General features: G+C 38.5%; 9 protein-coding genes and 1 long non-coding RNA gene across 11 annotated transcripts; 2 read left to right on the top strand and 8 right to left on the bottom strand.

Annotated features, from left to right (window-relative positions):
- The first annotated feature begins 3,715 nt into the window (after positions 1 to 3,715).
- Positions 3,716 to 6,419, top strand: LOC145786257 (uncharacterized). Its single transcript, XM_082597899.1, has one exon. It carries the CDS (start codon positions 3,716 to 3,718, stop codon positions 6,191 to 6,193), a length of 2,478 nt encoding a protein of 825 aa, XP_082454025.1. The 3' UTR covers positions 6,194 to 6,419.
- A 4,816-nt stretch (positions 6,420 to 11,235) lies between these two features.
- On the bottom strand, positions 11,236 to 17,239 carry LOC145786701 (E3 SUMO-protein ligase NSE2-like). The gene is made up of 6 exons (XM_082598419.1): positions 16,171 to 17,239; positions 14,228 to 14,376; positions 13,743 to 13,854; positions 13,543 to 13,649; positions 12,644 to 12,750; positions 11,236 to 11,897 (listed from the first exon to the last, which is right to left on the bottom strand). The coding sequence occupies exons 1-6, from the start codon at positions 16,301 to 16,303 to the stop codon at positions 11,789 to 11,791; spliced, it is 717 nt and encodes a 238-aa protein (XP_082454545.1). The 5' UTR covers positions 16,304 to 17,239; the 3' UTR covers positions 11,236 to 11,788.
- A 3,349-nt stretch (positions 17,240 to 20,588) lies between these two features.
- On the bottom strand, positions 20,589 to 28,503 carry LOC145786430 (uncharacterized). The gene is made up of 7 exons (XM_082598084.1): positions 28,127 to 28,503; positions 27,284 to 27,398; positions 26,487 to 26,715; positions 23,861 to 25,228; positions 23,424 to 23,594; positions 23,117 to 23,269; positions 20,589 to 22,958 (listed from the first exon to the last, which is right to left on the bottom strand). The coding sequence occupies exons 1-7, from the start codon at positions 28,375 to 28,377 to the stop codon at positions 22,582 to 22,584; spliced, it is 2,664 nt and encodes an 887-aa protein (XP_082454210.1). The 5' UTR covers positions 28,378 to 28,503; the 3' UTR covers positions 20,589 to 22,581.
- An 8,874-nt stretch (positions 28,504 to 37,377) lies between these two features.
- Positions 37,378 to 39,493, bottom strand: LOC145786256 (uncharacterized). The gene is made up of 2 exons (XM_082597898.1): positions 37,907 to 39,493; positions 37,378 to 37,458 (listed from the first exon to the last, which is right to left on the bottom strand). Exons 1-2 carry the CDS (start codon positions 39,491 to 39,493, stop codon positions 37,378 to 37,380), a joined length of 1,668 nt encoding a protein of 555 aa, XP_082454024.1.
- Positions 39,494 to 51,775: 12,282 nt separating this feature from the next.
- LOC145786255 (uncharacterized) lies at positions 51,776 to 57,373 on the bottom strand. The gene is made up of 2 exons (XM_082597897.1): positions 53,908 to 57,373; positions 51,776 to 53,646 (listed from the first exon to the last, which is right to left on the bottom strand). Exons 1-2 carry the CDS (start codon positions 57,371 to 57,373, stop codon positions 51,776 to 51,778), a joined length of 5,337 nt encoding a protein of 1,778 aa, XP_082454023.1.
- Positions 57,374 to 70,646: 13,273 nt separating this feature from the next.
- On the bottom strand, positions 70,647 to 77,778 carry LOC145786493 (uncharacterized). The gene is made up of 5 exons (XM_082598158.1): positions 77,673 to 77,778; positions 76,883 to 77,044; positions 76,162 to 76,314; positions 75,617 to 75,786; positions 70,647 to 74,992 (listed from the first exon to the last, which is right to left on the bottom strand). The coding sequence occupies exons 1-5, from the start codon at positions 77,722 to 77,724 to the stop codon at positions 72,290 to 72,292; spliced, it is 3,240 nt and encodes a 1,079-aa protein (XP_082454284.1). The 5' UTR covers positions 77,725 to 77,778; the 3' UTR covers positions 70,647 to 72,289.
- Positions 77,779 to 93,894: 16,116 nt separating this feature from the next.
- On the bottom strand, positions 93,895 to 102,553 carry LOC145786580 (glutamine amidotransferase-like class 1 domain-containing protein 3, mitochondrial). Its single transcript, XM_082598262.1, has 6 exons — positions 102,333 to 102,553; positions 100,719 to 100,771; positions 99,801 to 99,968; positions 97,248 to 97,403; positions 94,698 to 94,854; positions 93,895 to 94,204 (listed from the first exon to the last, which is right to left on the bottom strand). The coding sequence occupies exons 1-6, from the start codon at positions 102,444 to 102,446 to the stop codon at positions 94,076 to 94,078; spliced, it is 777 nt and encodes a 258-aa protein (XP_082454388.1). The 5' UTR covers positions 102,447 to 102,553; the 3' UTR covers positions 93,895 to 94,075.
- Positions 102,554 to 109,711: 7,158 nt separating this feature from the next.
- On the top strand, positions 109,712 to 110,412 carry LOC145786321 (uncharacterized). The gene is made up of 3 exons (XR_014291284.1): positions 109,712 to 109,781; positions 110,036 to 110,105; positions 110,179 to 110,412. It is a non-coding gene; the product is annotated as an uncharacterized LOC145786321 (long non-coding RNA).
- Positions 110,413 to 118,237: 7,825 nt separating this feature from the next.
- Positions 118,238 to 118,660, bottom strand: LOC145786254 (uncharacterized). Its single transcript, XM_082597895.1, has one exon. It carries the CDS (start codon positions 118,658 to 118,660, stop codon positions 118,238 to 118,240), a length of 423 nt encoding a protein of 140 aa, XP_082454021.1.
- An 11,937-nt stretch (positions 118,661 to 130,597) lies between these two features.
- On the bottom strand, positions 130,598 to 142,416 carry LOC145786928 (uncharacterized). Of its 2 annotated transcripts, XM_082598669.1 has the most exons (14): positions 142,112 to 142,416; positions 141,179 to 141,247; positions 140,680 to 140,826; positions 137,838 to 137,910; positions 137,424 to 137,567; positions 136,281 to 136,387; positions 135,752 to 135,829; positions 135,243 to 135,373; positions 134,604 to 134,736; positions 134,197 to 134,420; positions 133,693 to 133,782; positions 133,152 to 133,255; positions 132,521 to 132,624; positions 130,598 to 132,277 (listed from the first exon to the last, which is right to left on the bottom strand). In XM_082598669.1, exons 3-14 carry the CDS (start codon positions 140,755 to 140,757, stop codon positions 132,095 to 132,097), a joined length of 1,449 nt encoding a protein of 482 aa, XP_082454795.1. In that variant the 5' UTR covers positions 140,758 to 140,826; positions 141,179 to 141,247; positions 142,112 to 142,416; the 3' UTR covers positions 130,598 to 132,094. The 2 variants fall into 2 exon arrangements, with proteins under 2 accessions (XP_082454795.1, XP_082454794.1); XM_082598668.1 differs by lacking the exon at positions 141,179 to 141,247.
- Positions 142,417 to 144,179: the final 1,763 nt, after the last annotated feature.

Raw genomic sequence — 144,179 nt, 5'->3', positions numbered from 1 at the left:
TTTTTTTCCAATGCATTTTTCAAGGCGATTCGATCGTGGTTCAGTATAAGCCGCGCACTGTTTGCTGTGATCGGTGAATACTGCCTCCACCAAATATGCTGTAGCTTTCTCATTTCTGCTCGGATTCTAACAGTTTTACTATCGTTGGATGGCATGATGCTTCATCTACCCGAATGGTTTAATTGCCAGTCTAAAGTATGCATTATATTTATGTAGCGCTAACTTAAACTTTACTATGTTGTACCAATTCTCAGCAATTCATTTTTTACAATAAAAATACCAAACCAACACAAATTAAAAGAGTATAGCTTTCTTTATTCATCTAAAAACTTTCACGTTTATATGTTATCTACAAGACGAGCAATCGTTGCTCAAACGTAACCGCTCGACGAAGCTTTTTTCCAAATAGCCTACAGTAGGTGATTCGATCATTGTTCAGTATAAGCCGCCCACAGTTTGCTGTGATCGGTGAATAGTGCCTCCGCCAAATGTGCTGTAGCTTTCTCATTTCTGCTCAGATTTTAACAATTCTACTATGGTTGGAAAGCAGGATGCCTCATCTACCCGAATGAATTAATTCACAGTCCAACATATGCATTGCATTTATGTAGCACTAACTTTAACTATACTATATTGTACCATATTGTATACTTTAACTATACTATATGCTACATAAATATAATGCATACTTTAAACTTGCAACCAATTAATTCGGATAGATGCAGTATCGTGCTTTCCAACAATGGTAAAATTTCTCAAATCCGAGCAGAAATGAGAAAGCTACAGCACATTTGGTGGAGGCAGTATTCACCGATCACATCAAACTGTAGGCGCTTATAATGAACACTCGAAATTGATCGCTTTGTGATTGCATTGTTTTGGAAAAAAGTTTCGTCGAGCGGTTACGTTTGAACAACGATTGCTCGTTTTATAGATAACATATAAACGTGAAAGTTAACAGATGAATAAAGCAAGACATATTCTTTTAATTTGTGTTGGTTTGGTATTTTTATTGTAAAAATTGAATTGCTAAGAATTGGTACAAAATAGTAAAGTTTAAGTTAGCGCTACATAAATATAATGCCTATTTTAGACTGGCAATTAATCCATTCGGGTAGATGAAACATCGTGCTTTCCAACCATAGTCGAATTGTGAAAATCCGAGCAGAAATGAGAAAGCTACAGCATATTTGGTGGAGGCACTATTCACCGATCACATCAAACTGTGGGCGGCTTATAATGAACACTCGAAATTGATCGCTTTGTGTTGCATTGTTTTGGTAAAAAGCTTCGTCGAGCGGTTACGTTTGAACAACGATTGCTCGTTTTGTGGATTAGATATAAATGTGAAAGTTAAGATATAAATAAACCAAGACATACTCTTTTAATTTGTGTTGGTTTGGTATTTTTATTTCAAAAATTGAATTGCTAAGAATTGGTACAAAATAGTAAAGTTTAAGTTAGCGCTACATAAATATAATGCCTACTTTAGACTGGCAATTAATCCATTCGGGTAGATGAAACATCGTGCTTTCCAACCATAGTCGAATTGTTAAAATCCGACCAGAAATGAGAAAGCTACAGCATATTTGGTGGAGGCACTATTCACCGATCACATCAAACTGTGGGCGGCTTATAATGAACACTCGAAATTGATCGCTTTGTGTTGCATTGTTTTGGTAAAAAGCTTTGTCGAGCGGTTACGTTTGAACAACGATTGCTCGTTTTGTGGATTAGATATAAATGTGAAAGTTAACAGATGAATAAAGCAAGACATATTCTTTTAATTTGTGTTGGTTTGGTATTTTTATTGTAAAAAATGAATTGCTGAGAATTGGTACAAAATAGTAAAGTTTAAGTTAGCGTTTCATAAATATAATGCATACTTTAGATTGGCAATTAATCCATTCGGGTAGATGAAGCATAATGCCATCCAACGATAGTAAAGCTGTTAGAATCCGAGCAGAAATGAGAAAGCTACAGCATATTTGGTGGAGGCAGTATTCATCGATCACAGCAAACTGTGGGCGGCTTATGCTGAACCACGATCGAATCGCCTTGAAAAATGCATTGGAAAAAAGCTTCGTCGAGCGGTTACGTTTGAACAACGATTTCTCGTTTTGTAGATAACATATAAACGTGAAAGTTGTTAGGTTAATAAAGCAAGACATACTCTTTTAATTTGTGTTGGTTTGGTATTTTTATTGTAAAAATTGAATTGCTGAGAATTGGTACAACATAGTATATAAAGTTTAAGTTAGCGCTACATAAATATAGTGCCTACTTTAGATTGACAATTAATCCATTCGGGTTGATGAAGCATAATGCCATCCAACGATAGGAAAATTGTTAAAATCCGAGCAGAAATGAGAAAGCTACAGCATATTTGGTGGAGGCACTATTCACCGATCGCATCAAACTGTGGGCGGCTTGTAATGAACACTCGAAACTGATCGCTTTGTGTTTGCATTGTTTTGGTAAAAAGCTTCGTCGAGCGGTTACGTTTGAACAACGATTGCTCGTTTTGTGGATTAGATATAAATGTGAAAGTTAACATTTGAATAAAGCAAGACATACTCTTTTAATTTGTGTTGGTTTGGTATTTTTATTGTAAAAAATGAATTGCTGAGAATTGGTACAAAATAGTAAAGTTTAAGTTAGCGCTACATAAATGTAATGCATACTTTAGATTGGCAATTAATCCATTCGAGTAGATGAAGCATAATGCCATCCAACGATAGTAAAATTGTTAGAATCCGAGCAGAAATGAGAAAGCTACAGCATATTTGGTGGAGGCAGTATTCATCGATCACAGCAAACTGTGGGCGGCTTATACTGAACCACGATTGCTCGTTTTGTAGGTAACATATAAACGTGAAAGTTGTTACGTTAATAAAGCAAGTATTTTTATTGTAAAAATGAATTGCTGAGAATTGGTACAAAATAGTAACAGTTTAAGTTAGCGCTAGATCAATAATAATGCCTACAAATATTTAAAAATCAATAGGCATTCCGCTTTTACTTCTATTCCGCGTTTTTGCACCCTTCCTAAAAGTAGTTGCGTTTTTTTGCATGACGTCACAGATTTTCGTGACGTCACTAACCAAGGCGGCCGATCCTAAACCAGCATCCACAATTGTTTATGCAGGTCCATATATGTCATTTTGACCTATAACTAATGCATTGATGTATAATTTTATATGGGTAAATCTTTATATGTCGTTGTGAATTTAGCAAGTGTTTGTAGTTGGCTTGAGGTTTGCTTAGCTGGTTTAAATATTTAAACCTATGCCATAATCTACTGCAGTGCAAATATTTCTTAAGAAAATAAAAATTTTCAATTAAACACTAAACAGCTTATTTGTATGGCCAAAATTGCAAATAGTCAAACTTGTGCAATAAGTTAGTATTTCTAGTTTAAAAAAAAATCAATATAGCGTTCAAGTAATATTTTAACCTAGATTTTATTTTGTTGATGCTTTGTTGTCTTTTTTTTTTATAGAAAACGAATGGGTTCGTGAGTTTGCAAGATATTTTTGATAAGTACCAAGTGCTGCACCTGTATGGGGAAAGGCTATGTGGTAAAACACATTCTGCAATTGGTCTGCTTCAACATGCACGACATAAGCTCACCCCTCCTGCTGTTGTTTGGCTGTTTGATTGCAAACAAAATGGATTTAACATCCAAAGTGAAATAAAAGAGCTAGTGAATCAAATGAAAGAAAAGAAAATAATTGCTGATCAAGATGCTGAGAAATTGGTTGATAATACAAACTCTTTGCCTGTCAAGCTCTTAAACTTGATCAAGACTTTGGAAATTAACGCTGCCTTTGTATTTGAAAATGTGAACTTCACTCACTGTTCTTTGGTTCAAGAGATTATAACAGAAACTTTGAAAATTAACAGGGCTCCAGGTTCTTCCTTAATAAAGCTTATTGTTACAAGTTTCAGTAGGGATGACATATTTGATCACAGTGTTGTTGCAGATATGGAAGAGTTTTGTCAATGGAAGGTTAAATTATTTTCTATTGATGAAGCTGTAAACTATTTGCAAGTATGCAGGCCTGATTTTGTTCCCCTTGGCTACAAAGCAATTGATCAGAAACTGGAACCATTGTATACAAAACTGTCAGCTGATGAATTAGCAAGGCACCTCCAATACAACCCAGGTTCTTTAAAAGTTGCAAAAAGATATTGTTTTGAACGACATGTTGGCTACAAGCAATATCTACTTTCAGTTAAAGAGTCACCTAGTTGGAATTTCATCATGAAGCAAGAAATAGCGAGTTTAATGAAGGAAGATCTTGAAGCTGCGAAAGCATTTATGGATTTGCATGATCTTGCAACTACGTTCGAGTTATCTTCATGTACTGCATTTCTGGAAGCAAATGAACAAAGAAGCAAGGCCGTCATGAAAGTTCTTTTATACGTGAAGCATGAAGATATTCCTGTTCATCTTATTGGAGAAATTTGCCAATATCTTCGACCAAACAGCAAGAAACTGTCAACTTCAGAAAGTTTTCAAATGAATCTAAACGAAGCCTGTGATTTTATATATCGCATGGAAGTTGAAAATCGTATTGAGGATCCATCGGGTATTAACTACCCTAATGGGGTTATTTCATTTCCCGGTTATTTGTTTGATAATAATAATCGACGTGATTCTGGCCATGATTTAATAACAGCGTTGACAGTGATGACAAGAGTGACAAGTAAAGATAACACTGAAACAACTTCAAATATGCGGCTTGTTCTTCTTCTAACACATATTAATACGTTGACTGGACACGTCCAGAGGTATTTGGTAAGCAATTTTGATGCTACAGATAAGAGAAAGGAAAGTTTCATCATAGCCATGCTTGTGTGTCGGTTATATGAGCTGCTTGGTCATGCTACCAGTCGAGATGAAATAGAGAAGACGTGGCAACATGTCTTGGAAAAGTTAATGCAGGCCGCTTGTCTTGTATGGGAAGTGCTAATTGCTTATAGAAGTTCAAAGTTTTTCTTTTTATCTTGTGGTTTGACTTCCAGACCTCAAATAGATGCCCTGGAGTATGCCAAAGATAAAGATCCTGAGAAGTGGGGTCGCAACATTGCTGAGAAGTGCATCAAAAGTGGTCGAAAAGTTGACCCAGAAGCTATGATGGAATACTGGCAATCATTTATCTCTTTTAATAAAAAAAACCTTGCCGATTTTGTTCAAAACGCCATGAAAGCTTGTGGAATATCCAAGAAGGCAGCTGAAAACAAGCTGAAAAGTATCGAGGTTTTGGTTGAGCAGCAGCTTCCATGTCAAACATCTCACATCGCGCTTCTCAGAGAAACGGGAAATCTATTAACAATTGAAAAGTTGCAAGATTCATTTTTTGCTGAAAGACTGTCGAGTATTTTTCATACCTATGGAAGACAAGTGCGTTATCTTAAAGACGTAATGCCTGTTGAGGACCAAAAAAGATGTGAATATTATTCTCTTTTAGCTCATCATATTGCCAAAGCACTTCGCCTTAACACTGGAGTTGCTTTACTCAATGAATACATATCAATGGCAAATGCAATTGTTCCTAGAATGCTGCAGACCAGACTAAACGAAACGTACGAGGAGAGATTAACACGATTATCTGATGCACATGAAAGGAGCAAAGAACTTTTGGTTGCTGGGTTCCAGTATTATGAAAATGCATGCTTCAGGTTGGTTAAGGACACTGCCTACACAAAACTCAATGCTTTGAGATACATTGTAAAGGCAAGTACTAAAATGTTGAAAGATGAAGGTGCTTCGCCGCCAGAGGATGCATATGAGGATTGCATACAACTGCTTGCAATCGCGAAAGATAATTCCTCGATTGGAATAGCACCATATTGCACCTTGTACGGTGCGCGTTTCCTGGCTGCAACACAACGCTATGAAGAAGCGTTCAGTGCTTTTCGCAATGCATTTCAAGTGAAGCATTCCAAAAGCGGCCATTATGCTGGAATGCGTCACACAAAAGATTTGGCGCCAAATTCCTTCGCCTGGGCGGTACATAACTTTTGCATGGCATTAGATGCATATATGAAACATGAACAACCTAGCCAACTTTCTCTGAATTGTAAAAAGGAAGCTCTTGAGTATTGTGAAATGGTTTTGACCGAACCCACCACCAGCGATAAATGGCGAAAGCAAATCGAGACATGGTCCCAAAAGTTCGAGTAGTTTCCTTATGATGTGAACTTGTTGGAATTTTTCTCGTGACTAGACTTACGCCCGGTTGAAGCTTTTAATGCAGTGGAAGACTCGGAAGTTAGTCTTCTTGTCCACCTTTCGGCATGCCTCATAACGAATATGCACGAAATCGCCGTAAATCTATACCGGACTGCATAGGCGCCGACTTTTCAAAAAACCTTGGGGGGCGAGAAAGGTGATGACGTCATAACCATAACGTTACTTTATTCAATCAATATAGTCTTTGATTAAGCTTACCGTCTTGTTTATATTGACACCTAGGTCGCATACCGAATTTATTACAACCGCTGCTTGAAACGATTAGTTTTACGCATACAGTACGCCTAGTCGTAATAATTTTGATATTATTAGCTCATAATTGGAACAGTTGGAAAACAAGCCGATTCATTTCCTTTTCGTGCGAGTGAATAACAACGATCAAGACAGTGAAGTTATCGAAATAAAACGCAAAAAATCATGATTTCAAGCAGAGTGGAAACCCGCTATCAGTTTTATTAACCTCGTATCGCACGTTTTGCTAATTACTTTCCTTCAAAGCGTTAACAACGGCGAAGTGTTTTCTTTTCTGTTTTTTATCCAAAGTCTTTATAGTCTTTTATCGAATACCGTATATACTCGAATATGGATCGAGATTTTCACAAGTGGTTTTCACCTCAAAAAGACAGATTCAACTTATACACGGGACAAGCTGTTGCCCCAGCTCGGCAGTTTTCAAAATTAACGCATTTTTGCTGCGGCAAAATCATTGCCGACGTAGATTACGGAAGGTGAAATGGCGTCGGCCGAAGTAAAAGTTTTGAATACATTTATTTGCAAAGATTCAAACTTAACTTTCAAATTTAATGATTTCTTGTCAATTCTAAACTTTATGCACTTGTTGAGCAATATGCAAAGCTCACTAGACAAAACAGCAAAAAGAGCTGTTTTAAGAGATCAATTTTTTTATTTTTGCGTGTACTATATAATCGTTCTTATTACGTAACATTCCATGATCATTAAAGTCGATGTCAAACCTTAGCGGCCGCATAAAACAATGATGTCAGGTTGGCTAGGTGATAATAGAGGTAAGAGACGTGAATGCAGGCAATATCTGCGACCAAGACCATTAAACACCTTTTGTTTTATCGGTTTTCAATTTAATTCTCACACATTGCGAACAAAACAATGCGTTCTGTTGAATCATAATTGATCTCACAGCGGAGCGACCTCGTTGAAAATAGCGCGTCTAATTTAGCTGGTTTACGTAATACTGCAGTGAATAGTTACGTGACTATTCTAGCAGCGTAAGTTACTCTACACTCTACTTTGAAATTTCCATACGGTATGATTTCCAAGCCGTATTCATGTAATTGTTCGGTATGTCGTAGTTTCAACTCGATAAAGTTTGCTAAAATCGATTTCATGTTTGAAGTCACAAAAAATCTAACGGACGTTTGGATAACTCGTGAAATGAGAATAAACATTTAACCTCGCATTCGCTTTTTCGCTACCACGCGTTTTGACTTTGAAGTTGCTCCTCACGCGCGGGAAGATAAGCAGTGTGTGACTGTGAGCGTGCGTGCGGTGCGCATCTCAGTTGTAATTCACGTTCCAGAGAAAGCCATGTGATCAGTTGCTGTTTTGCGGGCAAGAGCAACGCAGGCTGTTTTTCGCTTTCGGCATTCTCTAAGTCCGTTTAAATGATCTAAATCTCTCGCGAAGTATTTTATCTTTGAAACACCACTTGTAAAAGATTTTTGTTGCCCCTCAACCATAAATTTACGGGGGGCGCCGCCCCCCGGGAGTCGGCGCGTATGCCGGACTGCTCAGTTCACCAATACGTCGCCCATTCCAGTGAATGAGCAGCTTGTCGCTAATGTCTTCATTTATTTTTTTATTCGTGGATGTTTTTGTACCTCCGCAAACATTTCGAATTTTTTCAATGATACTTCCCATGCTTTTTACGACGCTTTCGGGCGGACTAACTGCAATATATTTGTGCAATTTTGCTAAGAACATGTTCACATTGTTCAGCTTTGAGGTACAAATTGGAGGTCGTAAATCCGCAGTGATGCGAATCAGTGTCAGAACTGCAATGTTAAGCAAATTACGTTGACGGTGAGTGAAAGACGTTAGTATCGTGATTCTTACAGTAAAAATTTCCCGCAAACCTACAAATTTCCCAGGAATGTCATTCCCGCATTCCCTATTTTTTCCAGGCCTGACTGTTCGAATAAGATTTGTTTGGTTTTTTAAATGACGCTTGCAATTGTTTTTTTTTATTATGTCTCCTATTGTTGACTTAGCTATCATGCATTTGTGTACAAATGGATTGAACTTGCAAATTTATCCAACAACGCTGCTACCAGTATGTTTCCGTCTATCTACTAGTCGTCTAGTGATTGATTGAGTTTTTATCCTCGAACTGGGAAAGTTTTTTGAGAGCTTAATCCTGGCAGTTTCGCATACTTGTATTGAACCACTGACGCAATCCCGGTCACCAAGATTGTCAAAATGAAGTTTTCGATTGTTAAAGTGTTGTTTCCGGGGAATTATTCCTTGCATCAGATGCCGCTGAATGGACGGCAGTTCTGAAATGCGTTGCTCAAGCGCACACACCAAGAGTCGAACGTGATCTTGAACCTCCTTCGTTGACGAAGTCACGTCATAACCAACTGAGCTATGAAGGCGAACTTGCCCTTAAAATAATGTTGTTTTTTTATTACTGTGGCAACCTTTCTTGCTGCATTCCTTGGTTGTTAAAAGCATTTTTATTCCATTGCAATCGTGCTTTTTCACGGAGTGCCATGTATATATTTAGCCAACCACTGTTTTATGTTAATGTCTGCTTACACCTCAACTTTACCATCAGGCTAGTCTGGACAATATTCGATGTACCACTATTATACATGTAGAATAGATGCAAAACCTTTAACGTGTCTCAAAACAGGTGCAACGTTGAATTGCAGTAACTCGGCGGTTCAAGGACTTTACCAAAACCATTGCCTTTGGACACGGTTCAAAGGTCATGTGTCACCTCAGTCCTCAGCATAGATGATGTAATAATATTTAATAATTTACTAACTTTGTACACTATTTCATTGTCAACTTTTCCTTAAAATGTTTATGCGCATGCAACAAATCGTTTGTTCAGCGTAATTTTTTTAGAGTGCAAGCTTTTCCAGAGTATTTTCTTCATACCTAAAATTTTTATAATGGTTTATATTTGTATATTCTTTTTATCAATTTATAATGTATGGTGCATACTGTCCTTTGCTCGTTATGGTCACATTTGTATATTAACACTTACCTATGCTATTAAAAGGAACCAATACACTGCTTTGGTCGAAGATTAGGTTTTTTAATTCACTTATTCGTAAGGTTCTTTTCCTGTTCAATTGTGGTGCTGATCGATCGCATTAAAAATCGTGTTCGTACTTTTGTGGGACTGTTTGAAATGAAAAGGCTATAATCACATCAAATATAGTTATTACTCTCTAAAACCTCTACACTACAGCCCATTTCGTCCTAAAGGGGGCATTATCAAAAGGTCCTCATTCAAATGAAATTCTATTTGAATGAGGACCTGTTGATGATGCCCCTTTTAGGGTGAAACAGGCTGTGTAGAGGTTTTAAAGAGTAATAACTATATTTGATGTGAGTCGCTCTGCTTGGCTTTGAGCACTTTTTGTAATACAGTATTTATTGTTTGGGCTATATAATCAAGTTGTCACATTGGCCCTTGTTTTCAACGTTTAACTTCAAATTAGAAACTAAATTGTTCGTTGACGGTGGTTTCTTCAACGGGATCTACTGTATGCAGCAAATAAAAGGTTCGCAATAATGTACTAAAGTAAAACGTTCTTTTATTCATGAGGCTTGTGTGGTGATTTCAAAATGTCAGTGCTTGGGAAAATATTAACCTTTGCTGAGAAATTCTAGCCTAGAATAAAACAACACTCAATTGGTACGTATTGAAATGTATTTAACGTTTGACAAAATTTTGCTTTTCTCAATAAAAAAACTGAAGACACCAAGTGAACAATACAATGAACATGTGAGCACAGATACTAGACAACCACAACATGATGGTGGTGTACATGTACAACAAAAGTGAACATCGTCAAAGGAATTAAACAAAGCAAAAAGTTTCTGAGGTTTTACTGCAGTAACACTTATGACAGAATAATCCCAAGTGTCAAGCGGTCAAAAGCAAACTTGTCCATGAACGCAATTAAGTGGATTTGTGTTTAATTTAGTGCAGGCTATATAGAAGAAATTTTATAAAATTCACTTGCCCTGATTCATTTTTTTTTAGCAGGAAACTCTACATAAGAATCAGTGCCTCAATGAAGTTTAAGCAGAGGGGAGCAAGCGAGGTTAAAAAGATCCTTGTTGGATTTTCTCATGCAAAATATACACAGGAGGGCAGTTTTATACATAACTTTTCCGGTGATATTGTTTTGTTTTTTCATATCTTTATCCTGGATTGCGGGAAAGCGGACTTGAGTGCTATGCATCGGTGTACGCCTTGCGACCAGGGCCCGATTAAGGCTCACGGGGGCCCGAGGCACAGCTAAGTTTAGGGGTCCCTATTGGCAATCGCTTTCGATGCAAAGCAGAAGTGCTCAACGGTTACTGCAAAATCGTTACACAATTTGAAATCGTTACTCCAAAATAGCAACTGTGCACACAGTGGCACAACAATTTTCACTACCTACGCCTACGGTAGGCTACTAATGTAAAAAAAATTGGGGGCCCCCAAAACCAGGGGCCTGTGCCTCATGGTTAATCAGGCCCTGCTTCCGACGTACACCTGACCCACGCTGCAGCCGACGGCAATGTCTGTTTCTGATTGTGTACGCTACTTATGACTTAAATTTGGTACTACCCACTACTCGAGATCGATCACTGGGTAGAGGCAATTATCGTGAAGTTTCTTGCCCAGAGAAACAACAGCAAGTGACTTAAAGCGCTAACCACTCGCGCTAACGCGCTAGCAACGCGCTAACCACTCGGCCACTGCTGCCTAATGTCTATGTTTTGCTTCCTCCCAGTTATGAATGTCAGTTAACACTATCTGATTTGTAAAGGGCGGGGAAACAACGCATTCTGCGATTGATACAGCGTTCTATAAAAACAAGCATTATTATTACGTTGGAATCGCATACTGGCTGCTACGGCATACGCGTGGTACAAGCATACAAATGATAGCTGTTCTCACAAACACGAGCATTTGCCGTATTTATCTGATCAGAAGCCGCAGTAAACAACTAAAGAAAAAACGCAAGCTGGACGGTATTTCATTAATTTGATAACTCCGGGCTGGGTTCATGAGTAGAATCTAATACTAAGACATCGAATAAATAATTAGCATTGTACCAGTGCTAACCGTCCGAAAAATGAATTATCTGCTATTCGATTTTTTTTCTTAGAATAAATGCCGCCTTGGATTAGAGATTGCACGAAACAAGAAAAAAACAGTAATGGCGGCTTCTATTCGAATAAATACGGCAGTATAAAGCAAGACTGCGTTGCTGTGAGAAACATTGTACACACAAAACTGAAAGATTGGGGTTTAGAAGTTCAGTTATTTTGACTAGCTGCTTTTCGTCGCTTCAGCGCTGCTTTCATGGCTGTGTTGGAATCCAGATTTTCGGCCAAGATGGAATTGGTGCACCCAGGATAAGGACATCTGGAATATGATAAAGAAAACATTAAAAAAATGGAATGAAGAGTCGTAAGAATAAAAGTATCAAAACATATTAAAGCAGACATGTTCAATGAAGGTTTAGAGAATCGAATTGCTTCTCATAATTACCCGTAATCGCAATATTTCAATGAAAGTACACTAAAACTGTTAGAGTCGAAAATCACGTTTCAGATATTACAAAGTAGTTCGTTTTCTGCAAACTAAATTGGCGATTGAAGTTTTAGGACTGAAAGCCTACGCATTTACTACCCGAGCTTGTCGGTGTTACTTCTGAGTGCACTCAGTGCTGAGTGGTTACTAGAAAGCAACATAATTTCCAGCGAACAATTCGGTTTCATGTAGCCTATATCGTCAACCTAATAAAATAACTGCCTAAGTCATTTTTTTGCAAAAATGAAATATTTATTCGAAAATGATTGGAAACGCAGAGCGGTTGTTTTGACAAGGTCGCTTTTTCAGATTGTTCACTACAGAGTATAGCATGCTCAAAAAATTAAACTGCCTAACTCTATGTCATGAGATGGACATAGGCAATTTAATTTCTTGCCTACGGTCTTAGTTATCTGCATAGTCAATGTGTAATATATATTATACATTGACAATGCAAATAACTAGGATCGTCTGTAAATGGCTCACTGGCTTGGCGAAACATAAATCATCACTCATTCATCAGTCTAAGTAACATATCAAGTATTCATGCTACATTTCAAGCAGGGGATAAGACTTACTTGGCTGGTTTACGACGTTTTTTGCATTGCTGAATATGTGCCATTATTGCGTCTTTTTCAAAGGAGTGTCCACACACTTTATCTTTCACAGGCTCACCCATATCACTCTGAAAAATAATAACAATTCTGAAGATGAAACGTCTTTATGCTGCTGCATTTTAGCCTCAGCATACTTTTGTCGATACATCTGTAAAAACGACGAGCTTGCAAAGTATTTAATTTCCAATCATCCAGACAAAACGAACAATAACCAATTTATTGCTGTATGATTACGTTTTGACAATACACAACAAATATTAAAAGAAAACAATGCGCCAGGGCCAAAATATATTATTTCCCGAGTTAACAAAAGTTTTTATTCCGATGTAGGTTTCTTAGGTTTAAAACTGAGACATTAAAGCATAGCGATGCAATTTGAATACATTGTCAAAAACATTTAAAAAAAATGATTTGATTGCGAGAATCTTTAACCTTGGACTGAGAAAGCTTTTTTTGCAAGCTAAAACCTGGCAGTGTCAGTAGTATATACTTGAAGAAGCTAAAGGTGACCAAGAATGACAGAGTGAATTTCCGCTTGTTGTTGAAGTGATGTTGCTTGTGAATTATTCCATCCATCAGTTGACACTGAATAAAGAGTAGTCCCTGGAATGCGTTGCTCAAGCGCACACCCCGAGAGTCGAACCAGCACTGCTTGATCTTGCGATTTCGCTCATAAAGTCGGGCGCTTAACCGACTAAGCTACCGGGGCAGACAAAATGAACGTACAGTACTACAAAATCGAAGCAATGTTTTTGTACTTCAACAGAGCAATTGATGCTACCTTGAGTTTGCAATACAATTACAGGCATCAGCCCAACATTGCCAACAACCACATGAAAAGCTTGATTTGCATAACTTACTTGAGTTATTGGACACTTAAATGATGACTGAGTCTGAGTCATTTCCATGTCACCATTGGCGCTGGCGCTTCCTCCAGGGGTCTCTGACGTTGTGCGCAAAGAGATATCTGTTATCACAGACATATCAGAGTTACACCAGCGTTTCAACTTTCAAAGTGCAAGATAAACAATCTTTTAAAACCTATTGTAAAGTGTCATACCACTGTCGAATTCTTTCATTTGATCGACAAATGCAACCATAAATTCGTGATCCCAAATATTTTTTTCGTCTACTGCTTTATCTTCTTCCGTCTGAAGATCACGCTGAAGTACCTGGATAATAAGTTTCAGAAAAATAAAATATTGCAATTATTTTAAAACCATTGAACAAATTCAGCTTCAGCCAAGCACCACAAACTCCAAAAGATATAAACAACAGTTACTTGAACAGAATTGTAATCTGTGTTTGGTATAGATGACGAACACTCACCAAAAGCATTGCAACCAAAATGCAAAATCAAGTAGTTTCTTCTAACATAAAACACAAACAAAGTACAATCTAACAAGACAACAACCTCTTTGCAAGAGTCAAACAACCAATCAATGTTTAACAAATATGACATTTAATCAAAAAATGCAGATTGAATATCGCGTTTGTGTGTTTTGTGTAAATTTTAAACGATGAAGAGGTGGTTTGCCTACTTGCCTCCACCACATCCGTGGAGTCGTCCAAATCTCCACTTTTCCATTGAGTCTTCAATTTATTGACAGACGTTGTAAAGGCTTTAACTCTCTGCTCTGCTTTAACAAGCTCAACGATGCAATCTTGCAAATCTTTAATACCGGGATTTTCAACTGAAAGAACAAATATATTGGTAACCCTAACCGAAAATAACAAACACTGAATGTCCTCCAATCACATAAAAAAGGTCAATCATTTGCACACAAATCATTAAATTATTTTTGTTGTCAATACATCGGTCTAGGTGTAAGGTAACCATCCTCAAGAAGTTACCAGGGTGGCTAAATGATTTATTCTTTCATTTGTTGATGTAGTTTAAATGTACTTAAACATCACAACTTTGGGGAAGGCGTTTGCTCAGCAGAGGGCTACCACAGGCTGAATAGTGAATATGATGAAACATCACATAAAGAACTTATCAATTCAAGAAATACAGATGAGAAATTATGCATTGCACCGAGACTGTTGAGGTTGTTAAATTTAATTTAAGAACTTTCAGTGATTTGATTGTTGAAGAAAACATCAGAAACCTTGCTGCTGCCAAACCAGATATGCACAATGCCTATCCTGGAAATCAAATAATATTAACCCGCAGTGCCCAAAAAAAACTCAAAATTTCTGAATGTTTTGTCAAAAAGGCGTGGTACAACCTACACAGAATATTTAGTGGTAAAATTTGTTGCATGTATGCAACATAGGGCGCTACAGGGTTAAGGTTCTAAACGTTTTGTTAAACAGTATTCTCAAAGCAATGATATTTTCTGTAATTGTTTAATGGCCCTTTGTTGCAGTTAAAAAATAATACATTTTTGTAGAAGTTAGTAAAAATCAATTGAAAACTTTGTTAACATTTGGATTTTTGAACCAGCAAAAAAATGTAATAAACAAACAAAACAAGAAAAAAATAGCTAGTCATAATCGTTCAACACAGACATTGATAAAAATTTGAATAGTTATATACAGAATGAGTACAAAATTGAATTTATTTGTGGCCTGACAGCTGACATCAGTATATTTATCGGAGCACATCGTTAGGTGCCTGCTAATTAGGTGCGCACTCCGGCAAAATATTTAGGTGCGGCGCTCGATCATTTAGATACTATTCCCACTAAAGTCTATTTCATTTGGTGCTGGATAGAAATACTGCAGACAGTGGTGTACGCCTGTACGCAGGATATTTTCAAAGAGGGAGGGGGCATTCAAAATGTTTTTTGAACTAAAATGAAAAAAAAAATTAAAAATGCCCATTTACTAATTTTAACCAGCAATTATTAGCAGCAACAATATTATACAACACTCTTTACGTCTCGCATATAATGATAATTAGCTTATTCAACCCAATGAACTACACTTATTGAGGGTACGTTCAGTGGCATACATAGGATTTTGTTATTGGGGAGGGGGGCATTCGATATAATTTGACATTTTTGATCAAGAGTAGCCTAATGCTACTTTATAGTCTGCGTATGTAACTGTATTTACGCATTGAGCTGTTATTTATGTAAAAATAAAAGGCATGATAGGGCAATGTCATTAAATTTAATTAAAACGTAAATTGAATTTCTCTGTGAAAATTAAAGTACTAATAGATATCTTGTATGTCTGTGGTACAACAAAGTAAACTCTCTGCCAAAGCTTAAATATGGAATTCATTTTATAAAGCCAGGTACTTTAAACAAAAATTATCACACTTTGAACATACTGTTTAAAAACAAAAAGGTTCCCACAGGGCCGCATAATCATTAATCAAGGATTTCTGATAAGTGATTATGAATGTCATTTGATACACCGAATAGCGCCTAAATGGCCGGCAGGCACCTAACTGCACCTATTTGACGTGGACCCATATTGATACAGTGGTTTGTAGATATATAGTATACAACATAAAATACAGTAGTGTAACATACCTTTACTGCCAGCTAGTTCCATGGCAACATCTGTGACTTCTTGACGACCAGTTTGAATATAATCTGACATTTTTTTTATATTATTCAATGCACCATCTAGCAAACGCTCACTTGTGGTTCCTTCATTACTCATTTTTTAAATTTATATAGCTTATAATATACGTTCAAGGCTAAAGTAATTTTGGGTCTTACAGGTGTTAAATGTCCAACTACTTTACAGCACTAAAAAGGTTGCCTTCCAGATTAGTATTGCATAAAACCCACAAGAAACTTAATTTTAGTTAGCTATTGATCTACGGATAGAAATTAGAAATAGACGGATAGAAATTGCAAGAACTACATTTAAAAAAATTAAAAATATTTTAACCAATCAACGTTTAAATTTATCAACTCGTCTCAGGATCTTAAAATGCTATATCTGGTCGACCCTATTATACAATTCTGAAACTTGGACAATGTCACAAAAAATGGAGAAACGGATCGATGCTTTCGAGCTCTGGACATACAGGCAAATATTAAAAATTTCATGGAAACAAAAGATCACTCACGATGAAGTACTCTCCAAATTCAATTCAAGCAAAATGCTCTTACAAACAGTCAAAAGAAGAAAATTGAAGTATTTCGGACACACAATAAGGCAAAATTCATTACAAAGATCATTAATAGAAGGGAAGATAAACGGTAAAAGAAGTAAAGGCAGACCAAGAATGATTTGGACAACAAACATCTCAAAATGGACAAAATTAACTTATGAATGTGCAGTACGCACAGCTCATGGTCGAGAACAATGGCGCATTGTATCCAACCCTCCATACAAGGAAGGAACAAAATGATGATGATGATTGATCTACACATACAGCCTAGAATAAAAAGCAGCTATTCCATATCCCATCGCCATCATACCTGAAATTAGATCAATTAGGAATCTTTTATAATCAGAATGAGAAATCTTATTTGAAAGCTTAATCCAGGCAATTTTACACACTGTGTGGGCCTATAGCCTACTTGTAAAGAACTTGAATTACTGACACAGGCTCAATCACCAACATTGACAGTGTCTGAGCTTGTAAAGTATTGTTGGCTGTAAATGATTTCATTTACTTGATGACGATAAATACTAGAGATTTGACCTTGAATTGAGCAATTACGAAGTGGCTATCTTTGTGGTGCTGGTTGCCATGGTTGTGATCAAAAAGCTTTTGTTTCTTCATACGTGCTTTCCGAGTTAGAGTTAAAGTTAAGATTTGCTCTCTGCCCAAGACTTCAAAACTTCCCAAATTACAAGTTTCTGTCTTCATCAGCTTTGAAGTTTTCTCAAATTAGGGCATAGTTCCTAATTTGGTAACACTAGTTCCGCAAACCTAGCCAGGTCCAACAATCTTGTTGCTATTTCGGCACTCACAAATTTGGGTGTTTAAGAAACTGTGATATTAGCGCAGAATATGTTTGTGTTGTTTTGAGACACTTAATTTCTTGAGAAATGTTTAGGCAGTGGCTATTTGACCGGCGCCGGTCTTTGAATCTGAAACACTATTTGACCGGTCATGACGTCACTATACAGTCACTTTTTTTCTTTTTCTCTTTCAAAGCAAAAGACGAGAAGCGTATATAAGTTCTAAATCCAACCATCCCACTCAACTCGTAACGTGGCGCATGCGATACGTCGCCGCCTCCGACTCTAGAGGGACTGAGTTCGATACTACCCGGAAGCGTTCTTTTTTTTTATTTATTTTTTTTTAACTAAATTTTGACACGAAGTGCATTTTTGTAGTCAGTTTTTAATTATTTTTTATGTCTTTTCAAATGTGAGTAATAAAGTTGGAGTTTTTTTAATTTGCTGGAATTTGAGAATTTCTCTGGGTAATTTTCCGATTGTGGCCGTGCTAACTACTGATACGGTATATAGCCTACATAATTTTTCAATTCAGGCACGTTTTAAACTTTTCAAGGTTTTGCCACGTCTTCCCGTTCATTAACGTGCTGGGAGGTCTATATGTATCAATTTTTGTAGTTAGTATCTTTTTCGTCCCGGACGCGTTAATGACGAAAAATAAAATGATTGATTGATGTGACCGTGTTTGCCGAACGAAGCAATACATTTTTGCTCTCAACAAAACGCACTTTGGGTCAAAATTTAGTTAAAAAAAAAAGAACGCTTCTGGGTAGTATCGAACTCAGTCCCTCTAGAATAGGAAGCGGCGACGTACCACACGCGCCACATAACGAGTTGAATAAATGGTTGGATTCAGAACTTATATGCGCGCTTCTCATCTTTTGCTTTGAAAGAGAAAAAGAAAAAAAGTGACTGGACAATGACGTAATGACGGTCAAATAGTGTTTCAGATTCAAAGACCGGCGCCGGTCAAATAGCCACTGCCAAATGTTTATGTACGGTACAGTTGTAGCCCAACCTATTCCTGTATGATTTGCGTGGTTCACCAATTTTGAAATACTTTCACCGTTTGTGAAGGCATTTCCATTTTCAGTACTGTAGTTCAGGGCCGGATTTAGCTGATGGGGGGCCCGGGGCACTTTTAGATCGGGGGGCCCCCATGCAAAAAATTTTTTCAAGCCTACGGCGCGAAAAACCATCTCTACGTCTACAGTAGCACCAGTCCAGTACTGTACAGCATTTTGCAGAAACTTTAAAGGCCAAAAGGAAAAAAAATAGGCTGTGGCTATTCTTACAACATATTGTAAAAATAGCCTCAGAGGCTATTCTTACAAGCACCACTCAAGCATTACGTTTGACATCAATATGCGCTCATGCGTGATCTGGAACTGGTATACAAGTCGCGACCCTGGTTAAAAAGGCGATGACGTCACACAGGAGGAATCCACCATAAAATGGTGGAAAAGTGGGGTGAAATTAGTCAACCATGACAAAAAAAAGCGTGCAAGTGTCCGCTTTTACCTAATAGCTATGTAACACAAGCCCGAAAAACACCACATATCTCCTTAGAAAAGAATTAAACTTGACCAAGTTTAACTATTTATCCGAAGAATAGCCTACTTCTAAAGATACCAGCATTTAATCAATAATATATCTTTGTCGTTTCTGCTTCGATTTTTACAATTGAACCATTGCTGGAAAGCGCAAGCTATCGTTTATCCAAATGAAGGTCAGCCAGACTCTAAAAGTTAAAAATATTTCTTAGGTAAAGAGTTGAACTTGACCGACTTTAACCATTTATCCCAAAAATACTTGTAAAGATACCAGCATTTAATAAACGCTAATCTAAAGAACATATCTCTGTCTATTGACAAGCAAAAGTTGAGGTTGATAGCTTTTTCACAAAGCGAGCAACCGGGCTTCAAACACAAGCAAATAGCGCCCGATGACTCGTTGCATTTCCGAATCGAAGCAAGTATACAAGTCTCCCCGGTCTGCGATCATTATATGTCTTTATTAAATTAGTTGTAAGTTGCTTGTTTCTGCTTCGATTTTAACAATTGAACCATTGCTGGAAAGCACAAGCTATCGTCTATCCAAATTAAGGTCAGCCAGACTCTAAAAGTTAAAAATATTTCTTAGGTAAAGAGTTGAACTTGACCGACTTTAACCATTTATCCCACAAATATTTTTAAAGATAACAGCATTTAATAAACGCTAATCTAAACAACATATCTCTGTCTATTGACAAGCAAAAGTTGAGGTTGATAGCTTTTTCACAAAGCGAGCAACCGGGCTTCAAACACAAGCAAATAGCGCCAGATGACTCGTTGCATTTCCGAAAAGCTAGGCTATTTACAAAAAGTGAATACCGCACATGTTAAACAAAAACTGTACATATTTTGAGCACAGCACAGTAACTGTTAGGCCAGATCATCACCCATGTGTCCCTCCTCTCCTTGCCTAGATGAGACCTGCCATTTGTCCTCGCAACCCTTTTTGTTTCCCGACCAAACTGAGAAGTTTAGAGTTTCGTTATTTGTTGGATGCAAATAGACGCATGCTTACATTTTTGACCACCTTAAAACACTAAACCAGTTTCTGCTCGACATAGCCTACAGTGTTCAATTTTTGTCCCAGGAATCAACTCTTCAAGCAATACTTTCCCTACTTTGTGTGCACTAACATCCTAATTTATATGCCATTGTTAACAATTGCGATATTCGTGAATTCATTTGAGGCTTTGGGTACCGGAATTAATATACTTATTTGAACTAGCAAATTCAATCCACAACACTTTCCACTAGGCTGTTACTTAACACTAAGCACGCATATGCGCTGCGATTTGTGGCCGTGTTAGCAACTGAAAAAAAGCCTTGGTGTGAAGATCACTGAATTGTTCAAAATGTGAGCTCAGTAGCCTATTACTGTGCTTGCAACTGCATGGTGCTATCAACGTGCAAAACAACTCGGCTCCAGGTCCCCTGCGGTCACAGACACGCATATTATCCCTGAATAGGGGGGTATCGCGTTTGCCATTCGCTCATTGTCGCCTGGTTTGATTGCAAACAAGTCTGTTCTATGTAGTTGCTTTCCTCATTGCGTCTAGTATGTCAGCACAATTGCTTTATCATCGCGAACGCCATTGTCACTTTTCCTCATCCACCTTTCCCAGGCTTGTTCGCGATGAAAGGCACAGAGTAACACGTAGCAATCTGCGGAACAAGAAGTCGTGGGCACTGAGTGGTAAAGTACAGTAGCAACTTAACAGTGACGACACAAATGCATGAGCAATGGAGACAGCACACAAGCAACGAAAATGTTAATGCAATTCACTAACTTGAAAAAACGCTTTCGATGGCCTTGATTTCCGCCTCACATGTATCGGTCATGAAAAACGAAGGGTTCCAGTTTTCTGACCACCCTTTTACAACAGAAAGTGCTTCTGCTATGTCCGAAGCTTGTTCATTTTGGATAATAAAAGTAGCAACAACCTGGTAACCAACATTCGTTCTGACGCAAAGAAAAAATAGAGGAAGGGAATACTTGGACGTCTTGTAAGTTGCATCCAAGAGGCAAATGCCTTGGCCGCAACGATGCAACAATCGTATTATCTTCATCTACGATGAGTTACAATCAACTAAATTTTCATCTTATGATAGTAGCCTACAGAAATAATATACGGTACTGTACGTAACATTGAAAACCACCAAGCCTACTACGTGAATATGGTAAAAAATAAATTGTCTCAAAAAGATTGGTTGTGACCCAAACCCTGCCTTTGGTTACCGCTGGACATGTCACTTGGTCCAATCAATAACACCACATAGGCGTATGGATTTGGCACACTAGATGGAAAAAATACAAAAGAGGTCAGTGAAGTAGGCTAGGCTACTTTGAATCAACAAAGCTTTTACACCTGAAAACTGAGTGTCTTTAAGAAACGAGATGAAAAGTTGATGAAACAGAACACATTTACATATGTTTATAGCATTTTTTGCAGTTAGTAAACCGTTTCCTCTTTTATGATGCCTATCCTCCACTTTGGTGAAAACACTGTGCTTTGCAGAAACCTTTTCAGAATCTTTGTCAACAAAGAAAAGGCTTATTATTGTAGTATGAATATCAACACTTAGTACACTAGTGAATTACAATGACAGGATGTTAAAAATCAACATTAACATGGCACCGTATGCTCGTTTCTGAACAACAACAAGCTTCGTTCCTGCTTTTGCTTCGTACTCTTCAATGGATCTCATGGCATCTTCAACTGAAGCCAACCACTTTCAACAATAAACAATTGATTTTTTACTGTTATAAACTTATGGATCTTCATCACCCATTTTTTGCCATAAGAAATCAAAGCATTTATGCCATAGCCTAAGATTACAGTGAAGAAATGTAAATACTACACACATGCAACAAATCTGGATTTAGCGAGTATAAGGTAGCTGATAGTTTGAAGCTCCAGTTTTTCTTCTTTCCTTCTACTATAAGTACTTCACCACATTTAGGTTTGTTTTATTCTGATGACAGCTCCTGATGAGTCAGTCAAAAAAAAAAACTGCAGCTTCGAGCTACCTTTTACTTGCTATTTTCAAGTTCTGTACCACCATTTGCTATGAAAGAGTTCAACATACGTATACTAATTGTGTTAAGTTGGAAACAGTAAAATAGTTGAATATTAATGAACTGTTGAAGGTCTTGTTGGACCGTAGTATATTGCAGCAACTACATTACAAACCTGTACTAGTCCATGACTTTCAGCTAGCTCTCCCAAAGAATGTTAAATGTCCTAAATGCATCAGAACTTTTAATGCCAGGATTGGACTCATTAGTCATTCAAGAACACATCGTTAGCGTTTTATGTGAGGACCATTGAAGAAACGATTTTTATCAAATGTTACAAGTTTCAAGCATAACGCGTCAAGGCCAATAAGTCTTTTCGTAGTTCACGGTTTACATAACCTTGGTTTAATTGACAAAGCGAGATTGCAGTATCACCTGAACATTCACTGTCACTTCTCCATAAGGTTGCATTTCCTGCAGAACCAAGACTTCGTTTTTGGCGGCATTGTTCTACCAAGACATCTCAGATGGTGCCAATCCAGACACGAGTCGCACATGATGCTGTCGCCTGCATCAAGATCTAAATAACAGGAGATGCACAACCAGCGGCCTTTATTTCGCAAAGTGGTCAGTAGGTTCTCCATCAACGTCCAACCGTCAAAAGAAAAATGTCTTCGCACAGAAGCAATGGCAATGTTTTCATCTAAACACTTCATTGGAATTCTTTCGGGCAACGTTTCAATTTCATTTTCTTCGATCAGTCGATCGCTGAATGGACGCAAGACCTCTTCTACTACCTCAGAATCGACAAACCAACTGAGTATTGCTGAAAAATATGACCATGGGTGACTTTGTTTGATGTAGCCTACGTACGCTTTGACGTAGCCTATCGGCTAGGCAGACCCACAGAAGTCAAAGTGTAGTTTTTTAAACTAACGTAGGCTATAACAAAAATGAAGTCACACAAACATAAATGCAACAAACCTGCTTCTTTCTGAAAAGACGACTTCAGTCTGAATGGAATTGGTCCGCTCTTTTTTTGTCTCTTGCGTGGTAACCCAATGACTGTCAATCCAGCTCCTTTTGGCCTGCCACGTTTCATCATCTTCGGTGGAAATTTAATTGATCCTGCATCATCTGTTAATAAACACAACGAGAATCGAATATAGGCTACAACGTAGAAAACATCACTATTTCAACGTTTTTATTAAAAAATTAATAAACATAATGCATTATGCAATGCAAGAAAAAACAACTAATCAGAAATGAATGTTTCAGAAACAGCACATACTTGTAAAAGACTGAATAGAACTGGACGGTGTCTGCATCATAATCGCACTGGTATCAACGGTCGACAAGACGTCACCGGGTGTGTGCTGTGAACTACTACTTGAGACTGTAGGAAGTGCAATTCCAGGATCATTGCTGGAAGATGTTGCAGCAGCACTTCCAGTATCAGTGCCTGAAAAGGATCATGCAGTTGTTCACAAAAGCAGAATTACTGAGCATCTGCAACCTTGTATAATCGTAAATTAGTGCGCAACTGCGCATGCAGTACATATTAGCCCACATATTGGATAGCTCAACGCCATAAAAATCATTGCTCAAAAAAAAATTGACTGCAAAATCACGACGCAAGTTGCAGTAACTAACCCATATCTCTTCAGATATTTGAAAAAATAGGCTAGTTTTTCTGATTTAGTAAATAGTGCTAGCATATAGGCCTACCTTTCTGAGTTTGACCCAAAAAGTTCACAACTTGGAATTTCTTTCCTTCCTGCAAGAACTCTGCAATTTGTCGTAAATTATCCAGGTTGTATTGGAATTCATCCATTCCTTGTTCAGATATCATTAACGCAATCTTCTGGGAAATATCTTGAACACGGCGATACTTTTGCTGTTCTGATAAAACACATCTTCTTTGAGGCTTGTTAAGAATCTCAACAGCTGGTAATGTGGATGCAGGACCGTTGTCCAGTGAGTTTCTTGTCAGGCGATGGGATTTAAGAAAATATTGCATTGTCCACCGTTCTGAACAAAGATTGGGATTGTACTCTGACATATGGAGCTGCCTTCTAACTGCCAAGACATGCCTACAAGGTAGCAGCATTGATGATGTGAATCCACAAGGACATGCTGTTGTTGTGACTGCCAATTCCCCATGGACACGAGATTTTACTATGGCAGAATCATTCAAAATCTCTGACATGACAACCTTTTCCGCTAACTTGAATTGTTGTTGCACATGAATATATGCAAATGGTGTCAGTAGCTGTTGGTATTGTCTCTCCGCCACACTTGAAATCGCATCAATTGGAACCTTAAGGAAAGCATTTGACGCTTTGTGGTCACGTTCGGTGGAAAGAGATTGGATACATGCCATCAGATCTTTAAAAAACATGGTCATTCCTGAGTATCTTGTTATGACACTTTTCAACTTTCCATTGATGGATTCCAGTCGATTATTAGTTCTGTTCAAAAAATTAGCTTTTAAGTTGCTCAGTCCATCCACCCATTGATGTCGAATAGCATGCCAGTTATCGTTATAATATGTTGTGACAGCAATTGGGACTGTGTCAACGAATTGGTTATACAGTAAATTATAAGCTGACTCATTTTTGGCATTTGCCAGTTTTCCTAAAATTTCCAGTGATACCTGCCTTTGGGCTGAAGAAATGCCTAATTTTTCCATGGAAACTTCTCTACGAAAAGTGCGAAGGGTATGAAAATAGCAAATTAAAATTTCTGCAGTAGGCAGCATTTTCATCATGGCATCCCGCTCTGTCATGTCTTTGTCAGCCATTACAACCTCCACTTTATCCCAAGCTGGATTGTGGAGTTTAAACTGAGTTAACAGCTTGCTGATGGTCAGTTTGTCTTCAGTGGCTACAAGCCACAGACACACAATTTCACTCTGACCTAAGCCATCAACATTCAGCATCACATATAATGGCATTCTCAAGTCATTAAGTTTGTAGGTTGCATCAATCAGCAGCATTTCAGGATATGCCGCAAAGGTTTCCCGCATGTCTTTCGTTTGAAAGTATATCGCCTGCAATTGTTTGTCATCATCTGCAAACACATCTACTGCAGCACCTAAAATGAAAATAAACTGAGGATTAGTATACCCTACAAAGCAAGAATCTTGACAATCCTGGGCCAGACTAAAATAGCGCAAAACAATTAGGCCTATTAGGCACTCCATCAGATTTAAAAGCAAAAACATCAACTTTTAGTGAAATTTGTTTTCTATTCTATGTTATTTTAATTATTGGCCAGAGGAAGGATGTTTAGGCCTTTGGTAATATTTACATCATATAATCAATGTTCCAACTGAGCGGTTGTATACCACTCTCACCCCATTCTCTAAAAGATGCCACATTGCAATGCTTAGGGTCCGTTAAAAGGATCCATTAGGAGTAAACTTTTACGTAGATTTCAAATTTAGCAATGTTTTCTATTTCTATCCACTCAAAGTAGAATTGTTTCAAGATATTGAAGACCTTTGATTGAATTCCTTGATCCCGCTTTCAATCTTACAATCCCCATAGCGCCTTATGTTGCAACAAAAATCTTTGGAGCATGAGTTTGGGAAAGTAGAATGAATTCTTATGAAGAAAATGAAGCAAAAAATACTCTCAATTGACCCTTTATAGCTCAATGTTGCAAATTTTCCACACGTTGTAGGGTACTGCTAATATTCTGTGTTGGTTATACTAGACAAACGTTTTCTGAATAGAAAAACGTCTGAAAATTAGATATTTTTCTTGTGTAGCCTACTATGATGTGCGTACTGGTAATCCGCAGTTTGCTGCAGTAGACAGAGTCTATTGACCGGTAAACCAGGCGGTCAACACTTTAAATTGAACTGGCAATGGTGAGATTGAACCCACGTCATCGAAATAATTCATCTGCAGTCTAAACCATTACGGCAAGAGGTCAATCGCGAATTGCTTAATTGACATTATATCTGAAATGGTTCAAGAAGAATGCTCACAATATCATGTGACACTCAATCTGCAGCAGCGACCTGTAGATTGCAAATACGCCTACGGTGTTGACCAATGTTACAGGCAACCTGGTAGCCTATTCTTGCATTGCTGCAGTACTACAATGATGCAAAAAATTAGATTTTTCCAAGGTCATGACCCTGACCACAGCTTGCACACACACATCCGGCTCTAGGCCGGAGTCACATCACCTCCAGTACGGAGCCAGAATTTGACCGGAACCGGAGCTCATTCTATCTCTACTTATCATACTGCACATAGAAATTAGAAAGTCATCTCTACTATTTAGCATGAACATATCTTGTACTGTATAACAGACAAAAAAGTTTTGTCTGTCGACTAACCTTTTTCTTTGTTCATTTCATTAATAAGTTCATCATAGGTGTTTTCATACAAAGGTCTCTGTTTTGCGGCAATATTATGCAGATCTTTAAGAATAACTGTTTTTCCTGTAGAAGCTGCAATGTGCTTTTGTACCAACTTTTTATTTGCTTTGGTGGCAAGCATTTCTCCGATCACACTGCTTTCTGTTTCATTTAATCTTCGTTGTTTAGGCATCAAATTAAATGCATTCTGAAAAATAATTTATATGCACATAGTCAAGAAAATGACATATCTTTTGACAGGTGTCCAACCCACAGAGATGGGCAAGATCACCAGGTTTGGTGAATCGGCGGCTTGAATATGACCAGTTTCGCACAAACTGGTCATATTCAGCATGTGCGTAGTCATGCGCGCAAAGTGAAATGACCACTTTACGGTGTCTTACGATGAAGTCAAGATCAGAAAAACTGTCTTGCAACATTCTTAACGTGTTTTAGTACAGTAGCAAACAATATTTGAACTTCAAGTGTCATAATCAAAATGCAATTATACACGAAAAGTAATTTTTTGGATAAAGGGGGTTTTGGACGGAAATTTCAATTTTTTTTACTAGTGGTCTTAGAATGTACTGTTGTATCCTAAAACCTGGGTTAAAATTGAATTTGAAAAAAAAGCCGATTAACCCCCCCCCCCTAATGTTATTGCTCTTTTTTATCCTTCACATAATTTCTGATGAAAGCCTCCTTATCATATACAGGGCTAGTGTGACCATAGCTCAAAGGCTATGACTCTACTACAAAGGGTTATTTCCACTTACTTCATTGAAATCATGATTATGATCATTGACATTACTAATCTCAGTGATGCATAGCGCTTTTCCATCTGACGTTGCATTTACTTTGATTCCAAATGGACAACCTTTGATAAAAGTACTGAAAAACAACAAAGATGAGGTGACATAGGCCGTGTTGAATCACCCATAAGTACACCTAAATTAGCCATAACTCACGTTAAAGTAGCCTACCTGCAAGTCATGTCAAATTGCCCATAAGTTGCATCCAATTACCTATAAGCCCACCTGAATTACCCATAAAGTCACGTTGAATTACCACAAGTTCAGCCGAGCATTCTCATAAATCTAGTCGATTTACCCATAAGTGACGTCAAATTGCCAAAAAGCTGCGTTGAAGTACCCATAAGGCATGTCTTTATGGATAATTTCATGAGACTTACGGGTAATTCGACGAATTGTGCTGATGAGCAATTCGACGTAACATATGGGTAAATTGACAAAACTAATGGGTAATTCAATGCAACTTAGGAATAATTCTGGGCATGACAATTCAATGGAAATTACAATAGACAGCATGCGGGAATGGTTCAGCAGAATATATGCATTTTGCTAAGTTCTAAGCATTCATAAGGAATGTAGGCAATTTGCACTTATGCAAAACTCAATCTATTAGCAAAACTTATTACAATAGACAGCATGCGGGAATGGTTCAGCAGAATATATGCATTTTGCTAAGTTCTTAGCATTCATAAGGAATGTAGGCAATTTGCACTTATGCAAAACTCAATCTATTAGCAAAACTTATGCATATAGGCTACATGAGTAGCTCAACCTATGGGCACCAAGGACAAAACCATCATTACTTACCTTTGATTTGGTCTTTTTCCTTGACTACATGATTTGGGTGTTCTTCCTCCATGCACACAAGCATACTGTATTGTACGATACTTCAACTGTTCATTCCAGGTTTTTGTGGATGTAAGTGCTAGACGTCGTTTTGCGCGTTCAATTGTTATGGAATTTCTCACATAAACATTGACAAAGTTTTCTTTTTCCCATTGCTTAATAGCCGAAGAAAGTGTCTCAAAACTGTAATATAATGCTCCCTTCGTAATCATGATGACGATGGATTCATTGACGTGTAGTTTCGATCAGCAAAATCAGCAACTACCGCGGTTCACTCTACGATCAAGTGTGCAGCACAAGCCAATACGCATGCGCGCGAAATTACGTATGAGCGTCGTCGGATGAAACGCCTGAGCGCATTAAGGTCTTGCTCGAGTAAACAACGTCTTGCTTGAGTGGTGCTTGTAAGAATAGCTTCAGAGGCTAGTTTTACAATATGTTGTAAGAATAGCCACTTCGAAAAAAATAACACAAAATCACATTTTAACCACATAGGGGGGCCCTTCAAAAGTCGGGGGGCCCGGGGCAACTGCCCCCCCTAAATCCGGGCCTGCTGTAGTTAACCAACCACCAATGCAATACAGTGACTGATTGTGGAAATCTTTATTTTCAAACTTTGCAAGTACTCACAAAGACTCAAACGCCGACACAGGCTCTGCCATTGGGTGCAACCTAATTCGTCCCCTGACCACTTCGTCCCTCGATTTGCAATTTATTGAGGTGTTGCGACTGTGCCATATTTTAAATTGATTGTCCTGCTTTGGTACCATGCATGTTATAACGTCCGCGTTTTGCCGCTTCTACCTTTTTCTAGACCTCTGCTATGTTTGTCATAACTTATATTGCTTTTTCGTTGTGATGGTCAGAAATAAAAACAAACTGAACTGAGCACATTAGTCTAATTAGATAATAAAATAAAATTGCTAACTTGTTTTTTTTCCTTGAAGAAACTTATTTCTTTTCACCTGCATCATTTTAGCTTTTTGCACTTTGCGATAAAATAAAATTGCTAACTTGTATTTTTTTTTTTATCTTTATTATTGAACAAATTTCAAAAAGAAACTTGTTTCTTTTCACCTGCATCATTTTAGCTTTTTGTGCTTTGCGATAAAATAAAATTGCTCACTTGTATTTTTTTTTTTCCTTAAAGAAACTTGTTTTTTTCACCTGCATCATTTTAGCTTTTTGTGCTTTGCGATAAAATAAAATTGCTAACTTGTATTTTTTTTCCTTAAAGAAACTTATTTCTTTTCACCTGCATCATTTTAGCTTTTTGTGCTTTGCGATAAAATAAAATTGCTAGCTTGTATTTTTTTTCCTTAAAGAAACTTATTTCTTTTCACCTGCATCATTTTAGCTTTTTGTGCTTTGCGATAAAATAAAATTGACAACTTGTATTTTTTTTTTTTTATTAGGCAACAACAGAAATATAATTTTAAGTGTAAAGGTAGAATTAAAAAAAAAAATGCATTGAAAGGTGAAGCAGGAAGATTTTTTTTCTAACTTTATGTTGAAAAAAACAAACAAACATGAAATTGAGGTAAAAATGGAACAACTGTGTAATAGACACAAATACATAATAAAAAACAAAAAACTAAACAAATGTACAAATTAACTTTTTATTCTATAACGCTGGCGTACAAAGTCTTCAATAGCACGATCGTTTGCATTGAGATCAGAATGAAAATTTGAGACAATCGCCTTCATGGATACACCGCGACAGTGTTTTAATAGAAAATACATGCAATAGTGACCACAGACAAGCGACAAAGGTCCTTGAATTGTGGTGTGGTTCCAGATCCAATCGATCAAGTGGAGATGCATGAAATCGATAAATTCACTGTGGTAGGGTCGGATACGAAAAGAATCGAAAAATTCGCCTTGCTCGTTACCATTCAAATAAACAGCAACCCAGTGTTCACCCGGTTGATCGCTTTCGTCGGTGTTGAAGACAAAGGCAGCAGGGGGAGATACGTCTTGGTGTAACATGTCTCTCGCGTACACACCCTTGAAAACACGCTTTAGACAAGAGTCGTTGAATAAAATCCTCGAAATCTGGTCCGAGTTCATGCCGAATAGTCGAAAATGACACTTTTGTTGCGATCAATTTCTAGAAGATTGTTGTGCTCTGCATAGACAATGACGTTGATGTAGTTTGCTGTAAGGCTGTCGCAAAGTGAATTTCCAATCGCAAGTTTCCGTGCTTTATTAATTCGAATTGACTCGCCCCCGAACCAAGGTCCGGTGTCAAATCAAATGCAAACAGGGTATATCCGCCTGGATATTCCGCTCTGGAGATATCATTGCCTTCATCCGCGTAATATTGATTTGCTCCTGTAAATAGGAAGAGGTAGCTGCGTATATATTTTCCATTTTCAAAGTCAAGTTGATATGGTTTGGAAGGAATCTGCTTTCCGTCACGATACAATGCCAAAAAAATTGACAGAGTTGTGTTTGAAATCAAACGGATTTCTGGCCGACAGACCGTTGAAAGAAGCATTGTCCACCATGCCGATCACCACCCCTCTTGGTAACTGACCGAGAAAGAGATTTTCTTTGGTGACAGTGAGATTGCCTCTTGGCACGATAAAAGCTTTTGTTTCTACACGGCGGATTGGATACTTGGCTGTTCCAGACTGGAGCGCTTTGATGTGGGCGATTCTTACAGGGTCAAGGGGTTTGACCTTTCTACAGAATAAAGCCACTTCTTGCAGCTTGACCTTTCCTGCCCCCATGAGACAAAACGCGTCGGAGGCTCTAGTCAATTTGAGCTTCATCTCGACTCCGTTGAGTAAATATCGATTCTGAAAGGTCATATCCAGATGCAATTTCCCTATCATGTCCACCGATCGACTTTCTTGCGTCAACGCCTTGCGTCGATTGAAGCCTGCATTTGCAACAGCGAGCGTATCAAACTTATCCTTGGAGTCCTTGTACCATAAGTTTGCAGAGAGCTGTGAAGATTTTGCAGGTCCTCCGAAACTGAGGAGAGTCTCCAAGTAGCCTAAGCTCTGTAGGGATACGTGTGATTCGATTGAGAAATCTGGGTGTTGTTTAGGCTTAAGTTGATCTGTGACCACAGACTGTGCAACCAATTGCAAACCGGAGCAACGGCATCGTTTTCGGCTAAATCTGTGCCATCGTTTTTGACCACTTTAACGCGAACGTAGAGTAAGGTGTTGGCCAAATCGATGTAGTAGTCACCTTCCTGGACAATCAAAAACTCGACAGGGCCGCTGTCGGTGAGAGTAGATTGCGGGCGATGTTCCACATAATGTCCACTTTCCAAACTGGTTTGGGTAGGTGGAACAGCAAACAAATCCAGCTCGGTTTTCAACCCTTCACAAGACTTTTCATGAATCAAGCTAGCCATCGAAAATGTTTTTTGATACGACTGCTTTCCGTCTACGTTTTTTCAAACTGTTGGATTTTTTGACAGGTGGAGATGAGAAAAAGGTCTCGCGTGGTGGGGTTCGATGGACCGGGGCCGCGACACGTTTCAATAAATTGACACCAGCCTTTTTCGCTCTTTGTAAAGCCGCTTCTTTCGCACTTTTTCCAGATAACACATCCGAAGCAAAATGTGCATTGTGCACCTGACCTGAGAACTTCTTTTCCAACCGTCTTTGCTCCTGACTTGATCAAAGGCAAGATCGCTTTTCCGAGGCTGGAAAATATACTCCCCAAACCATAACCGTTTTGATATTGGGCGCCGGAAAAAAAAAACCTGGTGTACCGTGACCACCCTGGGAGACGTAGTAGCTTTCATAGGCTCTTGCGTTGCAACAGAACACGGGCTTGTGAGGCATTATAGTTGATGAAGACGTCTTTTCCGAAAGTGAAGCGTGACCACTACTTTTCCCGTCTCAAATCGAACTGGCTTGCCCTAATCGTCTCGCAGCGATATATGTACCGTGTCGAAGTTTTTCAGTTGAACGGTGTGATAATGCACTTTCTCACTTCTTCGGTAAATATAATCGCCATCTTTTCCTTCCACAGGAACTATAGCCAGCAAAGGAGCTAAGGTGTCGCCAACCACCCTGGGTTCTACCACATCGCAATACAAGTAGGCTACATGGCATAAAAACCTTGGTGTATATCTACGCGACGTCTTGCTTCATATTCACCGCTTTTAAAACGCTTTCTATGAAACCCCAACAATTCAGCAAGTCCTTCACCCATCGTGATGTGGGCGCCGCTTTTGACCAGCATATTGATAAGCCTTGTGTAAGGATTGTAATACAAGTGTAATGACAATTGCGTTCCAATTGTACGCTTTAATTTCATTTCCAAGTATTGAAGGATGGCTTGAGGATTAGGGTAGTGACCAGAATCCAAGGCCACGACAGTGTCAATTACACCGTCTACATAGCGCAACCAATGATTGACCGAATTGGTGATGTTCTTCCAGGAGTGTGGATATTGGATTTCGGCGATACCAACCTCCCAATCTCCTTCCAAGTTGATCTCATTCGGTAGTCTGACCATATAATCCGTCAAGGTGTTGGAAGGGAAAAATTTCATGGAGCTGTTACTCGGCAGGGTTAGGTAAAACATTTTTCTTTGGATAATTTATTTTGGGTTGGAGCATAACCAAACCTAAACAATTGGAAAGCAACACGATCCAAAGTTTGTACGGGTCTTCTTCTAAACTCAGATTGTAGAGATTGAACGATATCACAATCAAAATGACAATCATTTGAAAAAAAATAGACTGTTTCACTTCTGGGAACGTTTTTTTCACACATTTTCCACTCAGCCATAACGCACAACACTCGCTTCGTCAATCCAGCAATTGAACTTGTCCGGGTAACCGAGCCACTTTACAAGGATCTGTTTCTTTCGATTCTTTTTTCTCCTCCCTAGAATCGCTTCTATCTTGTAGATGTCGTGATCAAATCTGTTTGAAATTGCTCTGCGATGCCACCGACCACCACACGACGACGTGGAAAGCGTATGCAAATCGGTTTATGGAGTGTGTAAGCGTCTTGAGAGCCGAGCCACAATTTTACAGGTTTCTTGATCACCCTACGTAGCCTTTCCTTTCCACCGAAGCTTCCAGGATTCCCGACGTCATAGTAAAATCAATCGTGCTGGCGCCATGTTATCTTCTTTTTGAGACCAGGAAAAGCGCGAGTTTCACCCAACTCTTCTTTTAACTCTTTCAAACCGGTCGGTTGAAAGTTTTTGGATTTATGAACGACAGCCGAAATCAAATGTTTTATATTAGAGTTAGGAATCGCCTGTCCATGAATCGTGAGTTCGCCTGATTTGTTCCAACCCAGAGAAGAATTGTTATTGATAAAGTCCACAAGACCACGACTTTTTCCGAAGTAGGTTTTTGCAACTCCCGCCGATATGTCATCCTCAGTAAAATGTCGTTTTTGTTCAAGAACAATCTTTGTTGGAGTGTTGACATATTTTTTACGATAGACAATGTAGGCTACTGCTGCAAGATTTGATCGTGGAGTTTCACTTTTTCACTCGTGGTGAGATCAGAACGAGAAAGAATGTCATTCATTTTGGAGTCCAACTCACTCATCACGTTCAGCAAAGGAGGTTTTTGCATGTTCTTTTCTCGCATCGATTCTAGAAGGCGTGGTTCCACAAGGCTCATCTTTTTGACACTCTCCATCTTGTTATTTTGAAACCAAACTGCCGATCAACCCAGCGATCGCAGGAACAACGGCGGATAGGAGAGCTCCCAGAAAGCCTCCGTGTTGAATAATCTGTCGTTTTTTAGTAAGACTGGTCTTCTTTTTGGCCAGCTCACGCAAAGGCTTCTTGTATTTAAGCAGATTTTCCTTTTGCTTTGAAGAGATGGGGACGTTGCCCTTCAACACATTGTAGCAACAATCGCAAACACACTTAATCAATTCGTTATCTGCTGACTTTATAACCCCCTTAGCAACATTAGGATTCGCTTTGGAAAGAAGTTTGAGTGTGTCGATGTGTCGTTGTAAACGGGCAGTCATCATCAAGGAATGGGGATGTATACAAAATTGGTTTCTCTTGGAAAGATGTCAGTTCACAATCGAAATTTTTTCGGGGTGCTTTGTTTAAAATCCAACAGTTAATCACCAAAAGGCTTAGATGTTACGTCTGCAAAAGCTTCTTGAAGAACACCCGTTTGCCTCGGATAAGCTAGCTTTGCCAAATGAAGTATCTGAGAGTTGTCTCTAGGGTTTTTAAACACCACCAAATAATGTGCGTTGAGACTGATTGTCCGGTGTTCTACTCTAATTTCTTTGTTTATTTTTTATACATTTGAATTTTTGGCGGGGAAATTTACACAAAGTGGGACTTCTGACAACCCTGGAGCTTGAACACCTTGACGTCATCGTAGAAGCAAACAACAATTCATTGTCACATATGAGTGGTTCTTGTCACACTTGAACACTCATGTGGAACATTTTTACCATACATCTGGCAACCTTGGAGCTTGAATACCTTGACGTCATCATAGAAACAAACAACAATTCATTGTTACACATGAGTGATTCTTGTCACACTTGAACACTCATATGGAACATGTTTACCATACATCTGGCAACCCTGGAGCTTGAATTATACTCTAATTTCTTTGTTTATTTTATATATATTTGAATTTTAACTTCTTTGTTTTTTCTTTATACATTTGAATTTTGGCGGGTGAATTTACACAAAAAGTGGGACTTCTGGCAACCCTGGAGCTTGAACACCTTGACGTCATCATAAAAACAAACAACAATTCATTGTCACACATGAGTGATTCTTGTCACACTTGAACACTCATATGGAACATGTTTACCATACATCTGGTAACCCTGGAGCTTGAATTATACTCTAATTTCTTTGTTTATTCTTTATATATTTGAATTTTAATTTCTTTGTTTTTTCTTTATACATTTGAATTTTGGCGGGTGAATTTAGACAAAAAGTGGGACTTCTGGCAACCCTGGAGCTTGAACACCTTGACGCCATCATAAAAACAAACAACAATTCATTGTCACACATGAGTGGTTCTTGTCACACTTGAACACTCATGTGGAACATGTTTACCATACATCTGGCAACCCTTGAGCTTGAACACCTTGACGTCATCATAGAAACAAACAACAATTCATTGTCACACATGAGTGATTCTTGTCACATTTGAACACTTGTAGGGATTTTACTTATCTTAAGTCTCCTTTAGTGTAGGGTTTTGCTTAACTTAAGTCCCCAGCGTGGGGTTTTACTATCTAACTGTCGTAACTTGTTTATAAAAATAAAATAAAAGGATAATTTAAAAGAATATTGAGAGACTCTAAGTCTCTAATTAAAAGAGGATAATTTAGGCTTCTGGCTGTCTAGTCTAGGGGTATGACTTCCTACAAAAAAGCAAACGAATTAAAAAGAATTAAACATTTTTTATTAAATCAAAGTTACAAAATGCGGGAAATTGAAAATATATGTCTAACTAACTTAATTTAATTTATTGCAACCGGTGTCAGAATAGCGACATTCTCCAGTTGGGAATTTTTGTTCTCTTTTCTAAAGTTCAGTCTGTTCGCTTTGCAAGTCTAATTTCGAATGAATTCATTTTTCAATTCCCCGCTCATTTCATAATGTAGTGCCTTTTTATCAATAATAGCTTATCGTGAGAATTATGAAGCAAAACCAGTTACACAATTATATCGCTTCAGAAATACGTTTGTGGTGAGCTAATTCTGTGAGAGTGGCATTTCTGGGAAAGCTTGACCTAGATTCCGTGAGAACAGAATTTAGGTTTTGAATTTGCAGCGTTTAAATACATTTTTCAATTCTAATAATTTTGGTTAAATGTTAAAATATAAATTTGTTGCTTAAAACATGGTACATGTTACACACTTCCCTCCTTACGGCAAAGTAACAGATGAATCATATTACAATAACTCGGTTATACAAGATGCAACTATGTACAGATGTGTGGTTATAAGATACTTTACAACAAAATAACAATATTGTAGGCTAACAATTAGTAACTTAGGGGAAGACGCATGACCCCCCTCCTTTCGTGGGATGAGGAGATTGGACGCACACATAAGTTAACAAGTAGTCGATAACGTGATTGCAGGGATAACAGTCGTTTATCATGAGAGATAAGGCGATGTCTTAAGTTCCCTGGGAGCCATTTTGGCTTAGTAGGCTACGATATGCAATAATTGCAGGACTGTAATAGGCTACAGTAATTGCGGTTACAGGGGTAACAGTCGTTTATCATGAGAGATAAGGCGATGTCTTAAGTTCCCTGGGAGCCATTTTGGCTTAGTAGGCTACGATATGCAATAATTGCAGGACTGTAATAGGCTACAGTAATTGCGGTTACAGGGGTAACAGTCGTTTATCATAAGAGATAAGGCGATGTCTTAAGTTCCCTGGGAGCCATTTTGGCTTAGTAGGCTACGATATACAATAATTGCAGGACTGTAATAGGCTACAGTAATTGCGGTTACAGGGGTAACAGTCGTTTATCATAAGAGATAAGGCGATGTCTTAAGTTCTCTGGGAGCCATTTTGGCTTAGGACGATATACACAAATATGGTAGGCTAGGCTATATAGGCAGGTGAGTGTCCTTGATTGTTCATGCCCCGCGTCCGGGGAGATAGGCTTGACACTCAAAAAAACCATAATAATAATAATAGAATAGCGGTAAGCGGCGCGTGCGCGAAGATTGTACTAGCTAGACAAAGATGGCGTTTATGAGAGTAATGTCTTTGAGGACCAGTTATGCTATACAGTTCAAGCATGTTGAGTTCGAGACTATGACAAGCAGTGCTGATGAGCAGTTCAGTCTATGTCTGTTGACAGATGATGAGCACGACATGGGAGTGGCCAGCTTGTAAGGTCGCAAGCTGTAAAGCAGACGTTTTGAGCAGCTGGATGCTGGATAGACAGTGCAACTGTGGTGCACGTCGGTGTGTCGCAAGCAGCAGTGCTTCTTGTGTGAAGAAGGCTTGAGTGCGTAACAATGCAACTACGCGTGGTGTCGCAATGTAGCAGTGGACATGGGATTGACCATGTTGAAAGGTAACGATGCAGCTTCGGTGCATGTTGGCGACTATGAGGTTAGCCGAGTTGACGTCGTCTGCGCAGGGCTTCTTTAAGTAAAGGCATCTCTGAATAGAGGCATCTCGCGTGGAGGTAAGTTGATGAGAGTCACCGTGTGGTGGCGATAGAGAACTCTGTCGCGTCATCCGTCGTAGTGCTGTCAGTCTCTCAATGTCTCTTGAGGTCTCTCAATGTCTCTCGCATCTCGTCGTAGCAGCAACCATGTCGCGAGGTGGCGCTTCTGCAAAAAGCGATACAAAGTAGCATCCGCAAGGTACATGTAATAAGTAAGGTACGTACACGGTAGTATAACACAATAACAAAATATAGCATAAAATTGTTGAAACCACTAGGCGACATGATTTAGTCATGGCGGCAAATGCCAGCTTATGCGTGAAGCTGTTAAAATGCGAGAATAGGCGAGAAATAAGCTACCCTTGTGTAAGTTGCGCTTGTGGGATTTCTCCCTCGTTTTCCTGTGTGGGTTGACGCTGGGATTGTCTGCGCTGTTGTAATTTTACCAACAGATGATCGCAGGCTTTTAGCGATGGCAGGAAGATAGTACTTTAGCGCTATGATAGTAAGAACAGCACTCCAAAAGAAGGATAAAAACAACAATACGACTAGCAATGTATTAATAAATGGGCTTGTAATAGAAGAAAGAATTTGAAAAAAACATTTGACATCACTTGGCTAAGTGTCGATGACACGAATTGCATATCTGCGCTATCGTCGCCATCGATGTTGGACTGTAAGAAATCGTGCATGCGTTCATTGTCAAGTTGAGAAGCACTGATAGCGATCAGGGTTGATAGCAAATCTTCGAAACCGTAATTTGACTGGTTGTATAGGGATTCGATTTCAAGAAAATCTGGGGAGTCAACCGGCTGAGTTAACGGTGCAAGGTGGGCTTGAAGCAACTTAATCTTTTTGTGGATGTGTGTTAGTGAATAGTTTTCGTAAAGGTAAAATGCCTCACCGATGCGGAACGTAAGAATCTTTCCAGGCATGTATTTTTTTAGAAGGTGGACTCCAGGGTAAGCATTTCCGTCTCTCATGACTTGACCGGTCTCTTTGGAGCCATTGTTTAAATATTCTATTAGCGGACGTTGAGAGTAATAATTACCATATCGCAAGCTGGGAAGAATGGTGCCGTTTATTCTAATGTACGAAATTTTTGTAATTAAATCTCCCTGGGTAATAGCGGCATGTGTTCCACCTAACAGGGCAGAAAGTGATTCACCTGGATATTGTTTTGAAATAAGATGATACAAAGTGGTGAAGAGGGATTGAATTTGGCATTCTAGAAAGTGAATCTCGTTGGTTTGTTTTTGAAGAAATTCGGTGATAGTGTCAGACGCTTCCTGTAGCAGGCGAGTGGGGACCAAGCCTAGTTTCCTTCTAGTTATTGGGTTAGCATTTTTTACTGTTTTTCTCATAGTGTCGTGAAATTCAATGGAAGAAATATTAGTACAATTAAGCGGTTTTAATATTAAGCCAGCTACGTCACACAGCGCATTTTTTCCATAACAAGAGGAGGTTATTGGGGGACACTTTGCCTGTTGATGAAGACTGATTCCCAGATCCTTAACTTCTATACGGTATGGTTGTAGCGATTCGGAGTGGAAATGCATTAATAGAGTATGATTACCCATTGGTGTTGTTTTTGGACAGTTTATGCGTGGTGGGACACTCCAAACGAATCGTCTGGATCCGACAGTACAAGACCCCCGATTAATATTACATTTAGACATTGTAGCTAAGGCATTAAATATGGTGTTTGTTAAAGGGTCGTAACGGGCTTTGGTTTGAGTAACTACTGAATTTAAAGTCTTCCCCTCGGTAGTTGTAGGCCATTTATATTCTAATTTAACTGGGTTATGGGTGCCCCACATATTTTTAGAGATTTGTTTAAGGGAGCCTATATTGGTAGCGTGATGTGCTTTTGTCCAATACCAGCAGCTACTACTAGATGGCGGTGTTACTGATTTTGTAGTCTGATGATGGGTTTGCGCTCCGAAAAAATAGTGCGTGGTTGACCATGTTGTTTCAAAGATTTGACACGAGTGAACAGTTAGCGGGACATAAGCTGCAGACGGATTATATACTTCAGCAATACAGCTGTGTACTGAATTATGTTGATGTTTGATGCATCGTATCGGTTTTTCTATAAAATATTCAGCTTCTGTCAATTGAGGTCTGCACAATTGAATTTCTATTTCCTGTGATTGGCCAAGCGCCAAAAACCAGAGGCCCAGTAATGTATAGACATACATCATGCAACGTAATCACTTAACTTTGCAAGTCTGTAAATGACTCTTCCTCTGCGGCTGACGTGTACTGGTAGTTTCGATGGGCGTGGAGAGTGTTGTTTGTCGTTGCGTTGCGTGGATGGAGACGTGACGTTTGTCTTCGTTGTTCCAACGTTTGGCGTGAGCGAGTTGGATTGTGCGGAGTTTTCTGCAAAGGAATCGAGTGTAATTAAGTTTGCTAGCCCAAGTAATTGATTACTATCGTCTGACATTTCCTCATTTCTGTTTTCTTCCAACAGATGTTGTGGGAGTCTGGCTGCTTTTAATCGGTCAATTGATACCGAATCAGATTTACCGTTTATTGCTAAAACGAAATACTTTGATTTTTTTTCTAATACAAAATAGGGGCCTCTATACGGCGGCACCAACGTCCCTGCCTGCAGGTCGGTTCGTACAAAAACGTGCGTGGAATGCCAAAGTGCATTGTCGATGTATGGTTTCCTTGATGTGTTGTGGTGGCGTGTCGCAGTGTACCTTAAATTTGACATAATTTGTGATAGTTCAGCGGCATAATCTGATTCTTTGTGTGGTGGCGCTATTTCGTCAAAAAATTCACCTGGCAGCCGTAATTGTGTGCCGTACAGCATTTCTGCTGACGAACATTTTAGATCCTCTTTCACAGAAGACCTGATGCCTAGCAGGTTTAAGGCTAGATGGGGGAACCAATTAGGGGTGTCTGAGCATGCTTTTAAGGAGGCTTTTAGTTGCCTATGGAATCTTTCTACCATGCCGTTCGAAATTGGGTGGTAGGCGCAAGTTGTTGAATTTTTCGCTCCTAGTTTTTTACACATTTCTTGCCACACGTGAGATGTGAATTGTGCGCCTCGGTCCGTTGTTACAATGGCAGGGCATCCATAACGGGCGACCCAGCCCAAGAGGAAATGATCAGTAACTGTAGAGACTTGTATGTCTCTTAGAGGTATTGCTTCGACGAAGCGGGAAAATCTGCAAATGCATGTTAATAAATAGCGGTAGCCATGGCTTTCGGGAAGAGGGCCGACGATATCTACATGTACGTGCTGGAATCGTTCTTTTGGCTGCTCAAACCTTTGAAGTGGTGCTACATTATGACGCGTTATTTTAGAGTGCTGGCAAGGGATGCAGGAGTTGCATCGCAGCTTGACGAAATTGCTCAGTCCAGGCCATATAAAACGACGAGATATCAAGTCTTTGGTTGCTTGAAATCCTGGGTGCGACAAGTTGTGATAAATATCAAAAACAAGCTGTCGGTGAGGCGTTGGTACGAGTGGGCGGAAGTTTCCTAAACTGACGTCACCTTTTAGTACGAAATTGGTGCCTGGTAACGCCCTGTCTTCTATCATCATGTTGTCATGCGACTTGTTGACAAGTTGACTTATAGAGGGGTCTGTGAGTTGGTCCTTTGCCGTTTCTACATAGTTAAGCTCTCCCTCTGGTAATTGAAGTGAGTTAATCTCTATGCGTGATAGTAGGTTAGCGACGTGATTGTCTTCGCCTGGAAGATATTTAATCTCAGAAGCGAATTGGGAAATAAAATCATAATGGCGGACTTGTCTCGGGGTCATTGTGTTTGGCGGTCGGTGAAATCCAAACGTTAGGGGCTTGTGATCAGTAAAAATTGTAACTGATCTGCCCTCGACATCATTTTGAAAATATTTAACGGCGAGATAAATGGCCAGCAGTTCGCGGTCATACGTACTGTAGCGCTTTTGTGCGGGAGATAGATTTTTGCTAAAATATCCGAGGGGTTCGCATATCCCGGCTTTATTTACTTGCTGTAATACAGCGCCAACGGCGACGTTAGAGGCGTCTGTATTTAATTGTAGTTCCGCGCCGTGAATTGGATGGGATAGAGCCGTAGCGTTAGAAAGCTTTATTTTTACGTCTTCAAACGCTCGCTTGCCTTGGTTAGTCCAAGGGACAGCTTTTTTGCACTTTTTTGGGTGATTACCCAGGTAGTTGTTGAGCTCTCTAAGAGTGCTGGAGCAGTTAGGAATAAACTTGCGGTAAAAATTCAAACAACCTAGAAATTTACGCAGCTCGGTGATAGTTTGCGGCAGAGGCGTATTTCGGATTGCTGCTGTCTTATCATTTAAAGGCGAAATGCCTTCTTTGGAAATGTGATGGCCTAGAAAGTCGAGTTCTGTTACGCCAAACACGCTTTTCTCAGAATTTATGTTTAGACCATATTCATCTAGGCTCTCAAACAATTTTTTTAAGTGGCAAAAATGGTTGTCGTGCGATTTGGAAGCGATTAAGATATCGTCTATATAGGGAAAGCAAAATGGCAGTTTTTCTGTTACCTCATTTATCAGTCTTTGAAACACTGAAGGGCAATTTTTGAAGCCAAATGGGGCGCGGTTGTAAGCAAAAGAACCTAAAGGCGTGCATATTGTTGTTTTCTCAATAGAGTCGGGGGCCACTGGAATTTGAAAAAATGCGTTTGTTAAGTCAACTTTAGAAAATACTGTGCAACCACGTAAATTGTTGCGAAAGTCTTGCAAGTTTCTCAAGGGGTATCTGTCTGGTTTTGTAATGTTATTTATTCTTCGGACATCTGAACATATACGTATTTTTCCATTTGCTTTTGTGACCACATGAATTGGAGAAGCCCAACTAGACCCAGAGATTGGAAAAATGACTCCTTTCTCTTGGAGGCGAATTAATTCTGCTCGAACCTTTTCGAGCATTTCTGGGTGAAGTCTGCGTGGTTTGCTAAAAATTGGTTGCGAGTCATTCGTAATAATATGCAATCTGTGTCGATGCTTTACTGCTTTCGTACAATCGAATTCGGCTGTTAACGCAGGAAATTCTGCCAATAGGGTGTTATAAGTATCTGCGTGTGAAGGGTTTGCGTTACGTGAAACGTGATTTACTGAAAAAGTTTTGATAGAGTTACGTGCTAATTTTTTGTTAGCGATGTCAACGGTTATTTCGTTCGCTTTTAGAAAGTCGCAACCTAAAATTCCTTTATTGATATTGCACAAGTAGAAGGTTTGGTTGAAAGTTTTCTGCAGTCCGATATCTATTTTTGCTTGAATCAATCCATAGCATTTGATGCTTGGTCTACCAGTTACGTCGCTAAAGTGCATGATTGGTTTACGCTTAGTTTGACGGCTGTTGACTGGCAGAATTGACACTTCCGAACCGGTGTCGATTAGAAACGTAGACCCTGTATTTTTGTCGATAACATGTAGTAGGTTTGTGTGGTTTTCACAATTTTCCTTCCCAACAACCCTACTTATTGTTGGGTAAGTTGCGCGTTTTTTGGAAAGGGACAGTTGCCTTCGCATTTTCTTGCTCTGTGACCGAAGCGAGCGTGGTAAAAACACGGTTGTCTCGGATTAAATTGCGCCCTAAAACCGCTTTGATTTGGCGAAAAGTTAGATCGATTCCCGTTCTGTTGGGAAAACTGCCGATTCCAAACCCTAGGTTTAGGTTGGGAAGGCGTATTTCGGTAAGGGGGTTGGAACGGTTGTCTCGGAGACCAATGTGAGAAAGAAGCGCGCGGGTTATTGCTTGCAACGTTGTGGTACGGAGGCGTATGAGTTGTGCGCTCTTGAAAATTTACCATTGTCTCCAATTTTTTTGTCAAAGTTAAAAGTTGTTGCTGGAGATGATCATTTATCAGACCTTGACGAAGGTTTTCCGCGTTCGACAGGTTGTCTTGACCACAGGCGTCGTTGTTTTGTTTAATTAGAAATATACTGTCTGCGATTTCCGCCAGTTGATCGACTGTTTTTTCTTGTAAATGTCCTGCCAAGGCGACGCGTACGTGACTAGGCATTTTTTGAATGAAAAGATTTAAAAGTAAATTTTCGCAATCTCTACCGAAGTATCCAATCTGCCTAACGAGCGTTTTCATCTCGCCAAGGAGGGTGGAAGGTTTTTTTTTTTCTAATTTTAGGTCGGTCAGCAGCAACTGCAGCTTTGACGCTGCAGTTTGTTCATAGTGTTTAATCAGTGTTTTTTTAAGTTTAGTGTAGGGATGTACATCTACGTCGTCAAAGATGTGGTGCACCAACGCAACCTGCTCCTCGTCAAGAAATTCTAAGGCGTTAGTGAACAGATGTTCTTCATTTGTTATATGGTTCGCTGCTGCTTTTGCCTCCAGCATTTTGAACCACAGTTCCGGTTGATTAGTGTAAAATTTTGGGAGAGTTATTTTTTGTCTTGCATTAGCCAAATACAGCGACGGGTCATTTCTAGAAGTAGCAAATGTTTCGTTTTCTGTATTAAAAAATGCGTTGTTAAGCGTGGCGTTTGGGGGTTGAATCGCGGTCTGCGACATCGGTGGCGGTTCGTGATTTCCCCGGCCTGATTCCGGTGAGCTGGTTGTCGCGTTTTCGTTGTTCATATCCGTGTTTGCGGCCGAGTTAAGTGGTTGGGCGCTTAGTACAACAGCGGTCGTAGGCAAATTAGTAGGTGAATTTAAAAAAGATGTAGTTGCGCTTTCTGAGGAAAAAGATGTCGAATTTTCAGGCGTTCGAGGCAAAATTGATGTGTTTTCTACTACCGTGACTGGGTCAGACTGGTGTCTCGTTCTTTGGCGGACGAATGGGAAAAATTTGGTAGTTGCTTTTAAAAAAGTGGACATTGAAAGTAGCCTAAATATAAAGTATCAATACGTTATCGTTCTTTCGATTTCTCTTTTCTACTTCTTTGTTTCACACACAATTAGTTAGTGACAATTAGGCTACTAGTCCCTACTGAAACAAACCTTACAGAATACCTTCTTGACTTCGTTGATCAAGATCAAAAAGAAAGTTATGCTGACTATTGCAAGGAGCAATACAACGTCAGAATCACGGACCCCAGAAAGCCTCCACCTCTCTAAAGACCAAAAAAAGATATCCGGAAAGCAAGAATAAGAATCAGCCAATCAGAAATGGAGGAGGAAATATGGATAGGGAACAAAATCCCTGATTGATGATGAGAAAAATGGCTGAGGAATAAAAATGCAGAAAAAACTCGTTCAAACAAAAAATTATTAAGGTCTGATTAACTCAATAATATGGTAAAACAACAGTTTTGTGAAAAAAAATTTTATGTAGTCAAATTCAACAGAATTTTATCAGACAGTCCCAATAAAATCAATAATTTTATGAAAAATTTAACAACCATGTAATATAAATGTTACCACATTGGTGACCTCCCAACGTAAGTTGGGCTGAAAATGAATAAAACTTAATTAACAATTTGCGCACCATTTTGGTGACACCCAAGAAAGAGTTCAAGAAAAATTCTCCCCAAAGCAGAAAGATTTGGAGAAAAAGCAGAAAGATCAGCTATGAAAGATTAGGCAAGCAAGCTCTGCCACAATTTCTATTTCTAACTTAAAAGGCACGAACTCATTACCCTTTTAAAACATGTTAGGCCTACACTTCGCCTTTGGACGAGCCCCCAGTGTAGGGATTTTACTTTTCTACGACCCCAGCGTAGGGTTTGGCTGTCTAATTTTCGTAAATTTTGTTTATAAAAATAAAAAGAATAATTTAAAAAGAATATTGAGAGACTCTAAGTCTCTAATTAAAAGAGGATAATTTAGGCTTCTGGCTGTCTAGTCTAGGGGTATGACTTCCTACAAAAAAGCAAACGAATTAAAAAGAATTAAACATTTTTTATTAAATCAAAGTTACAAAATGCGGGAAATTGAAAATACATGTCTAACTAACTTAATTTAATTTATTGCAACCGGTGTCAGAATAGCGACATTCTCCAGTTGGGAATTTTTGTTCTCTTTTCTAAAGTTCAGTCTGTTCGCTTTGCAAGTCTAATTTCGAATGAATTCATTTTTCAATTCCCCGCTCATTTCATAATGTAGTGCCTTTTTATCAATAATAGCTTATCGTGAGAATTATGAAGCAAAACCAGTTACACAATTATATCGCTTCAGAAATACGTTTGTGGTGAGCTAATTCTGTGAGAGTGGCATTTCTGGGAAAGCTTGACCTAGATTCCGTGAGAACAGAATTTAGGTTTTGAATTTGCAGCGTTTAAATACATTTTTCAATTCTAATAATTTCGGTTAAATGTTAAAATATAAATTTGTTGCTTAAAACATGGTACATGTTACACACTCATATGGAACATGTTTACCATACATCTGGCAACCCTGGATCTTGAATTATGCTCTAATTTGTTTGTTTATTCTTTATACATTTGAATTTTAATTTCTTTGTTTATTCTTTATACATTTGAATTTTGGCGGGTAAATTTACACTAAAAGTGGAATTGTTCCGCTTCAACACCTTTTGTGAGGTCAACACCTCAGCATCATCATAGAAACAAACAACAATTCATTGTCATGCATGAGTGGTTTGTTTACCATACATCTGGCAACCCTACAGCTTGAATCATCAACAACTCATTGTCATGCATGAGTGGTTTTTCTTAGCATAATCATAGAAACAAACAACGATTCATTGTCATGCATGAGTGGTTTTTGGTTTGTTTCTTTTGTGACGTCACAGCATGGCATATAGGGGTCCGAGATGTGGTATTACTTACTACTTACCTTTTTCAAATAGTTTTTTTTTTTTTTCTTAAACCCGGGTTTTTCTCAAACCTGCTTTTGCTACACTATGCCTCCCTCCATGGACAGGAGAATAACCAACTTTAATGATTTAATTTAGGATGCTTTTAACAAAACATTTTTGGACGTAAAGCATTCAATCACCACTTTGGGCCTCTAATTTGTGCGCAATGCATTCAATTCCCTTTCCGGGCCCTTTTTCTACATTACGGGCCCTCCCCATAACTAAAGAATAACAACTTTTTTAGAATGGTTTTAACCAAACATTTTTGTGCGTAAACTACAAAATCACAATTTCGGGCCCCCCAACAATCACAATCCTGGGCCCTCAAGGGTACGCCGTACCCTCCGTACTCCCTCTCATAGGCCTTGCCCATGAGTGCCAAAGGCTTCAAAATCACCACAAGTCCCAAATATGTTACAGCTTTAACTAAGCTTGTTAAGATTCCTATTGTGCTTTTATTTTTGCTTCTAGCGCAGACAGCACAATTAAAAACAAGAGCAATTCGAGATGCTTGTAAAAAACTAAATCGAAGTAAAACTTTATAGCAAATATATGTTTTTTAATTATTGGGGGGATGCTGCCAAAATATAGGGGGATATATCCCCCCTACTTCGGCACCCAGTAACGATCGGTGAGGGAAAGCAAGGAAAGCAGTGCTTACCTGAGCGAAAATTATGCGAAATATAATGACTGAATTCTAGGTTTAACTTCTTATTATTTTTATCACGTCTATTTTAACTTGAAAATTACTGTGTTCGTGACTAGAAACCTGTCAGAAACCACCACTGCAAACCTTGCCCCACTGTGGGTCTCCGTGGAAGGGAACGACGAAAAGGAAGACACATCTCTTCGTCATCAGATTGCGCAAATGCGACGTTGCTCCATAACTACCCAAACAGATAAAAAACAGTAAACATTTTAAGAAATATCATTTTATGGTTTGTAAATCTTGCCAACGATCTCCTGTTTGAGAGGTGCTGCAAGTATAAAGTCATTAACCATGACCACCTAAAGATCTCCAGGTGGCCATGCATTAACATAGCTGGAGTAAGTAATAACAAAAATACTATGATTTATTCATTGTCACTTTACAACAGTGACGATCGGTGAGGGAAAGCAAGGAAAGCAGTGCTTACCTGAGCGAAAACTATGCAAAATATAATGACTAAATTCTAGGTTTAACTTATTATTTTTATCACGTCTATTTTAACTTGAAAACTACTGTATTCGTGACTAGAATTACCTGTGAGTAATCTAAGTCCTCACCAAACCACATGTCTTGCCTATAAATGCCAATTAACGCAAACGCTCCTGTCAGAAACAACCACAGGCTACAGGAAAGCAACTTGCAAAGTTGCAAAGTTGAAAAGCAACTTGCAAAGTTGAAAAGCAACTTGCAGTTTGAAAGCAACTTGCAAAGTTGCTTTCCCCACGTTCAAAAACGTCAAAAACCGCCTTCGTTTTATCCAATCCTCACTCGTTTTGCAAAACGTCACCAGCTGCTTAGCCAATCAGATGTGTTATGGTTAGAGTTGCTTTCCCAGTGACGTCAATGCGTAGCCCACAATCGCTAGACTATCTCGTCACAAGCACAGAATGGTCTCTCGTCACGGTACACAGCACAGCATCATAAAGGCGAAAAGATTGTTGCTGTTTTTTGAGGTCTCCTTGCCATGTACTTTAGCCTACTAGCTTTCATAGTCATGCCTTTGCCCTTTTTACAGCGTTGATATAACGTTACTTCGCCAATGAACGTTCAGGTGCGGATGCAATAGGCTATTTAGTTCGTTAAGCTTCTATGCGCAGGAGGCAAACTTATCCAGCTTTTTGTACAAATTGCTTGCGGTGGTAATGTTTATAGGTGTTAGTTTTTGTAGTGTAGGCCTAACTGAATATCTGAGAATGAACATTCATGACGAATTAAATATTTAGACAACTGTTATTCCATGTCTAACACTGGAGTTTGGTCCTGCAACGTTAAAATTAAGATTGTTCATGACTTCTAAACATTAAATGGATGTATGATCATGACATAAGCGAAGCACAATTTGACAGATTTTTATTTTTGATTTGTTTTGGAAATGCTCTCAGAGCGCACCAAATTGGAAGTGTTTTTCAAAAATTTCTGGGGAGGCCCCCAGACCCCCCGCTGGAAGTGTTGCCTTCGGCAACACACCTACGGGCTTCGCCCGACGGTTACGCCCTTCGTGCCTACTACCTTGCTGCAGCATATTTCCAAGTTGCTTTCCCAACGGTTTAAGCCACCGAACGTCACTGAGAGTGGTTCCCAGAGATCGATCATTCGCTCGAGTACAGCATCAAGTGTGGTCTATCGAGTCGGCGTGTGTGTTGGTAGAGTCGAGTAGTTGCTATCAAGCTCCTCACAGAAATGCTTGAGCTTCATCGTTCTACCAGTTTGGCTTTTGAAGTGGCTACCAATCTTCAGTACGATTGTTTCTATGTTAAATGTGAGGCGCTCTGATCCCTTCTCTGCTGCATTATGCAAAATATGAGCAGGGCAGCCGACCGGGATCAGATGCAATGTTTGCTCTTTGAGACGAGAGAAGACGTTGTTTTTTCCACTGTGCTGTGATCCTCCAAAATTCACTGGTGCATTATCGGCACAAAAGGATGATAGCTGTTTCATGTCTAAGCCTTTCTCTTGAATAGCCTAGAGAAAATAAAGTTTGTGATCTGTTCCGAGGTTTCGCCTGGCATCGATCGCAGGTCAAGAAGATGCACTCGTACTCCAACTTTGGCTTGAAGAATCTGATGACTACTAGAGGAAACTAATTAGACTAATTTTAGAATAGGCTATTATGGAACACCGGATAGCCTACTAGAGGAAAACGATCGAAGTTCTGTAATTGTTGAAAATAAGACCTGGCCCTTCAAAACAAGGACAAATCTTAGAAATAAGGACAATTTGGCAACCCTGCATAATATTAGCAGTTCCTTATATTAGGTAACGATTAGAACATCACACAACTAAGGCGAAAGAGCCACGCAGCTTGAGTCCTGTCTTTGTCATGAGTTACCAAGGGGAGTGGGACTTGTATACCTGGGACTGGTATATAAGTCCCCCCCACCCCCCTTGGTAACTTATGACAAAGACAGGACTCAATGGACATGGCTCTTTCGCCTTAGTTGTGTGATGTTCTAGTCGTTACCCTTATATTCATGTTAGTAATTCCCACACATTACCAGTGATGCACGCAGTAACAACTAGAACATCACACAACTCAGGCGAAAGAGAAAATTGAAAAAAGAAAACTAATTGGGAAAAATGATGGTCTGCGAAAATGAGAGAATTGAAAGTACAGTAGTTACTTTTAGCCTGAGAGTGCGATGTTTTAACTATTTCCCGATTAGTTTTCTTTTTTCAATTTTCTCTTTCGCCTTAGTTGTGTGATGTTCTAGTCGTTACCGATGCACGCGCATACAAAAATATTGACGCCGTCAGCGTAAACGTTCGAAAAACCATTCGCCGTATGCGTCAACGTAGGCTAACTTGTAAAAAAAGTTGTCAGCGGCAGCGCATACACTAGCGCAAACTCATTTTGTTTGCTAGGTGCCAAACATTCACACGGTATAAACCACTCGAAACAAACAAGTTTCATTTTGAATTTCGACGAAGAAACACAAGCATCCGAAAGTGTTCGTCTGACATTTTGCTGCGTTTTGGTTTCAATATGTCTTTGCTCATTGAAAACATTCTTTCAATTTATTCAAAATTTGGAAAGTTTGATAAAAAAATGCAAACAACAGCTAAAACATTAAAAAGTATGCGTTGACGCTATGCGCTAAAAAACCGCGAAAACTTTACGGCGTAGCCTCAAGCCACAACTATCCAAAAAAATGTGGCCGCAAGCGTTAGTGTATACGTACATCTCTGCACATTACTTTTTAGCCTAGGCCTACCTACTATCTTGTAAATGTAAGTACGGTAGCCTAAACTCCAATTTTTTGAGTGATCTTGATCTTATTGTTCTTCAAGATCACACAAAAAAGTGATCTTAGATCTTAATCTTCAAGATCATGCCTATTTCTACGTATAAGTAAGAGCATCAAATAACGAAGATCCATCATGGAGTGGGTAAAACGAAGTGGGGAGTGAGAAAGACAAGCCAAAGGACTCAGTTTCTAGCGCAAAAAAATCTTACTGAAACAAGTCACCAGAAGTTGTTGAGGTTTAGGCTATGTTTGCTGTTTTAAAACTGTGAACTACCGCAGGCTGCATCATGCAAAACTACAGTGCATTCAAGACGTTTTATTACATTAATGGCTACTATTGCACAAACATGGTCTACCTTTCAGATAATTTATGTCAAGTTGAATAAATTCAACAAATGAATGCAGGGTAGTAGCACTTCAATAGTTTTGATGACATTGAGGATTAAGAAAAGCCGAGTTTCTAGAAAAGAAAATCGAAGAATAATCGACTCGATAAATTTCCTCTACCCAGTAAAATCTCTAGGGTACGGTACTCCTCGCGTGAACATTTAGTAGTGTGTAGTAGTTGTCTAAAACGTTTTCTGCCTAGACTGGATAAAGTGCAGGCCTTACTTATTAGAAGAAATGGTGTATTGAAAACGACAATAATAAAACAAAACAAACAGTTGCTTACCGAATTCTTACATATTCCCTAGTCACTCCAAATCTCCAGTTCTCCAGATTTATAAAACAATGACCACTCCAGTCCATGCCAAAACGTAAAAAGAAAGATCAACTAGCCAAAATTGTTAATGCATGGCCGGGTCACTCAAGCATGAAAATAGAATGGAGCGGAGATACCACAATAATATTAAATGGGCGGGGAATCGTTTCTAACATACCCACCCCCAAAACCAGAGTTTAACAAATGAGGGTTTTACCAATGTAAAACGATTAAAATGAAGCAAAACACAAACCAATTAATTGCCACAAGGTGGCCACATAAACGACAATTGACATGAATTATGCAAATGTCGACCAGAATCAAAAATATTCGCGGTTAGCAAGGATCACAATTGCAACATAAAAGCTGGCTTGCATTACACACAAACCTAATAGAACATACATAACAGTAGCTCGAAGACACGCCCAAGAAGAGTTAATAAACCCTTTTGACCAACATGCTTAGCGATTGCTAAGAATAAGCACAAAAACATAAGTCTACCGACAACTGGAAGTCAGCATAAACGGATACACGAAAAACAAATGATAGCATACATGGTACCAGTGGCAGAAGTGGGGATATGGCATAAACAAAAGCACACATACAACCTAATACTGCGCAATGCTATGACCAGCGCAAGTGACATTAACGTCAGAGCAAAAGTAGGCTACCAGAAAAAACACGCGACTGTTAAGTCGAGTCGTGATAATTAAGCAATGAATTGACAAAACACAAAAAATAATATCGCACATAGCAAAAGCTTTAGTAGTGAGACAGGTGTGTGAAATAGTCAGACCAAAAACAGAGCTAGACTGCTACAGTGTAAATAACTGCAGGATGCAAATAGAAACAACACTATTGATGGGAGTCAATAACACAGTTATGGCAGAACTGCTGGATGCAAATGCATCGACGACGCCGCGCTAGCTGCGGTAGTGAGGAGCACAAGAATAATAATAGTAAAATAAACACAAACACGCAATACAATTCAAATATAAAACGTAAGCAGCATGAGCAATGTCAGTTGTGCAATCGTGCCAACCAGCCAGCCTAGAAAACAAAATTGTCATTTTAAAAGTCCATACTGCCCTCTAGCAGGCAGATCTTTCTGATGTCGCGAACAAACTCTGTACCGTCAGCAACCTTTACTCGCACGCGTCTGACAAGTTTATTAGTGTCCGGCATAACTTCCTTTACAATAGCCTTGGGCCAGTGCCCACGTTTAGTTGCCTCGTCCGTTACCAGTACCAAATCGCCTGGTTTCAAGCTTGGAGATGTGCCAAACCACTTTTGTCGGGGCTGCAACAGAGGGAGATATTGCAACAGCCATTGTTCCCAAAACTTGTTTGTGAGGTATTGGGTCTTTCTCCAAGAGCGTCGATAACCGTCAGCCTTCATAAAAACATCTGGCGGTAGGGTGTCACAAGCTGATCCGGTGAGTATCATACTTGGAGTCAGGGCTTGCAGATCATCTGGTGACGATGGGAGCGAAGTGATGGGACGATCGTTTAAAATTCTTTCAATCTCTGCTACCAGCGTTAGAAGGTCGAATTCATCCAACGTAGCGTTTCCCACCAGCGACCGCATCAATTTTCTTAATAAACGAAAAAATGTTTCGTAGAAGCCGCCTTGGTGTGAGGCACGCGGAGGGTTAAAGTGCCAGTTCGTTTCATGCCGAAGTAAGACATCTGCGACTTTCTTTTGATGGAGGTTCTTGAGTCCTTGCCGAAGTTCGCGGTCTGCAGCAACAAAGTTTCCTCCGTTGTCACTGTACAGATCAGTAGGACAAACGTTTCTACGGCTGCAGAATCTTCGGTAGGCTTGAATGAATGCACTTGCCTCCAGGGATTGCACGACCTCAAAGTGCACAGCACGGGTCGCCAAACAATTAAAAATACAAACATATCGCTTAACACTGCTGCGGCCGCTCTTTACCATCAATGGACCAAGAAGGTCAGTGCCAGCAGCTTGAAAAGGAATGGATTTGTTTACGAGTGGAGCAGGTAAGTTGCCCATCTGCTGTTTTCCGGCGGTAGCTTTCCAAAAACGACAGTTCATACAGGAATGCAAGACCCTTTTAACAGCTGATCGCCCTTTGACAATCCAATAACGGGAAGCAATGGCGGTAAGGACTTGTGAGCATCCCATGTGTCCTTCTCGTTCGTGATACCTCATGATCACTAGATCGGTGATTGGGTGCTGATATGGGAGAATGATCGGATGCCTTCTTCCGCTTGACAGAGAAGATTGTTGCAATCGCCCACCAACTCTTAACGTTTCGTTAACAACATAGGGGTTTAGGGACTGTAGCTCCTTCAAAGCCACATGCTTCTTCAACTGCAGGTCGGACACGAGTTCCACCGGGGCGTCAAATCCTGGGTGGTTATGGAGAACTGCGAACACCGTCGGGTATGCTTGATGCTGGGCGGCTGTGACAATGGCAAGTTCAGCTTCGTCCATCTCCTCGACACTGAGCGAATCTGTCTTAACAGTCAAGGAGTCATCTCGGCATTTCCTTTTCAGGTACAATTTGAAGCGAAGCAACCATGCAACCGTTCTTTGTAGATCGTGGAAGTTCGAATAGCGGGTAAACAACCGACAGAGAGAGTCCGAGTCCGTAATCGCGTGTTGTTGGGCTGAGCAATGTTCAATGTTTTTAACCTCTGGATCGTCTGACGAAATTCCGCCAACAAAGTCGGGCTGGTTTGGCCAATTGCTCGTGACATCATGCAAAAACTTAGGACCATTGAACCAAAGCTTAGCGGTATTAACTTTATCAGGCCAAACTCCCCGAGACGCGAGATCAGCGGGGTTTAAGGTAGTCGGTACATAATGCCATTGATTGACACTGGTAAGCATGTGAATAGTGCTCAGCCTATTAGCCACAAAGGTGTGAAAACGAGTCGAAGTATTATTAATGTAACGCAGCACAACAGTTGAGTCTGTCCATAAGACAACACAATTGAATTTAAAATCACACTCCGTCAGGATAAAATTGCAGACTTTGGCAGCGAGCACAGCAGCAGTGAGCTCCAGGCGAGGTACGCTAACAGGCTTTAATGGAGCCACTCGAGACTTGCCAAATAGAAAATTACAAATTACTACAGAATCATCATAAAACACTTTAACATAAAACACGACCCCATAGCCACTGGTACTGGCATCACAAAAACCATGCAATTCAAAGCGGATAGCACATTTACCAAAAAGAGTCAGGCTTCTAGCGATGGAAACACATTCAAGCTCTGGAAGGGCCTTTAACCAAGCTTCCCAATTAATGTTTACTGGCCCAAGGCCATTAAGGGGTTCATCCCAATCAAGTTGAGCGTCACATGCCTGCTGCAGGAGTTGCCTAGCAGGTAAAATGAAGGGTTGTATTAGACCTAGTGGGTCGTATGTTTGCGAAATCATGGAGAGAACGCCTCTCCGGGTGTTGGGCTTTTGTTGAATACTCACCCTCACCTCCATGCAATCGCTTGCAGCATTCCACACAACACCAAGGGTTTTCTGCGTTGGAAGCTGGCACTGCGGCAGATCGACTTTCGACGCCAAGTCTTCCTGCAACACAGAACTCAAGACCTCTGCACTGTTAGACAGGAATTTAGTTAAATGGAAGCCGCCACTTTGTAATAGTTCACGCAGTTGTTGTATTAGTTCGATAGCCTGGTCCGGCGATTCACATGAATGACAAATATCGTCAACATAAACATTTTTTAAAACTGAGTTAACAGTGTTTTGATCGGCACCTGCTTCATTGTCTTTGGCAGTCATCCGAAGCGCGAAGGCAGCACAGCATGGCGACGACTTTGCTCCAAACACATGTGTTTGCATGCGGTAGTCGACAGGTTCCCGCTTGAGATCATCGTCTGGATACCATAAGAATCGAAAGGCATCCCTGTCCCCTTCGTCTACGCGTACTTGGGAAAACATGGCCTTAATATCGCCCACAACAGCGATCGGATGTTGCCTGAAGCGAAACAATGTTCCTACAAGGTTATTGGTGAGATCTGGGCCATGAAGCAGCTTGTCATTTAATGACACGCCTTTAAACTTCGCGCTGCAGTCGAAAACGACTCTAAACTTGGCCGCATTGGTCGTGCAGTGATGGGGCACATAGCACGTCTTCCCTGGTGTGTCTACCACACCAGTTTCAAGTGGCACAGCATAGCCACATTTAACATATTCCTGCATTTTATCACGATACTTATTGAATAACACCGGGTCAGTAATAAATCGGCGCTTCATTCCCTCTAGGCGCTTGAGTGCCATAGAGCGATTATTGCACAAGTCCGGGTCTTCATCCTTCCACAACAGCCCTACAGAATAGTGTCCATCCACCTTCTTCACCGTGTCCTGCATGATCTGCAGCGCACGTTTATCCTCAATTGAAGGACAGGGGGCCTGTGGCTCATCGATGTCATTAAAATCCTGCAACAATACATTTAACATTCTATCGCAAGACTCCTTTACGCTAAGAAAGTTTACCATTACTGGTGAGTTGAGTTGCCTATCGCCACCATCTTTCCCATAAATGGTCCAACCCAGAAGAGTGTGCAGTCCACATGGTTCTCCTGGTGCGCCAGTACGAACTTCCTGCAAAAGATAAGCCTGGTGAAGATCGCTACCCAATAACAACTCAACCTTCCTATCTTTTAGTTCAGGGAACTTTAAGTCCTCCAAATGACTATATGCACTACTAAGTGCTTCGGTGGGAATACTGTGGCTGACATCCACAATCTGGTCCATCACCAGAGCATCTGCAACGGAAAACACAGCCTGCTCTTCCATTCCCTGCACAGCCAAAAAATCAATTTTCTTGTCATGAAAGGAGACAGCATTGGTGGTCAGCAACTCCACATTGCTTTTTGTCGCAGCAACCCCTAAGCGAGATACGAGGCTTGAGGAGCATAGACTGACGCTAGAACCTTCATCGATAAAAGCATAAGTATAGGTATAGTTGGAGGGGTCCCCAGCCCATACCTTAACTGGCAAAACCTTAAAAATTGTTGTCCCAGATGTTGCTGGCACAGTTGCGGACGTTGTTGCTGAGATGCCCTTCTTCAGAGCAGAGGGGCTTTCCTCTTCCACACGGTTTACATGCAGAAGTGAATTATGCCTCGATCCACACGTTGCACAAGATTTCTTAAATCTGCAATCAACCACTCTGTGGCCTGCTCTCAAGCAACAAAAACACAGTCTATGCTTTTGCACCAGGGTTCTTCTTTCTGCAACAGGCTTTTGTTTAAACATCTCACACTTCCATAGGGCATGCGACTCTGCACACAAACAACAGGACTCTTGCTTATGGTTAGCAGATTGGGAAATCTGCTCTTGGGTTGTGCAAACCGAAGCACGCTTGTAGCCACCTTGCGGATTAGATCGAGCCAGCGATGGTTGTGGAGCTCTCTTAACATCTTTGCCTGGTTGCATAAGATGGCCATATTGGCTGTCGGCTCGAGAGGCTGCATCCTCGACCAAGACTCTTAAATCACCAAACGTGGCACAGTCCGATCCTAAGTGATTAACATGAACAAACTGCTCCTTTAACTTATAAGGAAGTCGCAGGAACAGCCGTTGAAGCACCTCGTCACTGTTTAAAAGGTGAGACTTACCCCAGCCATCGAAACTGACTTCACACTTATACATCTTGTCGCAAAGCTTTGTGAGGCCCGGCGCATCCCACTCTGAAATAGGGGGTCCTTGCAGCAAATCTTCCTTCACTTTGGCCATGAGTTTTCCAGGGTTGCCAAACCTTTTTCTCAATCTATCCCATGCCATTCCATATGCTCTTTCACTATTTTGCAAGCAACTCAGGCCAGAAATTACTTCCAAGGCCTGGCCTACACAATTGTCCTCCAAAAAGGCGATGCGATCTTCAAAGCTTAGATAGTTTGACTCAATGTATCGTTCAAAACGCCTTTTAAAGTTAAAGAACTTTAACACATTGCCGTCAAACTTCTCCAGCGACAACCGAGGACCATGAACATTTTGAAACCCTGCACTGAGCTGGGGTTGAGGCACGACGATGGGAAATTCACTACTATTATTAGCTTCAGTGCGAAAGGGAGATGTGTAAGGATTAAGAATATTACTAGCACTACTGCTGCCCTGAAGGATACCCTGTTCTGCTTTTACAGGTGGTATCTTTACACCACTCTCACGGGGTGTCACGTGACTGCTAGACTCAGCAGCTTTGCCTGTGTCACTGCCTGCATCCATAACTACCGATGATGTTTGATGTGACACTTGCTTGGATTGCTCTCGACAGCTTCGAATGAGGGTAGAGCATGCTTCAAGCAAACCATAAATGCTTTCCCCCATACGGTTCATCCTAGATTCTATTGAGCCTGATTGCTGTGGTTTGCATTTGAGTAAATCTAAACGTTTAAGGGAGAGCTTCCTTTGAAGTTCAAGGCATCTTTTCTTTACCTCCAAAACTTCAGAAGAGCTCAGGAAATCATCACTTGAGCATAGCTCCATGTCGATGGAAGTTATGCCAAGCTCGATTTCAACCAGCTCTTGTTCTAACACAACAAGACCTGGCAGCTCTTCGCTACTGTCATGTTGACCACTAATATTAGAGGCGGCCTCATGCTGCTCTGTTGAGCCACTAGCATAACCATTTGGCTTACTCCGTCTTGGAGTTTGCTTGGGCTTTTTACGAGCCATAATTAACACACAGCAATATACAAGCTACAAAAAACAAAATCTGTACGGTACTTACCTTAGGTGAGGTGACAATTGACCTTCACGATATTACGGAGAATGTCAGTAAGCAACCTACTAAAATTACAGGGTTTAACGGTAACCAGTTCTACCTGACTAGAACAGTGGCCTGACAGAGTACAGGCTTAGAAGCTTCAATCTTTGGCAGACCTGACAAGACTGCCCAAAGTGAAGATCTATTTACAAAATTTAAACAAAGTTTACAACGTGGCAGGCTCAAAGGCACAAACCAAAAAATGAATCCTTGGCAGACCTGAAAAGACTACCCTAGGATAACAAACAACTAGTTACAAAGTTCAAAGAAACTTTACAGCATGGCAGGCTCAAAGGCACAAACCAAAAAAAAATGAATCCTAGGCAGACCTGAAAAGACTACCCTAGGATAACAAACAAATTACAAAATTCAAACAAACTTTACAGCATGGCAGGCTCAAAGGCACAAACCAAAAATGAATCCTTGGCAGACCTGAAAAGACTACCCTAGGATAACAAACAACTAGTTACAAAGTTCAAAGAAACTTTACAGCATGGCAGGCTCAAAGGCACAAACCAAAAAATGAATCCTTGGCAGACCTGAAAAGACTACCCTAGGATAACAAACAACTAGTTACAAAGTTCAAAGAAACTTTACAGCATGGCAGGCTCAAAGGCACAAACCAAAAAGTTAATCCTTGGCAGACCTGAAAAGACTACCCTAGGATAACAAAACAAATTACACAACTAGCTAAAGTGAGCTAGACAAAGGCACATACCATAAATGAATCCTTGGCAGACCTGAAAAGACTACCCTAGGATAACAAACAAATTACACAACTAGCTAGAGTTAACTAGACAGGCATAACCTTGCACCAAGCAAAGGTATGTTTTATAAATGATGTCTAAAACGTTTTCTGCCTAGACTGGATAAAGTGCAGGCCTTACTTATTAGAAGAAATGGTGTATTGAAAACGACAATAATAAAACAAAACAAACAGTTGCTTACCGAATTCTTACATATTCCCTAGTCACTCCAAATCTCCAGTTCTCCAGATTTATAAAACAATGACCACTCCAGTCCATGCCAAAACGTAAAAAGAAAGATCAACTAGCCAAAATTGTTAATGCATGGCCGGGTCACTCAAGCATGAAAATAGAATGGAGCGGAGATACCACAATAATATTAAATGGGCGGGGAATCGTTTCTAACAGTAGTAGTAAACAAAAATTTACAAATTACAATCGAAGGCTCGCAGCGATTGCCTTATTCTCATGACACTACCAGGGCGGTAGTTGGTAGTGCTTAAAACATGTGGTTCTTTTTCAAATCGTAGAAAGTTTTGTAGTGTAGTTTATACAGTAAGCTTCAGAAGACAGTTAGCAAATGTTATATTTAAAGAATACTTGTTTGAAAAGACAGTTGAAAAGTTACCAGTAAGCTGTTTTTTTAACAAAGTCTTTGCAGTAGGCTAGATGCAAAGCAAGTATACGGAAAGTTAAATTAACAAGCAACCATGAGCATACTGTGAATATCCAGGCCTGATTCTAATAACGCAATGCACACTGGCGGCTGGTGAGCTCTAGAAATGGGGGTGCTGCGTGTTCGCCCAAGGCGAATTCAACAGAGGGGGGTCTGGGTGCCTCCCCCAAAAAAATCACATTTGATTAGGTATTCTGAGCGTATTTTCAGCTCTGAATTGTGATAAAAGTTTAAGATAAAACTGGCTTATTTAAGAGTTTCGCAAATGCATAATATTTTGAAGGGGACGATTAACAAACAAATGTGAATAACACGTTCTAGCTATTGTGCTGTCACAGCATCTGAGCACGACAGTCGACAGCGTAATGTTACTCACTTGGTGAAACAATGTTAGTAGGCTTATTAGTAAAATATTAATATTCATTACATTAGCCTAACAGGCGGCAGGCCTGACTGGTCAGATATAAACAACAGCTGCAAAGCTTAAAACCAAACAAGTGGGTTAGTGATGTGAACAACGTGATTAAAAAACGCCAAACAAAATATTTTGGGCAAAAAAACATCAAAAAAGGCTAAACAGGATTTTTTTTCATGTCAAACAACAACAAAAAATGCCAACCTGGCAACTCTGAATGTGCTGTTTGAAACGTAGCACAAGCGTTTGCTCAGGCCCGTAACTAGGGGAGGCGCAGGGGGGACGAAGCCTTCTATGCAATAATTTTGGCCCCCCTGGAAAAAATGATGTTAATTAGCTCTGTTCGGTAACTTTTCAGTTTTATACCCAATTTTCTTTCAGTTTTATACCCAAAAATGATGTTAATTAGCTCTGTTCGGTAACTTTTCAGTTTTATAGCTTACCCAATTTTCTTGTGTTGTTTAATTGTAAACATTGTATGTCTAATGGTGTGGTCGAATGTTGGGTTAAACGGACAGACTCGAGATTTATTGCTGGTAAGATCCAGAGTAGGCCTACACCACTGCAGTGATGGGCATTATCGGAGATAATTCATCAGCGATAATTATCGGCGATAAATTTTTATCGCTTATCGTTATCGCTCAATTATTTTTTCAGTTATCGTTTATCGTTATCGCCAAAGGCAATATTTGATTTTCGCCGATTATAATTAATTAATTATAATTAATCGCCGATAAATTTTATTTCGGATCAACACACAAGTGGAAAGATCATGAAAAGTAATATTTTTACTAGCCACCTAGTTAATGAAATTAAAATTAAAACTAGTTCTTCTTCAGTGCCTGAAGTGTGTGTGCACAGGTCGTTATCAAGAGAGGGAGCACGCCCCCCTGCAGCGACGACCCTGACAACACAATAATTTTTAGAGTTGCAAATTGCAATGCAATGAAATGCATGCAACAAGTCTCTTGTTGTTTTGCTGCAATGGGCAATCGCGAGTGAATTTTACAATTAAAATGTAAGCGCACAGGCGTCACAACTTCCTTTGAAGCGAAGCAAAAGAAATTGGCAAGTGGTTTGTGAAAGTGTCGCAATACGAGGCCGCTTTTACATCGGAAACATGGTCTTTCGCGCCACCTCACGATCAACTATTTTATTCTTGTGTTTTCTTTTTTCGTTGGAAGTGTTAGTTTTTAGTAATTGTCGTAAAAAAATAAAATCTCTCTCGTCAAAACATGAAACTTACTGTTTTAAGCGCATTAAATCTTTAGATGAGTAGATTAACTACAATTGTTGCAAGAACTTGCCTTGAGACGTGCGGTTACGTCACAAACTCAGATTAAAAGACAAAATTCACACACAATAACAACACAAGATCGGTTATAGACTGCAAGATCGATTTTTTTCTAGCTTGGCGATATAACTTTAATCCAAAAATAATAACCGAATGCATAAGTGCCATTTAACTTAAAAAGTTAACCCATTTGTGCCGAAAGTGAAAGTACTTAAAAAAATTTTCGTAAAATTTAAATATTGCATAATTTGACCTAAAAACATATCACAACTATTTTTTCCTAATTGTGTTTGTACTTTTTGAGAAAAAAAGCCGTCCTATTTATAAGACGCTAGGCAAATCCGTTATCAATTTTCACAAGTTTCTTGTGCGTAATGCTTAAGCGTTATTACATTTTACTTATCGCTCAAAGGGATAAATGGGAAATGTCTTGTTCATGTCTTGTCATGTCATTATTGTCATCGAGCATTTTATTGAAATGAAAGTTCAAAAAATATGAAGATGAAAATTAGCAAAGTAACACAACATCACTGAAACAAGTCATTGCGGAATATGATATTGCTTGAAGCATTTAACATGCAGACAGACATCACATTTTTTGCATCTTGTAGTAGTTTTTGCATGACAATAAGCGGATCGAGTTGCATGGTAAAATTATGCTAAATACAATATAACCTTTCTCATTTACTGTAGCCTACCTATGCGACATAGCCTACCTCAATCAAATATTTTTATTCCCACTAATACAGTGCCTACATTGTAATTCTTATCTCAACAACTCAGCGTTCTGCCATTGCTTTAATGATGGTGTTCACAAAGAAAACAACAAAAATTATCTGAAATTATCAGTAAATTACGATAATTATGTTATTGTTCTTAAACAAACACGACTAATTTGACAAGCTTATGATGGATTTCACAGTATGCACATTTTTACTACCGATAACGCTTAAGATTACTGATAAATTTTCAAGCATTTTGCGTTTTTGGGAATTTTTTTTAATTATTGCTGACTTTGCTGTAAACAGCCCTTCAAGCAGAAAGCAAAATACAAAGTTTGGAATTTTTTATGGTATTTTCATTTGATTTAATTATTTTGCCTACTGCACGTAAGCGGCAGTGTAACTCAATTGATAAAAGCATCCAACTGGTATCTGAAGGTATAATTATAAGCACGGCGGTTACCTTAGTGGTTTGATTCTGGATCAAGAGGTTGAAGATTCGATACCCACAAGAAAAAAAAAAATTATTGTTATCGGACAGTATCAGCGATAATTTATCGTTATCGCTTAACTTTTTTTTGATTTATTGTTTATCGTTATCGCTTTAGGCATTTTTTGTTTATCGATTACACTGGTCTACAAATTTCAACTTTTTTTTTCAGGTTTGGGTTTTGACAACTGATTTTGGCTAACTTTGGGGTGCTGAATCTGAAAATGAACTCAGATTTTCTCTATCACATCAAGTTTTCTTTCTATCGTTGCCATTATTAATGAAATTGACCAATTTTTACCCTTTTTAGTGCAGTAAAATGTCAAATAAAATTATTTTCTGACAGCTATAAACTTTCAAACATAGAGATATTTTTACACTAAATTCATAAATTGGTTCAGATTTCCTTTAAAATAAAAAAAATTCCTGTTATGATAATAATCGTAATAGGACATAGTGGAGATTGGTAGCGTTGAGTTTTTCCATGCTGGCTTGAACTCCCTGTCTTGGCTTCTCAGGCGTTATCTGTGGGTCAGCTGCTATCTCTGTGCAGCAGGGTTACCAGATGTAAATTTGGCAAGGAGCCAACTGCACGTTCATAAAGGGCCAAAAAAGAGCCAACTTTTTAAACAAGGGGCCCACTTTCGTTTATTGCAACAATATAGAAGGGCTTCTTCTAGAAATGGGATTACCACAGTATGATGCAGACGAATGGAGACTTTTCATTGATAGCTCCAAACGAAGTTTGAAGTGTGTTCTACTTCACAATGGTAACGTGTACGGTTCTATTCCGATAGGACATTTGGTGACAATGAAAGAAGAGTATCAGGACATCAAAACCTTTCTTGAAAAGTTAAAGTACCATGAGCATGGTTGGCTCATCTGTGTAGATTTAAAAATGGTGAACTTTTTGCTGGGGCAACAAAGTGGCTACACCAAATACCCATGTTTCCTATGCTACTGGGACAGCAGGGCCAAGGATCAGCACTGGAACAAAGAAGAGTGGCCTCCAAGGCTCACCTTGACACCTGGAAACAAAAATATCATACGTGATCAGTTAGTTGATATCAAAAAGATCCTCTTGCCTCCTCTTCACATCAAATTTGGTCTCATGAAACAATATGTAAAAGCTTTGGATCATGAAGTTTTAAGTTTTAAGTATATATGTTATGCTTTTCCTGGTCTCAGTGAAGAGAAAAAAAGAGCTGGGATTTTCAATGGACCACAAATCAGGCAATTGTTAAAAGATGAAAATTTTGTAAATTCAATGTTGCCATTCGAGGCTAGAGCTTGGAATGCTTTCGGTGCTGTTGTGAGAAATTTTTTGGGAAACAGAAAAGCAGAAAATTATAAAGATCTTTTAAGGGAGCTACTGCTTAGTTTTGAAGATTTGGGATGCAGGATGAGCATCAAAGTTCACTATTTGAAAAGCCATGCGGATGAGTTTCCAGAAAACCTTGAGAAAGTTAGTGAAGAACAGGGTGAACGTTTCCACCAGGATATTAAAATTATGCAGGAACGTTATCAAGGTCGGTGGGATTGTCATGATGGCCGACTATTGTTGTAGTTTTAAAAGAGAAATTCCAGATGCTGCTCATAAAAGAAAGTCCCTCAAAAGAGCCTTTTTAAGCTTATAAGTAAAGAGTTCATATTTATGAAAGCTCTTTTTTTGACTGTTTCTGAACTCGCCCTGCCCAAGTCCCTTTGAGTCAATCTTTATTTTGGCACTTTGCTATTTCTGTGTGTGTCTTCAGAATTTCTGCACTCCATTGTAATGTCTATGTGCATATTGTGTGAACTGTAGGCTATAATTCAGAAAATACCTTGTCACTGTCCTATCGACATGTTCGTCAGCATAATGTAGCGTTTGATGTTATTATGGTTGCTCTTTTGCATGCCTATTTTTTATTCCAAGGCATGAAATTTTAATAAAGACAACGCAACTTTGTGTGAATATAATATAGAATGCTTGTTTGTTAATTAAAGCTAGATTATTGCAGGTAAAACAGTGTTTATTGCATCAGAATTCCTTGTTTTGACAACAGAGGGGGGGCAAAAATTGATTTTTTTCAAAAATTAGGGATATTTCATATCTCAAAAACGTGATGTGATAGAGAAAATCTGAGTTCATTTTCGGATTCAGCGCCCCAAAATTAGCTAAAATGGGTTGTCAAAACCTAAACCTGAAATTTTGTGTAGACCAGTGTTATTACTTATCGTTATCGCTTAACTGAAAAATGAGTTATCGCGCCCAACACTGTACGCCAGTTTCCAACTGAGCCAAGCAGTGTGATAGGCTGATAGCCCATCAGTCTCTAGAATAGGCTACTGTGCAGTTGAATGCCACTCAGGGGCGCCGGAACGATTTTTGACTGGGGGGGCAAGATTACGAAAAAAGGGCACTTTTGTTTACTAAAAGGCCAATTTTTTTTCAAGTTAAGACATAGCGATAATGCTAATCTATCAGCTCACTATGTATTGAGTAATGATAGTCTACAAGTGTCCGGTATACAAAGAAGGGCATCATGCTATTTTATAATGATGTAACCTACTGTCAAGCCTTAAAGCAGCCTGCGACCATGGCCGCTAAGTAGTGCTTGAATGAACCGCCGGTGCTACCTCCTCAATCGGCCAGGTTTGGCCGCCGGTCTCTCCTAGCCAATTATTTAATTTCGCAATACAATGATCGTGGATTAACTGTCGAAAACATGCAGTATCAAAGAGTGACGCAAAGTTAGGTCAGCGCGTCATAATCGCCACTGTTGCATTGTGCGGGAATATTTGTTATTGATGGAATATCCATCTGCGATCGCCAGCGCTGTAAGTTTTGTTTGTAATTCCCGACGTTTATTTTAACAAAGTCTTAATCCGAATTGTTAATTTACATCGGCTGGCAATATTGTCGTTTTTATGTCGATTCGATGTTGTCGGACATTGAACCGTTGTTAAAAAGGAGAACAAAGTTAGTTGACATCAATGGGGAAAACATTTTTTGATCATAATTTGCAAAAATTATGCTTCTTTTAGTAATGTCTTTTAGTAATGTACATCATTGAAATAGCTAAAACCTCAATTGCTAAGGCAACAGGATCAGATGCCAGTAGATGTAACAGAAAAAATATTTCGCACTTGCTAGTGCATCGTCAGTTCTGATAAAGGGCAGTTAAAGCCTACAAGTAATGTTTTAATCATTGAAATACTTATTTTATTACCTTGCCGTCATCGTCAACACATGTCGAACGTTGTTTTTCGTCGCTAAAAAGAATTCTAGGGGAGTAGCGAACTTTTATAAAATCAGCCACATTGGAGACACTCGTGCGAGTGTCGTTTGAATAGTATTGGATTACAATCCCGATAAAGCAGTTATTGCGTGGTGCAGCGATTCTATTGTAGGACGTCGCCCAGGCCCAGACTTCAACAACGCTAAGTGATCATTTTAGCATTGTTGCAAGTTTAATTCTATTTACTTGTGCTATCGTTATTTTTATTTTGTATTTTTGCCTCCAAGCACGCAGATTTGGCCGCCGAGAAGGAGCTCCCGGTAGGCCACGATGGCTGCCGAAAAAAAAAAAACAAGTTTTAAGGCCTGTACTGTGTTGCAAAATTTTGTGCCGTAAATATTATTTTAAGGCAAAAATGAAAGATTATAATTAGACTAAAAGCGAATAGCAGAAATTGTTATATTGCAAAATGTGCAGTAGCTTACATGACTTTAAAAGGGCACCATTGCCCCCCTGCCCCCCCGCTTCCGGCGCCCCTGAATTGCCACTAAGCGTTAATAAAGTACCGGACAACCACCTTGGCATTTGCGTCCTAGGTATGCTTCTATACTGGCAGTTTGAAAGTCAGATTGGCAGACAATTCATGGTTTTACACATCTGTTAATTCGTGCCCTTTCAAGAAAAAATGAAAACTTTTTGCACCGTAAATCGCTCATTCCACTATATACGAAACTGAAGATATTCCATCAGAGGCGAAATTGCAAGTCGCAAAAAAGTTCCTACATGACCATGTGGAAGTTGCAGAACACCAGGATTCCAATATAGTAATGAAAGAACTGTACAATCACCGACTGGCATTCCTGAATGTATATAAGCTTGCCGCTACTGTGGCATCATTCGGGTCCAGTAGTGCCGTTTGTGAGAGTGGCTTCTCGGTCTTATCTCGGATAGACAAGCCTACACGCAGGTCTATGTTCCTGGCTGACCGAAAAAATAGACATGGACGTTTTTGTTAATAGATTCAGTGAAGCTCATCCACGCCTTCTGTTGTAACTTAGGACCTATCCTATCTATGGCGAGGATACATTTCACTGATGGTGTGAAATAGATTCTCACTATTATCATTAAAGGATTGATTTTGAAGAGATGATTGTTGATTCTGCACTAGAAAAACTGAGGTGCATTGTAGCCTACGATTAATTATTTACAAAACGATGCGTGACAGGTACAGCGGCTGCAGCCCTATTTGATCATAGTTCAATGCCTATTTTCTACATATAGGCCTAGTATATTTTGCGTGATTTATGCTGTGCGCCTGTGCATTAGAAGAAAATGTAAATAAACTAAAACGAACTCAAAGTTCATGAAAGGCAATGGATTAACTAACAAAAGAATCAACTACAAAATCATAAATTTCGCTGCGATTTCTATGCCACTTTTAGCCATTTTATCACTAGTTGGTGGTCGGATGCTTTAAAAATGATTTTGCTTCTCAATTTCTATGCTGTCGTCATTATAACTGTTTAAGCTACAGCATGCAATTGACTCTATAATGCCAGTACACGCTGCTAATTCTATGATTATTATCTATGCTAATGTAAACGCTGTATTACGATTAATTTAATGTTTTTGCGTAAATATGCCCACAGTGTGTACAAACCAGTGGCGTAGCTAGGGGGGGGGGGGGGGGCGGACCGCCCCGGGCGGCACGTCTGGGGGGCGGCACTTTCAGACAGGACGTTTTTTTTTGATAATGCAAAAGTACACGAAAAATATAAGCAAACAGAATGGCAACATTCAAAACACAGGGCCGGATTTAGCCTAAGCGCTGCCCTAGGTAGATACGAAAAGTGCCGCCCCCCAAAAAAATTTTTTCGATGGTGCGCTATGATTTATATTTTCAATTCCTTACAAAAAAGTTATTTGCACTGTTTATTTGAATACATCAATGAATGTCATTGTATAATGAACTATTGTTTAAAATCGAGGGTGAAGTTCTCCTTTTTAACAACGGTTCAATGTCCGACAACATCGAATCGACATAAAAACGACAATATTGCCAGTCGATGTAAATTAGCACTTCGGATTAAGACTTTGTTAAAATAAACGTCGGGAATTACAAACAAGACTTACAGCGCTGGCGATCGCAGATGGATAATGGATATATTCCATTAATAACAAATATTCCCCGCACAATGCAACAGTGGCGATTATGACGCGCTGACCTAATTTTGCGTCACTCTTTGATACTACATATGTTCGACAGTTAATCCACGATCATTCTATTGCGAAATTAAATAATTGGCTAGAAGAGACCGGCGGCCAAACTTGGCCGATTGAGGAGGTAGCACCGGCGGTTCATTTAAGCACTACTTAGCGGCCATGGCCGCAGGCTGCTTTAAGGCTTGACAGTAGGTTACATCACTATAACATAGCATGGTGCCCTTCTTTGTATACCGGATTATCATTATCGCTATATTTTATCTTAAAACTTGAAAAAAAATTGCCTCTTTAGTAAACAAAAGTGCCCTTTTTTCGTAATCTTGCCCCCCCAGTCAAAAATCGTTCCGGCGCCCCTGAGTCTCTGCCTACTGCTAAATCCGGCCCTGTCAAAACATCTTAAATATCTAAAAACGTTTCAAATTTTCATGAATTTTTCTGCCGTTATGTTTTTAATACGTTACAAAATTCCTACAAGCCTTTATTAAGCAGAGGCGGAAACATGCTCTTCAAATTTGGGTAGCCTTGTAAAAGGTTACAAATTGATTATTTTAATTCTGCAGCAGTTTTTGTGCTTTTGCATTCAGTATATTACTAAATTATAGTGGTCAGTGGCGTAGCCAAAGGGGGGGAGGGTTGGGGGTTTCAACCCCCCCTTTTGAGAAAAACTAAATGGAGAAAAATGAATCACTCTTTGAATTTTACGAAGCAGATCTGCCGTGTATAAACGCCCTTGCTATTATATCTGAACTGCGTATATGTGGCATCGATGTCTTTTCAATTCTTCCCGAACCAGCTTGCCAAAAAGTGCTGTAAGTGCATTGCCATTTTGCCCGCAGTCAACGCTTCCAAACATTAATATTTTACTCCGCATTCTGGCTACTCTTCCAGTTAGCCTACCACTTGCACCAATGAAAGATCTTTTTCTGCTCTTCGAAGACTTAAACTTATTTAAGAAATTCAACCTCTGAAAACCGATTAAACGGTTTGGCTTTGCTTAATCTGTATAGAAAATTGGTCCCAACTGTCGAGGATGTCATTAACAAGATGTGTGAAAAGGTTCGTCGACTTCCTTTTTCCCTTTAGTTTCATCAGTATCAATGATTTTTTGCATTCTTATTGCTTGTGTTGATGAATTTTTCATAGCTGTTAGCTGTAAGCATGATTAAGCAATTCTGGTGCTTTATCTTTTAAAATGAGTAAGAACTTGTGTGTCATATTATGCTTTATAATTCGAATGACCTTTCATAATTCATAGGCTATAGCAGGGTGTGACCGCTCTACAACTGTTCAGTATCCATGGTATCCAGCTAACTCGTGCAGTCGATGGAAACACCGCAATATCTACAGCTGTGAAAAATTGCACTGCGGCCTGATTTGTCACATTTTGCAGATTTTGATTACAGCTAGCCTACTGCTAGTGCTTGACCGACATTTTTTGAAATGTTTTTACTTTTTGCGGTTTCCTAATGACATAAAACTTTTTTGTTGCCTTGGAGAAGCAGTAGAAAACGAGAAAAAGTAAGTTGAAAAACGCAAAATCAGACTGTTATTGAAAATTAACAGTCTGACTAAAATCTTCGAAATCAAATTTTCTTTGTTTTTCAACATATGAGAATGTTAAAACCTGTTGTGTCATCTGGGGAAAAGAATAAAGAAAGCGTAAAAATCTAATTTTTAGAAAAATTTGTTCAAACGTTCGCCCAAAATTTGAAAAACCTGGAAATTTCTGCAAAATGTGACAAATCAGGCCATATCTTTAGGTGGCCATGCACTAACCTTTTACAGACTATACCCGATTCCAGTGATTCGTTATACAAAACTTGAATATATCAGAAATAAAGTAACTTCTTTGTCTCAAAGCTTTTTGTCTGACACTCATTAAGATGTATGACGTCTATGACGTTACATTTTTTAAACTTCGGGTTAACTTTAAAACATAAAAGTAATAAGATCGTTTTTTGGATCAACTAAGGAGAAAATTGAAAACTGTAATAACTTCGCAAAAAAAAGCAATCAACCTTTGTTTCTCTAAGAAAAAGTTTGCCTAATTTTAAACGAAACTGCATTAAAAGAGCTAGTTTTGCCAATACCAAACATTCAAATATCTCAGTCAGGAATTAGCAACAAGAAAACATAAAGACTTCAGCTTTATTTTCGAAAAATGCCGAAGAAAACATGATCTTATTCTTTTGCTATGCCACCGGACAGCACCATTTTACAGGAATATTCATACCCACATTTTTGTTGAAAATGCTCTCAGAATGCACCAAATTCAAAGTAATTTTTCAAAAATTTCTGGGGGAGGCCCCCCAGCCGATAAGTGTCCTTCGCCGAGTACGCCGTCGGGCTTCGTCCGCCGGCCGTCAAAACCTCTCCCTTTCACAATTCCTGGCTACGCTACTGATAATGGTACGTTCGTCTGACTTTACACCGCAAATTGAAAATAGCACGTTGCGTATTGCAGTGCTGATAAATAAACGCATTTCATTTTCACATGCTTTTTCTTGAAGGGGCGGCAAAATCTGAATCCGCCCCGGGCGGCACATTCCCTAGCTACGCCACTGGTACAAACGTCGTTTTCGTACATGATACGGAAGGTAAAAGTTGAGCCCCCTTTAGAATACTTATTGCCCCCCCTAGTGCTCCAAGCTAGTTACGGGCCTGCGTTTGCTGTTCGTTTGTACAGGCAACTCAAAAAAACACGCGGCTCGTTGACGTCACGATCGAGTGTTTGTTTTATTGTAACCTTGCGCAAAATATTTTACAGCACGCAGAGTTGCCAAATATAATTTACACAGTCAGCAATTCTGTGAACAGAAAACATAAACTACATTTTGGGCTGAAGAAACGCTAAGATACTCGAGAAACGTTTCGTGAAAATTTTTGTGGGAGTGCTGCAGCACCGCAGCACACACTAGCGAGCCGCCCCTGGCAATGCAAGTTATCATAACAAGATTTATTAAACTACTATCGGTGCCAATTGTCATTTCACGATAAACAAAAGCCCTTCTATTGTCAGACGTAATAAAGCCTTCGTATCCCCTTTAGATATCCCTGATTACAATATACTAAATTTACAAAAACAACATTTCTGAACAAAAATCTAGAGTTAGGTTGTACTCAATTGCAGCAAAGTTTGATCAGCTTACTAGCCTATGGGCTAGTTTCCAGAAGACTAAAAACCTTTGGATTCTTAACTCCTTTTAAAGTGAGAACTACCACTGAAGAGCAAGTTGTTATAACTACATATAAAAAATATATAAAAGCACTGGGTTTGGAGAAGGTATTCTTAACGCTAACGGATCCACGTTTGCAAATTTCCACCCTATTGTAACATGTCGTTGATCTGGGCCACTCCTTTACTAACCGGACAACTTTCCAAAGTCGAAATCAGATGAGATGGGACATCGGTTACTTTACTTTCCCAATACACTAAAGTACACATCGATAGCGATAAAATAACTACTAAGTCAATGATAAAAAAGAATACAATTTTCAGTCAAACAAGAAATGAACAATGCCGGAATCAGGATAGGCTATATGCATTTAACAAAATTCCTGAGCGCCGATATCCTAAAACGCAATTGCCCATTTTTAGTTGAAAACATTTCCTTGTCCAAGGAAACAAGGCAATTTAAGGTCAAAGCACAAAGAAATCAGAACAACACAAGATTACACGGTGAACTACGAAAACGAACATTACACGAACTTTAATAGTTCTTAGACAATCTTAGAGTCTAAAAAGGTGAGTCCCATACTTGAATCCAAGCATCGGGGGATGAGAAGATAAGGTTCTCATTATTCTAAGCCTTCGGCACTAACGAGAGTAGGGGTGGCCAGTTCCTTTCTCTCGACCGCCTTTACTTTAGCAACTACGCCCACCCAATTTATTACACCCTGGGTAGAGGTGAGCGGTGTTTGTCAACAACTAGCATCAGCCGGGAGTCGAACCAGGATTACATAATTGGAAAGCGGGCGCCTTACCCGCTGCGCCATCCCAACGCTATAGAAACTCATAATCACACAAGCTGTAAATACAAACGCAAGATATAAGTGAGCATCAGTTAAAAGGGAGAGATATGGTTGTTTTATTTGCCTTCCTAATATGAGTCGAGAAAAAGAAACACAATTGCATAAAAATCAAAATATAGCAATAGAAAGGTCTAGCAGCACCGAACGACATTGCGGTTAACCAGTCAAGATGCTGCCTAAAACTCAGGAATTCATAGCATACTATGAATCTATGCTAAAAAGCTTGCCTAAAACCCAGGAATTCATAGCATACTATAAATCTAAGCTAAAATCTGTGAGTCATTCCACATCAAATTTAAGGGGAAAAATCAAAATTTGTAACCCAATGTTTCAGATTTCTTTTAAAACAATACAGTGATTAGAATGTCGAAAACAGTGGACAAGATGTCGGTGAAATACTGCCAGGCTTATTTCTGCATCCCACACGAACCAAACATGTATTGGCATGGCTGATCGATTTTATCAAAATCATGAGTCAAGATGAAGAAGGGGGAATAACTTCTTCATGCCAGTAAATATACAAAAAAGTAAAAACAAAAAGCGTTGATAAAAAATATTAAGAACACAGGCTACTAAACCTCTGCACCAGCTTTTATGAAATATCTAAAAAAAAATACATTGTATTCTTCTTTTGTCAACATTCGCTTACAAGTACATTAAAATTCATAAGTGCTGTATTGCAATTAATATTAAGAAAACTAAAAATTAAATGTTGGAACAATTTCTGGAATATATGAAAACTATTTATGACATTATTTCACAATTCTAGACTAACCAAAATTGGTAACTACAATATGCATTTGTAATAAATGAAACATCCGAATTGATACTACAAGCAAATAGTTCTTAAAGAAAATTATATTTCAGTTAAAAAACTTTAAATCAAAAAAAAAATTCGTACACTCTGAGACAACAATGATTTATCAACCAGTAAGGATGAGCTGTAGAAAGCAATGCTACATGTAAAACTGCAAAGTCGTAGTCCGATAAAGCAAACATCAGGCATTCAGTTTGGTCCAGTTTTGAACTTTTGAGACCAACTCTCCATTCGGCCTTGCCATTCCTTATCAATGTTACCCAATTTTAGAACCTGTTGACAGTATTTGTATGCTTGAGCACGTTTCTTTTGTACCTCTTGGCTGCACTCTTCTTGTGTTGATGAATAGGCGTCGACTGTCTTACAGAAATTGTGAAAAGCCCATGCACATGAATTGGGCCTCCAGTCACGTGAATGGATCATCCCTGACAAATCGTTACTTTCTTCATTCCTGTATTCAAACCCATCAGTGTACGCTTGAAACGCCTCATCGAAGTGACCTGCAGCAGCAAAGAATCTCGCAGCATTGATGATGCAATGAGGAGACATATCTAACGAAGAATTGTTTTTAGCCAGTTTCAACATTTTTCTGCATTCAGCAAAAGCACTTTCCGGCAATGTAGCGCTGCTCTCTTTGATTATTTTGGTGTTAGCTTTTACCATATACTTGTATGCGTTCAGCTTGGTGTAACCTGTATCTTTGACCAACCGGAAACATGCATTTTCATAATACTTGAATGTGACATTGAGAAGCTCTTTGCTGAGACGATATCCTTCCTGCAAACGCAATTTTCTTTCGGCGCTTGTTTCATTCGTCTGATTTTGCAACATTCTTGGAACTTTAGCATTTGCTATTGTAATGTACTCGTTGAGCAATCCAACACCTGTCTTCTCACGAGTGGCTTTTGCAATGTAGTGTGCTAGATCAGTGTAATATTGACACATTTTTTGATCTGTTTCTGGCAGGTCGTTTTGGAGATAAAGCACCTGTCTTCCCAAAGTGTGAAAGATGCTCGAAAGTCGCTCGGCAAAAAAACTGTCTTGCAGTTGCTCTTCTGTCAGCAAGTTCCCAGTCTCCCTTAGAACCTGGATGTCGGACGGTTGACACGGTAACGCTTTCTCACTCAAAGTTTTGATGTTTTTTAATTTTTTCTTTGCCTCTTCTTCATTTCCATTCATCATCTCAGCGGCATTTTGAACAAAATCTTGTACGTTTTTCTTGTTAAAAGATGTGGAAGCTATCCAATAATCCATTAGCGTTTCTGCGCCAACTTTACGTCCAGCTTTTGAGCAAATTTCAGCAATGCGAGCCCCTTGTTCCTCGGGGTTTTTTCCTTCGGTGTACTCAAGAGCATCTTCAACTTTTTGACGTCGAAAGCCACATGTCATAGTGGAAAACTTCGATTTCTTGTAAGCAGTCACTACTTCCCAGACCAAACCAGCTGCTTCGATTAACATTTGAAGTGAAGTGATAGATGTCATTTTCATTCTGCCCTGCACATATGCTTGGGCTAACAGTTCGAATAATCTACATACAAGCATCGCTACTTTGAAGCTGTCTTTCTTCTTGTCTTTAACATTGAAATTCGCTCGAAGAAACTTGTTGGCATGTTTCGATAATTCATCGATGTGAGGGCGAAGCAACAAAAGCCTCATGTTCGCAGTCCTTTCAGTGTTATCTTTGCTGGCCATCTTTGCCATTGCTTCTAAAACTATCTTCAAATTTTCTCCACCGTTTTTAGGATCTTCCCTCAAAGCATCAAAATATGCTTTGGGAACAGTTACGACGCCGTTTGGGTAGTTGATGTTTGATTTATGTTCAAATGAAAGCACTTCTTCCATACGGTATACGACATCCGATGCCTCGCTGCGATTTAGTTCGAAGTTTTCTGTTGCGCTTAGCTGCGCGTGATTTGGACGAATTAGCTGGCATATTTTTCCAATTAGATGAACTGCTATGTCTTCGTGATTGACAAACGACAGCACATTCAACACTTTTTCCATTCTCTTCGTGGCCGCAGTGCAACTGCTATCAAATGACGTCAAGTTTCGCAACACTTGAAATGCTTTTACATTTTCTGGGTCATGGCTTTGCATAATTTCTGCCTCACTTTGCAACACGAGATCACGGCTTGGCTTTTCTTCCATTGATTCTAAGTACTGCTTGAAGGTGATACGTCTTGTCAAGCAGTATATTTTTGCTGCTCTAAGACATCCTGGATTGTTGTGGAAATAACTTGCCACCTTTTTGGCATCAACTGGGTTCAAAAGTTTTTCAGAACCAATCTTTCTATCATCAGCGTTGTAGCGATAACAGACAATTTCAGACGGCCCATCTAATACTAAATAATGTGCAGCTTCTTCATCTGTGTAAGTTCTAACAGGCCATTTTACCAATCCTGGGATATGTTCCGCGCTCGTCTGGTCATAAACTGAATCCTTACCTCTTCGTGTCGTAAAGATGACTTTTATTGTTAAGCTGTCTTCAAAGTTTACAAGAGTAGAGATGATTTCCCGAACGGCTTGTCCAAAGTCGCTCATATTTTCAAAAGCAAAAACTGTGTTAATCTTTTTTATTTGCAACAGCTCTAACACGCTTCTATCTACTTTGGTGGAATCTTTTTTCTGGTTTTCAAATTCTTCTGATGATATTAGTTTCTTCTCTATCAGGTAGTTTGCAATATTCTCAAATTCGTCATCGAAAGAAAACTCATTTCGATCACAATCAAAATACCAAATTAAGTCAGGGCGAGCACCATTTGAAGTTGTCTTGCTGTAGCTGCGCAAAAGACCATGGACGTAGTAAGTTTTGCCAGACAATTGTCCACCATGGAGTTGTAAGAACGAGCAACCCGTGAATTTCTTCTGTACGCTCTCAAAATCTTCGGTTTTCTGGATAAATGATAAATTACCGTAGTTTCATGCAGTAAATTATAAAAACAATCGGAAAATTCGGAAAGTTGTAGAATTATGAGTTAATATGAACAATGAAATAAATTAAACAAACCAGGACAATTATATATATATGATTTGCTTGCAGTTTGAGCACTTTGGCAAGGTTGGCAGTAGTACCATTTTTGGTTACCACAAATGGGAAAATGTCACATGGAGGTATATATCTCCATGGCCATTCCAGTGTAACTACTGCACTGATGAGACCGAGAGGTCGAAACGGTGTGCACTGTCTGCAGCTATGATATGACATATGTACAAAATTTGCGTTTAATAAACCACAGACATAGTCGATGCAGCAAAGCAACAGGAGCTGGGTCCTTGGGTAAGATAATTATAGACAGAACTTTGTAGAAGGTTGTGAAATGAGTAAAAAAATCATAACAAGGGTGATAGACTTTTGTTTTATTAAAGCATAATTTAAAGTAGTTACAAATTTTTCAACAGAATGCACTAAAGGTTAAGGTCAGATTGAAATGATTACGTCATGCCTAGCCTAATCAGTAATCAAACTTAGATTCCAAGTGCGCAGTCAAGGTAGTTATATTCGCCTACTTAACTTACAAAGAAGTCTGTCGACATTGGTTTGAAGTTTCCAATCGATTTTCCAGTACTTAACGGAGGGGAAGAGCTGCGTTTAGAACTTTGAGATCCAGGTTCGTACACATCCAACTGTTTAGTGAAATCAGAATCAGATCCTCCCTGTTCGGTAGGTTTGAACTTTTCAATATGTTCTGTTCCAAAGAAGAAAAAAATTGTGCTAATATTCCGTTTTTTAGATAAAATACTTCATATTTCACCATTTTATAGTAAATGCACTTTATTGAACTGCAGAGCATGCTTTAGTTGTGCACTTCTTTCAGACTGGCCGCCTTTCTGCAGTCCATAGAGTTGAGCTAATGACAGATAAAATGTTTAAACAACATGTTGTGGAAACTATAACTGTTCATAGCTCAAATATGCATAGCCCATTGGTAAAGAAATTTAACCATAACTGTAGTTTCATGCTGGAGCAGACATCAGATGCAAATTTATATAGCATATACTAGTAACAATACGAACTGCGCATGTTGTAATAGTTGCAACATCATTCAAAATAGTAGACATACTTCGCAATATGAGAAGAACCAGATGTCTCCATTTACCATAGTCATCATTAGGAAATGTTGTATTTGCATTTTCATACACATGCAGTGGGGTATTTGGAAAATGTCTTGACAAATTAAGTCGCCATTCCTCTACAGGCAATACATACTCTTGTTCTAAAAAAAAAACAATTCAACTGAAACATTAACTTCAATAACATAGCATCACAAATTTATTTTTTCTGACGCACTTTTCACCAAACAAATATCGTTGAAATATGCAATAAAGCGGAAAAATGTCGTAATCGGCAAAACGCAAACTGGCAGTAATAATATAATTACAGCCCTGGTAAACTGTCAGAATTATACCAACCCTTTTTATAGTACACTGCTACTTTGATGTAAAATGGTATCGTTTACCAGATAGGATAGACCCTCGGCCCCAGACGCTCACATGATGACGACCAGATAAAATTATACCGGTGGCCTATCGCAAGATTTTATGCTATATGTATGAACCATTTAAGGTATTATGGATTTTCACAGTAGGTGAAAATCCATAGGAATGCAATTACTTCACAGATAATTACATAATTCAGTTATCACATAAACGCTGCGAATCTCAAACTATTGCTAAGCATTAGCTAAACAAATAAATATCACATTAATTTAGTTAAATACTAAAAGAGTTGAAAAAGTAAATGCACAAATGTAACCAGAATTGCTGGTGCCAACAAACTTCTACCTGGAAAGTATGCCGGCGAATTGTTTACTTTTGTTCTTATCCAGTCTTGAACATTTTGCAACAATGTAAGAGTATCAAAATTGTCATTTCCAGCTTCATCTATCACTTTTCTGGGCAAGCACAATCCATGATGCAACTTTTCCCTCCATTCCTTGTACTCGACTAAATTTGGAGATATATATATATAAGCAAAAATAATAAATATGTTGCACTTGGTTATAGTGATGCAATGCACAGCTAAGGAAGAAGTGGCTGTAGAACTTTTAAACATTTATCGATTACCGTACCTCAAGACCATAACTTTTTACAAAAATACTGTAGCTTGTAATTGACAGCCATAGACACCGTGTTTTACCCATGAGGCCAGACTTGTCAGTATCGCACCACTAATTCATGTCCCAAGGCTATTCAACCACTGCCTTTACCAGTCAGTTTAACTCTTATCCTTGAGGACATTATGAAAAAGGGAGCATTCTTCATGTCTATAAGCACAAGGCTGAGCACTCACTAGAACAGCGAGTAATTGTGATTCGCTAACCATAACGATGTAGCTTCTATGCTAGCCATTCAGACCATACATTCCAATTAACTATATAAGTTTCTCGGCAGCTGATTGTAGCAAGAATTGACTACTAGTCAGTCTTATATGTGTTTTATTCACTTAATCTAATAACTTCGTATTATATACATTATAAAAAAGAAAGAAAAAGCAGTGAGTTGCGGCATTCAAGAAACAGAAACTTATTTGTCAATGTCATACTAAATTTTAACATATCTTATTGAAACAAACCTAGCTCAAAATCCATGTCATTGAAAGCTCGCTTTCCACTTGCTTCCGGCATGATTTATTTAACCTAGTTTACACTAATAACTTCAGCACAAACACTTGGGAAAAATCTAAAATTGGAACGTATATTTATGTACCAATGCCATTACTACAAAGTTAATACCTCATACAAAACCAAATCAAAAGTGTTATTTTAATAGATAACTAATTTTAAAGATACTGTATAACAATTGACATTCTTGAAACCAAAATTCTTATAGTTAATTATGCTATTGATTTATATTATGTTATATATAGTCACCAGCTGAACAAAGTTTTTTGCTTGTTGAAGAAATCAAGTTGCACTTTCACAAGCATACATATAAGCCTTCAATCAATACATAATGCTAATGGAAATAGCATAAACAAAAATGGAAGCAGCTGACTCAACGATTGCATAATGCATATTCTATCATTAATTCCAATTGTCTGCTGGAGTGGATCTGTAATTTGTTCTGGAATATTGTGTATCACGTTATTGGGTAACATGGAATACTGTGTAACTTGGTCATGTTGAGCGCAGCTCAAGCTGGATCTCACAGGTCAGATGTGTCAACATCGCAGCACAGCGGGGTCAAGGTAGACCAAAACTTTCTTATGAAGAACTTGTAAAACATGACCTTGTAGCCCTGAACATGGACTCTGCTAACCCAATAAATCGCGAGGTGTGGAGGGGAAGACTTCATTCTTGACAGACAGGTCACACCCTCGACATGAGGATTAATTCATGGCCTGTATAATCAAAATTGGTTGATGATGATGATGTGTGGTCACATAATGGGCAAAAATATAGTGATGGTTAATTGTTAAAACATCTGAATTTTACTGGATAAAATTTGAAAATAATTATCGAGTCAGTACCTTCAGCAAATCTTTCCATGTTTAAAATTACATCAGGTTTTCTCTGAGGAAAAAATGCTAAAAAACTTTAAAAAATATTATTCTGATACAATATAAAAATTATTGTTAAATGAGGAAAACATAAGACTTCACAAAAACAAAAAACTTTGTCCCGATTTGCAAGCTGGGAAGTAGCCTACCCTGTTAAACATAACATTATTACAGTTGTTTGGACTAATGACTTTTTCAAATAAAGGCAAATATGGTATGATTGTATTTTGATAATATGATTCTATTTGAATAAGATTACATGCTGATAAAGCCACACTTACATGGCAAAAGCTCTGTAATAAACTTGAGTTTGCCAATTTGTGTAGTACCGTACTCTTTGCTTTTTTTAAAGCCAAATATGTTTATTACAATACCTTAAATCAATAAATTTTCATCTGTAAACATAGAGTTAGAGATAGATAGCTTCCCAAAATAAGAAAAGCACCTGACTCGAACACTATTGTCCCTTTGCTGCTTTCTGTTGTATCGTATTTGTAATTGCAGTATGTTGTATGTTATCACAATGGGTTAAAAAAATACATAAAATTTTACTATTATAGACTAGCAAACTTAAGCTATCATATAATTCTTCATATGCACAGTCAAGCAGCATTTTTTTCTTTAACAAATTAATCACAGGCATGTTTGATCAGCTGTGGCTTCCCATATGAACTCCCTCCATTTTGGTATGTTTTTGCTGGTACTTCTGTCATACTTTTTATTCCGGCAATTTGCTTGATATTGTTAAAATATTTCCAAGCAGCATAGGCCACTGTGCAGATAGTTTTGCCTCAGTAAAATCTACAGAATAATGGGTTGCAGTCAATGACACATTAGTTATGACTACGATAATGTCAATATAAACTTGCAATCTGTCAACTAAAATATTTTTTAATAATTCTATTTGTAATATTTGCGACTGCCAAGAATATGATGCAGGAAATCTTTCCTCCCTGTGTACGTGTGTAGTCATGAATCCCAGAATCAATATTGCAGTCCGAGTCTCTGAGCCTGTTCAATAAATTAAAAAGTGATCAACCAAGGAAAAAATGTTCAACTTAAATCGGATAATTTGACAATGTTTTTGCTTCTAGAAAAACTCAAATATGAGCTTCTCCTCCTTCTAAGTCTATTTTGTTATATACCGTACAAATGTTGCTTTCCAAAAAAGAGGAACTTGGGTCAAATTACAAAAAAACAAGTAGGTTAAACACAAAGTATTCTCTACAATATTCAACAGAAGGAACTGAAAAATGATACCTTTGTAAGCATAGTTCAGCAGAAAATAGCGTCGTCTAGCAATGAGGAACTTGGGGCTAATTAACAAAAAAATACCTGGTCATGGCTTGGAGTCGAGGTGCTTTTGATGTAGGGTATTTCCAAGCAATATTGCCAGATGCCTTATTAAATTCCACAACTTGAATTAATTTTACTTTTCCAATCGTTTCGGTCTCGAGCACGTTTTAACCCTGTTTTTACGTTGGCATTTTGTCGTTTTACTTTTAAAATTGATGTGGGTACACAGACGAATTTGAACGAAGCAACATTACCTTTTTGTAGACCTCTGCTATGTTTGATATAGGCCTACTGTTTTTCGTTCTTCAACACGGAAACTAGGCGTAACATAGAAGCAGCTGAAATGTAGTTTTACGGAAGAATGCTCCGGATTTCATATACTGCTCACATTACAAATGCAGACGTTATAAACCAAGTACATTAAGATAAGGAACTATTGAACAACGTAACTCAAATTTCTTGGCCACGTCATCAGAAAAGAAGAATTCGAAAATCTATGTCAAAGCCGTTGCCTTTTCGGGAAACGTGCTCGCGACAGACAACATTTGCATCTAATTTCCAACGAAATACATCAATCAGCCAACCAAGAACACTTTGGGAGAATGCACGATGTAGCGCCCGAGAGCTTTCTCTCTGACGTCACGCGCTTCGTTTCAGTAACGTCCGCTACACACGACAAAGGAAACATTGGAAAAATTTACGAACTGAGCATTCTAGTTCATCCCTGTAGTTCATCGTTCATCAAAGGCCGCATCGGCTATGATACTGTAGCCTAGTAGTTTTTGGTTGTGATGGATGAAATAAAACTGAAGCTGCAAAACTTCCTAACAAACTAAACATGACAAATATTTAGATTCAAAAATAGTTGGCAGGGAGTGCGAAGAGCTTGCACCCCAAGAAAATGTTGGTGTGCTGCTCCTGCGAGCTCTGTAGCCTATACGTCATTTCTATGTTCTTTAACGCCACTCTCAATTGATTTTGGAATCTGTGTAATCCTTGGCTTATTGTTCATTTCTGCGCTTTTCACAACCCTTAGGAAGATTTCTTGGAGTCATAGGTGGTCACAGCGGTAAACCATAATCTCTTCTTGGGAAAATTTTAACATAAAGTTCCCTAATCCGTTCGTCTGTATATAATGACCGAAGAAACACACACTTGAACTTCTTTTCAAACAGTGTATTCCTGTAAAATTAGCCCGAGGCTACCGAAAACGAGGGGGTGCAACGCCTACACCACTTAAACTGTCACTACACAACAGATTACTTGGATAAAAGACGGAACCTTTGTCCAGCTAGCAAGCACTAAGCCAACAGTTAAAAGTGCGGCCAACTTTCAAACAATCATTTTACGAATGACCAGAATAGATAGCAATATCTCAAATTCACGTATGCAGTACTGTGACGCAATAATGAAAGACAATTATGAAGTCATTCCAACAGGTGTTTAAAGCTGATGTAATATTTCCTGTTTAAACAGGCCCAAACAGGTTTGACACAATTCTTATGAACGCTGGTGCAATTTTGGCACATGCTTTAGGAATTTCCATGACGTAATATTCAGTAGACTTGAACGGTTTTTATATGACGTTTGATTTGGTGAAAATTGTCGGGAACAATAGGCTACTTCTATTTACTGTGGAATAGGTTTACTAAAGTGAGCAGTGTGTTTTAATTCGGAATGCTGCAAAATTTTCTTAGTTTTTGAAGGGCACAAAAATTCACACCCCTTGTATCTGTTGCTGAAAACTAGGGATTGCAGATCATAGCGATGCGAAACTTCATCCGCTTTTGGCTTATCCGCAACACTAGAAGGGTTACGTTTTTTTGTAATTTACAAAATATTTTACTTTTTATGGGTTATATAAGAAGAGTGAAGTTGGTTTTAAAGTAACTTAAGGTTTTTAGTTGAAAGCAAGCCAGCAGTAAAGCGTAAAAAAAATGTCAAATTGGCAATTGACCCTTCTAATGTTGAATGAACAACGGAGTTGCGCGTCCCGTAATGTACCGTCCCTACTGAAAACACACGATTTCATTGTAGGGTTTGGCTATTGACTCTCTAAGTCTTTAATTAAAAAAGGATAATTAAAAGAGATAATTTAGGCTTCTGTCTAGTCTAGGGGTATAGCCTAATTTCCTACAAAAATTAACACAAGTAAAATGGAATATTAAACATATTTTATTAACTTATTAATCAAAGTTACAATTTTGCTATTCGGGGAATTGACAAATATCTAACAAATTTAATTTATTGCAACGGGTGTCTGAAAAGCGACATTCTCCCGTCGTGAAATTTACCTTCTCTTCTAAAATTGTGCGGTCTGTTCGCTTTGCAAGTCTGTTTCTGAGTGTGAGCATTTTTCAATTCCCCGCTTCATAATATACCGGTAGAGCCTTTTCATCAATAATAGCTATCGAAAGAATCAAGGGAAAAGCAATAGTCGCATTAGAAATACAGATGTGTTGAGCTAGATTCTGTGTGAGTGGCGTTTGTTAACAGGAAGCGTGACCTAAGTTTCGTGTGAACTGAGCTTAGGTTTTGAATTTGCAGCGTTGAAATGCATTTTGCAATTCTGATAAATTTCAGTTAAATGTTAAAATATAAACTTGTTAGTTAAAAACATGGTACATGTTACACAATTCTCTCCTTACGGCAAAATAGCGGATAAATCATATTACAATAACTCGGTTATACAAGATGCAATAATATACAGGTGTGTGGTTATAAGATATTTTACATAGAAAATTGACAATTGTAGGCTAACAATTGCTAGGGGAAGACACATCACCCCCTCCTTTCGTGGAATGAGGAGATTGGACGCACATATAAGTTAACAAGTAGTCGATAACGGGATTGCAGGGGTAACAGTCGTTTATCATAAGAGATAAGGCGATGTCTTAAGTTCCTTGGGAGTCATTTTGGCTTAGTGGCTACGATATACAATAATTGCAGGACTGTAATAGGCTACAGTAATTGCGGTTGCAGGGGTAACACTCGTTTATCATAAGAGATAAGGCGATGTCGTAATTCCCTGGGAGCCTTTTGTCTTAGGCCATTTAGGCAAGACAGCAGTGGCTGGAATAATGGGATGGGTACAGTTTTACCTCTTGTCCAGGAGGGATGCAGTTTCACCTCATGCTCAGGAGGAACTATGGGTTGGGCAGCTGCTATGTTGCTGCGTCATTCTTAGTAAGCATTACGAATAGTTTTAAAAATAAAATACACAAATGTCGTAGGTTATATAGGCAGGTGAGTGTCCTTGATTGTTCATCCCCCGCGTCCCGGGAGATAGGCTTGACACTCATAGAAGCAACCATAATAAAGGTTGTGCTAGACGTAGCGTTCGTGAGAGTAATGTTTTTGAGGACAAGATATGCTATTGAGTTCAAGCAGTGTTGAGTTCGAGACTTTGACAGCAGTGCTGATGAGCAGTTCAGTTTATGTCTGTTAACGGATGATGGGCACGACATGAGGCCAGCTTGTAAATTCGCAAGCTGTAAAGCAGACGTCTTGAGCAGCTGAATGCTGGATAGACAGTGCAACTGTGGTGCACGTCGGTGTGTCGCAAGCAGCAGTGCTTCTTGTGTGAAGAAGGCTTGAGTGCGTAACAATGCAACTACTGTACACGGTATCTCAGTTTTGCGGAGGACATGGGTTTGACCGTGTTGAAAGATAACAATGCAGCTTCGGTGCATGTAGGTGGCAATGAGGTAAGCCGAGTTGACGTCATTAAGTAAAGGCATCTCTGAATAGAGGCATCTCACGTGGAGGTAAGTTGATGAGAGTCACCGTGTGGTGGCGATAAAGAACTCTGTCGTGTCATCCGTCGTAGTGCTGTCAGTTTCTCAATGTCTCTCGAGGTCTCTCGCATCTCGTCTTAGCAGCAACAATGTAGTGAGATGGCGCATCTGCAAAATTCGATACAGAGTAGCATCCGCAAGATAGCCTACATAATTACGGTATAATAAGTAAAGTACGTACACGATAGTATGCACAATAACAAAAAATACAGCATAAAATTGTTGAAACCACTAGGCGACATGATTTAATCATGGCGGCAGATGACAGCTTATGAGATTCTAGAAGCTGTTCAAGTGTGAGAACAGGCAGGAAAAATCGGTAGACTGTAAGTATGTAGGGGAGGTGTGGGACCAATGAACACCCATTTTTCTGATCCTTGTTAAACACTGAAAAAAATCCAAGAGCACTTTACTTATTTCACAAACGAAGCGTTATATGATGAATTTATTTTTAATCAAGAAAGAAATCTTTATTTTCCATTTTAGTCCTTAAAATAATATATTTGAAAAAACTAGGGACGGTACATTACGGGACGTGCAACTCCGTTGTTCCTTCAACATTAGAAGGGTCAATTGCCAATTTGACATTTTTTTACGCTTTACTGCAGGCTTGCTTTCAACTAAAAACCTTAAATTACTTTAAAACCAACTTAACTCTTCTTATATAACCCATAAAAAGTAAAATATTTTGTAAATTAGAAAAAAAACGTAACCCTTCTAGTGTTGCGGATAAGCCAAAAGCGGATGAAGTTTCGCATCCCTATGATCTACAATCCCTAGAAAAAACAAACAAATGTTCATTGGTCCCCACCCTGGTGGGATCAATGAACAAGGAGGTGGGGGACCTATGAACAAATACAAGCCAACGTCAAACTTACGCAAGTTAACACCAAACATTGGGATTTTACAATTAACAAATTAAAACATAATAAGGTACAAGCAACTGTTCTTATTTGGACAAACAAACTGTTCATTTCATGTTGAATTTTAACAGGTCCACGGGGAACCTCATAGCGTTGGCCAGTCTCTTGGTGTTGGAACACGAAGAGGGGTTGGGCAACACAGTAAGAACGTCTTCATTCGAAACGGATGCCAGGTCTTTTGTTTCTGGCAACATGAATCCATTTTTTACTTTCTTGTAGAAAGATACTTCAAAATCGTTATCGTCAATGGTCCCACCCGAAGCCTGTTCATTGGTCCCCTTGTCAGCCATGTTACATAAAATGAAGTCTATAGCTGTACCTGATAAACTTTATTCCTCTTCAATTTCTATAAGAAACTATGATTCTAATGTTATCCACCCAACACACTGAGAAGGCTTTTTAACTTACAGTCAGAAAGTAAGAAAACTTTTCCTGGCACCTCCAAATTTTACTTTTGCAGCACAAAACTAGAATAATTGGATTTTTTTCTCCTACTAATTGTCGACCAACTTGCAAAGTAACTCATATCTGCACATAGAGCAGACCGCAAAACCACGTGACAGTAACCAAGCGTATCCCTCACACACAAAAAAGAAAACGTTATTGTTCATTGATCCTAACCTGTTCATTGGTCCCACATCTCCCCTACAATGTGATACAATACAGGGGATGCAATGTCAGTGAATGAGCGAAGTCGTTGAGAACGAATAGCTTAGTTAACGTAGGCTAGGTGAAATGATGAGCACCAAACTTGTAATAAAATATAATGAAAAACAGGTGGTGATGCGATATCAGTGAATGAACAATGTCAGTGAGACATGGCGTAGCTTGAAGTACGATATGTAAAGGCGGTAAATAATAACATAGGATAAATGGGAATACTACGTAACATGACAGTGTCATGGCGTAGGCTTAGCTTACGGCTAATTAGGGTATATGTAACAGGAAACAGCAATGGTTCAATAGAACATACCGAGATAAAACTGTTAGGCCTAAAGCGGCTAGTATGTTTTTAGTGGTTAATCAACGTTTGAACGACGTTTGATGAAAGTTGCTGTTTTGTCCATCTCAGCGCTTCTGCATTATCAAGAGATAAAAGAAATTACATGGCCAAATGCCAACCAAGCTTGCACACAAAGTTCCATATTCAGGGCAAATAACTGATCATATACTGCAATTCCAAACAAAAGAAAACAGCGGCTAAAATGGCTAAACAAAGTTTCTCAAATCATGTTAGCTCCTAATAATTACACTGGTCCACAAAAAAAAATTTTTTTTTGATACAGAACATGAAAACAGGTGTTCTTAGCTGAATTTGGGGCGCTGATTTCAAATATGAAGTCAGATTTTCTCTATCACGTCACGTTTTTGAGATACCAACATGAACCAAATTTTGCTATTTTCAGCATATAGCAAAATTCGAGCGCTAAAACAATCATAAAAAGTCAATAAGGATAAAACAATTATCGACCATTCAACAAGAACGTGAACAATAAACAATCAAAAGCAGTCAACAGTAATGTAAACAGCAATGTAGGCCTAAACTTCAGTAGGTGATCAGGAGCATAGCCAGGGAGAGGGAGAGAGGCACCATTGTCCCGCCGAATTGTAAAAAGCTTTAAATTGTAAGTCTAATGTTCTGGGATCCGTTCTAAATATTGATGATTATGTCATCGTGACAAACAATAGATCAAATCTCGTCTCCCAAAACATTTTTCTGGCTACGCGCCTGTAGATGATCCAACATGAAAAACGACAGATTTAGAAATGCTTCAGACTCTTAGATTTTCTCTTGTAGGATGGGTTTTTGCATGAGCACTGTAAAAACCAGCAGTAATCACCAACCTTATTGGCATTGAATCGGCCTTGGTACCGGGATTCCATCACTGCAATATCCTGGTTGAACCTCTCCCCGTGTTCATCACTCACGTCTCCAAGATTAGATGGAAAAAAGTCAAGATGAGAGTGCAGAAAGTGAATTTTCAAAGACATGCGCGCTCCCAGTTCTATGTACGCTTTCAACATGTTGTCAATGATATCACTAAACTGCTCATGCCTAAAGTTTCCCAAAAAGTTGTTCACTACTGACTGGAATCCTACCCATGCTGCTAGCTCAAGAGGGTTTAGCCGTTCTTTGAAGCCACCATCGAGCAAAAGCTACCTGATTTCTGGTCCAATGAATATACCAGCCTTCAGCTTGGCATCGCTTTTGTTGGCCCCAAATTTTTCTTTCAAATATGCAAATCCATCTCCGTCTGAATCCATCGCTTTCACAAAATTCTTCATCAAGCCAAGCTTGATATGAAGCGGAGGCAGGTATATCATTTCAGGGTCAATCAAACATCTGTGCTTCACATTGTATTTACCGTTTGTTGGATTATCCCGTGGAGGCCAAACTTTTACAGGATAGTGATTGCTGTCCTGGCGACTGTCCCACAGGCATAAAAAACACATGTGCTTTGTATAGCCCAACTGCAATCCTAAGAGAAGAGATATGACTTTTAAATCTCCACAGATTTTCCATTTGTATACAAAATAATTTAGCAGTTTCAGAAGTACTTCCATTGTTTCATATGTTTCTTTCTTGCTAATGCTGTGTGCTAAAGGAAGAGACGACTGGTTGTTACCATTGTGCAACAACACAGCTTTCAAACTTGTTTTGCTGGAATCGATGAATAGCCTCCAGTCAACAGGATCGTGTTCACATCCTAGCTCTTGCACCAAACCATCTACATTCTTACAGTAACATATATCATCTTCAGTTGCAAAAAAGCGCGAAAGTTTCTTGCTGCGTTCACGAAAAAAAGAAATTGTGGTGCCTGAATCTAACAAATTCCACTGTTGTAATCTAGACTCCAAAAGTTCCGCTTTCTTTTTGGACAAAGACAGATCACGCACAAGGTCGTCCAAGCGATCCTGATTGATTAAGAGTGGTCTTCTTTCATCCAACAAAGATGCCTCCAGTTCCGTATCTATAATCTCCTCACTACTCACCGGTTCATCGCTCAATAAGAACTCCTCATCTCTAGCTGGAGGAAGCGGAATAGCAATATCAGTACCATGGATAACGGGTAGAAGAGCTGAAGGGCAAACTAGATATTCAATCTTAGACTTGTTTTTGCGTGAAAATCCTTTGATGTTGGTCATGCAAAAAGTAACAGTCTGAGTGATGGTTACTTTGCTCCCACCATATCATTGGCACAGCAAAAGGCATAGCCTTCCTTTTACCATCAAGCCATAACAGAAGGCCTGTTCTGCACCGATTGCAGCAAATATGTGGGGCCCAGCTCTTGTCTTGGTCACCGACTTGACATCCAAAGTAGTGCTTGTACGCAAACTTGACTCTGGTGGAGAGCTTCATAGTGTGGGAAAGTGGAGTGTATTCTCCGCATATGTAACAAAACTTGTCTGGATGGTTCAAGCAAGCTCGCCTTGACCTGCTTGGTCGAGAATTCATACTTTTTGCAGTCTCCATTACTGACTACGTTAGTAAAAAGTATACAATAACCTGAAAAGATACATTGTGAAAGTTATGCCTCCAAACACAATACTAAGCTTAACGAAATACATTAGCTGCGCATAACTGCAGCACAAACGCTGCAACAACCTCCTCAAAACCAATGATACAGTCACTTGATAGTAATGCCTAGTACTTAATGTAACCAGCTGTTTATTATGACAGATTATGATGTCACAAAAGCGAAAACCAAAGGTTATTATTACGTCATAATGTACCTTTATTGGAGACAATTAACTGTAGAAAAATTGTTTTTTTTGCTAAAAAACGAACAAAAGTGTAATTATCTTGAAATCCTGACGTGATAGGAAAATTCTGACTTCAGATTCGAGCTCAGCACACCTGAATTACCTAGAAAAGGTTGTTAGTCTAGCTTGTAAAATTTTCTTGTTGACCAGTGTTATAAAAAATGGGGGAACGATAGCAACCTCTATGGCGCAGGCGGCTTTGCATGATTTCCCCTATCCTTTGCCCCAGGCAGTTACACGAACTGATTGCTTCAGCTGAGAACGTGAGGGTAGCAAAGTGAATGACTCCTAGCCGGAGTAAAAAGACGCACAAAAATCACGAAAGGTTGCTTGGGAGCGAAACCACAACGCTTTGCAGAGCGGTGCTTGCACGTATACGAAGATTCTACTAACTACTCAACAGGTTATCAAGTATTCACAAGCAATTTAGTGCTTGCCAATGAAGCAACAAGCGTGATTGTTTTTAACATCACGCTTCATTGCACAGACCTGCGGAAAGGTCTATTGTGACGTGCATTTTAAATTGTCACATGCATTTATGACGTGCATTCGAAAGAAAAAAAGGAGTTGTCAGTTTTATTTATGGCACTTAACAGGGCTGTCTTTAAATGTAGCAAACCTAGCAAACCTCGCAAACGTAGCAAACGTAGCAAACCTCGCAAACGTAGCAAACCTCGCAAACCTAGCAAACCTCGCAAGCCACAAGGTTGCCAGATGGTATTTTTTTTAATTTTATTTTTTTTTATTTCTTGGCGTTTTATTTATCGAGTGCATTTTTTTTTAAAACCCTTTTGATTATGTTATTTGTTTAGTGTTGATGTCTTATTTTTATCAGTAAAAAGATATCAAAATCTCTGCTTTGTTGGTTATGGTCAGTTTTGATATAGGCTAAATACGTTTAAAGCAATGCCTTTGCGATCAACATTTGTGAGATGTTGAAACTTGAAAGGTAATATTAACACAATTTATATTTGGTAGTCAGACATTCGAGAATCAGTACTTAATCCCTTAGACCATGGTTGGGTGAGTTCACTAATCAGTGGTTCTCTAAAAACCGGGCTGCAGACGATAAATAAAACTTAACTTTTGCAGGTGACCGTAGTTCCTGGGCTACGCCGTGTGACACAAAAGGAAGAAGTTCCTAATGACAAATTTTTGTGTGTGTTTAGAATGTAAGGAATATTTTGTAAACGAAAGCGGTTTTTCCAAAAGTTTTGGTCATTTGAAGTGTGTTTAAAATGCCTATATGCTTTGGCTCCTTTTTGGGCTACGGTACTTGCAAAAAAAATTGGTTTGAAATGTGTTTTTAGCTGGGTAATTTTGTGGAATCTGGCAACTTTACAAAGTTTGCTTCTTTAAATATAGCAAACCTAGCAAACCCGCAAATCTTGAGAAAGGTTTCTACAATTGATGGCCGATGAGGTTTTCAACTGTTCATAGTTTGCACCAAATAGATAGGCCTAGACTACAGACAACCTTATCATTACTTGCTGCTAGTCTAAATCTATCTTCTTAGGGAGACTATGAAAACCTATTGCGGTAGGCTTTCAAATGCAGAAACCTTCTCAAGCTTTGCGAGGAATTCGGAGTTTGCGACATTTAAAGACGCCCGCTGAGAAAACCTCATAACACAAAAAATATTTTCCCGTAATTGTACAAACGTACAAACCTTGTGAAGTTTGCGAGATTTGCTAGGTTTGCTACATTTAAAGAAGCAAACCTTGCAGAGTTGCCAGATTCCACAAAATTACCCAGCCAAAACACGTTTCAGACCAATCCCAAAAACAAACCATTTTTTTGCAAGTAGCCCAAAAAAGAGCCAAAGCATATAGGTATTTTAAACACACTTCAAATGACCAAACCTTGGAAAAACCGGTTTCGTTCACAAAATATCCTTTACTTTCTAAACACACACAAAAACTTGTCATTAGGCATTTATTCGTTTTGTGTCACACTGCGTAGCCCAGGGCTGGAACTACGGTCGTCTGCAAAAGTTAAGTTTTATTTATCGTCTGCAGCCCGGTTTTTAGAAAACCAGTAATTAGTGAACTCACCCAAGCATGGTCTAACTAAGGGATGGAGTACTGATTCTCGAATGTCTGACTACCAAATATTGCGTTAATATTAACTTGCAATAGGCTATCTCACAAATGTTGATCGCAAAGGCATTGCTTTAAATGTATTTATATCAAAACTAACCATAACCAACAAAGCAGAGATTTTGATATCTTTTTATAGATGAGAATAGAACTTCTGCAACATCAACACTAAACAAGTAACTTGTTCAAAAGGGTTTTAAAAAACATGCACCCGATAAATAAAAAGCCAAGAAATTTAAAAGAATACAATAAAAAATACCATCTGGCAACCTTGTGGTTTGCGAGGTTTGCGAGGTTTGCTACATTTAAAGACAGCCCTTAACAGTTTCAGCTTTGCGTGTAAACACTAAACAGTATTTGCGGCTTACATTAATTTTTTAACACTATCACGTGCGGCTTACAATCAAGTAAATACGGTAGGCCTATATACAGTAGAACTCGGTTAATCCGGATTCGGTTAATCCGGATCTTCGCCTAATCCGGATGAAATTGGAAGTACAAATGATTTGTAATCTTTTTCTTAAGAAACAGCTTCGGATTATCCGGATTATTTAATCCGGATCTTCGCCTATTCCGGACAAAAGTTGCGCTTTCTCTATAGCTTTATCCGGATTTTCCAGACAGCTTTGCCATTTTATGCTAAAACGTAACGTGGCTTATTGCGAGAAATTTCTTATCTCATGTTCCGTTGATGTGACGCAATAAATTATTGCGGATTTCTTCTTTTCATGAACAGAAATCCCTCCTAACGCAAAATTCGTGCGCAAATGCCCAAGCTCGTACTGTAACTTGAAAAGATGTCGGTGGAATTTTCGGCGGTATGTCGGTGATGTTTTTCCAATAGAAGACTTTGTTTGACTTTTTGTAAGTTTTCCAAAGAAACTCGTCTTCCGTAACTGTTTTCAAAAGTTTTGAGTGACTACAAATTATTCCGACACGCATGTCTGAAGATATAACTTTTGCCAGTGTGTTCTTGCGTTCAGGGCCGGATTTAGCTGATGGGGGGCCCGGGGCACTTTTAGATCGGGGGGCCCCCGTGCAAAAAAAATTTTTAAGCCTACGGCGCGAAAAACCATCTCTACGTCTACAGTAGCATCAGTCCAGTACTGCACAGCATTTTGCAGAAACTTTAAAGGCCAAAAGGGAAAAAATAACACAAAATCACATTTTTTTCCACATAGGGGGGCCCTTCAAAAGTCGGGGGGCCCGGGGCAACTGCCCCCTCTGCCCCCCCCTAAATCCGGGCCTGCTTGCGTTAGACGCAGAGTCTACAAATACAATCGTTTTACATGCATAGGCTACTGCATTTCAAAAGAATTCTATCGCTAATATGGTGATCGCGCGTCTCGGAATTGACAGATGACCACACTAATGCGTTCAATTTCGGTGATTTTTACCGATACCCTTCTATCTAGGTAACGTCAGGCTTGATAAAAACCGTCATCGGTTAATCCGGATCTTCGCCTAATCCGGATGGAATCGCCGGTCAAATCGAATCCGGATTAACCGAGTTCTACTGTAGTTATGTCGCATTAGAAATACAGATGTGTTGAGCTAGATTCTGTGTGAGTGGCGTTTGTTAACAGGAAGCGTGACCTAAGTTTCGTGTGAACTGAGCTTAGGTTTTAAATTTGCAGCGTTGAAATGCATTTTGCAATTCTGATAAATTTCAGTTAAATTTTAAAATATAAATTTGTTAGTTAAAAACATGGTACATCTACACCGCTGCTTAGGTCAATGAAATGAGAAAGCGAAATTGTTTGCAAAAATAGCCTACATGCTTTTTGCTTGGGGGGAGAGGGAACGTAGCCTAGCCTATGTAAGGATCTAGCAGTGGCGTATCCTGGTTGGTTGAGAAAGGGAAGCAATGAAACTCGTGGGGGAATAGAGCGTGCCTAAGGCACGTGTTTTCTAGGGGGGTCCGGGGGCATGCTCCCCCGGAAAATTTTTGCAAAATTACACTCAAATAATGAATTATACTGCTTTCTGGAAACACTTTTAGGGTAATTTTTGTATGAAATTTATTAGCAGATAAACAGCTATTAACTTATTAAAGGTAGCTCTTACACACGAACGGGCAAAGGGCAAAAAATGCGACTATAATTAGAGAACACCAAAAACTCAGCTACAAAGTCAAGTCTAGCTTAGACCTCACATATCATGTCTTATTCCAAAGTCTATCTAGCCAGGATAACAGTGTAAAGCCAACATTTGGCTCAAACTTTTGCTTACAAGGCCGATATTATAACCATAACAGTGCCCTAGATTTTCTCATTACATAGCTCACTGGCACAACATCCAACAGAGCAGAGTTGCCAGACTATGAAAAAGTCTTAAAGTCAAAATAATACAAAGAAAAGGCCAAAACAAAGAAAATATTAGACAAAAAAGGTCAAATGGATATATTTACCAGTTTCTATCAAAAATAATAAAATTTACATATATATTTTATAACTTGTAGTGGATTTTAATAAATTGTAGCAAAAATAATTCTGAAAGTAGCCCAAAAAATAGCAAGTTAGCCTATAAAAGTAGCGGATGAGTTTTGATCCGCCACATTACGAGTATTAAACAAGTATAGAACATGTATTGAACAATGTTGAATATGGTTTCATCTGGTAAGGTTACAATATTAGAGACATAGGCTATTGATTATTATGCATTTTGAAGAGTTATTTGAAAAAAAAACTAATTCGCGGAATTTGGCTAATCTGGCAACCCCGCGACTGGAAGCATTTTTTAAATCGCTTCCAGCGATTAGTTAAAAGAAACCTAAATTGCGAAAACTTTGCGCTGCTTTTTTCCTTTCTTTCAAACTTGTTTCTTCTTATTGCAAAAACGAGAGCAACGGATGCAATACGAATCTTCGCTTCCGTTGGCTTCCAACTTTTTTAAAATTAAAACGGAGTTAAAATCATACGGGGGGCATGAGTTAAAAACCGTTCTAAATCGCATTTAGGTAAAGAAATTACGAAATTGTTTTACTGAAAAATATCAGCTTCTCTTTTTTCAATTTTGACAGGGGAAGCAATGCTTCCCTTGCTTCCATTGAGGATACGCCCCTGGGATCTAGGCTGGTTTAATGAACAATTCTTGTCCTAGCTCTCGACTACAACTCACTAAGTCTACTAACAGACCATGATTGAGCTTATTGTATTGCTTCACAGTATTTTCATCCGTATTCAAGAGCACCGTAGTCCGCAGGTTACCATTAAATAACGTTAGTTTCGAATCTCTCGCCGTTTGTCGACGAACAGAAAAAGGCATTACGTTGTGATAGTGTAGCCTACACTTGATCAGTGTGGTCACTACATGTGACCAACTTCCCCTGCATCTACTGCTAAATATTTGTACTCAAACAAAGAGCATAGTGTGGCCCTAGATTTTATGATTAGCCTACAATGACACGTTTCTATTGTCATGATTTATTAAAGGTCAAACACGGAAAAACAAAATTCTAATGGTAGCCTACAGTAATAATTTCAGAGAATCGACACTTGCAAGCAACACAGACCTCTGCTTTGTTAGCACGTCTTGTTTTCGCTATGATTATGAGAAATAAAAAAAGAAAACAATTGAACTTAAAAGAATGTAGTTTATTTTGAACATATCTTCATAAGATCATGCACCATTTGTCCAATCCCATCGAATATCTCATGCAAATCTGTGTTGCACATGTAGGCTGGAGTGGTCACGACTTTGTTTTTGGCATCCACATGAGACTCGTAGTCAGACAACAGAGTTAAGGAAATTGTTACAATTTTTTGTAAACGAAGATCGCTGACAGGCTTACCTTATTACTATGATTAGGCCTAACTGAATGGGCTCTATGGTTAAAATTTTTCTAAATAGAGGTCAAATTCTAATTAACTCGGGTCTGTTTTAATTGACCTTTATAGAAATCAAATGTTTTTAAGATGCATTGTAAAGTTTCGGTTTAAAGTTTTTATAAACTGCCCTTATCTTATAAAAAATTTGAAATTTTTGTTCTAGGCTTGCAACGCGCAAATTTGAATCTAATACACTTAGTTCTATGACAACATTGAAAAAAATGTTTACCAAAACTTTGACTAAGATCTATTTATCGAGCACCTAAAACTTAATAACAAAGTTCTCATCATGGTTGTTGTGCAGGGCAAAACTTAGTCTATACATAAATTACATATGGTTACTTTCAACTAAATTACATATGGTTAATTTTGTGGCAAAAAAGGATATTGTTACACCTTTAATGGCGTGTTTTGCTCCACATTTCTCAATACCAGCAGCCGTTCCAGCGTACGGCCATTTTCCATTTTCTTCTTCAGAATTACCCACAGTAACCTCCACACCAGGGATGCACTTTGCAGCCAACACCGGTGCAATACAAGTCAGTCTGTTAAAAAGAAAAAGTAATCAGTCAAATGCAGCGACAAACCTGCCTCAGACGACAAAGGTAAGAGCTGTGGTGTCACTTCAGGTTTGTGCTGAGGGGAAAGTCAGCAAAAGATGTTTTTTGTGCACATCTTGTAGCAATCCAAAATCATGCTAGGAGTTGGATAGTCAAAATAATTAGAATGTTCGTTAGGCAGACAGAATTCCATCAGACAGCCAGTTAACATTTGAAACCTCAATAAAACCACTATTTACACGAAAATATATATTACCACAATCTAGTTATTACTATCTGAATCCTTTAGTAATAACTTATAGTAATAACTATATTTGATTTAATTCGCTCTGCTTTGCCTTTTTGCTTAGCATTGAGCACTTTTTGTAGTATTAATTAATAGTTTTCGTTGTTTTATTACCACAATCTTATATTGCACTTTCTCTCAAGAAACAAGTCTACGATCAATGCATCCTTCCAACCGCTACATATGGTGCAGAAACTTGGAACCTTACAAAGAAATTAACACTTAAACTAAGAACTAAGCAGAGAGCACATGAACGAATCATGATGGGTTTAACATGGCGAGATAAAAAGACTGCCGAATGGATCAGAAATCAAACGAAATTACGAGATATATTAAGCACAATCAAGAAACTAAAATGGTCGTGGGCAGGTCATAGCAAGATATCAGGACAATAGATGGACTAAAAAATTAACAACATGGACACCACGAGAAACCAAAAGAAAGAAAGGAAAACCAAAAGTAAGATGGAGGGACGACATTGACAAACAATGCAATACAACCAATTGGTACCAACTAGCACATAATCATGTAAATTGGCATGAAAAGGGGAAGGCTTACGCTCTGCAGTGGGCTCTCACAGGCTGAAAATGATGATGATGATGATATTGCACTGCATTGAACGCATGCGTTTGACACCAAATGGAAGCAAGCTTAATTGTGTTCTCAATGAAGTTCTGTAGTTAACATAAGAGTTGCTGCATAGTCAAACGTAAAAATGGCTAAGTGCATCACGCAAGGCTGCAGTCACACGGAGCCGATACGTACGTGGTAACAATTGAAGTGCTGCCTTACTGTGGCGCATGGTGATTTAGCCGAAATTCCGAGAAAGCTGCATTTCGTTTGGTGTTTCGTAGTCATATGTTATCATGTTAGATTTATATGTTTAATAAGGCTTAAAAACAGCGTTTTGTACATAACTCTTTTCATTGTTTTGCTTTCAATTTAGTAGGCAAGTGCTTTCCATTTACAGAGTTTGAATTAAACAATAAAAAATATACAATAAATGTAATGCGTTACAATATAGGGTCTGCTACTATTCGGTGAGTCCGATTCGGTGAGTTCCTAACCTCTAACCCTAAAACGGCAATGATAATTAGGCTACGGTACCCGATAATTAAAAAAAAAAAAATTAAAAAAATCCCCCGTTAAGGGATCGAACTCACCGAATCGGACTCACCGAAACCGGCCATTCCGTACAATATACCCAGACACAAATTCCAATTAAAACAAGTATAATATAATAAAAAACTTATAAAACGTTTATCATAAGGTGATGTCTCATGTGGAGATTGCGGCTTACTTAGTGTTACCTTTTCTTCAGCTACAAGGCATTCTCAAGCCTACCACTCAGCAACATGGAAAATTTATGACAATCACTTTAGAAATAATTGTGTAAATAACAACTTACTACTGAATATTAGGTCCAGTGACCATTACTGACCAATGTATAAATAATAGTAATAATAACAAATAAAATATACTGTGCTGTCGCAACTACAAAGCACCAGTAAAATACACTTTTTTCGAGATAGCATCTAAATCTAAAGTATCAAACACGCGGCCGGCAATGCGTTTTTGAACTTTCAAATATAATTAACAATTGATGATGATGACGTAACACATATTTTTTAGATTTAAAACGGTAAAATTCACTCTAAAATTATTCAAAAAATCTGAAAACGTCTGTCAAACTTTCCACGACTTTTAAGCGCTGCTGCTGCTGCGCCATTTCATTGCGTGTAAGAAACTGGTATTGTTCACTTCTTGTGCTTTATACAGTGTTTTTCCATTTCTTTGTTCTTACTGTCTCATTTGTTGCGTTTTTACTGTGTTATTTTTGAATTTTTAGTGCATATTGCGGCTCTCGGGTTAATTTACTACTATTCATTTGGCCTCCAGAGCAATTTGAGTTTGACCCTTGACCTAAATAATCAGGTGCCACAGTGTGGCAGCATCTAAAACACAGAGCGCATCAGTATGTATAAGCGCTTACCTGACATGCGCCTAAATGTCGTGGACCTCAATTAAACTTGCCCTGTATTGAAACAACATGCATCTCTTGTGTACAAACAGGAATAACACTTTCACTTACCCAATAGGCTTTTTTTCATGATGAAATGCTTTGATCACTCTTTCAACGTCAGAGTTTAAAGTGCACTTTTCATTATCAACAGCCCAAGTGCTTAAGTTTTTAGCTGCTCCAAAACCACCCGGAAATACAACACCATCAAAATCAGATGATTTCAACCTGAACACAATGTATATTGTATATGAAACTATTACAGTCATAAAAATATTATCATGCACAGTACGTGATACAGTACATCAATTGCTGGTAATTTAAAATTTACATTATACCAAATAGTTGTTAACCAGCCATGGCCAATCCAGTATTGGACAGTTTATTGTAAACCTGGAACAGGGGCGTCCAAAGTTTGCCCCGCGGACCAACTTCGGCCCCACTGCCTTTTGTATGGCCCGCGGCTATTTCTACAAATGTAATCTCTCTGTAGGAGTGTAGGTATCATAGCTAAGCTGATACAGCCCTCGATGTACAATGATGTTTCAGTTTGATCGATCTCATGCGTCTTGCCAAATTTTAGTAGGGTTTTTGATATGTGGTTGAAAATTGTGCAAAATGTGAAGCTTTGAGCTCCTCTTGACCGTTTTCCTAGTATTTTTCCACTTAAAGATAAATCTTCAAGTTTGCCTTTTCTTATGTGACCCAAGAACTTCAGCTGTCGCATTTCTAAAGATCTCATTATCTGCTGCTCCCGGCCCAATGTAATATGGTCCATTGATAACAAAATTTCTTTATAGTTTACAAAACAAAACCCTTTGAATTATCAATTTAACATCTTGTGTGAGGTAGATTGCTCTACACTACACAATCACATAGCATCCCGGAAACGGAAGAGAGTGCACTTTGAATTTATCGAGTTGTGACAGTTCATTAAGAAATCAATATCACCTTCTCTCCCTTTATGGCTATTACAGGAGCCTGGAAAGGACAAGATTTCCTTTGATGATACGTAATGCTAAACAAATAATGAGTTTCTTCGGCTCAAGATTTGGGTCGTATGTATGTGAGCAAATGTTCACATATGTTCACACAACGTTTTCTTTGTTGACACTAAAAAATAACAAGCTAAGACCAAGATGATCGGCAGTCATCTGTACAATGCTCTTCACCTTGCAACCACCAGCCTAACTCCGGATTTGCCAACTAGCATGTGTGCCTAGGTGCAGCATCACTGCCCCTACCAAGTCATACTGTTGATTAAATGTATGTGCCATGTCCGTTAGCAAAATAAATAGGAAGGGAAGTCAGAATGCATAGCCCACAAATATTGATATGTTAACATCACTGCATGAGAAAGGAGTCTTAGTCTTAGAGCTTTTCCTTTAGTGACTGGTCAGGACTTTGGTGTATTCTTCTGAATAATAAAGCTTTGGTAGAGAGTTGGCTTTGTTGAACCATAGCCTAGCCTTAGAGAAATAAAACAGAGTAACCTTAGCGGGTTTAACATACTTTTTTTACACACAAAAATATAACATAATTAAAATAACCTCAAACGTTTTCGACACAGACGTGTGTCCTCATCAGGAACTAAATCTGCAATTAACATAAAATGAAAAATCAGAAGATAAATTTGACTTGCACTATAACTGTAAAGACTAACGACACTCTGGACTGAAAAGCACAAACTGAAACAAATGATACAAGAATGATTACGAGTAAATTATGCGGTGGGAAACTGATCACATGAGGTGTAAACTATAGGCATTGGACAAACAATTAGAACACACACAAAAGGAACGATGAGCCACAGGAGAATAACTGCCGGTTGAGAGATGGATTGTTCTGTTTGATTCTTAAGGCTTCCATGATCTTAGTCTGAAAATCAGATCTGTCTCGAGAGATGATTTTAAATTGGTCGATAGAGACATTGTCAGTGCACGACACGTTTCACAAGAGGCGATGTGCACTTTAATTGCACTTTTAGTTGTTAGGTTTGGGTTTAAGTGCTCCCAGAGTCCCCGGCCCTTGTCAATCTTCTGAATAACCCTCAAAAAAGAAAAGATTGGACACCCTGTTGTAAACAAATACTGAAACCGCATCTTTTCCATGCAATCATTGTAAAGCCACATTCCAAATCTGTTTAACCTTAATAGAAGTTGTCTGGTATAAGAGATTATTATTATTAACCAGAAACTGATTAATGAACACCAAAAGCAAAGCAAACCGTAATAGAACAAAACAAACACAGAGTGAACGCTGCTGGAAAGTAGCCTACTGGTTTTAGGCATCACTGCGTTGTCAATTAAACTAAGCGGATATCAAGTTGCGTTTTTTAACTCTGATTCTTGCTACTTTATTCATTTCGTCAGTATGTGTTTGTGTTGTGCCATTGTTGCTGAGCATGTTATCTTTACCTGTTTCAGCCCTCTTAATAAAGTCAGTCGTGCTGACTGACGAAACGTCGGCAATAAAAGCTAGGTATCATCTTTAACATCAGGAGGTAACCAAGTCCAAGACAACAGAAAAACGCGAGTCACTTTAATTAAGAATAAAACAACATAGAAAAAACAAACTATTTGTGTGTTAATTGTAAAAAAATAAGTGAAAACAAAAATATCATACTCTGAAAGTGGTTTTATATTTCCACGAGCAATTCTTGCAGATTCAACAAGCACATTTCTGGAAGGTTGCATTTCCTCACCTTTAGTATGGTCGATCACATGCATTTGTTCTATGTTTGGTGCAAACATAGAAATGCTTGCCTTAGCTCGACTCAAATGAACAAGACAACTGGAAATAATATTATAAATTATATAAAAACGTAATCTTAGTAAGTAGCATTCAAGTTGATAACCAAATGAGTAGGCCAAGTCACATCACTTGAAAAAAACAAACCAAATTATATTGACATTTGATCAATCAATCAATACAGTTTATTTTGGCATAGCTCCACATTCATTTTAATGTACAAATAACAGAAAATATAATATACAGTAGAACTTTTATTGATATGGAAGCTACACCATGGGGGCACTAAAAAAAACATGCAGTTATCTAAGTCAAGGTGCCCTCACATGGATTGTATAAATATATAAAAAATGTAGAAAAAGTATAATAAGTATGGAAAAATAAAAAAAGGAAAAAAAACTAGTTGTCAACAATAGTAAAATCTAGTTATCACCAACAATCCAACATAAGTATCGATTAGACGAGGGCAAGTGCACCTCGACTCTAAGATAGAAGGGGATGAGATATGTCTGATCCTTTTAGCTTTTTGTTAATATTAAGAACTTTGTCAGAAAACTGTCAGGTTTTGATCTGTTTACGTGAATGCACAAGCTACCTTTGCTCAAATTTCAAAAAGTTTATTATACGGACGTATACCACTATAAGCGTTTAGGCTAGAAACTGGCAACTTTCAGAAATTGCTTTTAAAATTAGCTGGCACTTCTCGCCCCCCTGGAATTGGCTTACATCACTAAAAAATCGATCCCAATGGCAAAGTGCACAAACAATTGTAATAAACAAATGTTTTCATACGCTGAGGCTTCATGAACTTCTGATCCATCATAAACACCACAACCAGACAACACCTATAAAAGTAATGACGTTAAAGTTAATTTATATATATAATAATGTACTCGGTTGCGCCTCTGCAATCTATATCATACAGCTGCACTGACACTGTCTGCTTTATAAAGCTCTAAGGAGCAACGCATATCTATAGTATCTAACACACATTGTTATTGTTATATCTCTTTTGACTGGCATTAATTAATATTCGAAAAATGGAAGTAAAAAACACTTTATGTATATTTATAACTTAAAGATGGATAAAATAGGATGCAACCTAATTCGTACCATGAACAATTCGTACCGTCAGTTCATACCTTGAAAAGATCAAGAGAAAAAATTAAAAAAGCCGAAGTCGCTGATTGCAGTTTCCGCAAACATATTAAAAGGGTTTGGGTACTGGAGTATCGGTATCCGCAAACAAACAAACTGAAAAGATCGAGAGAAAAAAATAGAACATCGCTGATCGCAGTTTCAGTTTTTCCACAAACATTTTAAAAGGGTTAGGGTTAGTTAGGGTATCGGAATATCGGTTAGGTATCGGTATCCGCAAACAAACAAACTGAAAAGATGGAGAGAAAAAATAGAACATCGCTGATCGCAGTTTCCGTTTTTCCGCAAACATTTTAAAATTTCCGGTAATGATCCTTAGAGTTTACCGAAGTTGCTGATCGTAGTTTCCGCAAACATTTTAAAAGGGCTAGGGTGTTTCCGCAAACAAATGACAAAAATGAACAAAAACAACTGTCAAGTTTGGTGATAATAGTACACAATGCATTAATATTTGGACTACCACAACATTTGTTAAAACACATTAAAAGCAAAGCACAAGAAATAAAAAACTAGATTTATAGTTTCTAAGAATCTTTTCATATTTTTTATCATAAAACCACCGTAAAACTTTTGCAAGTATCAACAATCAACATGCTCATTTAGGCCAGTTGAAAGTTTAGTAGGCTAATATTATACAATAATAATTACCGGTAAAATTTTAAGCTACAAAAAAGGCAATTGTGACATTTTTAAAACAAAATTCATAGATGTTAATAAGCAAAGATAACTTGCTTTATTTTGCAAAAAATATCACTTGATAGAGACTAGTGTGATTGTGGAAATTTATGTGCTGACAATGAAAAGGCCTCTTTGAAAGCTTAATCCTGACAGTTTTGCATACTTGTAGAGGTTTTAATAGATTGACACAAACTGGTCACTTAGATTGGCTGAATGACGTTTCTAGTAGAAGTGTTGTCTGTGAATTATTTCATCCACTAGATGCCACTGAATAAAGCTGTCCTTGAAGTGTATTACCGTACTCAAGTGCACATCTCCTGCAGAGTTAATCCAACAATGCTTGATCTTTCATTTTGCTTATGCAGAAAGTCGAAAGCTTAACCAACTGACGTATGGTGGTGGACAATTACTTTTGTACGGTACTTAAAAACTCTTAACAGCTTTCGTTCAATGTTGTTACTGTACTGAAACATATCAATGCTGAATTTTTAAATCCTAATTTGATGAAGCAATGATGCAAAGTGAAGTAGGCTACATTAGTACAAAAGCTGAACAAAAAAAGCTACTTACCACAGCAATTTTTGAGCTCATAGCCAAAGAACCAATATAAATCTTTGCTGAAGAAATAATAAATGGCTGAGTGAAAAGTCTTGAAAAAACAAATTTTCTTGTATTTCTAAGCATTGAAAAAATATTTCACTCTTTTCAATTTTTATAATAGAAATATAATGTAGGTATATACCATAGTCTACTCTAGATCAACAAATCTGGAATAATTTGGTGATGCGTTAGATACCGGTACGGTACGAACGTTCTCCAACAATTCTAATTTCTTAGTGAAGTCTGTGAAGCCCAGTGTTGCCATCTAGGTTTTTTTTTAAATGAACTAGATCAGTGTTTCTCAAACTTTTTTAGTCTATCGCCCCCTTTTCGTTATTGAAATAAAATTTCGCCCCCCTAATTCTGTTAAGTAAAATAAACATTGATAATACAGTGACAGATAAACTTAGTTTTGGGAATTTAATCAACGAAATTGACAGTAACATGATAATGTTCAATGGGATGGATGAGCTTGGCGACTTTTACAGAGTTTTGAAATGTTTGACGACATCTTCGTAAGATAGAGTCGAAGATCATCACATTTATGAACTAGCAAGTGATTTCTTTGCTTTGAAAGCATCAATGTCACAGCCGAAAACCCGTTTTAAACCATATATGAAGTAGGAAACGACAAAATCCACATTCTAGCTTCTTTCCAGAGAAGCTCATATTGGCCAGCAACCCGGCACCAAAACAAATCGTATCGATCATTTCTGAATTTCACTCTTGACTCATCATCTGTTTGCATATCAATGAACTGCTCTTGAAGTTCCACTTCTACAGTATGTCTGTAGGTTCGGTAGAAAATGGTTGTAGCCTACCACCCAGTTTGGAACATGGAGGTTCACGAGATCTGCAAAGCGAAGTTTCATGTCTCTATGAAACATGTCTAAATGTGAGCAGTATTTTTTCCGTTGTTTTTCTGTAATAACATTCTCGCTCAAATTGGGAAACTGAATTTCGAAAGATGACCTGCAGACATTTTGAGTGCAAGACATTTTGACCTGCGCTTTTATCTTGTTGTTGACGCATTTTATCACAATATTCAGTGATTCATGTGGTTCAGGACTGACATTACGGCCTACGGGCAACCAAATGCTGACGGTGAATTACACAATGCACTGCAATAAGTCCAGGAATCGCTCTTTTCATCAGTGCAATGAACCTTCGATGCTTTCCAACCATATTGCCGGAGCACCATTATTTGCGCATTGTGGAATATTCTTCAGTGGAGTCCCCTTCTCTTCGTAGAAGTCAGGGATATCTAGAGAAGGGGATATGAAGGCTCGAAGCGATTGCCTTATTCTCATGACACTACCAGGGCGGTAGTTTGCAGTGCTTTAAACATGTGGTTCGTTTTAAAATCGTAGAAAGTTTTGTAGTGCAGCTGGTACAATGAGCTACAAAAGACAGTTAGCAAATGTTACATAGAGCATATTTAAGGAATACTTGTTTACAAAGACAGTTGAAAAGTTACCAGTAAGCTGTTTTTTTTTAACAAAGCCTTTGCAGTAGGCTAGATGTAAAGCAAGTATATGGGTAGTTGAATTAACAAGCAACCATGTGCATGCTGTGAATATCCAGGCCTGATGCTAATAGCGCAATTGAAGTTATCATAACAAAATTTATTAAACTACTATCGGTGCCGATTGTCATTTTATGATAAACACAAATTATTTACGATAAACAAAAGCCCTTTTATTGTCAGACGTAATCAAAGCCTTCGTATCCCCTTGTTTAGATATCCCTGGTAGAAGTTTTTCACTGCATTAAAGATGCTTGATGCCCGAATATCTGTAGGAAGACTGAGCGCAAAAATCATTTCTTCTTGTTCTCATATTATAAACAAACGCACATATCCAAGCAGCAGCAGCGATACATTGTCGGTCAAGTTGGATTCATCTATTTGCAGTAAATGGTTTGGCCGTTGGACTGTTATTGGTGGTTTGATAAATTCGCCCCCTTCGATCGTTTTCGCCCCCGATCGCCCCCTTTGATTTTTTCGCCCCCTTGGCGCTTGAAATCGCCCCCAGGAGGGCGATTTCGCCCAATTTCAGAAACGCTGAACTAGATGAAGCTAAAAAAAAGACCAGAATAAACCAAATTGCTATTTTCTTGCCTTAAACCAGGGATATCTAGAACAACGTACGGGATTGCTGACTCTGTTTTGAAGTGTTCAGTTCAGTTGTTTTTATTTCTGACCATCATATCAAAAACAATACACGTCAACATAGCAAAGGTCGAGAAAAAGGTAGAAGCGACAAAACGCGGAGGACGTGGACGATGGACGATAGGAGGGTTACTGCATCATTACTGCATCATTACTGCACAAACTAAAATGTGGATTTCTCAACATACAACCCATTTCTTGTTTTTAAAATGATGCTTGAAGATAACATAATTTAAAAAAAGCAAAAAAATTTTTGAAAATGTGGCCGTTTTTCCCCAAACCGCCACCAAGTGGTGAAAAATACACAATATTTAAACACAAATATTTTTAATACCACTTACTGGATTTGAATCAAATTTTAACAGAATATTTATAAGTATCAAGACTGAAGCTCTATGGAAGGAAATGAAGATATTTTGTGAAAATAAAAGTTATACGAATTGTTGCATTTTTTCAAAAATTTTTGATCCTCGGACATGAAACAAATGGGTGCCGACAGCATCATGGACAAAATTTCCAAAATTCTTTGACCAGAGACTTTGCATGTTTACTCTGTCTGATAGGGTTAAAAATTTGAAAGCGATTGGCCAATAAGTAAAAGAGATATTTGGGATTAAAATTTGGTACTTGGTCAAAAATCACATTTTACGAAAAACAACAATAAACATTTTCAACACCAGCCCCTTTATCATAAGTAGACCCTTTTTTGCCTCTACTTGGGTTTGTAATTTTTTCTTAAGTGCTTTTAATGTTTTTCTCCTGGCCTTGAATGTGTCAAAGCTTCTTTTTCTTGATTTGTCAAGTCAAAACTTGTCGAGTATTTGGCAGATTTCTGATTATGCAGAGATTTTGCTACTGTCTTGTTTTCCTAATTTTTTTTGCTGAAGTAGAAGGTTGACAAAAAGGCCTTTGATCTTCTGTTGTTGGATGGCTTTCTGGTGTTACATGAAAGGTTACACTTGTGTTACAATGTTAGATTTTCAACAGGTCTTTGAAAGGCTTGCCTTTCGTTTTACTGCATTACTCCCGTTGATTTGTGTATTCGCCACCTAGCGTCGTTTCCCCTTCATTTTTATGTTATCGCTCTTTGCGAATGGCAACACTCACCATGAGATTGTCGTCGAACTTTCGAGACGTTTTCATTTTTGCTGCTAGTTTGCGAGCTAGCCGAACTTGTTAGTTACTGTAGTTTGTGACTGAAAGTTGATTGATTGATGTTTATGCTTTGTTAGCTGCTTCTCTGTTATGTATTTCTACAGGACTTAAGTTTGACAACTGCTATGGTAATACTTATTTGCGTGTAGGCTGAATTCCATATTTGCAGCTTGCTATCTCTCAAAGTTCAACTTACTGGTGAGCTTACTTGTGATGTAATAATGTTTTGTATAACCATAGATATCTTATATATAGATATGCAACTCAGTGGTGCGTAACGATGTTTGAAGGCTAACAGCGTAGCTATGGCTGTATGCATTGACTTCAAACTTGGCACAGCAAAACAACTTTATTTTTAATATATTTTTTTGGTTTTTGTTTAAATAAAACTTTCTTCGTTTTCAAGTTGACGTATGGATTGCTTGTGATGACGTCACATTCTCGTTCCGCATGGACTGCTTTATGGAGATTCTGGCGATTGAAAACAAATCACAGTCACAGAGGGTACCTCTAAATACCCATTGTCTGGCATTGTAGGCATTGTCAGGCATTGTCGGCTTTTTGGGGGGTTGTGGAGCATTTTTAGGGGTTGTCGAACATTTTCAGGGGTTTCAGGTATTGTAGAGTAGGCTAACTACTTTCAGGCATTGTTGGGAATTTCTAGGCATTGTGTAGGATTTCCAGGCATTGTCGATCATTATCAGTGGTTGACAGGCTTGTGAGGCATTGTCGAACATTTTCAGGCATTATCGAACATATTCAGGGGTTGTCGAGCATTTTCAGGGGTTGTCAGGCATTGTAGAGTAGCTACTTTCAGGCATTGTTGGGAATTTCCAAGCATTGTCTAGGATTTCCAGGCATTGTCGATCAATATCAGTGTTTGACAGGTTTGGTAGTCATTATGGAACATTTTCAGGCATTGTCGAACATTTTCAGGGATTGTCGAGCATTTTCAGGGGTTGTCAGGCATTGTAGAGTAGCTACTTTCAGACATTTGTTTGGAATTTCCAGGCATTGTCTAGGATTTCCAGGCATTGTCGATCAATATCAGTGTTTGACAGGTTTGGTAGTCATTATGGAACATTTTCAGGGATTGTCGAACATTTTCAGGGGTTGTCAGACGTTGTAGAGTAGCTACTTTCAGGCATTGTTGAGAATTTCCAGGCATTGTCTAGGATTTCCAGGCATTGTTGATCATTATTAGTGGTTGACAGGTTTGTCAGGCATTGTCGAACATTTTCAGGGGTTGTCTAGCATTTTCAGGGGTAGTCAGGCATTCTAGATTAAGCTACTTTCAGGCATTGTTGGGCATTTCTTAGCATTGTCTAGGATTTCCAGGCATTGTCGATCATCATTGGTTTTTGACACGTTTGTCAGGCATTGTCGAACATTTTCATGCATTTTTATTCTCAGCTCTGCATGCGCAGCAGAATGATTCTTTTCTATTTTGCGTAGGTTGTAAACGTATTTACAGTATACACAAACACAGCAGCGTTTAAATCAGTGGTTCCCAAAGTGGGCGCCAGCGCCCCCCTGGGGGCGTTTGCGACCATGAAGGGGGCGCTGGCTATAAAGTGGGCGGTTGGGGGGCGCTGAGAGTAAATCGGGGCAGTTACAAGAAGAGGATTGCAAAGCATTTTTGTCATGTTTCTTCAAAGAAATACAAAAGAAGACGTTGACTATAAGAGCTCTGTGGCAGATATTGTGGCAATTATGTTGGCAACATCGCTTCGCAATGCCTTACAAGTTTGTTGAGGTCGTAAGTAACCATGACTTACTTTGAAGCACTGCGATTACGCAAATCCGAGAGTATTTTGGTTGAGTGTTCGTGTTAATCTATCTTTGAAGACTGTCATCAAAGCAGTGAATAAAATTAAAGCGCACGCTCTGAACACACGCTTATTCAAACGATTGTGCAATGAGAATGATGAAGCTTTTGAGCGCTTACTACTCCACACCGAAGTACAATTGCTTTTCAAGGGAAACTGCCTTGCACGATTTTATTCGCTGTTTGAAACTGTCGTGGAATTTCTACTGAGTTGTGACCCTGGCCTTGTGAATGACGTCCTGGTTGTGAGAAACGATATCGCCTACTTGTCAGACATATTTTCCAAATTTAATGAATTGAATTTATCCCTTCAGGGTAACGAAGTAAACCTAATCAAGGTGAAATCGCCACTCTCTGGGTTGAGTCATCAGCTCGTGTTGTATCAACGCAATTTAACTAGATGAGAATTTTTCCAATTCTCAAGCTTGCATCAACTTTATACCAGTGACAGAGGCATATCTGATGTTGCTGTAGAGACGTACAGCAATCGTCTTCAAGAAGTACACAGACACGGGAGTTCGATTCCAGAATGTATTCCAGTTAGAAATCTCTGACTGGATAATCAATCCATTCTGTGATATTTCCGAACTTGGAATTCTTGAGGAGGAACTGATAACATTGCAAAGCGATTTTGCACTCAAACCGAAGTTCAATATCTCGTATCAATCGTTCTGGCTACAGAACCAAATCAAAGAGAAATACCCTCGTCCCTCACGTGTGGAAGCGGATCAAAGTTTTTATCATTGCCTTTCCCAGCTCATACTTGGTGGAGCATGCTTTCAGTGCCGTGATAACGCTTCTGGATCACAAAAGAAACCGTCTTCACAAAGTTAGACGGGGAGACTTAAAATTGTTCCTATCCAAACTAAAACACGATATCAAGAGGTTGATGACATTGCACCAACCTCATCCGTCTCAATGAAGTTGGACTTTAAGCTGTGATGAATGGAAAATAACTTCGGTTTTACTATTTTTGTCGAAGGGGGCGTTTGATACTCTGTTCGTTGTCTAGGGGGGCGCTATTAAAAAAAGTTTGGGAAACACTGGTTTAAATGATCTGGCTATCATAAGTATCGACAATGCCTGACAAACCTGTCAAAACCTGGTAATGATCGACAACCCAAGAAAACGTTCGACAATGCCTAATACAAACCTATTTAACACTGAATATGTTCGACAATGCCTGGAAATCCTAGACAATGCCTGAAGATGTCCGACAATCAGTGGCGTAGCTAGGGGGGGAAGGAGGGGCGGACCGCCCCGGGCGGCACGTCCGGGGGCGGCACTTTCAGACTAGGATTTTTGATTTTGATTATAATCTGATAAAAACGCATTTCATTTTCACACAGGGCCGGATTTAACTGATGGGGGGCCCGGGGACACTTTTAGATCAGGGGCCCCATGCAAAAAAATTCGCCTACGGCGCGAAACACCCCCTCGACGTCTACAGTAGCATCAATCCAGCACTGCACAGCATTTTGCAAAAACCACAAAAGCTAAAAGAAAAAAACTAACACGAAATCACATCTTTTTTACGTAGGGGGCCCTTTAAAAGTCGGGGGTCCGGGGTACCTGCACCCTCTGCCCACTCCTAAATCCTAGACAATGCCTTGAAATTACCAACAATGCCTGAAAGTAGCTACTCTACAATGCCTGACAACCCCTGAAAATGCTCGACAACCCCTGAAAATGTTCGACGATCCCTGAAATGTTCGACAATGCCTGAAAATGTTCCATAATGACTACCAAACCTGTCAACCACTGATATTGATCAACAATGCCTGGAAATCCTTGACAATGCCTGGAAATTCCCAACAATGCCTGAAAGTAACTACTCTACAATGCCTGACAACCCCTGAAAATGTTTGGCAATGCCTGAAAATGTTCTATAATGCCTAACAAACCTGTCAACCACTGATAATGATCGACAATGCCTGGAAATCCTACACAATGCCTGAAAGTAGCTACAATAATAGCCTACCATAGATACGCTAGCCAAGCTGGCAACCTTGATTGTTGATTGTGTCCATAAAGTCAGTCGAGCGTGACGATAATTCCACGATTGCTGAGTTGCATATCTATATATAAGATATCTATGGTATAACTGAATGTTGACTTTCTACCATAAACAAACGTAACGTATCTCTGATGTGCGTAAATTGTTGTTAAGCTAATCCTTCAAACTTAAATATTGCAGAGTCAATCACTATAGAATCCTTCGCGTGCAAGTGCATCATTTGGCATTACTGATCCAGTCATACTACCGGTATGTTTGTTATTCTGAATTGTATGATTGATTGATTTGTGTCGTGAATTGTGGATTCATGTTTACTACTGAATTATTGACCAATAATTTGTCAGCCTCATAGCAATAAATATTCGTAAACCGATCTTAACTAGGCCAAGTGAATTGCCACGTTTCTTTGTTTTTTAATGGTTATTGGCCTAGCGTTATGGTTGTACGGTACGGTAGCCTACGTAACAATTGTGTAAGGTAACATCGCGAATTTATTTATTCAGTGCGTCATTGGCCAACCTGTGGAACTTGTGTACCGTACAGTGGATTGAGAACTGTTAGTCAACATATTTGGTACGTTTATCAGTTCGACTGTTGTGCTTGGTGAATTGTGACTAGTGTCTTATGTTGTGTTATTTCTTGACAGAAAAACCGTATAAACTTCATTGCTGTGAAGCAGTCATTGGAAACCGAGTGATTTCTTCAAGTTGGCGTGCTTTAACAGTTGCTCAGTCCTGCCGGGTGGATTAGGAAAATCGTGACGTCGCCGGCGCAATTAACTACCGTACCTGTTGTGTTCGCGTCGCACACAACAGGTTACACTTGTGTTACAGTAACAGTTCATCAAGTCTACCAACATTGTTAGACTTACAACCAACCTTATCCAACTTTCTTTGTTTAGCAATACCACGAAATTGAATTTTCTTACTTTTTTCATGTTTTTTTTTTATTTCTTATTTTTGATGATTAAAACTTGCCCAAAAGTGATGCAATATTCAATTAAATATGAAAACTAAATCTGTGTTCAATACTCAATAGTCTTGGATGACTAACAGCAAAAGTTTGCTTTAAAATGATGATCTTAAGTTATAGACAAGACCAGCCATTAGTTGTTGCTATGGGCGTTGCTAGGGAAGATGACTAGGAGTGCCCACTTTCAAGACCTTATTTTAGCTTCACAGCAGGGACATGTAGAAAAGGCGACTTCTCAACAGCGTAATTGACACGCGCTTTTGCCTTTTTCATTTTCGGGCGTTAACTATAGTGGCTCTGTTGACAGCGCTGACCCTTCTAGTGTCCATCGCTTTATTGAAATTTGCGAAGTCAGCAATCCCGTTGTTCTAGATATCCCTGCCCTAAACACTAACTTTCAGGGTTTAAAGTTAGAAAATAGAAAAGCTATCAGGTGAAGTTGTGAAAACACTATATTCACCAATTTCACCTTGTATTTTTGGTCGATTCCAATCTATGACCTCATGGAATTATGACGTCATGGACTTTGATTTCATGGTAGGTTACGATTAAAAAGTTGTGTGGCCCGATAACTCATGTGTGAAGTCGAAAAAAAAGACCAGAATAAGCCAAATTAAAGCAGAAATAAACTAAAAATAAGACGTAAAGTATGTTAAAAAAAACAAATATAAACCAAAAAAATAAACTAAAAAACAAACTATTCAGTTCAGTTGTTTCTATTTCTGACCATCATATCAAAAACAATACACGACAACATAGCAAAGGTCGAGAAAAAGGTAGAAGCGACAAAACGCGAACGTTAAAAATGTGCTTGTGACCAAAGTAAGTTATTGAGTTGAGAAAAAAATTTGGCACGGTCGCAACACCTTCAGAAAAATTTAAGATATAAAGGGAAAATAAAATAAAAAACATAAATTTAGGCTATAGCTTTATTAGCCCACATAGCTTTAGCTGATATATTTAAGATTTGTATGGACAGTTGCTATGAAGATCGGCCATGGTGCGTTATCAAAAGTGCTGATGGTCGTGAGGGGAACACGTCTGAAGTAAACTTAATTCACTTGTACAACAACCTTGCAAAGGCTTTAATAAAATAGAAAGCAACTACATCTGCAAATAAAAGGATACATAAATAACTGCTTCCGAACGTACATAATGCTACAACAACAGAACTGAATGAATGAACAAATAAAGAAAACGTAGAACCAAGGCGTGTAGAAAACAAGGCAATAATTTACTGAGTAATAAGCTTGAGGGACAGAGCGCCGTGCTCAGAAACACACGACATTCTCCCCCTCTCAAAATTGTATTATATATAGCACAACCACGCAAAATATAGTTCATAAGCGTAACTTGGACAGCAGGCGTGATTTTACATGAAATCAAAGCAGACTGCTAAAAATATGGCACTGCACCATAACGATCAACCGAACGACGAATACGAGTAGATCTGCGTAAGTGTGTTGTATCAGTGGTGGGCGAAGACGATGACATAGAGTGATCAGTAGTTTCACGTTGTACAATGTTGCCATCGTCACTACGCACACTTAAATTTACATCCGGTGATGTTGAAGTCACGTCATTATTTACAAATCCATTGGGTAGAGCAATAGCCTCACCATTCGCCACTGGAGGAGGCAAACGTATTAAGTTTGCTTCGACTGGAACATCCTGGTCAACCGGTAAAACAGGTTCGTCCGATTGTCCCAATGGTGCAATATCTTTGAAAGAAACCGTTGTTTCTCTGCCAGAAGGAAAACGAACACGAGCATAGTTAGGGGTGGCATGCATGAGCTCTACTTCGTCAACAACAGGATCATACTTTGATAAACGAACATGACGCCGTAGACACACTTTATTTGGTGTTTATAACCATGTCGGCATAGAAACTCCAAATGACGATCGACGTTTATACACAAATAACCTTTCGTGAGGCGTTTCATTTGTAGCGGTGCAAAGCAAAGAGCGGATAGAATGCAAACGGGGATATAGTGAGCTTCGGGATACGAAATCACGTGACCTCGCGAGAGCACTTCTGCGCACAGTATTGTCACTGTTTGGCAAGTATTCAAAGTTTAAGCAGGGTTGTTGGTGGTTGGGCTGCACGTTGAAGACTAGTTAGTAATAAAGTTTAGTTGTGCAATAGGGACAGAAAGGCTAATGAACGTCTTTTGCATGCTGGTTTTCTGTAGGCTATCTGCAAATACACATTTAAATACTTTGCAAGTGGATTTAGACTAGGTTTATAAGACATTACGGTATTTTGTATTGTCCATTGAAGCAAATTTGTGTGATCAGTGTTGTTTTCTGTGCAAAGTGGAATAATAACAAACAAAACAGGCAGTTCTGAGATTATTAAGGTTTATTTTTTGTATTAAAAACATGACTGAGGTCTAAGGATACTTTTTATACAAATGATTAGTTTGTGGGCCTACGGTACATTGGATATGTAGCCTTGTCATTGTAGTGAGAGCTTTCAAGAGTTAATTTGTCAGAACAAGAGCTAGGGGAACGTTCAAATATTACGTAACGCTTTCGAGGGGGGGGGGGGGTTATGCAAAGCGTTACGTTAGCGTCACATCGGGGGGGAGGGGGGTTCAAGCAAAACGTTACGTAACGCTTTCGAGTACGGAATGGTAGTTTTTTGTGCTGAATTTGTAGTGAAAAAGCGTTACATGGGGGAGGGGGGGATTGAAAAAAGCTTTACGTTGGCGTTACATGGGGGAGGGGGGGGGTCAAAAATTCGGAAAAAAAGCGTTACGTAATATTTGAACGCTCCCTAGTAGTAAGAGTATGGGTTAATTTCAATACATCACACCATCCATACACTGACTAGTATCATTGACTAATCCAATGTAGCTTTGTGCATATTAAATAAATTGTGCTAGGCCATAGGCAGGTGAAGCAGTTGCCCAGGGCTCTATCATCAACAAAGTTACTAATTTTGACAAAAATGTATGTAATTAAGCAATGTTTGGGAAACTACAAAACTAGCACAATCTGATTAAGTAGACTATGTTAATTTGTTGTTTGTAGGCTACAACTCCATAACAGGATAGCAATATTTGCACCCACAGACATGAAATCATTTGTAAACCTTTGTGCATCTGCCCAAAATAGAAATTGCAAAAACCTGTAAACATACTGAATAGGCCTACACTTTTTGCTACTTCATGTCCACCTGAAGAATTGTTTACTTGATTAAAAATGTTAAAAACTTTCAATCACTCCTTTATGAAACAGAAACATTTCTTCAGTTTAGGAATAAGAAATATATATTATGGAAAGACCTTGTTTTAGAGAAAATTGACATGCAGCTCTGCTCATCAGTTTTGAATACCGTATATACTTTGTTTGCTTAATACTAGCTAATACAATATGATACTTTGTTAATATCATACTGACCATAGTTATTTTTTTATTCTAAAGGACGAAGGTCTTAGTAGTCTACTGCATAACAGACAGAGTGAACGTAAAGTGCAGAGTTGGCCAGTTTCACAGTAGCCGTACTATGTGCTGGGCCTATATATTCTTAAACTCAGTCGATGGCTGTTTTGGTATTTGGGCACTTTCATTAAAATTGCACACATTTTTACCCCCTAAAGTAGCTCTGTACGGATATAGCTAGCTGTAGGCCTATGCTATAATATGACGGAATGGCCCGTTTCGGTGAGTCCGATCTCTTAACGGGGGATTTTTTCAATTTTTTTTTTAAATTATCGGGTACCGTAGCCTAATTATCATTGCCGTTTTAGGGTTAGAGGTTAGGAACTCACCGAATCGGACTCACCGAATAGTAGCAGACCCATAATATGAAGTACCGTACATCAGTATAGGCTAACTAAAGGGCTAGCTTGTTAGTAGTCCAGAAAGTTAATTATATACAAAAGTATAATATACATATGTTAAATTTTAGTAGCAATCCAAGGTTTTAATCTGATCTTTCATTTAGGTTTTATTGTGATAAATTAGTGCTTTAGTAATTAATCTATATTTGTGAAATGGGGTTTGTGTGTTGTGTAACAAGCTGTAAAAGTGGGTACAAGTCTTGCAAGACTGTAGTGAAAGTACCAATGTTTTGATTTCCGAAAGATGAAGAAATGAAAAAAAGATGCTGCTTGTTTCATAAATTTAATTGCAATGTGTGGAAAATCAAGTCTGTTACAACACCTACAAAAGGTAAGAATAAGATCAAAAGAATGGCTTTAGTTTGGTTGTTAAATTTATTTAGTTAGGTTGAAATTGTGTAGAGTGACAACAGTACTTATTACGGCCCAGCAAATAAGTTTTTTTTCTCATTTATTCACCGTCTTCTGACTTTGATTCGAGGCAAAAAAGGTTCGTTCTGGCGATGATAGTAGGTCTAACTCTAAACCAAGGGTCTCAAACTCAAATTGCTTTGAGGGCCAAATAAATACTTGTAAATTAACCCGAGGGCCGCAATATACAATAAGAAATCAATAAACAACATAACACAGTTAAAACGCAATAAAAAAGGGAATAAGAATGCTCCGAGATCGCAAGAAAAAGTAGCAAAAATGAAGAGATGGAAAAACACGGTGCGAACGCAAGAAGAACGCAAAAGAAAAAACAAAAAAGAGCGCAAACAAAACGACGGACCGGGAAGCAACTTTTGAAAAGGTACCATTATAAAATCCCCTTTCAACTTGGTTTGGTAATTACAGAAGAAAAAAGAGCAACAGCTGTGGTGGGAATCAAACCCACGTCGATGTAATTACTAATCACTACCACCGCCCTAACCCAATGCGCCAAGCCAGCGGATGGGGAACGGATGACTAAACTGAGCTAGAATATTCGTTTTCCTTTGTTGCTCAGAGGGGATTTTTTTATGGTACCTTTTCAAAAGTTGCGACCGGGAAAGCAAAAATCTTGCAATCTACTTTTAAAAAAAGCGGGAAAAAACTAACCCTAGAAGAACTTTATTCAGCAAATACCAAGGTTACTGTTGCAATGACCACACAATAAGTGAATAGGCAATGTGATCGTGGTGTAACAATACGAGTTTCTCGCCTCAATAAAATGGCGTGACAGTACCGTAGTGCTAAAGAGTCGTGTGAAGTTTGATGAGCATTTTCAGATTTTTTGAGCAATTTTAGAGTGCATTTTATTTAATTCTGTAGAACAAATATGTGCCGTAGCTTATTGTAATAGTTAGTTATTTTGAAGATTAAAAATGCATCGCGGGCCGCACCAAAAGTCCTCGAGGGCCGCATGCGGCCCGCGCGTTTGCGACCCTTGGTCTAAACTGTATGTTGTGTACCAATGGGTGTACAGTAGTACACTACTCAGAAATTACTAATGTGCACTGCATTTTTTCAGCTTTTCGAAAAAGAGATGAGATGTGTTCTCCAATTGAAGCTGATGGAATCAAACAACAACCGAGTTTGACCTTCTTGGGAAAAGCTAGAGATCTATTTATACTTTGGAAAAAAAGAAACCTTTCTGGGCTCACTTCACAGACATTTACTGCATGCATTTAGACCATGGGTGCGGTTCCGGAGTTGGCGCAACATTGATAACCAACCATCATTTCACCTATGTTCTCACTGGAAAATGTTTGTCCAATTCAATAGAAGGACGGTTTGGGTGGTATCAGCAAGCCAATGGTGGTAATTTTTTCATGTTTGTAAAACAAGTTCTGAAAGCTGAAAAAAAATTCGCACTCTTAGTTTGTTGCAGCAACATGATCTTCTTGCAGCAGATAACCTCACAACCCTTGATGCTTTTCCACTCGGCTTTGACGTTTCGATGTCAACTTTTCCGTTTACAGATGTTTGATGGTTTACTAATTTTTTTCTGCAGTTAATGTGAATGTCCTCTCCGATGCTGATGCTAATGTGACGTATTTTGTGAGCGGATACATTGGCCACAGTATCTCTCGAGTGCTTGTAAGATGTTATTGGTAAAAAATGTTGATGGGCCGAGTCTCCTTGAGTCGGTACCACATTATCGTGCACATCTTTTTGAAATAGCTGACCGTGGTGGTTTATCCGCTCCCACAGAATACTGCTTTGCAGTGACAGCGCTGGCTGTTCAATATTACACTGCTATATTGTGTGATGACTTGGCTAAGTCGAAACTGTTTAGTTTGTTGAATTAGCGTTTTATTTTTACTTCTTCAATCTTGAATGTCGAAGAGTCTCGTGGTATTGGCGATTTAGTTCAGCAAAAGTGTGATAATGGACATTCCGACGTTAACTTAATTGTGTGCACTGCATTTAACTGTTTCGCTAAAAATGAACTGAAACAATTTAATGCCCAGGAGATTGCACCTTCCACAATGGTGACTAATCGAAAGATTCGAAAACTTACTTTAAAAAGCACACACAAAAGTTAGTTATGTTTTGTTTACACGTTTTTATTGCTACTTTATTCTTATTTGTTATACCTCACAGTTCACAGCCAATAGAGTTGCTACTCTCATAAACACCTGAACAATTTTTTCAAGCTTGCTTGGTATTGTACTGTAATGTTTATTATATGCTTACTTCACATTTATTTACAACCAATCGTATGAAGTGAGTATTGGTGAAGTTGCTGTTGTATATTTACGTCTACTTGTCTATATTACGAAACATAGTGTAATCTAAATGGCGATATATATAAAGTAGATATTTACACTGTAGAATATTTGACTTGGGTAAATTTGATCAAGGTGTTGGAAGCATTAATTACGTTGTTCAAATTGCTTGTATCATCAATCTTATCACTTACTTGCTTCCTTGATTGTCACTATTGCATGGTATTGTGCTCTGTCATGTTACACCATCTGATGTATCTTCTTGAAGAAGTCAATTATATTGATTGACGAAACGTACGAAAATAGATGTTATCGTTTTCATTACTGTGTAGCTGTTAATAGTGTTAGGTAACATGCGTATTGCGTAACTATAATGTGTCAATGACAGTAGTCTATGTACGACTTGTACGTGCTTCAGTGCATTCAATGTTGTGCTGGACTAGTGCGCGTATATATTAACACCGTATAATAATGATTACCGTATAATATAATGTTTACAAAACTGCAATAAATTTATATTTTCAACTACAATAGTCATGTGTGCTTTTTGCGCATTAAAATGCAGTGGAACGGTTACGAGCAACCTATTTGTGCAAAAATAGCTGTTTGCTACAATCGCCCTTCTCCCAACAACGCCTGAAATCGCCTTCGCGTCCCGATACTCACTATGTCCCCGAATGCAAAGCGTCGGATAGCACGCTTTCCCAGCGCGACATGTCAAGTTTACGAGATTTTAATGCTGATTTCACTGCAGACCAAATTATTCCATTATACCTTTCACATTGTCCGTTTCCAGGAGCATTATAGACAGACGTTCTACTGCATGCAACACTATGACTATTAAGATACGATGATAGTTCTTTGGACATGAAAGCCGAGCCCCTATCGGAGTGTGGTAGCACGACAATTTAAAGCAGACAATCCAAAGCCGAAAATTCAAAGCCGTTTATTCAAAGCTGATGATTCAAAGACGAAAATTCAAAGCGGTTGATTCAAAGACGACGATTCAAAGACGAAAATTCAAAGCTGTCAATTAAAAGCCGATAATTCAAAGCTGAGATTAACGACAAAAAACAAAACAGAGAAAAGCCTACAATTCAAACCTAAAATAGTTCATAAGAAAACAGTTTCAATTTAATTACATAGCCTACCAAAAGCCGACAATTCTAACAGAAAATAGTTCGCAAGAAAACTACATGCCAAAGTTGTGAGCAATTCCACGCAGATACTGAGCCGTTGTTCGAGCATCATACTGTTGCACAATGCGAAGGATCCGTTCATTTAGTTGTTCATATTTCCTTTTTCGAGATGGAGGATTGTGGCCTGCCACAAGACGTTCCATTAGGACTTCGTTATGTTTTTGCTCTTTCTTAAGAGCGTTGATGCAGCGAAAGATGGACGGACGAAAGCAACCGACAGTTGATTGAAAACGTCTATGCCAACCTTCAATGCTATTGTTGGTACGATGCTCTCCACGCAAAGTGCGCTGATAAACATTCCAAAGTTCATTTGGGAACACAGCAGGTCTTCGATGCCCGTGGCGAGTTAGTCGACCAATCCAAGTGTCCTCAAAGTAATCAGCTACAGGTTGAATTCGGTGATCCAACTTCTTCATCTATCACTAGGGCTTGTAATGCGTTCTCAACGTCTTGTTCTGGTACAAAAGCTAGTGCTGCCAGGCTCCGCGCACTTATTGCAAACTTTCCATCATCTTCTTTATAAGCTGCTACCAATCCAAATTGCTGTATTTTACGCCAAACACATTGCTGTAAATGGTAAAAGCTGCCCGTCAGTGAAGTTGCGGGAAAATTGTCTTGAATGGCATTGATTGCAGCCTTCTCAAAGTCTGTCATCCAGGACATTGGATTTATTTGAGGTCGAAGGTTTTTTATAGCCTGCAAAAGTCGACAATAGGTTTGAGCAGCTTTGTTCGGAAGAAGAGCATAGACAAGAGGTACAATTGTGCCTTATTCAATAGCATGGATGGTATATAGCTGTTGAAAGAGATGGCTTGGAGCTGTGCTAAACGTTCCATCAGAGAAATAGCTTTCTGAGAGAGAAGTTCAAGGTTACACTGGGTACTGAAGATGCATATGCGATCATTTCCAGGCCCAGAATCATAAAGCAGAAACACAGTACCATCATCCAATTTCTTGAATTCTAATGGAATTACCAGTTCTTCAGCATTTGACGGCTCCACAGGAATATTTTGTACTTGCCTTCTGGCTCGCTGAATGCTGCGTTTCAAAACACGTTCCTCAGGAATTTGAGCTGCTGCATTTGGATGCAAATCTGCTGTTGCCGCCGTAATGATTTGCTGAGTTGTAGCGTAAGACGTTGCTGCTTGCAACTTAACCTGGGCACAAACGTCCAAAACCTGCTTACGCTGACCATTTGGAGCGTGGTTATGTTCTCCAACAAAATTCACTGCCTTTTCATTGCAGACATGCATTCTTGCTTTGCACTTATTTTCCTTCCAATACTCTTCACACAACCAGAAGCTTAACCCCTCACCAAGCTTACTATCCCTGTCGTGATTATAGCAGTAGCCGCCAAGGCATGCTTTATTCCTTCCTCTTTCCGTTTTCGTGAAAGAAACATCTATACTACTCCTTGTTCGACTTCTGACTAACTTCAGCATTGCAAAACGATGGGCTTTTGAGTACAGTACGAGCTCGCACTCTTATCACATCACAATAAGATTAATTAATTTCAATTATTGACTTTTCCAATCAAGCGGATTAATTATCGTCAACTTTGAACTGCCGGCTTTCAATTGTCGGCTTTCAATTGACCGCTTGGAATTGTCGTCTTTGAATTATCGGCTTTCAATCGACCGCTTTGAATTGTTATCTTTGAATTATCGGCTTTGAATTTACCACTTTGAATTATCGGCTTTGAATAGACGCATAACCTCGGAGTGTACATACGCAGGCATACCAAACAACGCAAACAATTGGTTTAAACAAGAAATAACAGTTCGCGCATCTGTACTTGCACAAGGAAACGCGAAAGGAAAACGAGAAAATTCGTCCACAACTGTTAACATGTATTTGTTCTTGGACACAGACGGCATAGGGCCTTTGAAATCTAAACTCAGTCGCTCAAACGGCTGGGTAGCTTTAACAAGATGCGCATTAGGTGGTATATAAAAGTTAGGTTTGATTTCTGCACATACGCTGCAGTTTTGCACCGTTTTCCGAACGTCGTCGACAGAATAAGGTAAATTTTTAGTTCGAACAAAATGAAGCAAACGAGTTATACCGGGATGGCATAAAGATACATGAATATCGTGTAGCACATTATTATGCATCGTAGCAATGTATGCTCTGGACAGTGCATCGGGAGCGGAGTTATATTTCCCAGAGAGGTAAACAATGTCAAAATTGAACTCACTTAGTTCCATGCGCCATCGTTGCACTTTATTGTTTTTAATTTTGTTATGATTTGTGCTTGAGTACATAAATGAAACTGACCTTTGATCCGTCACAACCGTGAAATGACGACCACTTAGGAAATGCTTCCATTTTCGTACTGCTTCGACGATCGCTAAAGCTTCCTTTTCTACGCTGGAATATCGAATTTCACTCTTGTTTAGCATCCTCGAAAACAAAGCTACAGGGCGTCCTTGCTGATTCAACGTTGCTGATACTGCGTTGTCGGATGCGTCGGTTTCAAGCACAAACGGGAGTTGTTCATTTACTGTCCCAAGAGTAGCAATGCTCAAATCTTTTTTCAACGTGGAGAGAGCTTGTATAGCTTGCTTATCAAGTGGAAAAGTTTTTGACAAAACCAGAGGTTTAATTTTTTCCGAGTACTGAGGGATCCACTGCGCATAGTAAGCAAACATGCCTACCACGCGCTGAAGTTCTTTAGCAGTGTTAGGAACAGGCATTTCGATAACTGGTTTTACTCTTTCAGGATCTGGTTCAACCACACCTTTCGAGATGCGATATCCTAACAATCAGTGGCGCCGGCAGGGGGGGGGGCAGGCGGGGCAGCTGCCCCCCCAATGTTTTGGGCATCATTTTTTTTTATTAATACATATTAATATTATTTTTTAAATATTTGGATCCCAGCCTCAAGTAAGTCAACTCAAGTTGCAAGGGGGGGGGGGGGGGAGGTAAAAGCTCTCTCTTTAAAAAAAGTATGGAAATCCTTGATGACTAAATTGTACAGTAGATAAAAAGCTTAAGTTGTAAAGGAGACTCAATTTCTCCAATATTTATCATTTATGTTTCTTCTTTAATCTCAGCAGAGTATAAAACTTGTAAAAGTTTTTCATCCATACGACGTCATGAATGAAATTAGATCTCAAATCGGCATAATGACGTGACATCATCTAAACATTTTACCGAATAATAAATTAACAAATTCGATCGTCAAAAGCGGTTTGGTGGTGGTAAATATTACGTAATGAAAAAAATGTGATAAGGTTGGAAGACATTACGTCATGTGTTTTCAATACAAATATGAAGTAAAAGCAGAGAGAGACTGTTCACCAGGCATTTGGTAATAAAATTAGTTTGCGTTCTTCTGGTGACTATATACTAGGTTACCTCGTGATGTTAAAGATGATAACTAGCTTTTGTATTTCCGACGTTTCGTCAGTCAGCACGACTGACTTTATCAAGGTGGCTAAAACAGGTTAACACAACCTGTTCAGCAACGATGGCACAACACAAAAACATACTGATAAAATGAGTAAAGTAAAGCAGCAAGAATCAGAATTAAAACACGCAACGATACCTAGAGGTTAAACTAAATGCAGTGAATGCCTAAAACCAGTAGGCTACTTTCCAACAGCGTAAATTTATCTATCTATTGGGCCACTGTCAAGAAACGTTGAAAAAACATCAGACAAGACAGAAAACAATTGGATTAGCAATAACAATGGTAGAGAAGACGCACTGAGAATGGAAAAGGTGAAGCTAAAGTTAAAGTAATTTTTTGTACACAGAGGGGAAATTCTGACCATCTTTTTGGTTAAGAGCATGTTGTGCCTTCTGGTTTATGTACCATTTTTCTGTGAACAATCTTTTTGTATAATCCTTTTCAGTTTTAAGAATGGTGGCGTTGGTCCAAGTAATTTTATGGTCTGAATTTATAGAGTGTTTGCAAAGAGCGGAATGCTCTGGACGTTGAAATTTAATAGCTCTTTGGTGCTCGTTGATTCTAGATTTAAGATCACGTTTTGTCTGTCCAATAGTGTCCAATAGGACAGACAAAACGTGATCTTAAATCTAGAATCAACGAGCACCAAAGAGCTATTAAATTTCAACGTCCAGAGCATTCCGCTCTTTGCAAACACTCTATAAATTCAGACCATAAAATTACTTGGACCAACGCCACCATTCTTAAAACTGAAAAGGATTATACAAAAAGATTGTTCACAGAAAAATGGTACATAAACCAGAAGGCACAACATGCTCTTAACCAAAAAGATGGTCAGAATTTCCCCTCTGTGTACAAAAAATTACTTTAACTTTAGCTTCACCTTTTCCATTCTCAGTGCGTCTTCTCTACCATTGTTATTGCTAATCCCATTGTTTTCTGTCTTGTCTGATGTTTTTTCAACGTTTCTTGACAGTGGCCCAATAGATAGATAAATTTACGCTGTTGGAAAGTAGCCTACTGGTTTTAGGCATTCACTGCATTTAGTTTAACCTCTAGGTATCGTTGCGTGTTTTAATTCTGATTCTTGCTGCTTTACTTTACTCATTTTATCAGTATGTTTTTGTGTTGTGCCATCGTTGCTGAACAGGTTGTGTTAACCTGTTTTAGCCACCTTGATAAAGTCAGTCGTGCTGACTGACGAAACGTCGGAAATACAAAAGCTAGTTATCATCTTTAACATCACGAGGTAACCTAGTATATAGTCACCAGAAGAACGCAAACTAATTTTATTACAAATATGAAGTTTAAAATTTATTCTTTTGTTCATAGTCGTAATCCACCTTCAAAGCGGTACTACAAAGAACAATTTTCGATAAGGGGGCATCAAGAATAAGTCGACATGACTTTTAACGCTTAGAAGGTTGGGCTCCTGGAGTCTTGCTCAGTTTTTTGGGGGGGGGGGCTGTCAATTCTTCTTATGCTTTAGGAGTGATATCTCTGTTATTTTGGCACGGTTTCAAAATTTGGGATTCACTTTGTAAAATTATTCACGCTGAGCATATCCGAAAATTAAAACTAGGCTATGTGAATTTTAGAACTGCTCATATACGTTGTAATGTTGAGGTCACTTATGAGTGTAATTGGTAGCGTGAGTTTACACATTATTTTTTGATAGAGTAATGAAGAACGTGCATAGTAATGTTGTGATTAATTTTTTTCACATTATTTTACATACAACCAATGCCCTTCACGCTGTGAAACAGTTAGGAATAACGAGACATGGGCCAAATTAATTACTTTCATCCAGCTGGTGGCAAAATGTTTCACAATAGAATATGAAATATTTCAGAGGATGTGCTGAGAAATGCCTTATATCTTTCAATTTATAACCTTTATTCGCTCAAAATTTCAGCTCAATAGAGGTGAATAAAAGTTAGGAAAAGTCAAGAAATCTCGTAGTCGCAGCCTCAGTGGTTTTAGAGATACAACTGTTGATACAAAAAAGTTGAATTGACAGCTCCCCCCCAACCTTCAAAGGGTTTGCATTGAGTCAACAGATCTATGCCGGTTTACGTCAGCTCCGGAGATCAGTAAAATATAAGGTTGTCATCTTCAGTGCAACAAGACCATTGATTGATTGGTTTAGTGAGGATTCGTAGTCCCATTGCCTTCATTTTGAGTGATCATACTGATTTTCAATTTATTCCTACAAGACGTTACGTAATGAAAAAATATATAACTAAGGTTGGAAGATATTACGTCATGTCTTTTCAACCTTAAATTTAAAGTTTAAAATTTATTCTTAGTTTTAGAAAAGTTTTAGCCTTTGATGTAATTTTTCGTCAAACTGTGCAAGGATGCAAGCCATCTGCAACTGCTGAGATCGCTTGTTCGATCTATAATTCTATATTAACATCTAAACAGCTATTCGTTATACAAATCTTGAATATATCAGAAATAGCCTAAAGTAACTTCATTGTCTCAAAGCTTTTTGTTTGACACTCATCAAGATGTATGACCTCTATGACGTTACATTTTCTAAACTTTGGGTTGACTTCAGAGCATAAAAGTTAGTGACTTACCGGAATAAGATCGTTTTTTGAATCAACCAAGGAGAAAATTGATAAATAATAAAACTGTAATAATCTCGCAAAAAAAAGCAATCAACCCATGTCTCTAAAACAAAGTTTGCCTAATTTTAAACGAAACTGCATTAAAAGAGCGAGTTTTACCAATACCAAACATTCAAATATCTCAGTCTGGAATTAGCAACAAGAAAACATAGAGACTTAGGCCTAGCTTTATTTCGGAAAAATGCCGAAGAAAACATGATCTTATCCTTTTGCTATGCCACCGGACAGCACTATTTTACAGAAATATTCATACCCACAATTTTGTTGAAAATGCTCTCAGAATGCACCAAACTGAAAGTAATTTTTCAAAATTTTCTGGGGGAGGCCCCCCAGACCCCCCGCCGCTAAGTGTCGCCTTCGGCGAACACACCATCGGGCTTCGCCCACCGGCTGTCACCACCCCCCCTTTCAAAATTTTTGACTATGCTTCTGTCTTGCACTGTCAATATTTTGCCCCCCCATTGTTGAAGGTCTGGCGGCGCCACTGCTAACAATGTTATTGTTTCTACGCAAAAACTACATTTGTCTTCATTAAACGTTAAATTACAGTCTTTTGCAGCACCCAGGAAAACTTGAAGATTTTTATCGTGCTCCTCGCGCGTCTCACCACACACCGTAACGTCATCAAGATAGGCAAATTTTCCTTTGCAAGCATATTTCGAAATGATTCCATTGATAACTCGTTGAAAAAAAGGCACTGCATTCTTAAGGCCAAACGGAATCCTTTTAAAGTGATACAGCTGTCCGTTGGCTTCAAAGGCGGTGTACTCTTGTTCTTCAGGCAGCAAGGGAACTTGGTGATAAGCGCTGCGTAGATCCAAAGTAGAAAACCATTTGTACTGAGAAACATTATCTATAATGCTCTGCATGTTCGGAATCGGGTAGGCATCGAGCAAAGTAAATTTGTTTACTGTTTGACTGTAGTCCACGCACATGCGTTTTTTATGGTTTTCATTTTTTACAATTACCAATTGAGCACGCCATGGTGACGTGCTTGGTTCAATAACATCATCACGCAAGAGTTGAGCGACTTGATTCTTAATAAAACTTTGATCAGCTTTAGAATATCGACGTGATTTGGAAGCAATTTTGGGCAACAGTCTCCTGTCATATGCTCAAATAAACGTACTGGCATTGGGCTCCTCAAAGGTTTTAAGGCCCCAAGGTTCAAAGATTGTTCAGATCCTCCAAAGTTAAAATTTACGCATTTATGCTGTTGTAAAAACTCACGTCCAAGAATTACGTCCCAGAGTAGTCCGTCCATGACACTGAATTTCACATCAGCATAATCGCGATCCAGGAGTTGTAGAGTTGCAAAGCAGGAACCTCGAGTTTTCACTGATGAGCCTTTTACAGCTAAATCCACATGCTGCTCGTCACTATAGCTTACTTTCAAGTTAGCGCGATTACTGAATTCATGGCTTATGTGGTTGATTTGGGCGTCCGTGTCAATAAGGCATTTAGCTAGTTTTCCATTGATCTCAATGGATACGTTTACGTTTTGATCTGATTTAGAGTTAGACATCGATGTGAGAGCTGCCAAGCTTGTTGATTGACATGCAGCTGTTGCGTTACTGCTCGTCGAACGGCACACATTGGCGAAGTGGCCTTTTTTGTTACATTTGTAGCAAATTTGTTCTTTGGCAGGACATTTGTCTCTGGGATGAAGTCTTCTGCCACAAAAGAAGCATTTTTTCTGCTCTATTGCAAGGCAGTCGCTTTTGCGAGGTGGCGTTTTGTTGCTGGATTGGGAATCCCAAGAACGTAACTCGCACACAGCTAGAAGATCATTCAAAGCTTCGCCGCCAGGGGGCATAACGTACGCTTCGGCATTACGTTGGGCATCATAAACCGACCGAGCTTTTTCAAAGACTCTTTGTAGTTCCGAGACATTGTCTTCAAGAAGTCTTTGTCGGATGTAACTTGAAGTAATTCCCAAGTAATTGATGCGTTTAGCTCATAGCAAATAAGAGCAAGGCAGGCAAAGAAAACCCCACAAAGAAATCCTACCACGGGCAAAGCCATTTCAAGCGCAACGCACCATGCCTTGCACGAATCACAAAATAGACAGGCCATAACTTGACGACATGAAAACAATGACAAAAACAAATAAAACAAACTAGCAAAAACAACATCATCATTTTGCGGAAATCCAATTATACCCAGGAAAGTACTTATGTCTTGAAGATATCAAGCGTGCTTTGTTACAAAGTTGCGTTGATAAAGCGATAATTTTAGACCCCAGTCAGCTAAACTCGTCACCTCCACACCGATCCAACGTTAGCAAACGTTGAATTAATGCAAAAATAACAGGCATCGCTAGCTGGGATGTAGTAGTAGTGAAAACTATAAACCAAATCGAAAAAAAAAAACCAAACGGTTGCAAAGTAAACCAGATTTGGTTTTAAAAAAGACTAAAATGGTAACACTGGTGAAGCCGAAGATGAAGATTACTAATTTTCGTACTACTAGTCTGGCTGTCGGTAGGCACTGTAACGTATTACACTTCTCGAAAAAGCAACCGCAACTATGCGTGACATACGACATCACTCATGTTGGTAGCGCTATCATGCGTGACATGACTCAACACGTGATTATCTGGTCGTCTTTATCGAAAGATTTCGATACAAAGAAATTTAACTGAATGCATCGCCACAACCAGCGTTTCCTAATGGGTTAGGACAAAGGAGTAGTAATGTCGATTGCATGGGTTCGATTCCCACCCTCTGCTAATACTATTTTTTCTTCTGCAACTGAACTGAGTGCAAGAAGGATCGCGTAGTGACTGCAATCAATGGAGTTTATGAGAAAAATTGTGACTAAAACACCAGTAATGTCATATACGTTACGCATAGATTGCGTTATGAATTCGAAGAGTGTACTACGTTAAAGTGCCTACCCTGGCTGTCTGGGGACTGAGACTTGTCATTGAAGGGTTGCCAGATTGGCGGTTTTCCCAACAAATTGCTTTTTTTAACCTCGGCTGGCGTGTTATTTTTTGGTTTGGCAAGTGACTGCTTTTTGGGCTTCTTTTAAGTGTGTTGTTTTTGAAATATTAATGCTGAATTTTCATCTATAAAGAAAATCTGCTATGTTTGCTAAGTTTAATCTTTTATTTAATTTCACATAAAACACTGCACTCTGCGCTGAGGAGTAAAGGCTGAGGTCAGGCGCGGATTTATGGGAGGACAGCTCCCCCCCCCCCGAAGTTTTGTGAGGAATTGTTGAAATTGTATGTTTCCGCATCAAATGGTTTGATATGGTTCTAAACAGCTGATATTAGTCCCACGGTAGACTTAACATATCTCGGTGGGGGGGGGGGGAATAACTTTTTGTTGTTATTATGGTTGAAATTATCCATCGATCAGACTCCGTTATTTTCTTTCGTACAACTTTAAATGCATTTTAATAACAACATATGTTGGAGCTGACTCAACTGAAACCAACACTGAATATATCTACTGATGTTACCTTGTTACTACCTACGCCTTGTTATATCTACTGATATGCAGGCCTACATTGAAAATGAATGTGGAGCTATGCCGAAATAAACTTGATTGATTGATTGAACCAAATTACGTCAGTTGAAACGATCTGAAACCTTGAATAGCTGTTTTATATAGTTTTTAGTCTTCATTATAATTTCAATGAATTACCGTATAGGCCAGTGGTTCTCAACGGGGGCGGTTCCGCCCCCTGGGGGGGCGTTTTGATTTTGCAGGGGGGCGGTATGATTACCTCGGCTTAAGGGGGGCGTTTTGATTATTAGGGGGCATTCTGGTTTAAACCATCTACCGCCCAGCGTAACGATTTCGTCAAAGAGCTCGTATCTTCGTGGTAGCATTTCCTACCTCATACCTGGTGGAAAAGGGATTCAGCTGTGTTGTTCTGCTACATAGCCTACCAAACAGCGAAACCCACTTGACATATCCAAAAGAGGTGATCTTCGAATGTTTCTCACTAGCTTTACACCGGATGTGAAGAAACTGGCACTTTCTTACCAAGTCCAAGGTTCACATTGACTACCAGTAGGCCTATACTATTTTCATGCTTGCAAATATATATTTGCTTTTTATCAAATATGGTTACTAGTCTCTAAAGCCCTTACAGCCTGTTTCACCCTAAAAGAGGGATCATCAAAAGGGGATCATCAATCATTTGAATAAGGATCTTTTGATGATCTCCCTTTTAGAGTAAAACAGGCTGTATGGATTTTAGAGACTGGTAACTAGGCTACTAACTAGTCTGCTGTATATTTGATGTAATTCACTCTGCTTGGCTTTTGCTTGGCATTGAGCACTTTTTGTAGTATTAATCGTATTTTTTTCGCTTTTCGTAATTAATCGTTTTTGTTGGGGGGCGATAAAAGTTTGCCGGTTCATGAAGGGAGCGTTGGGTCAAAAAAAGTTGAGAAACACTGGTATAGGCTATGCCTGTAACTATATAGGCTACCTGCACTATAGTCTAAATACTCCAGACAATCAAGTGTTGGGCATTATTAGCCTATGTATATTATCATTTTTTACATTCGTAATTCCGCATTTAGACTTTCAATCATTTGGATCATCACCTGATCAGATGATAGGCCTATCCAGTGATGTACGCGCATACAAAAAAATATTGACGCCGTCAGCGTAAACGCAAACATTCGAAAAACCATAGGCTACGCCGTATGCGTCAACGTAACTTGTAAAAAAAGTTGTCAGCGTCAGCGCATACACTAGCGTAGACTAATTTTGTTTGCTAGGTGCCAAACATTTACACGATATAAACCACTCGAGACAAACAAGTTTTATTTTGAATTTTCACGAAGAAACACAAGCATCTGAAAGTGTTCATCTGACATTTTGCTGTGTTTTGGTTCCAATATGTCTTTGCTCATTGAAAACATTCTTTCCACTGCAGCGCTGGAAGGAATTGGCGTGTTGTAGCAAAAAAAATACATTAAAAAGTATGCGTTGACGCTATGCGCTAAAAAACCGCGAAAACTTTACGGCGTAGCCTCAAGCGCAAACTATCCAAAAAAATGTGGCCGCAAGCGTTAGCGGAAACAAAAAGTCTACGTCGCAAGTCTGCGGCGTAGAATTTGCGGCGTATACGTACATCTCTGGGCCTACCAATTAGCCTACTATGTTGTGACATTCATCGCATCATTTGTCAATTCGCATCAGGATTTGTTTGTCAAATGCAGCCTCGTTCGACCTCCGAATTTTATGTCCATGCCATCAACTGTCACAATAGGCTACGTCCTAAGGCCTTCTGTTCATTCATCGTCTATCAACAATCCAAACTCACGAAATTAAAAGAACTGAGATTCCTCAGTTAACTCTCGCCATTGAAGTAGGCTAATCATCACATCAGGAGCGGTCTGCTGTTATCAGGGTCATCTATCAATTCAATCTTACTTCAAATTAAAGCATACAACACGCCGACGACTCTGCAAAATATGTTTGATTGGTTTTGAATCTTTATCTTTGGACTGACGGCAAAGCCTTGATAAATTCAGTTCAGTTGTTTTTTTTATTTCTGACCATCAATCAAAAACAATACACGTCAACATAGCAAAGGTCGAGAAAAAGGTAGAAGCGATAAAACGCGAACGTTAAAGCGTGCTTGTGACCGAAGTAAGTTATTGAGTTGAGAAATTTGGCACGGTCGCAACACCTTCAGAAAAATTTAAGATATAAATGGAAAATAAAAAAAAGAATCTGTTACAAAAAAATGAAAAAAACAACATAGTCTATATTTAGGCTATAGTTTTATTAGCCAAAATTATTCTTGGTAAAGGCTTTTGACGCAGGCCCGTTACCGAGATTTACCTAGTTAGCCGAGTGAAGTTTCCGATTGTTGAAATATTGTTACCGGAGAATTATTCCATCCACTAGGTGGTTGAATGGAAGTTGAAGGTGCTGCTGAATGGAAAACAATCTTGAAATGCCTTGTTCAAGCGCACACCCCGAAAGCCGAACCAGCGCCGTTTGATCTAGAGTCCGGCGCTTAACTAGCCCCTTGAGCTGACGGGGTGAAGAAACTAAACATGAGGGAAGTTATTTAAAGTTACCTTTACTTAAACGAAAACGTAAACCAGTAAAATTATTTACTTTTTCTGCAATGTAGGCTAAAAATTGTTCAGCATTTGCTCACAAATAGTCTCATTTCGTGGCTTGACGTTTGATTGGAGGGATCTGATGATCAAGCGATTAACTAATTGCTGTTTTTAAATGGATTTTACAACTTTCCCTTTCATGCCATCAAAAATGGTCTACGGCATAGGCGATTAAAGAAATGCATGTCAAAACAACTTGCACAAGAATATAGAATGTATTTTTCATAAATAAAGCAACCGAATAAAAATCAGAAAGGCACAGTGTCTAACGAAATACTGAAAATACGCAGCTAAACAAACTTTTCGTATAGATTTGATAAGTAGAAAGACCTATACAATAAATAGAAGAAAAAACTTTTAAGAAAACATATAAAAACACTTCAAGTGAAATTTAGCGTGTTTCGGCATAAAATCGTAAACGAGTAAGATATTTCGTTCAGGTTCGAAAGTCAGCATTGGGTCCGGAACTTGTTGGGGTTATGAACATAGGGTCAAGTTACAGCCATGAAGTAGCTTTCTCAACTAACACGGCACATATGCAAGAGAAATCACACAGAGGTTTTCACAGTGTGGTGGTATGGGCATGTTTTGAAAAGGGATGAAGATGATATTCTGACAAGAGCGCGCAGTTGCGAGTGGATTGTCACAGGAAACAAGGAAGACACAAAAAAAATGTTGAAAAGACAAGTTGAGGAGGAAGGTAGCAAAGTGGGTTTGACAAGAGAGGACGCGTTAGACAGATCGATGTGGAGGCAGGGTATGAAGGCGATTGGGGCACGTAGAGGTAGAACCGGCCACCCTCAGTAACGGGGACTTCACCGGATTAAAACAGGACTATTACACTACAGTGTGTAACTGTGTATCCTTTATATAGCCCAAAACATAGCCATTTCAAATAGAATTAATCAAAATAACTGAGATTGAAAATACATTTTACAAGACAATCAACACTGCGTTCGGCAGCCGAGTGACATTAAAAAGGACCATTTGTTTTCACAGGCTTGCAGTAGTGTTTTCACATGTTCCTTATATTATGATCTCTAATCACCTACAACTGTTGTTTTGGTAAAACTGTCAATCTCTCTTCATGCTCTTCATGAATGGAATTCATCAAATTTTGAATAAAGCAAAATCAAGGCAGAAAACGCAGGGTTGATTTAGTAGTAGGCATATTGTACTGCAAAGATTGGAAACTATGCTTACGCCATGCAATTGTGGCATCCTGTATTTTCAGATATTTTCGGTTCAAAATAAAGTTGAAATGAATATGAAAAATAAAAGTTAGTAAAAATCAAAAATTGGAACCTGCAATTTTTTTGTAAACATGGATAAAAATTAACCGAAGTCATAGCAGTGGTTAAAAATGAACGAGTTACAAAGTTCCTAGCTTGGTCTACAAAAGTCGCTGTCACCACTGAAAGAACAAGTAATGCAGAAGATAGTAAAATATGTTTAGAAATATAATTTTCAACAATAAATAAACTTATGAGTGACGCACATTATTGTACAACAATACAGCAAAGTTTCTTGGGAAAGTTACACAACAAGCTGAAAAACAGGAAAATAATCTCCAGACCTCTCACATAAAGCTTGATTGCTTCGAGAAGCAGTATAAAAATCAGAATGCCTTGAAATCTTGAATTTAAATAAAAGTGATCTACAAATGCTTCAGAAAAGCGTAACAGCAACTGGTTCATTGAAAAGTTACTGCAGAAGAACGCTCTTCATCGCTCAAACTTTCATCTTCGTCAGAGTGTCGCATTGCCAGGAACTTGCACATATCGGGCTCGTGCCCAGAGACAGAGTGATTGATGCGACATTGTTCACTGCAGTAGCATGTGATACCACAGCTCTTACACACCTCCCATTTTCCAACCTGTAAAACCATGTTAGTATTAAAAAACAGAAAGCACATTACCTCAAAGAAATAGTAAGTTACACAACGACGAAGAAATTGTTTGTAAAAATAATTTACAAACAAGTTATTGATTTAAAGTATTAAAGGTCTGAAGAAAATCATTTCTTTCAGTTACCAACATTTCGTTTCAGCTGCAGAAAATTTACTCGGCTACTTTGTTGTTATGTTGGATGTTTCCGAGCAAAATGTTAATCATCTTACCGAAGACTCTCTTCTAGAGCAGTTGTTGTGTGAGCAAAGTCGTAAAACTCTCTCGCATAGTTCAGGCAGTGGTTCGAGCACAGGTGAAGATAATCCAGTTGTGTCTGAAGAAATGTACTCGTTAATCAATATGTTTTGTTAAACAAAGGAATACTTCAGTTCAGTTCAGTTGTTTTTATTTCTGACCATCATATCAAAAACAATACACGTCAACATAGCAAAGGTCGAGAAAAAGGTAGAAGCGACAAAACGCGAACGTTAAAACGTTAAAACCTGGCTATAAGCACCTTACATACTGATACATCACGGTACGGAACTATCATTAGGGGACTACTGTATGTAAAGCTATTTTTCTGTGCATTGTTGCCAGGGAAACAACGATTGATTTCTTTGCTTGAAATCGCAATCTCACAGTGAGGCTCTATGCGAATACTGAAAAAAGTATGTTATATACGATGCCAAAGCGTTTCAAGTCCAAGAATGAATACTTTCGCAATCAATCGAATCAGATTTTAAAAACGAAAATACAGCGAACTTAATTTGATATTTTTGAAATCTGAGACTAACTACTAACTTCTAAATCGCAAGTTTATAAAGCTAAAACACAACTGGTTATTACTAGTCTTGATACCTTTAACGTTGTGCAGAGTGACAGAATCTCCAGTGTAAAGTCGGTCCCACAACCACTGAACTGCATTCATTATGACTGGACAGTTTGGGTCAGAACTGGCATCACTGCATAGCAAAATGAAAAGAATATAACTGAAATCGATTAGACATTTTATGAAATAAGAATCACGAATTTCTGTGTCGGTTCATTCACGACATATGGATGGTCATTTTCAATAAACAATTTTGATTACAGGCCATGAATTAATCTTCATGTTGATGGGGTGTGGCCTGTCTGTCGAGGGAGAAGTCTTCCTCAGAACACCTCGCGATGGATTGGGTTGGCAGTCCATGCTCAGGGCTACAATATCACGCTAAACGAGTTTCATTATGATAAAAGAAATGGAGAAGTTCATCAAAGGAAACAGTGTTATAAGTTTGGTCTATTGTTGTGGTTAATCTGTGTGAACCGTCTACTGTGACATGAAAGCTAACCGACCAGAAAATGTTTACTCAGCCATAAAATTCAACAGGTGAGCTGCAACTAGCACTAGATTACTTACAAAGTGGTGAGTCCTTGTAATGTCATCAATTTTGAAAGTTGGTACTTGAATGCAAGAGCTTGGCTTTGTAAAAAGTCAAACACATGCGACCTTAAAAACAAGATCACTCACTTAACAAATGTAAAAGCAGCTCGAAAACGCCAAGTCAGATGACCATAAAAATAACTTTTAAACAAAGCAACTTCAGATAACAAGGAAACTATTTACCAGGCATCTGATTTAAATCATGATGCTACCGTCAAGTGTAAACGTATCCCAGTCAATAAGGATATCGAAAAAATGTTTTTCAAGTCCCGAAAAACCCCAGTCAAAGTACAATGTGCAAAACATACATGCTTGTTGGAAAAAGTACAGTGGTGTCCCACTGACAAAACGTTGGAATAAATGCAGCATATTACATGCAACATCAATATGTGGTAGTTTAGCTTAATTAAAATTAGAAAAACGCACCGTCCATCGCGTTCAAGAAGACCAGCAAACGACAGTTTAAAATATTTTTCTTACCACTTAATAACAGAGTGGACCAGTACCACGAATGAAAATAGCAAAGCGCTGCTGCTAAAACTCATGCTGCGATAAAAGCTCTCTGATTGGTGCCATATGGGATCGCTGGGAGGTTGATCTGTATTCCAGAGCAACACGGAACGGAAACAGTACATGAAAACACTTTCCTGAACTTCTTTCGGCCAGGTGATTGATTGCTCATCAGCACACAGTAAGGCTATAGCCTGGAAAATAAACAGCGCTTAGAAAGACATGAAAGATTGGTTTTGCTGACAAACATTTTGCATTTGCTATGATTGTGAGCAAAAAAGATTTTTGTCAGTATATGAACACGTTTGAGCTTCAATTTATTGCATAGTTGTAAGGTGCAATGAATCAAAATACTAAACCTGCGTGATTGTGCCTACCTGCATAGCTATGGTTTGGAACTTTACAAAATGTAGATGTAAACTTGAGGAGGAAAAAGCAGGGCATTGCAAGCGCGATAAGCAAATATTCAAGAACTTATATGTCATCAACTGCTTGTAGGGCTCTTTCATCCTATGCATGACATAAATGGATAAATTTCACTCAGAATGTTTTATTCATTAATTTTCATTATTTTGTTTGAGAATTATTAAAATAAAGTTCAACCAGCCTCATGTTTAAAAAGAATATATATTTCGCTACATAATGAGCATCTTCAGTTCTTATTCAAATAGAATCAAATTCAAATAGAATCTTTTTCATTATTTGTACGTAAATACAAACACGATGTGATAACAAAACCAAAACCAACAATGGAAAAAAGTTAAATTAAGATGGTTTGAAATATGTATACATGTGATGTAGGTTTTAAAGTTACAAGTAAATAACACGAATTTAACATGATCACGAGCCAATTATTTCAAGCTGAAACAAATAAACATACTTTAAAAAAATTAATGTACCGCAAATTAAATTAAAATGCAGATTTTTTTACTTTCTATTCAATACAAAGTGAATGGTTACACAAATTTACAAATAATTTAATAATATGCAAAACTTAAAAGCTAGCAGCTTCTTACTTTTCGGAGAGAATGACAACTACAAGGCGATCTAACACACTTATAGCAGGCACCATGTCGCACTGTAAATCCCCAGTGGAAACCATGTTTATTAGCTTCTCCAAAAACCAAGGTTGCCTCTCCAGTACAACCTACAACAGTGAAATCGCTATATTTCTACAAAGGAACTACAGAAAAATTAATTAAAGTTGTTCAGACTCAAGAGTACGGCTAAAACCCCGCGAGACTGTGCTACGACCTGTAACTGCGTCATACAATTTAATATAGTTTGGAAATCTATTATGCACAATTGTGTATTTAAATAATCCATAACATAACCTAGCTGCTGAATCAAGTTGGTTTATTGCTTAAAAAAATTTTGTATTACTTTGCATTTTATAAACATCAGATATCCTAGTAAAAAACTAAACTTTGACGATTATTCTTACCTACACTACATAAAGGTACACGCTAATAATGATGTTTTAGGGCAATATATTTTTATTACAATAGGCCCAACAGTCACCAACCTTTTCGATGTTATCAACACACAGGACATTGGTTAGTGCATCCAAACATTTTTGTCGGATGATTGGAAGAACAGGGTTCTGTGGAAACAGCAACATTAATAAAAAGGTTACGGTATGCAAAGTTTTGCACAATTTTCTCCACCATTCTTTCCAAGTTTTCATAGCCACAACCTTTCACTGTTTATTCGTGGCATCTCGGCAAGTAGCAGATCCAGGGGAGCAATTGCCCCACTAAAACATAGAAAGTAACTGCATTCATGATATTTTTGCAAGGTCGGATTAATGTATAGGCTGACACATCATTGTGTTATGTTGAAATCGCCTCCCTCCAAAAAAATATCTAGCTGAAGCAAGTTTGTATTTTAGGTTGGCTAATATCATACTCAAATGACATTCATAAAATGCTTTTGATAAAATGCTAGAAAAGGCTTTTTTAACATTACAAAGCACATTAGTGTGAGAAATCCTGAAACGTCCTATTCATTCTCTAACAATTTCCTTTCGACATGCTCAACAAAATAATGCTCACTTTCATCATTGAAAATATAACTGGAAGACCTCCACTTTCTGTTATACTCCAGCATAAGGTATGCAAAGCTTGCCTGAATACTGAGCCTGACTGAATGCTGCAGTGATCTGTCACATAAAACACTATGTTATACTGAAGCAAGAGGGGCAACCGACCTTGCCCTCTACAGTATAACACATCGGTACAGAATAGCAAGTGTTGATGTATGCAATCTATAGCAGGAATGGGCAACCTTTTTACATGTGCGGTCCTAATGAAACAGTGTGCAGACTGCAGAGGCAGGCCGCAACGATGCTCATTCAATAACATAAAACTAAGTGAACTTCACTTCATATTTTGAATGTTGTCACGGGTGGCACAAAAGCTGGCCACCCTTGTTGTAGAGTCTGATCTTGCCTGTCTTAACCAAAAGACCCTGATAGTTTTATACAAGATCGTTTGTCATAAATAATTTCGTGTGTCAGAATTTCATGTAAACATAATTTACATTAAACTTATGTGCGAAAACCATGTTTCATAAAGTTGCTTTATGACTTTTGGAAATATTCTTATTCAGAAGCATAGTGTACTCATAGTGTAGCTCCACTGAAAGAAACATTTGTAGTTAAGCTCAGTAAATCAACTCCTTTGCATCTAAAATTTTCCCACCAAAATGATAGAAAAATTTATTTACCGTAGCCTACTCAAATATGCTCACATCTTTTCACTCATAGAATCCTTTAAATAGAATTGCGAAAACAACATAAACCTAAAAATAAATTTCTGTTTCAACTTCCACTACATTTGTGCTGCAGAAGATCTACAATGAATCTGTTCTTTTTTGAGATTACTAAATAAAGCAACTTGGCTGACTGTTTTTGAGTAAGTTGAAGGTGTATTATTTTTTGGTTTGGTAAAAAAAGGGGGTTCGAGTCCACAGATCTGGCGCTTCTTAAATTACTATTGTGCAAACATAGTCCCACAATATTAAAACAATTTATGTTCAAATTCTTGTAACATGTGAACTTGTTTGAATAAACACATACATACACTTGTATTCACTTCAATCCAGATTGATGAACATACTTGCATTGTCAGACACCATGACCTTTTAATGATAGATTTTTGACCAACATTCTGAAAATTATAATAATAAGTACTAACCTAATTTGTTGAAACCATGCTTTCTTATGTCTCTTGGAGGGCGGTTATGCTGTAAATCCAAGAAGGTACAAGCAGACACTGACCCATGGTACAATGCAAACATCAGTTGACTCAAGTTGAAAATTGATTCAGCTTGACGGAGTGCTAAACCCAATAAATTTCTGCATCAATTTTGGTACTGTAGTATTGCTGATGTGCAGTAATAATACAATTAATATTTAACTTGATTTGCAGTCAATGTGATTAGTTTAGCTTTAAATACAATGTACAAGTATATACATATTAGAATGACATTTGAAAGAAAATTTTTGATAAAAATATACATGGAAATAATAGCACAATAAAAGCAGAGAACATTTACTTTAAAAATATAACAATAAAAATGGTTTAATACAATATATATATGTACCATACCTACAAGTGGAATTTCTTCAGGTTTGCATCTCATGTCAGGTAAAGTCCAAACAAAGGGAACGTTTTTACCAACCTGTTCAAATATTTTTAAAATTTATAAAACAGTACCGGTGTAGCATTCCAAGAGTTACTGCAGGCCAAAAGTTACAAGAGTTGCCAAATATTTCATTTAAATTTTATTTAATTTTGTTTTAAAAAATAATTAAATTTTTAACCTCTCAAAAGGTCAGATTAATAATTATAAGTATTTTGTAATGTTAATTGAAAAGCTTGCATTAGTTTAAGTGCAATGAATTTATTACACTTAGTTAAAACAATTTTCGCTTTTCTATCGATTACGAAAACGCCGGGCACTCCTTGTAACTTTTGGACTGACAGGAACTTCCAGACTGCAACGCCGCAGAAGCAGTCCAAAAGTTACTGCTATTGTAAGTGGGTGTGCTTTTTCGAAATTTGTTTGGGAAAACTTGTAAATGGACTGAAACTTCACTTGGTCAGTAGATTAAACCCTCTGCAAATATGCGAAAGATGAATCACAAGGATAAATATTCTCGATCACCACGAAACCATTATTCTTGACTTTAGCCTAAGTTTCGTGCCACGTGTTTTCGATGGGAGTCCAACGGAAATTCATTGGAATCTCAAACTGTTCAACACTTTCGTTAAAGTTAAAGCCTTTCCCGCGTGTGAGACTGTGATAGCCTACTCACAGAAGGTTGATGGCGATTTGACTACCGGTTGGCTTACCGCTTACATGTAGCCTAAGTTACTTTATATTTCTTCAAAACGGTAGTTATGAAAAACCAGACCAAAAATAGGCTCAGTGCTTCATTCACTAGAAAACTTTGGTTTTAACTTTCATGAAATATATAAAATATAGTCACTCACAGTCACAGACTATGTTTGTCAACTACAACTCAAGACCAGCGGCTATAACTAGTCAGCCTTCAAATGCAAACTTTGCACGATATATTAAGGCCTGTAGCTTATTAAATGCCACCGATTCACGTATAGCCGCCACGATTCAAACTTTGAAATGTTTGGAGCGATAATCAATTAAATTATTTGTTTCAACAGCGCCATATAGCCTATAGGCTATATGACGCTGTTGTTGTATACAACGAGTCAATAAAACACTCATAACACTAGCCTGCATTGTGAATCGTAGGTTGCATTGCATCATAGCACAATCAGGATGATAGCAAAAGACTATAGGCTAAGTGGTCATCTAGTCAATCACCTTCCCATGCAAATTTATTTGCCAACACACGTAAGGCACGGACACAACCGCAAATGAAAATACAAACAAATCAGGTTAAAATGATAGCCTACGTAACTTGTTAGGTTACACATTAAAATTTCATTCCAATACAGCAACAATTTCTGGAACAAAACTCATCTTTTAACTTTCATCTTATTTTCGCTTCATTCCCAATTACGTTTCTGCTGTAAACCATGTTGTTAAGATGCTATGGTGGATAAGTCTTCAAGTTCAACATGTTTCCAATGTTGAAATCATTTATACAAATCTGCTGCAAGCGTCAAATCTGACAATCCTGTTCTAGTAACTTCTGGACTGGCAGTAACTTTCAGACCTCGTATACGTGGTCCAGAAGTTACGGTAACTTTCAGACCGCAGTAACTCCTGGACCGTTACACCGGTAATAAAGTCGGTGTGTAAAAATAAATTTCAAAGTCGCTGCATAAATATATTGTTTACATAAATATTGTTACAATTAAAGGTTAGCTTCTATTGAAAAACATTATATACATTGAAATCTTAAAAATGCATTTTCTAGCAATTGATCGAAAGCAGACCAGAGTTGCCGCAGACAACTGGTTGACCCTGATGTTTCGGGATGAAAACTAGGCTCATTTGAAGCAAAATAAGAGAGGAAGTTCAGTTTCTTTGCAAGGCATATGTTGTTACTTGAATAAAGAGTAGCTTAACGAAGATGTCATAACTGACAACATGTAGGGTGTAGGCATGTCTGAAGCACAACATTTTCACAATACAATGATGATATTCGCCCTTTGTTTCTAATATTACCACTCAACAGATTACTTATAGTAGCAATGAAGCCTTTTATAAGCTAAGCTAACACCTCATCTGCATTTGCAAGCCATAACTAAAAACATATTTCACACTGAAATGCATACCGTAGTTAAATGATCAATGTGCTATTAAGGATCATACAGAAATGGAAATAAACAAAAAATAGTGACTTTTGTATTCAGGCAGAGGTTCTCGAGTCATTTCAAATTTGTAAGATACAATGATTCAATTTCGTGTCTTAACTTTTTTATGGTAATAGAATGCTTACAGGTATTATTATCCTTTGACATGCACAATCGAACTCATTAGCCTATTTCAAAACTGTAGCAATTGATTATATGAATTAACAACCACATTGCATCATTCTGATTCACTTCACCGCAAAACGAATGAAAGCTGGAGATACAAACTAATCAAAATTATGGAAACTGTTACAGCTGGGTGCGTCACACATCCAGAAAATTTTAAGAATCGCTGTATATTAAGGCATCAAATGTTTTCACTTACACACATGAATATTTTCCTGTTCATGTAAATTACGCATTATTCTAAAAACATTATTCTTATATATGCGACACATAAACTGTTCGTACAACAATGGTCAGAATTCTCTCACAGCTGACATACACAAGGATAACTCAAACGTTCACAACTACGCTAAACATTTAAAAAACGTTTGTAGATCCCTTGGGGTCTGCTGTACCTTGGTTAAAAACCACTGACCTAGATGAAAGCCTGGTCATTATTATACCTTTTACTTTATTTTTATTAAACCATGTGTCTTACCTGAGCAGACAGACTGGTTATTAAATAGTCCGAATTAAAATTATCCAAATCAGAAAAAGAGCACCATTCTCCAAACATAATTTTTCCATCATGAGCTTTACGAGATGAGTACACCTTGACTAGATTAGCAAAATTTGTTCTTCCCACCTACATGAAGAAATGACTAAATAAGTCTAGCTTAAAAGTTGGAGGCTTATAAGTTATAATTGCTAATTTAGAACTAAGCATTTACTTTTTATGATGCTTGATTTCATAAACCATGAAAATACAAACTATTTGTGAGATCTCCTGGAACAAACGACGCTTATGCTCATAGTTAAATAACAGATCATTTTTAATTATTAAAAATGTCTTTGATTTTGTTTTGATTTGCTAAACTGGAAGCAAAGTAGTTTAAAGAATACATATAGTACACAAGTAATTAAGTATGGGGTCCATGTGCAATTGTTTATTTATCAAAAAACACAACACAAAAGTGACATAAAACAATAATACATACAATGTTTAGGTTTTGTTATTGATAGGGAGACAACGAAACGACCATACGGTCTACTAGTTGGTTGCCACCCTGGAAAGAATAAGTTCAGTTATGAAACTAATCAACAATATAACCAAGTCGGCATAATTGCAATCCACTTCACAAATTTGTAAGTATTTTGCAATTGAAAATTATTTGACAGAAAAAAAATTAAAAGTTTGTTGATCAATAATGTTATTACAACTTGTGTAAGTCTTACTATTTTTTGCTAATTATGTGACTTGTTTTTTTGATTTTCAAATTGCGTTTTTTAAAAAAAACTCCATTTTTCACAAAAAAATAAATAAAAAATGGCATCCTCACTTTTAAGTGGCATAAAATTCAATATGTCAATCAGAAATGCTTTTATGAGAGTTCACGTGTTGTTGCTGTCATCACATTATTGACCGCACATTTTTACGGATTGTTTTATTAGGCGGATCGCGCAGAATTTTCCACCATTATGACAGTGGTATTGGGACGCAAATATCCTTCTAATAAAAACAGAGTAGGCCTAACTGTTTAAGTTCACTAATACGATTTTCAGAGGTCCTTGAAAAAAATGGTTGCACATAGCACATCAACTATATAGGCTACTTTTCCACCACCACATGCAATTTGTTCATAGTCAACAGCATTAACCTACTCCCACTAAAACACTCTTGGTAATTTAAGGTGCAAAAGGAAGTTTTCCTCTGCAAACTATGACAGGCTGCACAATGTGCACATTGATTGAAATGGTGACCACTATTGGTTTAGCTGTTTGTAAACCATGACAGGCTGCAAAATGTGCACATTGCTTGAAATGGAGACCATTATTGTTTTAGTAATTTGCAACATGCCATTAAAAACTAAAAATTAATGAAGACTTCATGAAAAGTTTGCGATGGCATACCGTATTTAGCATAAACTTACCATAATTGAGCTTTAAGTCTGTAAATTTTCCAAGAAGACACTTTTACAAAATGGCACTGGGACTAGGCGTTTCAGTCTAGGTCACAAAATATGCAAAGACTAGTTTAGATTGGTGACAATTCAGCTTCACACCACTGAATGGAATCTGTAGTACAAACAAATGATTGACAATGCCCAATGCCTCTGGGCTAGTAATGCTTTGTTGTTCAAAATTGTTTCTAATCTTCCTTTCAGCGGCGTCAGTAATTACACCAAGCTATTTTTCGATCAAGAATTGTTATGGTGAAAAACATAGCGTTCTCTACTCTGCAACAGCTGACTTGATCAGTAACCATGTAACGTTTGTTTATATTCCAAAGTCACTTCTTATTTCACAACGGCCAAAGTGATGAAATAAAATACACCAAAACAGCTGATGGGTCACGTGACAAACACGTTTTTTGCATCACGTGATTATGCATGTCAACAAAGCACGCATGTCTTTGCTTTGGCAATACAGGCTCTATTTAGAAAAAACATTGCATAGATCAGGTTAGATAGACCAGGTTAGATAGACCAGATCAGGTTAGACATTGCATAGATACAGTTAGTGACAAACATTTACATTGGATTACTGCATTTTTTTTATTGTATTTGCATCAAACAAAGTTGTCTATTCCTCCCCACCTGAAGCACCTGAATTTATAAACGACGAAAATTCGAGTTCAAGCCATTAAAACTATTTGGCCCGCCTTTTGACCTGCCGCTATTTGGCCCGCGGGCCGTAGTTTGCCCATGCCTGCTCTACAAGTAGCCTATGCAGAACTGCTCAGTTCGATGACAAAAAGTCTCAAAATCAATTTCGTGCAAAGTGAAACGAAACTTTTCAATTGAAAAACGTAGAAAGGATTTGGTGTTTTTTAATTTAAAAGTATCTATATAGTAATTTTAGAACAACAAAAAATATTGCGCACTTTTTTTCCTTAATTTTGCCTACCAGTTCTGAATTAGTGACAAAGAAACTCAGAATATTATTAGGAAACTCTAAACAGCATGGTGGAAGCGCGAACCAGCAGATGAGTATTAAGCAGATCTCTATTAGTCTATTTTGATATCTGAACTCAACTAGGCACCAGGCTAACATCTGCCGCGTTCATGTTCATAAATTTCGAGTTCTGCAGCAATTTCAAGACGAGGAAAGCAGCATTGTCTTGATTTCAGATTGAATTATCGAATACTGCAAGTAGAATGTAGGATAAGTTGAATAAAGTTGTGTTTTTTTGGTTTCATTCATTTTATTTTTCGTCATTAACTCGTCCGGGACGAAAAAGATACTACTAAAGTCTACAATAGTCGATACAGGCCTACTAGCTCGTTAATGAAGGGGTAAAGATGGCAAAACCTTGAATTTTAGTTTGGTTGGTTTTGAATCTTTATCTTCTGACTGACAAACCTTTATAGATCATTCCTGGTCGTTTTGCTTACTTGGAGAGGCTTTTGATGCAGGGCCGGGATTGACAGAGTTAAGTTTCTAATTGTCGAAGTGTTGTTACCAGGGAATTATTTCATCTATTTGGTGCTGCCGAATGGAGAGCAGTCCTTAGGGATGCAACCTAGTTCGTACCCTGAACAGTTCGTACCCTCAGTTCGGACCCTGAAAAGATCGAAAGAAAAAATTAAAAAAAGCGGAAGTCGCTGATCGCAGTTTCCGCAAACATTTTTCCTCAGTTTCCGCTAACCCTAACTCTAACCATAGACTAATCTATGCTCTGACCCTAACCTTCACTGATCGCAGTTTCCGCAAACATTTTTCCGTAGTTTTCAATCAATCAATCATTTTATTTTTCGTCATTAACGCGTCCGGGACGAAAAAGATACTAACTACAAAAATCGATATAAACCTACCAGCACGTTAACGAACGTGGCAAAACCTTGAAAGGTTTAAAACGTGCCTGAATGAAAAATTATGTAGTAGGCTATATATCAGTAGTTAGCATGGCCACAAAACCCCCCCAAAAAAAAATAGCAAAAAATAAAACAAAAACAGAAAGAAGCACACATGTAGTAATGAATGACAGCCTAATGAAAA

The sequence above is a fragment of the Aplidium turbinatum genome, chromosome 17 (genome assembly GCF_918807975.1).
Source record: "Aplidium turbinatum chromosome 17, kaAplTurb1.1, whole genome shotgun sequence".
Lineage (NCBI taxonomy): Eukaryota > Metazoa > Chordata > Ascidiacea > Aplousobranchia > Polyclinidae > Aplidium > Aplidium turbinatum.
This window is presented reverse-complemented; position numbering and strand designations above follow the sequence as displayed.

What these genes read in the sequence shown, in the direction of transcription:
- LOC145786701 (XM_082598419.1), bottom strand. Translation starts at nt 16,303, where the DNA reads ATGAGTAATGAAGGAACCACAAGTGAGCGTTTGCTAGATGGTGCATTG. An exon ending in GGAACTAGCTGGCAGTAAAG is followed by an intron (nt 14,377 to 16,170) that starts GTATGTTACACT and finishes TTGTTCTTTCAG; the next exon opens with TTGAAAATCCCGGTATTAAA. An exon ending in AAACGTCGTAAACCAGCCAA is followed by an intron (nt 11,898 to 12,643) that starts GTAAGTCTTATC and finishes ATCATATTCCAG; the next exon opens with ATGTCCTTATCCTGGGTGCA.
- LOC145786257 (XM_082597899.1), top strand. Translation starts at nt 3,716, where the DNA reads ATGAAAGAAAAGAAAATAATTGCTGATCAAGATGCTGAGAAATTGGTT.
- LOC145786430 (XM_082598084.1), bottom strand. Translation starts at nt 28,377, where the DNA reads ATGATTACGAAGGGAGCATTATATTACAGTTTTGAGACACTTTCTTCG. An exon ending in TTTGGGTCAAACTCAGAAAG is followed by an intron (nt 23,595 to 23,860) that starts GTAGGCCTATAT and finishes GATCCTTTTCAG; the next exon opens with GCACTGATACTGGAAGTGCT. An exon ending in TTCTATTCAGTCTTTTACAA is followed by an intron (nt 23,270 to 23,423) that starts GTATGTGCTGTT and finishes GTTTATTAACAG; the next exon opens with ATGATGCAGGATCAATTAAA.
- LOC145786254 (XM_082597895.1), bottom strand. Translation starts at nt 118,660, where the DNA reads ATGAAGAAGTTGGATCACCGAATTCAACCTGTAGCTGATTACTTTGAG.
- LOC145786928 (XM_082598668.1), bottom strand. An exon ending in GTGTTGATAACATCGAAAAG is followed by an intron (nt 135,374 to 135,751) that starts GTTGGTGACTGT and finishes TCACTGTTGTAG; the next exon opens with GTTGTACTGGAGAGGCAACC. An exon ending in CACTCTGCACAACGTTAAAG is followed by an intron (nt 132,625 to 133,151) that starts GTATCAAGACTA and finishes ACATTTCTTCAG; the next exon opens with ACACAACTGGATTATCTTCA.
- LOC145786255 (XM_082597897.1), bottom strand. Translation starts at nt 57,373, where the DNA reads ATGGCTCGTAAAAAGCCCAAGCAAACTCCAAGACGGAGTAAGCCAAAT. An exon ending in TAGAAGCCTGACTCTTTTTG is followed by an intron (nt 53,647 to 53,907) that starts GTAAATGTGCTA and finishes TCTTATGGACAG; the next exon opens with ACTCAACTGTTGTGCTGCGT.
- LOC145786493 (XM_082598158.1), bottom strand. Translation starts at nt 77,724, where the DNA reads ATGCCGGAAGCAAGTGGAAAGCGAGCTTTCAATGACATGGATTTTGAG. An exon ending in TGACATGGATTTTGAGCTAG is followed by an intron (nt 77,045 to 77,672) that starts GTTTGTTTCAAT and finishes CTCCAAATTTAG; the next exon opens with TCGAGTACAAGGAATGGAGG. An exon ending in TTCGCCGGCATACTTTCCAG is followed by an intron (nt 76,315 to 76,882) that starts GTAGAAGTTTGT and finishes TTTTTTTTTTAG; the next exon opens with AACAAGAGTATGTATTGCCT.
- LOC145786256 (XM_082597898.1), bottom strand. Translation starts at nt 39,493, where the DNA reads ATGTATGTCTATACATTACTGGGCCTCTGGTTTTTGGCGCTTGGCCAA. An exon ending in TGTCATCGACACTTAGCCAA is followed by an intron (nt 37,459 to 37,906) that starts GTGATGTCAAAT and finishes CGCTTTTTGCAG; the next exon opens with AAGCGCCACCTCGCGACATG.
- LOC145786580 (XM_082598262.1), bottom strand. Translation starts at nt 102,446, where the DNA reads ATGCTTAGAAATACAAGAAAATTTGTTTTTTCAAGACTTTTCACTCAG. An exon ending in AATATAAAACCACTTTCAGA is followed by an intron (nt 97,404 to 99,800) that starts GTATGATATTTT and finishes CATTGTGTTCAG; the next exon opens with GTTGAAATCATCTGATTTTG. An exon ending in CATGAAAAAAAGCCTATTGG is followed by an intron (nt 94,855 to 97,247) that starts GTAAGTGAAAGT and finishes TCTTTTTAACAG; the next exon opens with ACTGACTTGTATTGCACCGG.